At 34.9% G+C, this 114,481-nt stretch overlaps 3 protein-coding genes and 1 long non-coding RNA gene across 7 annotated transcripts; 2 read left to right on the top strand and 2 right to left on the bottom strand.

Moving 5' to 3' along the window:
* Nucleotides 1-481: 481 nt before the first annotated feature.
* On the bottom strand, nucleotides 482-18,551 carry LOC126966598 (UPF0489 protein C5orf22 homolog). 4 transcript variants are annotated; one of them, XM_050810753.1, is made up of 4 exons: nucleotides 18,439-18,551; nucleotides 7,157-7,973; nucleotides 5,306-5,566; nucleotides 482-1,723 (listed from the first exon to the last, which is right to left on the bottom strand). In XM_050810753.1, exons 2-4 carry the CDS (start codon nucleotides 7,940-7,942, stop codon nucleotides 1,619-1,621), a joined length of 1,152 nt encoding a protein of 383 aa, XP_050666710.1. In that variant the 5' UTR covers nucleotides 7,943-7,973; nucleotides 18,439-18,551; the 3' UTR covers nucleotides 482-1,618. The 4 variants fall into 4 exon arrangements, with proteins under 4 accessions (XP_050666710.1, XP_050666711.1, XP_050666712.1 ...); XM_050810754.1 differs by having other exon boundaries at nucleotides 18,386-18,545; XM_050810755.1 differs by lacking the exon at nucleotides 18,439-18,551 and adding an exon at nucleotides 9,748-10,031.
* Nucleotides 18,552-19,192: 641 nt separating this feature from the next.
* Nucleotides 19,193-23,041, top strand: LOC126966628 (uncharacterized). Its single transcript, XR_007729765.1, has 3 exons — nucleotides 19,193-19,457; nucleotides 21,008-21,193; nucleotides 22,109-23,041. It is a non-coding gene; the product is annotated as an uncharacterized LOC126966628 (long non-coding RNA).
* Nucleotides 23,042-30,514: 7,473 nt separating this feature from the next.
* On the bottom strand, nucleotides 30,515-55,819 carry LOC126966585 (lamin-C-like). Its single transcript, XM_050810727.1, has 10 exons — nucleotides 55,248-55,819; nucleotides 48,029-48,161; nucleotides 46,344-46,542; nucleotides 44,089-44,210; nucleotides 38,968-39,108; nucleotides 38,398-38,603; nucleotides 36,786-37,032; nucleotides 36,139-36,360; nucleotides 34,420-34,515; nucleotides 30,515-32,409 (listed from the first exon to the last, which is right to left on the bottom strand). Exons 1-10 carry the CDS (start codon nucleotides 55,676-55,678, stop codon nucleotides 32,365-32,367), a joined length of 1,842 nt encoding a protein of 613 aa, XP_050666684.1. The 5' UTR covers nucleotides 55,679-55,819; the 3' UTR covers nucleotides 30,515-32,364.
* A 2,231-nt stretch (nucleotides 55,820-58,050) lies between these two features.
* On the top strand, nucleotides 58,051-87,025 carry LOC126966576 (ubiquitin-protein ligase E3C). Its single transcript, XM_050810711.1, has 20 exons — nucleotides 58,051-58,455; nucleotides 58,571-58,771; nucleotides 62,191-62,310; nucleotides 65,558-65,684; nucleotides 66,575-66,728; nucleotides 67,952-68,175; nucleotides 69,197-69,581; nucleotides 70,155-70,423; nucleotides 71,659-71,873; nucleotides 72,001-72,160; nucleotides 72,768-72,882; nucleotides 74,694-74,812; nucleotides 75,991-76,102; nucleotides 76,572-76,704; nucleotides 77,252-77,464; nucleotides 78,321-78,415; nucleotides 79,423-79,583; nucleotides 82,739-82,869; nucleotides 83,445-83,650; nucleotides 86,774-87,025. Exons 1-19 carry the CDS (start codon nucleotides 58,330-58,332, stop codon nucleotides 83,610-83,612), a joined length of 3,228 nt encoding a protein of 1,075 aa, XP_050666668.1. The 5' UTR covers nucleotides 58,051-58,329; the 3' UTR covers nucleotides 83,613-83,650; nucleotides 86,774-87,025.
* Nucleotides 87,026-114,481: the final 27,456 nt, after the last annotated feature.

Genomic DNA, 114,481 nt, shown 5'->3' with positions numbered 1-114,481 from the left:
GCAAGTGTTTATTTTTCTAATGTTTTATGATACACACAACATTCTTCGTCTTATTTACTGGCGCGTATATAGATACATCTTAATATGTGTATATATTTCTTTTGTGTGTCTGTTGTAACTGAACTCCTCCTAAACGGCTGGACCGATTTTGATTATTTATTGTTTGTTCCAGTGAATTAGAGATTGGTTTAGAATTTAGATTCTCAATTCCGTCCATATAATATAATTCTCCTGCTCATGTGTATGTTAGTGAACTCCTCGTAACGGCTGGACCGATTTTTCAAATTTGAGACGTGTGTACAGGACAACTTTTATTAGGTCCACTAGTATATATGTATATTAAAAAAAAATAGGTACTTATGATTTAAAACAAATAGACATGGAAAAATAGTCAACATGCAGGGACTTACCTCGGCTAATCGGGTTCTGGGCTCCGATGAGCAGACGTAGTTGGACATAATAGTATAATAATAATAAGCCATTTATTCCATAACCCATAATATACAATCAAATGTTAGTAATTTAAAGTTCTTAAAATCTAGTGTTAATTTTATTTAAAGTGATCAGTTTAATTATTTATTCTATATTATTTTGGTTATGGACCCCATTTAGGGTATAGGCCTCCCCCAACTTTTTCCATTTTTCCCTATCCTTGGCCTGATCGATCCAGTTACTCCCCACCGACTGCACGATGTCATCTGCCCATCTCTGCTTTGGTCTACCAGTGCAACTTTTACCTGGTGGTTCTTTCCAAGGAAAAGACCACCAGGTAGTTGGACATAGTAATAGGCAACTGTCAAAGGTTATTGATAAGTTTAAAATTGACAAGTAAATGTACACGTACAGTACCTATCTATGTTAAGTGATTATTAGTCCCGCGCGTTCACTCCCAGGGTAAAAACAAAAGAAAAGATATTTTAAAATCTCCAACTTTACTCATTCATTATGATAATTACAATGTAGACATATTTTACAGTTAAATATAAGACTAAATATATTTTAATTAGTAATAATAGATTAATACATATAAATGGACTTCCTCGAACAACAGTAAAAATTTATTTAAGCAGACGGATACATCAAGCAAATTGATTAAAGTCATTTAGTTTTTACCAATAAAAACATCTAAGCAATTTATTTATTTAAAGTAATAACCCTCACTTCTGGGATTAAATACACAAATAAAAATTGAAAATAATAATTATGAACGATGCGGGACTCGAACCCGCGAACTCTCGCGTTCAGTGTTAGCGCTCTTCCAACTGAGCCAGTTCGAGTGACGTATCGCTTATAAATCTAGATAGATTTATCAACGATACGTCACGTTTGTGGAATAAAATCATCTGTTTAAGTACCATAATTAAATATAAATTAATTTTTCATACAATGTCTCCCGTGATAGATACATCTTTACAAAGTATCGTGTGCGATACTTACCCCCTTATTCATAATGGTCCGCTAACTTTAAACAGCCGCTTAGGAGTGTTTTTTCTCATTCTGACTTAGGTCAATAGAAGAAGACAAAATGAGAATTAGCAATGCTTTAAGTAAGCAGACTATTATGAATAAGGGGGATGGTATGTAGGTAATAATATTGCGGTTGCAACTCCTTATAACTTTATCCTTTTTGCTCTATATCTTCGTTAAGATAGTGTAGGTTTGGTTCGTCCACCACGTAAAGTTCCTTCAATAGTTCAATGACCAGAGTCTGTATAAAGTCCACCTAAAAAGTAAAACATTATAAGTGATAAATAATTTATTATAATATATATCGTGTAGCCGTTATTTCTTTTTAAATTTTAAATGCTTTTGAATTTAATTATAATACTCTTAACCTTTAAATAAACAAAGAAGAACTTAAGATTTTTGCAAAAATTTGATAATTTATTGAATATGTTATGTTTTTAAAGTGGTAACCCTCACTTCTGGGATTTATAACACAAATAAAACTGAAAACAAAATTTTATGAACGATGCGGGACTCGAACAGTTGGCTCAGTTGGAAAGAACGCTCGCATGGAACGTTAGAGGTCGGGTGATCGAGTCCCGCATCGCTCATAAAATTTTGTTTTCAGTTTTATTTGTGTGATAATTTATTGTTAATAATTAACATCATTTGAATCATTTAAAATACGTCTAGACTCTAGATATACTATGACTACCTATTAAAATTCAAATCATCTGTGAACTAATATATATCTGGTATTATAAATAACTTTTTTGATATTGAAATTGATGAATAAAAAAAGTCTTTTACCATGTACGTTCATATTTATAATTTGTTTAATTACGTTTTTGGTAAATATATCACAAAATACTTAGATAATTTATACGTCTAGATAGAGTCTCTTGCTGTTAGAACTGATAAAAACAGGCCAGGAATATTAGTTTAGTGTGCGTGACAAGCTGCGTCTTACACTCGCGATTTGTATGACATTTTGTGTTAGTGTGCGTCAATTGCTCATAATAGAGGTTAGTTTTAAAGTAAATTTTCTTCGAAATTTCCACAGTCATAGTCTATTAACGGCCGTTTTCAATAACCTATCTATCCTTAGTTTAACTTACTACTTACAAATCTATCCTTTTAAGCTTACTCGCATTTCAATAACCTATCGACATAAAGCTATTTAATAATTTATAAAACTATATTGGACATAACTATGGATAGTTAAGATCTTGTCATTAAACGGTGACAACAATGTATCCGTAACTAGAGATACGTTATTGAAAACAACCGCTAGACGTTTAAGGTAGACAAATTTATGCTTTTACGCCAACTTACTTTTCAAAAATTGCAAGACCGAAGTTGTGTTATCTGTGGTTAGGAGGATGGATAGTCTACTACAGATAAAGACCTCACATACTGATTGTTCTTACTTACATTGCAATTAAAGTTTCAATTTATTAGTTTCAATTTAGATGGCACTTGTCCTTGATTGTGAAACGCAAACCATGGATAGATAAGATTTTGCCATTAAACAGTCTATCCGTACCCAAACATAATATTTTATTGTAAACGGTCGTTAATGATCTAAGTAAAAATATATGAAAGGCTACAAAGAGCGTTTCAGTGGTAATATAATATATTAGATATAAAATTTCACTCCGATTTTCGGTATAAAAAATACTTATATAATTATTTACTGATATCATCCTTATTAAGTTAAATTACTTTTAACTGATACAGATTGTTAAAGGGCTTTAATTTATGCCTTGGCTTACACGGTTTATAATCACATAAAGTCATTATTTTCTTTCATCAGCTTCAATATTTCACTCCGAAGCAAACGAAAGCAGATTTCAACCTTTAAATTGAACGACTTACGGTGCATTTTGTGTTTAAATTACTTTGAATACATTGAGATAAGAAATACAATATTGTAGGAATACTTGGTGGTGAACTACAAAATTAATAAGTCACGCTTGTAGACAGATTTAAATTAACATTTTTTGTCGGTAGACGCGGCACGAGTCCCGGTTAGTAAGCTCTGGTATATCTAATTTAAATTCTTAGCAATTTGATATGTTTTTAAAGTTATTCACTTCTAGGATGAATACAAAAATAAAATTTGAAAAACAAAATTTTATGAACGATGTGGGACTCGAACCCACGTCCTCCGGCGTTCCGTGCCGGTGTTCTAACCAACTGAGCTAACCGTACCGAGTACCGCCTCGTTACAAAATTCTGCTTCCTTTCTTCAACTCTCAGGTTGTGGCTTCATCTACAGGATCGACTTTACAGTTGATAACCTGCTCAACCCCAATATTTGTATATTAGGAAAATGACTTGAGATGTCGCTCTTGTAAATCTAAACAATATGTTATGTTTTTAAAGTGATAACTCTATGATTAATACACAAATTAAATTTGAAAAACAAAATTTATGAGACCACAAGCTGAACAAAGCATACAAGATTTTATGACGATACGTCGCTCGCTCGAACGGTTAGCTCAGTTGGTTAGAGCACTGGCACGGAACGCCAGAGGTCGTGGGTTCGAATCCCGCATCGTTCATAAAATTTCGTTTTTCAAATTTTATTTGTGTAATTTAAATTCATTTTACTCTTGATAGACTACAAATTATAATTTAAAGCATGAAAGTTAAAACACTTGAATTAAATTTTAATTTTATTGAATTTTGTGCAATTGTAGAATACGGTGGTGAATAAGGTGCAATTTTTTTTATGAAAATATAGGACGAGACGGGCAGGACGTTCAGCTGATGGTAATTAATACGCCATGCCCATTACAATGCAGTGCCGCTCAGGATTCTCAAAAAACCCAAAAATTCAGAGCGGCACTACAAGCTGGCTACCTTGAGACATAAGATGTTAAGCCTCATTTGCCCAGTAATTTCACTAGCTACGGCGCCCTTCAGACCGAAACACAGTAATGCTCACACATTACTGCTTCACGGCAGAAATAGGCACCGTTGTGGTACCCATAATCTAGCCGGCTTCCTGTGCAAAAGAGCCTCCCACTGGTAAGAACCTTTAGTATTCTGTTAATCTTGATTTACTTGTACTGAAATTTTTTAACACTTAATAACTGCACCCATTTCAATTTTATCGATTTATAATAAAACGTTCCAACAAACTCATAACAATAGATATTCTTATTATTTCATTTTATATAATCTAATTAATATATCATCATACCAGCCAGTTTTTACTTTTTACACATATACGTCTAAACAGCGTAGTTGGTATAACGCCTTACCCCCTACGAGTGGGAGGCTCCTTTGCACCGGATGCCGGATAGATAATGGGTACAGTAATAATAATAATAATTTTTTATTTGCGAAAAACATCCACCAAATTTTTTACAAGTACAATAGATATGAACAATTAACATTATATAAAGAAAAGAAAAAATAACAATACAAATGTTAAAAAACAATAAAGAAAGAGATATTAATGCTTTACATGGAAGGATTATTTAATAACGAGAATGAGACAAACGAGGCAGTAGCGCGATTCGCAAAAAGGAAAGTTCTCAGCAAACGTTAGGACGTATTTTCCTAACACTGATATTATGAACTTCCTATATTTTTTTTCCGTGCAAGCTATTCTGGCAGTAACGTGTAAGCATTATTGTGTTTCGGTCTGAAGGGCGCCGTATCTAGTGAAATTACTAGGCAAATGAGACTTAACAACTTATATGTATCAAGATGACGAGCGCAGATGTAGTGCCGCTCATAATTTTTGGGTTTATCAATAATATTCTGCGGTACTGCATTGTAATGGGCAGGGCGTATCAATAACCATCAGCTGAACTTCCTGCTCGTCGAAAAAAAATTGTCTTACCTGATCAGGAGGGCAGTAGCCATCATTGGAAGATCGGGCTAAGGTTATTAAAACCGGTGGTGGTAACCCCTTCAAGAATGTACATAGTGTCTGTTCTATTGTCTTCATGATGTGTTCATTTGGGCTAATATGGTGAGGAAGACCTTCCTCCTCTAGACCTTCTCCATCTTTCGTGCAGCCGGCCGCATGGATGGCCCACCAGTCTGGGCGTTCTCCGAGACGCTCAGCCTCAGCGGTCACTAACGGTACTAAGTCTGAAACCTGAGCATAAGTTACATCTCTTACAGATACCTAATCTATTAAAAAGTTACCTTTATGAGGGACAGGGTTTACGGGGTAAATAATTGATTAAATGCCAAATGGCATAATTGATTAAATGCCAAATGGCATTTCTCTATGAACATTTTAATATCTCGTAATTACACATAAACAGTCTAATGAAGAGCTTCCGATATTTCGGCTGTTACTAGCACCATACTCATTCGGAAAGATATCCCTAAAAACCTTGTCTTTGCCAAGAGATTTCATCTCAATATCTAACGGAAGTCTTTCCTAGATCTTTTAGATCGCATAATAAACATAAATATTATACTCAGTATCTGGATGAGTTGTGTTCCTCTACAATACAGTCTTCTAGGAACTTTCTTCAACGAACAACCAACAAAGAAAGAAAAATTTTTTTTCTCTGTGTTTCAGGTCGATACAGCATAGGTACCTTCAAAAAAAGCGCATTCATCTATGAAAAAGACCTGCCACGCTGCGATTTCTCCAGAATATTGCAAGAGAGGATAACCGGCAAGAAAAAAAAACAATCCTCATCATTCGCTCGCATTCATCCACAGCATAATTTTTTCAGGCACCAGTTACATGTCGATAGACCATAATCAAGTTCAGAAAAAGTTCTCCTTAAAAGCCAATAGCACTCTTCTAAATACAAAATCCTCTGGAATTGAAAAAGCGTAGGCCGCGATGATCACCTACCAGCGAGCTCTGTTGCCCTTCGTTTCCATTAAAAACACACCTGTTGTTCGGGCGTATCTGTGGTCACTACAAATACCTGATGATTTACATTTTGATGTTTGCCGCCCCATATCTCTTTTTGGACTATTAAGTGCTATAATTAATGTGTGTAGGCTATCTATTGATAACTACCTAATAAATATTTGTCACATTGGTGATTTCCCTTTAGTTACGTAACAGTTTAAGCGTCGCTTCCGTTTATTTGATCGAACATAATCTAATGTATATATTGACTTGAAAAATTAACGTGTCCCTTACGAGAATGCAAATTTTTGGAATGTAATTGTGAAATCGGTAAAATTAAAACTGTTGGTAATAATTAAGAATTGACACATAATGAAATTACAAATTTGCTTATTGAAACCCCTGTTGTATTAAAACTTGAATTCGTCACTCTCGAAAAGTAACTTCTTGAGTTTTTGGCCTTAAATAAATGAAGTTTATTTTGGTTGAAATTTGGAAAGTGTTTTGGAAAATTTAATATTTCCTACGTGTTCGCCGGTACCCGAGTTATTGACAGTTAGACAACCTAGTTTATGGCAACCTATGAATCTAGATTTAGATAATGTTTCTCTGAGGTGAACGTCACACCATCCGGTGATAATAATAGCAATAAACTTGTAACTCTAAATAATTTCCATGATAACGTGATCAATAAAGGGGCTGCTTTCTATGTAATACGGACAATTACATTTATTTATATAAATAGACCTGGCATTCCATAAGGATTTACTCGCATTATTCACATTTTTCATACGTACACATAGACATATTACAGGCAAAATAGAAATCTGAAGAAAGTATGCAAATTATGGAAAAGAACAAAGGTACCTTATTGTAATATTTCGATCGAATTCCTGCGTAATTATTTAAGCTCCCATGTTCATCTAAATGCGAGAACAACTCCTCCAACTCATCCAGTTGCCTCTCCCGCTGTTGAACAAAATTATCCAGAGTAACCACGTCGTCTGTATCAGGTATACTAAAGTGGAATATCTCCCCAATGCGATCATACAAGCCAATGTTCTCATAAAGGCTCAAAAATGGATTCGCTGTACTGAAGAAATCTAAATCGATGTCGAGTATATAGGGATGTGAGATCCCTATGTCATTATATAACTTATTGAAATCAAACTCATTGGTGTTATTGAGTTCTGCGACGGTAAAAATAAATTTCCGCTTGTTTACAAGTTGTGATGAGTACAAAGCGTCTGAGAGATAGTAAGGTTCGATGCTATCGACACGGAGAAAGCCCGTAGCGGGGTGGTCTCCTACATTGACCACGCGGGTGCCGTCTGCGAGCTGTTTCGCCCAAGGGGGTCGGATCCACACCACGCGGCTCAAATGCCCGGCGGCCGCGGCGGGCACGATCCAATTTTCAATCTCCAATAATTCTAAAACTTTTCGCCCAGATCTTGCTTCGTCTCCTTTTAATTTACGATCAATAAGCATGTCTGGATGCGAGTCTAAATGCAATAAAGTCGTCCCTTCTACGGGTAATTTCTTTCCTCCTATGGCTGAGTAAATAAATTGCAACGCATCGTTGTGCTCTTCGACAACATGTAATGGAATCTTCTTAAAACGTTTCAAATTTTCATTACCGTTTGATGGATGCATCTTAGCGTGCAAACTTTCTCACTTCGATATCCTAAAACAAAATGAAAAGAATAAATTTTGGAACGAATGGGGCCAAAACACAAGCTGAATCACAACTGCAACTAAAACTTTTTGATATTCTTGCTTTTAAATTTAAAGAGCACACGTTCATTATAAATGTCAAGTTCATGTGATTAAGATACTGATGGTATTTGATTACGATTTGTCTGTCTTTGTTACATGTCTTCGAATGCTTTAACATTTCACCGATCGATTCTGCAAGTACTTGTTTTTTTTTTATTAAACTAAATTTAAATGAACGTTTAGGGAGTAAGCAATGTATTAGCCATAGGTTGCCTATAAAATTTGGCCACAAGTACCTGTAATTAATTTTAGTATAATTAATTATCTGATGTAAATTGCACCCATATGTTTTTTTAATCAGCTGTGTGTCATTTTAAACGAAACTATGTAAAGAACATCAGTCTCAGTGAGCCGCAACGTACAGGTTGCCAGGTGTAAACAGGTACATTTTTGTTGATAAATTGTAGTCATCTGTTTTTTTTTTTATAATTTTAATACAAAATTCAAGTTTTATATTTACTATTTACGATAAACCATTTTGGTTGCCATGATTTTAATAAATATATCTCGCTTCAGTTAAATGTGAGCAAGTATAGGTATGTTGTTTAATCAATTTTACGTAATTTTAAGCATTTGAGAAATTAAAAAAAAAGTGGTTGCCAGCTCTCAGTCAGCCGCAACATAAGGGTTGCCAGGTGTAAACAGGTATTTTATTGATAATTATTAAAAGTAATCTATTTTTTAAATTTGAATATAAAATTGAAGTATTTTGGCGGCAGAGATCAGGTAAAATTTCTTTCCGGTGAATGCGTTAGGAGAATGAACCGTGTTCGTTGACATCCAAAACTATATCTAATTTATCATAGATTAATTCCGAAAATCGACAAAATAATAACCAACGCGTCTATTCTGCTCCACAAATATTTATTTCCATAATCGAAGAATAAATACACAAATTGTCCCTTCGCCCTTTACAAGCGCCCAAGTTCAACTCTACTTAGGCAAAAGTGGGTCAAGGCTCAGGGGCGAATCGAAGGAAATTTCCGTCCTGATACAACTGCGCAATTGTTAAAACTCTGTTGACTGAGGTGTACAATTTGTAGCCTCGCACTGACAGTGACAAAGTACAACGAAAACAAAGCCGAGCAAATATTATTGCCCAGTAAACAGTTGTTTTTATTTGGTCGAGTGCGGAGTTCAGTAATATTATGTGCGATGATACGTAGGTCACACTAAAAGTTTTGCGTAACTTAAAAAAACAACATGTTATAACCAAAATATTATGTTTTTTGCTTTTCAAAATACTCTCCTTTACATTTTAAACGTGTTTTCAGGCGATCGAACCATTTTTAAAACAGGAGGACCACAGATCTGAAGGCATGTTTTCTACGTGCTCATTGAACGCTATAATGCTTTCGGAATTGGTAAAAGTAAAACCTCTCATCAAATCTTTGATTTTGGTGGTGCAGGATGAGTGACAAGTTGTACTTTTTCCAAAGCTAAAAATGACTTAGTTTTGTTGACCGTGTGTGAAGAAGCGTGGTCATGATGTAGGAGAACGCGGCTTTTTGGTCATCTTTCGCAAGATTATTTTTAACACCCTGGGTAAACAAATGGTTGAATGAATGAATACTGTTCGGCATTAACACACTTTTGATCTTCAAATGGAATTGTGCACATGAGACCCGTAGCTGAGAAAAAAATGCGTTCATTTTTTTACCAGCGTTTCTTGCCTGCCTCACCTTTGTTGGCCTATTCTCACTTCAAACACCGATTCACAAAATTGTTGTTTTTTTTTCGGGTTCAAAACAATAAATCCATGTTTCGTCTCCTGTAACAACGTCATAAACAGCATTTGAATGTCCGTGGTCGTACTTCATTAGCATCTGTGAGCAAAATTCCACACGAGCTGCGCCGCTGTCATTTCGTGAGGGATTCAACGACAGCGAAGTTTCCAAACTTTCAATTCTTCTTGTAAAATTTTCTGAATTTGGCTCATACCAATCTCCAATAGTCCTCGTATTGTCTCATAGGTAATCCGCGGGTTTTCTGGAATTAGCCGCTTAACAGTAGCCACATTATTTTCGTTGACGGCAGTTGAAGGCGAAAACGCACGAAATTCGTCATGTAAAGAAACCCGACCACTCTCAAATTCAGCAAATCATAACGTCACGATGCTCAAGCAAGGTGCTTCTATCCCAAAAGCATTTTTAAGACGAGCGGCACGGTCTTGCGGAGAGAGAGAAATTTTAAAATAATAAAAAGTCATCGCTCTATAGTATATTTCATCACGAGTGCGGAAAGCCTGTCATTGCAAAGAGTTCCAACGTGAGTGAGGGTTGACAGTCGGAACAAGTTGCAATGACGGTTCCGCACGTGTACTGAACAACTATTTTTAATACAGTTGCGAAAAATGAAGCAATTTAAAAGAATAATAATAACACAATAAACTCAACTAACTAAAATGGCGCCAACCGTAAAATAATATAAGCAGAGATTTTTTTTTGATACCTTCACCCATTTTGGGTAGGCAAAGGGTAGTGCCCATACAGCCATGTCTTCAGTAGAATTTTTTTATTGATATGAAATGAAATTTAATGAGATGAAATGAAATAAAACCTTACCTAACTCATTGAATCAAATCATTAAATCTGATATTGAAACAAATTAGTAGCTTCTATTTAGAAATATTTGCATAAATCATAAAGACTTCGTGGTTAGTTTTTTCTTTTTAATAGACATTATTTTTTTACAGTTGGGAAAGAGAACGCACGGGATCGGAAAAGGTAAAGAAAAAGCACGAGTATGTAATAGCCCATATCCCGAACGCTATACGTCCCTGCAATACGCCACTTTTTGTGCTCTCTCTCTTTTATGTAACTCCATTTTCGTTGCGCGTTGATGTGTGATAAAAAACAATTGACAAATGATTTCCCACCAATTGTTTTTTTTTATTACTAAGAAGGTTGCAACGTTTCAAAAATATAACATTCGAAATTCAAATAGTTCCGATTAGCTAGAAGTGCAAAACTCTTAGTGTGCCCCATGTAATTAGTAACCTCAAATAATTTTAATGTTGGTAATCAACGAATGATTATCAATTGTTGGAAAGTAATTACATCTATAAACATACATAACTACATGTCCTGTCTGATTGAGTCGACTGACGCAGTGCCGCTGTGGCTACCAACACGAAATGTAGAAACATAGGTTCCTTAAATTACATTAGTGAGTGGCAACTTAAAAACCATCAGAGAGTAAGTGTTAAATTTACATTGTCAGATTCTTAATTTATTCGTATTTTTGTCAGTTTGCAGACTATTGCTGTACTACTCCGTTTGTAACGTAACTTTGTTTATGAACCATGAAGTGAAACAGACACAATATCCAGTAAATGTTATGAGGAACTTGGTACAACGGTGAAACAATACAATCAGTGAAAATGAAATAAAAAATGGTTGAGTTTAACTATTTCTGAAATTAACGTGTATTAAACCGACAGACATGCCTAAAAACAGACAAAACTTCTAAACAGTTACGAAAAAGTATTTAATATACATATTTACCGCAGTTATACCACTTTATTATATAGATTTTGAAATTCACGGGCTCCACTTTTCCCGAGCCGAAAAAACTTACGGCCGTTCCAAATATACTACCTAAAGATAGAGAAAAATTACTACCTACTGTCAGTAATTAACTGTCAATAATCTGAAGCTGTCCCAATATACCCGATAGGTCATTCTTATCGCCTTACATTGCGACGCGTGAATTGCAATTTCCATACTAACTTCTATCGCTGGTAAACTATACGTCCTCCCATTGACATAGGTACAGCGTGTACGGTGAGTTACAGTCGATAAGTTTATTGGGACAGTCAATGATAGTTACGATTTTTATTCCAAGTAGGCCACAACCGGAGATAGACTGAATATTGGGAACGGCCGTTAGTGACCTTCAAGAATAGAGCAAACTCCCAACTTAAGCCGATAACGCATCTCTTGGACCCTGGTGTTGCGCATGTCCTATGCCGGTTGCCTTACCACATCCCATCACATGAGCCTCCCGTTTGCCCGTCATAAAAAAATAAGGAAATCATAACCTAAATAATAATCTTGGGTACTTTTTATTAAATTAGAATCATGAAATTCTCCACTGATTTGGTGAGGAAGATAACAGAAATAAAAGAATAAAATCTGCAAACAGTTTCTAACTTATATTTTCTCAACATAATTGTAATTATTAAATAGCAAATTTGTTTGTCTATCATAGCTACCTGTAGCTACCATTATATTGATGGGAATGTAAATTCTGTAATTTCAGTGTAAATTCAACTGTTTTATTGAAGTGAAGGTGAAGGCAAGTTTGACAATTTTGTGATGGGGAAAAAATCTTAAATAGAAACTTGATAGTCACGTCCTTCAAATCAAAATCTTTCGCAAAAGTCAGAGCTATAAAGACAACGGCATCTCTGAGTAAAAAAATTCTAAATCATCCAAAAAAAGTTTTCGCTCTCGACTTTTTTCCTTCTCCAAAACTTAACCAGTCGTAACGAATTTTGGAAACCGAATGGAAAAGCAATATTCTGTGTCGGACTAGTTATATTCTTCCGCTTATTGTTGTCCGATTTGTAGGCTTGATTTGGAAACCAGGCAATGAAATGAGAACTTTTCAACACCAACTACTTGTTTCGGAGAAAGCTAATTTTGTATTCACTGGACAAGTCAAAAATCTAAACAGCTGCTACTGGAATGCAACTTCAAACCATCTGTATTAAGGCGAAGGGTAAACAGAAAACATGCAAACAAGGTGTTTTTAGACAAGTTTTGTGGTGAAAATATAGGATTTGGAGCTATGAACACTACTTTATCCTGTTACACATACCCTTAAGTCTTACTTGTAGGTTGCTAATGCTTATTGTTGGTTAAAGTTAGCACTCCAGAGCTATAATGAACTACCAGTTTTCTTTGCAGTTAAACAAGTTTTTTATCAGCATCATGCATTTGTTTAGTATACTACTATCATAAAAGTTGTTCTTATAGATTTACTTTTTTATGTAGGTACATTTATTCAGATTAGTAATCAATAACGAGGATTGTAAGCAATTAAGCAGTTTGCGCCTGTTAAAATGTTACATTTTCGACGCAAGAATTTTGAAAATATTGGCTTTGTTACATAGGAGTCGTGAATTCATATCGCTCAAGGTCGCCGGCATTTAGTGTCGCCTTAAGTAGAGTTATTACTTATTAGTTTATTATTGGTATGAATGTGACAGATGAGCGTTTTCTATACTTTAAAGATTTGGAAATTAAGATTGACATTTTGAAATACTGATTCAGGATCAGGACAAATGGCATAAAATCTGACTTCTTAGTAATCTTAAACAAGTGAAGGTCTATTAGAATCCACCGTTAGAGCCTCACAAAAAAGACGACATTACACCATATGATGAGTAATTACAGTAATTAATAATAGAGTTAATAAAATACAAAGTGTACAAATACATAGGTCATGGAGTCTCCTTTACAATATAGGTAGTTTACTTATTTACTGGGTTTAAAATATACTGGGCTATGGCTTAAAGGCGTGTGATGTGTACAGTTTACACCCTAATTCGTGACATTGTCGACACCGAAGGAATTAACATGATCCATCACGTGGGCGTGAGTACTCTCGCGTAAATTGCGGCAAACATTGATAGCGAAACGTTTCCTGGAGCCGGTGGTAAACATCCGGCGGGCGCGGCCGCGTCGCAAGGCGCGATGCGTAGATGCGCGTTGCAGGCCCGATGCGGGGCGGGGGAACTGTTATGACGGCTTCCGAGGTCGATATTTCGCCAATGACGTCACTACGCTACTACGCTCGTCCAAACAGACCCCGCACTCCTCACCCCCGGTGACCTATTGCGCCGTAACGCCCACTCGGGTCAAGGCGCAACCGGCAACAATCCCGCAAGGCCTCCGCTGTTGTTCTAACTTCATTTTAATTGTTTATTTTGATAGCATCATTCATTTAGCACTTATATTCTGCCACGTTATGTTTTATAGAAATTACACGAACAATTAAATTATCGCGTAGCCGTAGAGTAATGTACCTACATAGAAAAAAAAAATAACAAGAACAAAATATTTACACCAATAATTTTTAGAAGACACATGTTTCTACAGCTGCACCCCTGGCAACTGTAGAAACATAAAATAGATGACAGTAATTTACAATGCAGACCACCTAATAGGTCATTAAAATTATTTGCCTGATGCAGTGAACACCTCATGGCAATTACCGACGTCGATACTCTTTTGCAACACCAGAGGAATAACAGGTGCTTTGCCGGCCTTTTAGGTGGGTGAAGAAACACCGCGAAATGTGTCTTGAGATGTTGTCTCGCTCTGTTCAAGATTCTAGTTTATTCGAAGTCAATTTTAAGTTGCGCTGCGTGTTCTGCGGAATTTATACTCAATCGAATTTTCTAGACCCACTTTTCCGATACTAGACGAGGCACTATTGTCGAGGAGCGGTAATATGGCGCAAAACTGGTTTATCTAGATATTTAAATGGATAATGCTCATATCACTTATTTCTGAAACCTTCACAAAGCAGATTACGAAAACATTTGTTCCAGCTCAAGTTGATGATTACCCGAGAACAGCAGGTTTATTATATGGCATCTCTAGTATTATCTTTTTTTTATGAAAATAGTGGACGAGACGAGCAGGACGTTCAGCTGACGGTAATTGATACGCCCTGTCTGATTACAATGCAGTGCCGTTCAGGATTATTGAAAAACCCAAAAATTCTGAGCGGCACTATACTCTCTATACACTACGCTCGTCACCATGAGACATAAGATGTTAAGTCTCATTTGCCCAGTAAAATCGCTAGTACGGCGCCCTTCAAACCGTAACACAGTAATGTTCATTCTGCTTCACGGCAGAAATAGGCGCCGTTGTGGTACTTAAAATCTAGCCGGCATCCTGTGCAAACTGGTAGATCAGACTACGTACGAGGTATCTACGACAGAACCAAGTATTTTCAAATTAACATATTATGCTTTGCAGACGAAATAGTGTGTGAAAACGTGACATAACACGTCATACTCTTGGGGAACACCAGTGTTAAGGTCTCAACAACAACCATGGAAAATGACCAAAATGCAGCGCCCAGCAAGGAAGCTTGTTTTTTTTTTAAATATTTATTTAAAATAAAATTTAGTTATAGCTTACAATATAATAACACACATTTAAACTTTAGGAAGCTTAACTGTGTGTAAAGCCGCTTAAAATTTAATTACATAATATTCAAAAAGAAAAGAACAATTATTATCAATTAATATCTACAGTTATTACAAGATCTTATTTTAAACAAAGTAGTATAGAAATCAAAAAAATGCAAAATAAAAAATAATTATCAACTAAATGTTAGCAATTACAAATTAGTTGTCTACTTAGCTTACCACAGATAAAATTATATTAATGAAGGATTTTGTAAAAAGTATTTTTTTAACGATGACTTATATTTATTTTTATTTATATATAATTTTTGAATCTCTATGGGAGTCTCGTTTAAGTATAGAAGAATGACGTAGTTGTTTGCTCTGGTGCCATATATTTTTGTAGATTTAGGTAATTGAAATGACATGTTTGTTCCTGTAAATAGTCTTAAATGAGGCAGTCTTTGAATTTCTGGCTGTTGATCCACTAGCAAAACTCTGGAAAAACTCATAAGATAGAAGTTAGAGAATTGCCTTGTGCCTTACTCCATCAAAGTCCTTCAATATACAGACGAAGAGGTGAAGAACAATCAGCAAAAAAGCACTCTTAAGGCGAAGAGTAAGCAGAAAACACGCAAACATGGTGTTTTTAGACAAGTTTTGTGGTGAAAGTATAGCATTTCGAGCTATAAACACTACTTAATCCTATTACACATACCCTTAAGTCTTATTTGTAGGTTGCTAATGCTTGCTGTTGGTTATAGTTAACACTGCCGAGCCTTGTTGAACTACCACTTTTCTTTTAAGTTAAACAAGTTTTTTGGCATGGCGTGACGCATTTTTTTGGTACTTCTCTCAGAAAAGTAATTCTTATAGCTTGTACTTTTTTGTGTAGGTTCATTTATTCAGATTAATAGTGAATAACGAGGATTGTAAGCATATAAACTGTTTTCCACGCAAGAATTTTGAAAATATTGGCTTTGTTACATAGATGGCGGGCCGGCAGCCGTGAACTCATATCGCTCAAGGTCGCTGGCATTTAGTGTCGCCTTAACTTCAGAGAACAGGGCAAAGCACCTGGAGTCACCAGGCGCTCTTCGGGAAGTCTTCCGAGACGTTAAGAAGTTGGGTGATTTCTTGGAGGAGCTTGGCTGGTTGGAGTAGCCTCTACCACCCTCGCACGCAAAATAGGCGCATATGACGTCGAGTTGCGGAGAGCACCCGTATGAAGAAGAAGAATTTCAGAGAACTTCTCTTCTTAACAAAATATAGGTACATGAAAGGCAGCAGTTAATATATGCGTGGAAGAATTTAGATAAAATATAAGTATCCTTGACATAGAAGACAAAGGCGATTGTAGGGAATTTTCATATTATGCTCCTCTGCATAAAATTGTAGCTAAGATTATATTTAGGAAAGTTCATTCCTGTCCAATTCAAAAAAATCATTGTTCAAAATAATACAGTAAAAATGAACTCTCATCATTTGTAGGTATTGAAAAAAAACTACTTACTAGATCTCGTTTAAACCAATTTTCGGTGGAAGTTTAAATGGTAACGTAAATCATATATTTTTTTTGTATTATCTCTCTTAGTTACAAGGGGGGGCACATGGAAGTGTCTTTCGCGCATACTATTCAGTTGAGAAAAAAATTATATTACAAACCTCAATATGGTTAAAGAGTATTTATTTATTTTACTTATATTTTTATTATATTTACTGAAGTAGTTATAAGTGTATGCCGAATTAAATTCATATTATGACTGAGCAAAGCCTGTTAAATTGATTGGGGTACGAAATGTGGTTATTGTGTTATTATCATTAGAGTTTATATTACTTTTTACATGAAATCTTGAAATAAATTCCATAAATATATTGACGGACACTAAGAAGTTTACTCTCTTCATGTAATTGGTTGGTTGGGTACCTAAATGGCTTATTGAATTGTTTTTAGTAGAGTTCTGCATGCTCGTTCTAACTGAAGCATAAACATTTTGCCAGCTCCACCCCACGCACAAATGCAATAGGTCATGATTGGAACACAAAGAGATTTATACACCATCATAGTTGTCTCGACTGGGGCCACGTCTCTTAGAATTCTAAATAATGGAATGAGATGTTTTATTTTATTTTTTGTATTATAAATGTGGACCGTCCAATTAAGGTGTTTGTCTAGCGTAACACCAAGGTATTTTATGGTTTCCTCTTTGGCTAGCATGTTACATTTACAATAAGATCGATTGTTTTTCCGATTACAAGGATATGTGTGTATTGGGAGAGTAAATTGTCCGTCAGGATTATTTCTGTTGGAGATATTAAAGCACATATATTTAGTCTTGTTATCGCACTGATTTCCATGAAATAAAACCACAGTATCGGCAAAGCAAACAATATGTCCTGATGTGGGAGAAGTCTTACAGAGAGGATTAATATAAGCTAGGAATAGTGTAGGGCCCAAAACACTTCCCTGGTCCCACTCCATAGTCAATGGTGATAAGATCACTAGTAGTCACAATAATGGAAGTTTATTATGGTTTATGAAAGAATAACACATATCTATTAATATCAACTACATAAGCATATCCATCCATTCAGTGTTAGAAATGCTTGCTTGGTCCTTATCCTAGTGGTTGGACTGTATGAAGGTATTCTGTTAGTCAATTTAAAGACTGGGATTCATCAGTTTTTTAAGCTGGACAATATATATAAAATATTTGTGAATCTTAATTGTATAACTAAACATATTTTTTATTTTAGTATGGAATCCTAATAATTGAGCTTGACTTACACTATCCGATTATCACTTTCCGATCTCCTAAAAGATGTGTGTTAATATTGTATAATAATAATATTGACACACTTTTACACAAATTATTTTGCCCCAAATTAGGCATAGCCTGTGCTATGGGTTGCAATACAACGATATTTTTAATACGATATACATAAATACGTATAAACATCCATGACTCGGAAACAAACATTTATATTCATCGGATAAATGTTTGCACCTACCGGGATTCGAACCCGGGACCTTTAACTAGACAAAATAATTATTATAACACGTGAACCCATTTCTTTCAAGAAACTGTTTGTAATTGATTATAAGTAGATGTTACTAATAAGTAAATAACGGTAGATAAATAAATAAAAACAAAATCTAATGTACATACCAATATCAACAATTATGTTCCTTAAACAGATTTATAACGACGGTAACATTTACCTTTAGATTAGTAGCGTTTATTTAACATTTGTTCTGTAAGTCTTCATTTAGATTATAAAGTAACGCCTAAAATTAAGTAAAGTGATATTATTTTTTATTTGTTTACACTTTTTATAGGTTATAAAATTTATTCAGACTTTAGAGATTTTTTTTTTGGTTCTGTTCGACCATCTGGACAGGCAAAGGAGTCAAAAGCCCATACAGCCAAGTCTTCATTTTTATTTTTTTATTCTTCACGTTACACAGCTTGTTAAAAGTCAAACTAAGTATTTATATAATCTTCATCTTCAAACATAAATAGTACAATTTCCCATAAAAGTAGTATTTCGTGTTCTTCATGTTTCATTTTCTTCATATACATATAAAATACATATAGGTTCGCATGAAAGGCCGAAGCCAAGTCTTTTATTGATAATATTCTTGTTCCAATGAAGATCAAGCTTAGCCCCCTTATTTTTAATAATAAACTTTTATGATATAATACTAAAATATAAATCTCATATACGTTATAAGAAATATATTATACATGAATTATAAGTAATAATGATGAATATTAGTTGAATATAATTATAAGATAATATGAAACTAATTTAAGGTATAACTACAAATATAATATTTAAAATTTACATTATAAACACAAGTCCAATGTTAATTTATGGACGAATATGTTTTAAGTCTGTGTAAGGGATTGTGTCAAAAGCCAGGCCGTATATTCAAATTTCAAATTTCGCCTACCATTGAAACTATAAATTTGTAAAGCGGCACGAAGCAGCCATAAGTTTTCAATAACTGCTGAAGTGAGCGCGGGATGTCTTCAGCATGCTTATAAATATCCAAGAGGCAGTCTATCAATGTAAATCTTTGAAGATTATATTGGGGACAGTCAAAGAAAATGTGATCAAGAGTTTGGATGGATAAATTACAGAATTGACAAGTTGGAGAATCTAAAACACCGATCCTAAATTAATAATGAGAATGTCCCAGACGTAACCGACAAATTGTGGTGTAAAATTTTCTGTGTAAGTATTTTTTCTTTTTAACAAAACAGGGAGGAGAGATTTCGTTTTTAATGTCGGCTAACCATTTGCCCTTTGTTTGAACAACTTGTTGCCAATAATTCTGAAAGTCTTGCAAGAATGTACCTTTAAAATGAGACAGTGCATCTGTGTGTGGTATGGGAATGTTCAAAGCAGTATGTATCTGATTACTATTCACAATAGATTTAGCAAGATAATCAGCTTGTTCATTTCCTTCCACGCCTATGTGTGAAGGAGTCCAGAATAAAACAATATCTTTTGTTAGGGATAAGCATTGATATTTGTCTCTAATATTGTAAATGATGAAATTAGTTGTAACATTACATTTAGGATATTGTAAAGCTTTTAAAACACTCATGCTATCTGTTATAACGATCCAATTATTATATGACTGTTCTCCAATATATTCTAGAGCAGCATATATGGCAGCACATTCTGCTGTGTATATACTAGCCAAGGTATTTAACCTATGACCAAACCCACTCCGCAGTTGTATGTCATAAACTGCCATAGAGACAGCAGTATTACTTTTAGATCCATCAGTATAAAGTTGGTTATAATTTTACCACTCTGACAGCATACTATATACATCTTCCTTATATTTTAATGATTCATTAATAATTATTTTAATAGGTTTATATTTTGAATTATAAGAATTTAAATAACATGGCCAAAGAATACTAGAAAATAGATTATGATCACAAGAAAAATGTAACAAATCAGAGATGCCTTCTACTTGATAGTAGGAATTATTGTCAGTTTGGTTAATATAGTCCTGTATCTTTAGTAGGAGTGGATGATTATTAATAGAAGTTAATTTGAGAAAGAATTTTGTTTGCAGATATTTGAATCTAAGAGCTAGTGGGGGAATATTACATTCTACTTGTAATGATATAATAGGAGTAGACCTAAAAGCGCCTGTTATGATCCTTAAGCATTTATTTTGTATTTTTTCTAATTTATTCACTAATGTAATTACTCCACCATAACAAAAGAAGGCATACTCAAAATGGCTACGGACTAATGACTTATATAGTGTTAGCAAGATGCGTGGGTCTGCACCCCAATATGTACCAGCTAATGATTTCAGAATATTGCAGGCCTTTAATGCTCGATTTTCTAATATTTTGATATATTTGTGCCATCTAAAATTACTTAAAAAGGTAACTCCTAAAAACTTTATTGAATTATCAATTGAAATTTCCTGAGTACCATAATATATTTTTGCATCTCTTATTCTTATAGAATGCTTTGAAAATATTACTACTTTGCTTTTGTCAATACTGACCTCAAGACTAAGATATTGAAAATAAAGCTCCAATTTTTTGAGTGCTACATTAAGATCTAACACAACATTTGATAAATTAAGCCCTGAACTATACACTACTAGATCATCAGCAAATTGGAGGTTAGAAACTCTAGTACCCAAGACAATATCGAGAGATCATAATCGAGGACCTATTAATTGGTTATTGACTCTAACATAAAGTTTACGACCAAGAAATTGAATATGCAACTAACTATTTTTTCAGGGACATTTAAGGATAGAAGAATGGATGATAATTGTTCTAAATCAGCATTATTAAATGCTCCTACAACATCCAAAAAAACACCAGCCAATATCTTATTGTCAATCTGGGCACTATGGATGTCAAGACATAAATGCCGTAGACTCTCACAAGCAGAACGACCGCATCGAAATCCAAATTGATTATTAGGTAAGAGGTTGTTACTTTCAATATAAAATATTAATCTCTGTTTTATTAATTGTTCAAAAATTTTACCAACACACGAGCTTAGTGTGATAGGACGATATGAATCAGTTGAACTAGAATCTTTCCCATGCTTTAAAATTGGAATTAGACAGTCTGTTTTCCATTCTTCTGGAATAGTGGAGTTGTTCCATAGGAGATTTAATATTTTTAGAAACTTATTTAAGTTAGAAGAGTTTAGGAGTTTAAACATTTTATAGGAGAGCCAATCCAAACCGCATGCAGAGTCCTTTCTTAATGATAGACCAGCTTTTAATTCTTCAATAGTAAAAGGGGCAATCATAAAAGAGTTGGTGCTATTTAAAGGATTATTATTGTGAATATTTGTCAAATTTGGTACTGCATCTGGAGTATATTTGTGTAAAAAGTTGGATATCCAATTATTGCTAGAGAAACAATTATTATTAGAATATAAGTTCTTAAATTTCCTCATTTTTGTCCAAATCTGTTTCATTGGTGTTAACCTATTTATGGTGGAGCCAAAATCTGTCCAGGATTTACGACGTTCAAGTCTTAATATACATTTTTTCTTTGCTTGAGCTTGCTTAAAATGAATGTAGTTTTGGATATTGTAATTTGATTTGAATTACAGATAAGCCTGTTTGCAATCTTCTACCACTTTAGTACATTGCCCATTCCACCAGGGAAGTTGTCGCTTTCTTTTAGGTAGATTAGTAATATTGTTACAGTGGTAGTTGGTTTTAGGTACTGAATTTTCTACCGCTCTAAGAATTATGTTATTATATTCTAATTCAATTTGATACAAATAATTGTAATCTACAGATTACAATTATTTATATCAAATTGTTTTAACAAGTCATTTACTAAGTTCTCATATTGGTCCCAATTTACTATTTTCAGATTACTGTGTGGAGGAATGTTGGATGGAATTGAAGAAGATTCAGTTTCCGACACTACCATGGAAAATTTTGTGATTGTAGGCAAGTGATAGCTGCCCAAAGAGTCCTGATGAACTTGCCATTCACAGCACAGGAATAATGAAGATGATACTATTGTTAGATCTAGTCCATTTGGTCTCCAGGAATTAGTACCCACTGTAGTTGGTTGATCATTATTTAAGAGCATTAAGTCATTATCGTCCATTACATCCATGATGTCTCTACATGTATGGTGAGCATTAAAATCACCAGCAATTATTAGTGGTTTTGGAATACTATGCAACAGTCTATTAAATTTAGATTTGTCAAAGTTAGGTACACTGTTGCCAGGACTATAAAAGCTAACAATTGAGATGTCTTTTTGTTTGTATTTAATTTTGATTGCTACATTTTGCAAGGAGTTATCAGAAAATGTTTCTAACTTTTGAAAATAAATGCCATTTCTAACAAAAATTGCTACACCATTGTGATCATTACCACAATCATTTCTTAGTATTGTATAACCTCTGATAGAAAACTGTATATTTGGTTTAAGCCAAGTTTCTGATATAAGTGCTATGTGTATGTCCTGCTCATAAAGTAGGTTTTGAAGCTCAAGTCTGTTACTCAACAGACTTTGAGCATTCCACTGCACTATGTTAAGTTTGTGACAGTTGAATGTGACGTTTTATTTTTAATTTGTATGGTATCTTTAATAGCTGAACTAATTGCGTGTGAGCTAATGCTTTGATTCTGTGTTTTATTTAGTGTAATGACTTTTATTATTGATTCTGTGATTAGGTTCATTGCTGCTGGATTGGATAAAATTAAATTAATGATGTCTTGTGTGTTCTCTGTCTTATTGAGTGATGGAAAGCTTGTTGGATGTTTAAATAAATCTGATAATGGTGTTTTACTTTTATTTTTACTATCCAATATCTTTGTTTTATAGGGCATTGACCTGATACTGCAAGATGGTTACCTTTACAGTGCACACATACTGCTTTGTCAATAGGTATAGTACATTCTTTATATGAATGATTTTCAGTGCAGATTGAGCAACGCTGAGCATTCTTACAGAATTTAGCCAAGTGGTCAAACCTAAGGCATCGGAAACACTGCTTAACTGGCGGCACATAAGGTCGCACTGGTAGACGCCACATCTTTAAGTGAACGTAATCTGGGAGTGAAGTAGATGACGCAAAAGTAATAATGACTGCCTGTGTAGGTTGTAATATAAAACCACTATCGGATTTGTTTTTTTTCATTATACGCCGAACAGAAATATTTTTTTTTGTACTTGACAAAGATTTGAAATTTTTTTTGTTGGACATATCAATGGGTACGGAGGAAATCACTCCAGACAATTCAGTGGCACCAGCTGGCATGGACGCCTTAATATTTTGGTCCCTTAAAAATGTCGTGTTGTCTAGGAATGTATTAGCCAAATTGGGTCGTGCAAACACTACTCCTATCTTATATTTGTTGAGTTTCTTAAGATATTTAATGCCTTTAATGAAGCGCGATAAGTAGCTACTAAGAGTTAGCATGTCACGACTACCAAGTGGCTGTTCAGTGACACTCTCTATGAAGACTATAAATTCATGACCGGCACCTGCGTCTTCCGGATATCGGCGACAATAGTCGGCCACCTATATGGCAAATAAAAGTCTGGTCTTCCAAAACTGTACGCGAATCTGAGTATTCGCTACTTTCAGAGGTGGAATCTAAAATAGACTCACCTTTATCTCGTTCCGGCTTGGTTTTTTTCCGCCTTTTCGACATCTCTTAGCACAAACCTAAATCTCTAAATATCTAGACTTTTACTTATACTAAACAAATTAAATGATAAACATATACAAATACTTATATACTTTTAAAAAATATGAGGATTATATACAATATAAAAGAAATATTTAATTTTATAGTTAAAAAGACCGCCCTAAACAATCAAGAGTTCCCGCGCTTCCAGACCAGCGTTAGCAACTTGAAGTGGACTGACTATCGTACCAGGGGCGTAAAATTATCGTACATGGATCGAAATTATCGTATTTTTTAGGATAATGTCTATTATAGATAAATAAATCATATGAATTGTAATATTGATATGCATGCAAGTACTCTATATTTTATCTTTTTGAAAATTACTTCTTTCTTCACTAAATTTGAATAATTCCGTTTGTCAGAGCAAATACAGACATATAATCATAATAATATAACGAAATAACTGCCCACTTTTCTACACAAAATATACGATACATATGAAGTGTGAACATAATCGAAATATCGAACTTATATTTTCTTGTTCGCATTGGTAGATGCTATACTAACCAATAAGAAAGCGTGTACAGCAGGCGCTGGATAAAGTTACAATATCGGCAGTGGTGAAAGAGCGTAAGGTAGTAGAGCGGATCGTAAGGACCAATAGGAATAGAGAACTTGTATTTCCCGGTATTTTCCCAAGATTTTATTGGACAAAATAAAATCATGCTACTGCGATTTAGACTATCAACGCATGAGTGAAATAATATAAATTCTCAAATTTTGCATCATGATAGAAATTATCGTACAATCTGCGCACGATAATAATATGCTATCGTACATCGTACGTAGGCACAAAATTATCGTATGTGTACGATAATTATCGTACGGTTCCGACTTCCGAACGCTGTTCCAGACTTTAGAGAAAGCGTCAAGAAGAATTATGACATTGACATTTCTAGGGTTTGGGCAAAGAATATGTAATAGTACAACTAGTTGGGTAGCAAACACTACCTACTCTAAGGACAAAAAAGTGTTGTGGTGGATATTGATGATGATATTTTTCGAGATATGCAGTCACGTGACTCTAAAATCGCGATATGCTAAAAATGTTTATAGCTCAACTCAGACAAAATAGACTGAACATTGAACAAAAACAATTTAGTGACACATGCCGCAAATTACATACTTTCTGAGTAGCTTCTTTTGAGAGCCAAGCGTTCGAATATAGCCTTGTTGATCTTTTCATAACAACGTTGAAATATACGTAGAAGAAAGTTAGTGCACCTCCTCTCATTGTATGTGTGCGCTAGCGGTGATAGACTGATAGCGAGGTTGGGACTTGCGACACGCCGGGTTGTGTCTCATATCATTCGTCCAAAATTATCTAATTATCTTAACATTCCACTTCTGAAAAATTTACAATGCAAATATTTATTAAAACAATGTTTATTATAAGAAAACAGTAACACTGATATTTACTGCAGACGCCGGCCCTATGAAAATTTCTGTGAATCTGATCATTTAATTAAACATAGCGTCAAATCATCGAGGTGAGACAGATGCTGCAGATTTTGACGACATAAAATTCAAATTTCCTCTGAACGCAACTAGCTTTCGTCGATGGTAAGAGCTCACAATATGTATAATATAATAACAATAGTAAATATAAAAATCTTATGCCCACATATTTTTAGCGTTTCTTAATTCGTCTTGAAATGGCCTCCGTCCTGGTTCATTGTATGAATAGCTTTATGATATATAAAAATATGAATAATAAAAGATATGCTATATATACTGACCCAAAATCACTGCTTCTGTTTTTTTTCATTCGTCTTCTTAGTTACAACAGAAGAACAACTCTTTTTCACGGTCCATTTATCTCGATTTGCACGTTTCAGCGCACCGACACCGAAAATTTTACTGTTGAGGAGTCAGAATGACCATATCAAGATTTAAAGAACTACTAACCAAGACCTTTTTATCATAATATGGAGATGCTTGGTTTAACTATAAGGTAACATAGTAATAATTAATAATAAACACACCGACTCCAAAAATAATAATTGTTACTACATCTTATTGTCGTAATTATTTGACTGACTTTTAGATAGTTTAATATTTATCATTTCATTTTACTAACGAGAACTCTAAAAATAATTTTAAGATAAGATTATATGATTTGTAGAAGAAAACTCAATTTTTTTGCATAAATGCCTGTTATTCGTCGGTATGTCTTTTTTTATGTTTGTTACCTCAAAACTTTCGACTCGGTGAACCGATTTTGATAATTCTTCCTTAATAATGCTTGCCGTGGGGTCCCATTGTAATTTGGTCCAGATCTGACGTTGGCATCCATGAGAAAACCATAAAAGTCTTAAATTTGATATACATACGTACCTATAGCAAGTGGATGATAAATTTACGAATAACTCAATATCGCGCCAACAGATTTCGATGATTCTTTTTTTTGGAAACGATATACTTCAAAAATAGTTTGGTTATGTTCTGATTACGAAATCCATGACAAAGTAACGGAACTCTTCAATTCTTAGGAGCAAATTAACGATACTCGGCCGAATTTTTTTTTGCTATCCGGATATTTAAGTCATCTACCATATCATAGTTATGATCAAGTAATTGTCGTAGTCGAATATGATAATCAATGTACGAGCGATCTTAGCGACTTACAGTAAGGGTGCGATCTGTGGCAGAATTTACCTGTCTGTAATCAAATAGCAAAAATCAAATTGCTGCATTGAAAAATAACAATAATCGTAACTAGAATTACATTAATTAATTAGATTATATAAAAATACGCAATTATTTTTATATTTTTTAGTGCATATTATAACTATTGTTTTTGAAGTCAGTTGTTTTTTGTTAAAAATTTTTTGACGAAAAAAATAGAACCTAGAGTTGTGAAGCCAGTAAAAAAAACTATAATTATTTTTCTTTTATTTCCTATATTGTCTATTCCAAAGAGAATTTAAACACTACGTTCAGTCTATTCCGTTTCTATTGTGGTTACGTGAATATAGTAGGGGAGCCCACGATGCTAAATGGGGATTTACTCGAGCGTCGTAGAGACCTATTGGATTGCAAAGCTTAGATGATAAGAAGAAAAAAATGTTATATGATATATACCTTTTCATCGTGGGGGAAGCGGCTATAGATTTTTAAAATATGTAAAAAAAATCTGTTTCATGGACATCCTCGAGCGCGTCAGATATTGGTAGCACCAATGCCCTACGTATTTTTAATAATGTACGTATGTTAATCTGATCGTTTGCATGATGCGGGTGGTTGTATGTAAGGTTTGAAAATGAAAAAAAAAATTTCGCCATTTTGAAATACTCAAGCGCGTCAGATTAAGATATATATGGTTCATCTTTATGTTCTAAACGTACTGTCTCATAATCTGACGATTATCTAGAGGGATTCGCCTGATCTGACAAAAAAATTAGAAAAACGGTTCACCCTAAAGGCCATCCCTGCAACTTCCCACTAATTCCATTCCTGGGGGCTTAAAATTGTACTTATGACATTTTTGAGCTCAAAATATAATTTATGTGATATTTTGAGCTCGCTGATTTAAAAGGAATAATATATTTATGCATTTGAGCTCTCCCAGCTTGAAAGTCTGATAGAAGTTTAATATAACACTATTTTTGGAATTTTCAAACCGCAATAACTTATGAATGGATCAAGCGATTTTCACGCGGTTGGCGGCATTCGACGCAGTTTTATCAACCTCATAAGTAATTTTCTAGTTTTAATTGATCGAACCAAAACTTTCGGATTAATCCCGAAACTTTTTCGGGTTTCTTTCGCTCACGATATCTCTCGAACGAATCAACCGACGTCGAATCGACGTGATTTTTCAAGCTCAAAGGCGGATTAGTTTTTGAAGTTGATCGATAAAGCCGTTTGAAAGTTATCCAAAAAAACCACTTTCAAAAATTAATTAATTATTATTTATAGCACTGTGCGTGATATAAATCATTTAATGATGATTCCATCGACAATTCGAGGTTATCATAATATGTTCTTCGAGACTTTCGGATAACCGGCTTGCTCCGACGATATTCCAACATATTTACACATTTTTTTAATGTTTCTACTGTAAATTTAATTGTTTTTTGTAAGGTACTTTCACCACAAAATACACATTTTAAATTTATATCACTCATATTAAATATTTATAAACTTTAATTCTCATAAATAATATTAACTTTATCGACGATTTTTTGTTATTTCGGCTTGCGGAAATCGTTAGATTATATATTTTTCATTATTCTCAAATTATTTCCTTCCAAATAAAAATAAAAAAAGCTACGCTCGAGAATGTCGAGATGACTTTACGTCACTCTCAAATTGTCAGATTAGTGGAATATACACTTTATGTAACTATTGCAACGTCCGATTAATGACAGCTGGCAGGTAGCGAAACGTCCGATGACGCGATTAAGATTATCCGACTGCGAGCGCGAGATTCATCATTATTAAAAGCGATATAATTACATAACGACTCCACCTATGGCTATATAAAAAATAGATTCACGTAGTTAAAAGTATAGAAAATCAACGTGTAAAATCATAAATTATGTTTTTGAACCCAAGTTATATATAAATAAAAGGTTAAAGCTCGAGATTATAGGTAGAAATGTGATAACATTTTCATTATATTAAGTTTTTATGTAAAATATTAGCGCACACATTAATAAAACTTGATTATTATTGAAACAGACTATATAACCTATTTTTCGATATTAATATGTCATTACTTCGACTTACGGGATTGTTGCATTAAACTAAAATAAAGCAGCCATTCTTAGTATATACCTACAATTTATCTGCGGAATGCACAAGTAAAACGTGAAATACTTGGTTGTCTCAATACATCCAGATTGTTGAATATTATAAACATTATATTTATGATATTTTGTCCCTATTACAAGTAATAATTTACTGTTAATTAATTGGATTACAATAAAAATTTGATATTTAAACCAAATCGATAAAGTAGTATCGATCATACTGTTATAACTTGTCGATTTAATGTCGTAAGAAGAATTTTATATGTAATTTGTAGATAAAATCGGAAACTAGATATCATGAGGATTAATTTCATATATAAAACAAATATAATACGTAATTAAAATATTACACTTACATGATAAACAAAACAATAACAAAACACTTGACACTACAAAAATAAACAAATGACAATTCCCCCCGCAAACCGATTTTCAATTAATTATTTCTTTTAATTTTTGCTCGGATACTTGATATTTAAAGATAAGCCTATTACAATTACTTACCATAGAGTCTTAAAAATCGTATTTGACAAGCTAATTCAATCATACTACAGATTATAACACAAAATAAATACGCAAGTCGACTGGGCCACTCTGGTTGCCTGGACGTTTGACTGTCTAAAGAAAAAAGCCGCTCTAGTTGCCCGGACGTTTGAGTAGGTAATTAACTCACCTTACCTTAATCTGACGCGCTCGAGAATTTCTGATGGTATTTTTTTTTTATTTGCAGTTAAAAAGCATGCAGAGTCAAATCTAATGTTAGCCGAGGCAATGGTACTTGGTTTGATGGTATTCGAATTACTTTACCACAAGTAATTTATTTTGATGTACCTATGCCTATACACGCAAGTGGAGCTATTATGATAATTATAATATTAGAGAAATATTTCACACTGACTTGATATTTGAATATTTGTGGAGAAGATTCGTAGAAATTACAAAAAGAGACCCATTTGAAGAATTAATTAAAGTAATCAATTATGTTAATAATAATAAACATTTATAAAAGGTTTCATTGTTTTTTTTAAACCACACTTAGTAAAAGTAATATGCCCCCAGGATATGTTAGAACATACCTATGCATATGTTTTACCCTCCCGCAGCCATGCAAGCGCTTATGTAACGTTTTATTTACGTGTTCTACCCGTTTTCGGTTAGAATTTTTTCGTCATTTTCTTGAAAACGGTGCATTACCTTGTAAAAATAGTGGAAGCACTATAGTCATGAACCAAAACCCTATCAACAACAAATTGTAAAAATTGGTTATGTTATGTTAGAACCGAATTGTAGGCGTTTCCCCCCATTAACAAATTAGGGAAGGGGGAGGGTCGAATCTTTTTTTCTTGTACATATTACAAACTGTATAAAAACTGTGTATTGCGTTGTATAATAGTGGACACAAGCTCTATCAACTACAATTCATTAAAATTGGTTAGGTTAGAACACTTAAAACAACGAACGAGCCGATCGTAGCGTCCACGGCAGCGACCGGCGAGTGCCAGAACCGAATAGTCCGCGTCCCCCATTTAAGTACGGGGGAACCTTCCCAGCCCTTAAAAATGTCATAATTTGAGGTTAGGTTATAATGCTTTAACTCTAGAACGGTGCATTACCTTGTAATAATATCTGCGTGCAAATAAAACGTGTCTGTTGAATGAAAGCTGCATAAATATGAAACTATTTTTCTTAAGTCTGTTTAAAAGTTTCTAGAAAATGACTGAATGGCTTATATACGCCGAGTGACTTCTGAAGAAGCCAGTGACACACAGTTTCACATTGGGAGTGGTTAAAATAAATAAAAGACACAATTGATTAATCCTAAATATAAATTTATTTTATATGTATTTTGCACATCGACGAAATAATAATTATTTAAACCAAATGATTAAATGATTAGTTCTAAACACAACACGTGAAAACCATCAGATTCGAACCTCTACGAAAAATATGACCATGACAGCACTTAATTATCTATAATCTAAAATTACTATGAATTTTCAAAAAAGAATACAATACAAAAATAATTTTAATATCGTCATAAATGCTTTATCTTTATTTCTCTTATTGAGACTTGCACCTGTTAGATATAAAAATAATTTATTAATATGAAAACGAATAATGTAACCTAACCTACATTGACAACTAGTGATAAAGTCAACTTTGTCTTAGAAACTAATGAAAATTATTGTGTCAGTATTATCTGACAAACTTAGTTTTTAGTAGATTTCATCTACGGTTTCTTATTGATCAATAAATGATGTAAGCGAACATGATTCGTGATTATTCGCAACGTGGTGGGGTACTAGACATAAAACTCATTGTATACTTACCGACAAATCACACAATAGTAAACCACATAAAATTTGTACTCTCTACACTGTGGACTCGTAGCCAATAAAGCGGCGTGTAGTGCTCACCTCCACAGAGTAGCAAAGGCTTAAGTGATGTTTTAATTTTTCGATAGCTACATTGCAAGAGGCACTAGTAATGGCACGATAGATTAATTACAATCCAATAGAACTTCTAATTTAAAATTAATAAAATATGATGTGAGAATTGGTCCAAAGGTAGGTCATTTATAACATACAAATACGCGGAAAAGTTGAATGACAACCTATTACTAAAAAGTTTTCGCGGGAGTATACACATGGTACGTGTTTTTCTTATTTTTTTTGTATATTGAATATTTTGACATACATTGATACTGGCTAGTTATAAAAACTTAAACTTTGTGTTTAAAGACCCCAATTTATTTGCTAAAATTATAAATAATTCAATTTTAATTTCCTTATAGGTGTAATAAAAAGTACTATATTTCACTAGGTATGAAGGACAATTTCACTTGTCTTCTTTTCATTTGTAGAAATTGCACCATTGTGGACATTGCTAAATTTACCTCTTAGTGAAGAATATGTAATAATAGTATAAAATAATATTATCATATGCTTGCATATATTCTTATTAAATTAATAAAAAAAACAATGCAGTACAAAGAGTGTGAGCCATAGCATTAAAACTTTATTTCTTAAACAAATATGCAAGGATTTTTAAAGTCGGTCAATTTTAAAAAACCCGTTGAGCTGATTTTTAAATGTTCAAATATTGCAGTGATATATCAATTCCTTTTTCATTATTATTTATGTCACTTGCATGTATTAAATTGCCGTTTTATGAACATAATTAAATATTTTACGCATCTTTCCAATGCCTGCATATAGCTTATAATGGAATCTTTAATATTCTTATCATTGAATCAAAAATTATTTACCAAATATCGCAAACCAAATTCTAACTTGTCTTAGTAACCTCAACAAAATTAACATTCTCTATAATGTTAAATTTCTCATACTTTCTGATATATGTAGTTAAAATGAACATCTAAGTTCATAAAAAGACAACCCAAATGTAAACTTTTTACCGGAGTCTTCTACATAAATTAATTAAACTATAATTTACGTTATATAAATTCTTTGCACTTGTAAAAATATGACAAGATAATTAATGGAAGTTCTAGAATCATCTATCGTACCATTGTGTTCCAATATAATAACTATAACCTAAAGGGACTGGCTCCCTGGTTTTATAAGTTATCGGTGAAGTGACGGCACCAATATTGAACATAAAATGTTGAATTGTTTTACATTATAATATCTTCTTGTTACATTATAAGGCAGTTCTCTTCTCCTTCACGAACCTCTCCCAACTGAAAGATAAATTACATTTTATTTAAATTTGAGAAAATGAAGATCCAAACCTTAACACAAAGATATAATATAATAAGCCTTGCCCTTGCAAGTGTTAGGTATTTTTTTTTTACATTTTAAGAGCAGAATTTAATATATTTTTTAATGTGTTAAGACCTATAAGCACTAACCCATAATATATCTAAAGTACCCGTCACGAGAAGCTAATTATGTAAACAAACATCTTTTACTAAGTAAACATTTTATACATGAAAGTAACAACCTATTTAATTTAGTCGGATCATATTTTAACGACGCAAAGCGCTATCGTTTGTGTTTCTTGGTACCGGAACGCGTCCATCGCAGAGATTGTAAACTAAAGAAGAAGATAATTTTTATTCCAAAATCGAAGATATGATTAATAAAACTGTAGACTTCATGATACATGTCACTGATTCTGACACAGAAATGGAAACATCTGAATCTGACGAATAATTATTCTTAAATAATATATGTTAATTAATATTTGTTAGTTAATAATTTATTAAATCTTAAACAAATTAATTTTTTTTGTTGGTCCAAATGTGTTGAACTCCTGAACACTTGTTTACAAAATTTATAGCTTCTCATGACGGTTACTTTAGTATATGATATAGTTACATTTAGGTCCGTCAGTCACACAACGGCGCCTATTTCTGCCGTGAAGCAGTAATGTATAAGCATTACTGTGTTACGGTCTGAAGGGCGCCGTAGCTAGTGAAATTACTGGTCAAATGAGACTTACCATCTTATGTCTCTAGGTGACGAGCTCAATTGTAGTGCCACTCAGAACTTTTAGGTTTTTCAATAATCCTCAGCGGCACTGCATTGTGATGGGCACGGCGAATCAATTACCATCAGCTGAACGTCCTGCTCGTCTCTTCCTTTATTTTCATAAAAAAAGGTCTGCACCATGCAACCAAAGGTTAAGGTTGCAAACGGATAGTGGACAGACTCTCCATGTCAAGGAAGAAGTACATTTATATATTATATAGATAGATATGAGAATCCCGCAGAACCCTGAGACTGATCAGGGATGACTAAAGATGTCTTGGCCCAAGTTCGGGGTAATAAGACAGGAAGATAAAGGTCTGATTTATTTACAATATTTTACAGCTTTTAACAAGTTTATCTCTTCTGTGTATAAAATGGTATTTTTGAATAAAAAAACTGAGTTTCAGCAGGACCGAATGCGTCAATATGCGATGGTAACACTGAACAATAATTAGGTATATTATACTATTAGTGTAGCTTAAATGTTAAGTTGGTAAAATAAGTACTATTTTGTTTGTAAAAGCCCCTTAGCAGATGTAGTATTTTTGAAGAGTATATAATATAAGAATATCAAAAGGCAGATTATGTTGTGTTAGTGCCAAAATTTTCAGACTCTGGATCATTTAAAAAGTAGTAATTTAGTAAACACTCGTTTAAAAGGCGAACAACCAAGTACAATGTAATTTCTCTGGAGTTATGAGAGAATCAAAGGTGTTGTTGATCAATTACCATCAGGTGACTTGAACACTTAATTGTTCTTCTCTCTCAGTCTAACGAACGAACGAGACATAAGATATGTGTTATACTTACATTATACCAGCATATAGACAAAACAAAGTAATGGAGATAAGGCAAAAAGGAAATCAAACTTAAAAAAATCAAAAAGTTACTTTAAACAGATTTGGATATTACTCTACTAGTTAACACACACATCAACAAAATTATGTAATTATCGGGCTGTCCGGATGTAATATTTACGTTTTTATAATATACCAGATATTGTAAGTCTTAGACAATTTATACGTCTGGATAGAGCCTTTATTATTCTAGTGTGTGTGCATTGCTAAAAATAGGGGTTAACTGTCATTCTCAATTTCACAGTTGTCACAGTCTATGGTGTGTGGCGTGGCGTGGCGTAGCGAATGAAAGAGAAGAGAGAGCACCTATACGAATGTCTAGTGATTATGTATAACAGTACAGAACTTGTGTATACTGACCGCGATATCCCGCCGGGGGAACTTGTGCGCCAACTCGCGGTGTCTCTGCGCGCTGGTGCTGATCTGACGCCGCTGCCGCTCCGACACAGCTATCTCCTGCACATAAACACACACACAGACATTAACAACCTCATATTATTATCACGTCACGAGCTGTTGGTCGAATTAACACATATGTTTGTGTATGCTGCATGTTTAATTCATTGTGTACTTCATAATATTTATATAATATGAAGATTACGTGTCACGTTGTATATCCGTGATTAACTTCAAAACTACTGAACCGAATTTATCAAATTTTGTACACTGTGTCAAATTTGATTCAATTTAAGAGATAGTATATTTCTTTTTTCGATTCGTGAATGCTTATAAATATTATTACCGTTAAACAAAACATTTGCATTTACATTTTTGACATTTGGTACGGTAAATTTAATGAATTTAGTTTTCTTGCTATTTAACAATAGGATTGGAGGATGTCAGATAAAATATCGTTCACTTCGTCATACATAGTTTGGTTTCTTTTCACTTTGAAAATCAGTGAAGTGTCGTCCGCAAACAATACTACCTTATGTTTTTTCTCTATAAGATTAGGAAGATCATTTATATAGATAAGGAAGAGGAACGGTCCAAGAATAGACCCTTGTGGTACCCCCATACTGAGAGGAGTCCCAGGAGATCTCCTGCCATTCACGTCGACCCTCTGAATTCTATTGTTTAGATATGAAGTCAGAAGATCGAGCGAAGTTCCTTTTATGCCATAGTGGTATAGCTTCCTGACCAGCGTTGAATGTTGAACACAATCAAAAGCCTTAGATAAATCACAGAAGATGCAAAGTGCATTCTACGATTCCTCCCAGGCATCAAAAATATTCTTGATCAGCTCAACACCTGCATCCGTTATTGAACGTCTCCTAGTAAAGCCAAATTGTTTCAAATGAGGTAACTTATGAGAGTTAACGTAAGTAAGCATTTGGCTTAAAATTATTTTTTCAAAAATTTTACTAATGGTCGGCAAAACCGACACAGGACGATAGTTGTTCGGGTCAGAAGAGCATCCCGACTTAAATATTGGTGTAATTTTATTATGTTTCAGAAGGTCAGGAAACACGCCACGATTAATACAATTATTAAATTCTATTGCAAGATATGGTAACACACAAAAGGCTCCACGAAAAACATTTTAAATAAGGTTGAAGCGATTGGAATGAAGATTATCATTAACTTTTTATACCACCAAGTACTCTCTATTAAAACAAGATAAATAGGTTAAAAAAATTGGATATGATGTGCAGTTTCAGGAATATTAAATTGTTCAGCAGAGCAGGAACACTGACTACTGTGACGTCATTACTTCGCGCAGTAATAAAGAATTAAATGATACCAAAACGAAAATAAAGTTTCAAGTAATTTCACAGACTTAGTGATATTATTCACCAAATATTAATTTTCTTTTAATAGCCAGAGTAAATGGAAGTATTGCTAGCTGCTGGATTAATTTACATAATATTTATAGTGAAAATGGTCTTTGTTTGAGGCTCTTTCACTGACCGTATCAACATGAAACTACCACTATTCGATGCGAAATTTATTCTAGATGGTTTATGGCTTAATTTTTTTTTAGATTTTAGATGAATAAAATTTAATTTATTTCCTATTAACTATATTTTATAAATATATTTTACAGTCAGGTATATGTCATGTTCTCCAGCCCCGTACCTCCTGATCGCTGTTGATGAGCGTGGTGGTGAAGGTGTCGGCCACGAACCACTTCTGTCCCTTCATGACGATGTTGGCGGGCGGGTCGTGGTCTGCGCCCGCGTCCGCCGACCACACCGTGGCCACGGCGCCCGGCTCCAGCTTCACAGTGCGGTGGAACTTGAACAGCGTCTCCTGATCGCCCGCCTTGCGGACTATTTGGAAACCACCGAGGCTTTGTTCCTGTTACAAAAATATAATCATTTTTAAGTTTGGTTATTTTATAAGTATCACGAAGTCACTTCGAATTTTATGTGAAAACTTTTTTATAATTTTTTTACATTGTACTTCAGTATATAATATGTGCCATTTTGTATGACGACTTTTTGCCATCTCATAGGTAGTCCCACGCAGTTGCATTATCCCGTTGCTGTAAAAAAGTAGTTTTGGAAGTACTCTTGACTGACGCTGCCTAAATAACTCTGAAGAGACCGCCTGCCTGATATGTCGGCTGATATAAAAACATAAAAGAAATAGTCGCGATAACCACCAGATTCTTTCACGATATATATATATATATTTTTTTTCAATTCTTATTAATTCTATAAGTGATAATAGGTATATACTAATATATTATAATAAAATATATTTTAAATTATTCCACTCACCTTCTTTCCCTTATTCCTGATCTTCACGAAGGTGCCATCGGGGCAGGCCTCGGAGATCTCCAAGTCTCCCTTAGCGTTGGAGGTGACGCTGAAGTCTTGCAGGCTTCGCTCTTCAGTCTCGTCGAGCAAGGTTCTCTTGCGAGCGGCCCGCAGCGGAGTGGCGCGGCGGGCTGCCGGCGTTCCTCGGCCGCTGCCGCTCACGGACGCGCGGGAGTCACGGCCCGTCGATTGAGAGGTCAGGTTCAACCTTGACACAACAAAACATTGCTTCACTGGCGGTCTACCCGGGAAGTTATTATATTCCGTATTGTTGCACATATAGTATTTTCTTTAATTAACGCGAGTGTTACACATTTAAATAAAACACTTTTAAAGGATTAAAACGCGTCCTGCATCTCTACTATGCATTGGCAATAATGGTTAAAATGGCTACTCGGGCCTGTCCAGTAATGGTTATAAACGAATGGTTAATGGTAACTAGGACAGGACCGGCCCGATCAATGGTTACCCGCGTACCGCCTTACTATAGGCAACACATCTTTTTATTACAATTAATTTTATCTACTAAGCGATATTTGTAACAATTAATGGTGTTCGATGGATTTCATTTGAGCAATTATATTTTTGGGTAAAAGTTACATTATTATTTTAGTTAACCCAATTTTCATAAGCCACTAGTGAGTTGTTGCCTGAAGCCGCGAAAACCTAAAAACGACGCCTATTCAGTAAGCTACAGTCTCATTCGTTACCGGAATTTTCCAGACAAATTGGTAAACTAAGTTGACGGAACTCAGTGTGGATTGAAATAATCACTAGGAGTTACTCTACATTGCGCGTGTCTTCCAATGGAGAGTGGTCTAAACTACTGTTAGACATAGGTAATTGATTCACAAGCTTTAAAAAGCGTCAGCGGCCAAATAAGTAGAACCGTTAAGAAACGAGTACGACAAACAAAAAGTTAAGTTACAACTCAACATAACAAGGAGCGCAGAGCCGCGTTTATAATTAAAAACTGTAGTGCTTGAAATTTAAATATATAATACAAAGTGCGAGATTGAATCAGAAATGACGAGATCCACAGGAGAAGCCAAGTCACACAGACATAGCCCAAATGATTGCGAACTTCAAGTGGCAGTGGGTAGGGCACACAGATCGACGGACAGATGCAGCCATTGGGACAGTAAACTCCTCGAATGGCGACCACGTACTGGAAGACGCAGTGTTGGTAGGCCCCCACAAGATGGACCGATGAGCCAAGATCCGGGGAATATGTTGGATAGGGTAGCGCAGGACTGATCATTGTGTAGCATTTTTTGGAGGAGATATGATGATTATGATATCAGGTGTACTACCTACATATTATGATATTAATAAAGCCCACACATTCACACACATTCATTCAACTCAAAATCATGCCATTTATAACAGTGCCGAAATATTGAGAGCCCATTGAAAGCACACAACACAAGATATCTCGAAAGTGAAAGTTTGAAAATGTTCAGCACAGAGTTAGTCCATGGCATATAAAATATGGGCTCTCATCGGTCAGATTTAGGATGGATAGTCTCCTGTGGATCTGAACAGACTTTGGTGATGTGGTGTTGTGTAGTACCTGTCTTCCTCGCCCTCGAGTAGAGTCCTGTAGGTTGCAATCTCATGGTCCAGCGATATCTTGATGTCCATGAGCGTGGCGTACTCCCGCAGCTGAGCCGCCATCTCGTCGCGCAGCCTCGACAGCTCCTGTTCCAGCGAGGCCAGGTCCTCGGCGTGGCGAGCGCGCTCCGTCTCCAACTGACGCTCGAGCTCTCGGCAACGGTTCTGGTTCATCATGTCAAAATTATTACCATTAAATTATCAGGTAAATGTTTAATAGGTAACTGCGATCTTGTTTGAAAGAGAGAACCAATTCAGTTAACATATTATACTAGAAAATTTCACGTATAAAAACTTATTATAACTATTTCTCTGATATGAAAAAATTTAATCATTCAGTTGATTGACATGATGCATGTATTAAAAGTAAATTATATCAACATAAAATAGCGTGATTTTAGAATATTAAACTGAATTAACTCGATGTAATTATGTTAATTTTAAAATACTTATCACATATCTCTACACATTGTTTTTACAATTAGACAAGAAACCCTTCAAAACTATATCAATAATGATTTAAACTTACGCTGAGCGCGGCGTTCTTGTTCTCCAAGTCGTTGAGCGTAGCGTTGAGCGAGTCAATGCGCGTGCGCATGGTGCGCAACTCTTCAACAGCGACAGACGCCGCGTTGCTGTTGCGATTTGAGGCTGATTGCAGATTCTTTAACTGTAATACGGAAAATAAATTAGTAAATAACATCGGATTTTATTAACATATTAATAGGCAACCTAAAAGTGCATTATTTATTGAAGAGACCTGCAATTCACACATTATAACATTTTCCCTCGTTTTCTTTCATTATGAAATCAATATTTTAACTTACCAGCGATAGAAGTTTGTATGGAATTAACGCGTCCCAATATAAGGGGATAAGAATGACTCACCGGGTATATTGGGACAGCTTCAGATTATTGACAGCTAATTACTGACAATAGAAGGAAGTAATTTATCTCTATCTGTAGATAGTATATTTAAAACGGCCGTTAGCCAGCGTGGTGGGCTGTGACTAAACCCATTTCAATTTGAGTAGTAACCCGTGCCCTAAAGTGGGACATAAAAAGGATGTTCTCAAAGGTATGTGAAGCCAACCCGCACTAGGCAAAAACCTCATGACAACTGTATTGAGAAACGGCGTGTGATACACAGGTGCGGTTATTTACTTTCCACCCTTGTATCACAATGTACTATTTTAAAATCATTTATTTTTGTGACGTGTAGATGGCTATCCATATATTTATTGGTAGAGAAAAGCGTATGACACAACCTGAGAGTTGAACAAGGCAAACAGAATTTTATAACGAGGCGGTACTCGAACGGTTAGCTCAGTTGGTTAGAGCACCGGCACGGAACGCCGGAGGTCGTGAGTTCGAATCCCGCATCGTTCATAAAAATTTTGTTTTTCAAATTTTATTTGTGTAAAAGCATATGACTTCGAAAATGCCGTATAATATTATATGGAAATGCGCTAAATTGACGATTATTATCCCTTTTTGAATTTTGAATAAACTCTTATTAATGCGAATGTACACGAAAATGACTACATTCAGTTTGTCAGTGAATCGCCACATTATTCTGAGCTTGAGATCTAAAGAGCGGATTTAGACTTTACTTTTGTAAAACTTTGCTGATTGTGATAAAATGCGAATTAAATTTTTGTATTCGGCTGTCTTAGCTTAAAAGCACAGTACAATTTCAGCTATCAAATGACTATAAAAACGAAATAAAAGATTATGCTAAGCTTACTCTAAGATTTGTTTAACGTGAGTAAAGTCTACGTAGGCCTTTTTTTTTCATGAAAATAAGGGACGAGGCGAGCCGGATTTTCAGCTGACGGTAATTGATACGCGCTGCCCATTACAATGCAGTGCCGCTGAGGATTCTTGAAAGATCCAAAAATTTTGAGCGGCACTACAACTGCGCTCGTCACCTTCAGGCATAAGATGGTAAGTCTCATTTGCCCAGTAATTTCACTAGCTACGGCGCCCTTCAGACCGAAACACAGTAATGCGCTTACACATTACTGCTTCACAGCAGAAATAGGCGCCGTTGTGGTACCCATAATCATCCGCCGGCATCCTGTGCAAAGGACTGGTAAAATGGCTCTACAGATCTCAGCCCGAGACTATTGTGGAATCAAATCAACCTATGATAATTCTGTCATCATCCGGCGTTGCAACATTGTAAGTATGTTGAAGAGATTAAAATTATCGATATTATAATAATATGATATATTATAATGAGCTTCCTTGTGCGGTGTTTCCGGGACAATACGACCTGGGTACCTTCAAAAAAAGCGCGCACACGTTCCTTAAAGGCCGGCAACGCTCTTGTGATTCCTCTGGTGTTGCAAGAGAATGTGGGCGGCGGTGATCACTTAACACCAGGTGACCCGTACGCTCGTTTGTCCTCCTTCCATAAAAAAAATGACGAATCATTAAATAAATAAAAATATGAACATGTGTGCGAAACTGTGTGTTCTTACCTCTCTACGTTATGTGTGTTTAACTGTGAGGACTTGAATTAACGGCTTCACACACGGCAGCTGTATATTAGTACATTCCGGCATGTATAGCTTTAAATTATCTCACACACAACAGGTAATATAAAGAGACTTTCCCTTCATTCCATTGGTGTACAACCCCTCTTTGAATTGAAATTATTAAAAACTAGCTGACCCGACAGACGTTGTTCTGTTCATAATAAAAAAAAAACTTGGAATTTCGTAAAATCCGTGAATTCTTAGCTGACCTCTACTCGGTGAAAAGAATATTCCTATCAAATTTCAAGTCTTTAGCTGTAATGGTTCCAGAGATATCGTGATGAGTGAATATATACGTGGAAATTTCTTTTATATATACAGATGTAATGAAATATAAATGATAGATGTGAAAATGTACATTACAGCTGTCATGTGTGGTATTCTGTTGATTGCTATGAAAAGATGTAATGATATGTATCGTCCTATGATGTAAATTTTTATATTATAGCTATCGTGTGTGAAGAGCTTAAGAGTGGCATAAATTAAATGCAAGGAATATTAGTAGATTTTACAACGAGTGCACAAAACGAACCATTTTTATGTAAAATAGTTTTGTGGACGAGTTATAAACTCTGCTTTTCATTTCGATTGCGAGGAAATAAGTTGTTAAAAATTATAGCAAATTTGACGAAATTAATAAACGCACGAAAAAACAAGACCTATTTCCCGCCGCTTTTTTTAAATCTTACAACATTGATGTAAGGCTTGGGCTCCAGACCTATACAGCCTACTATTAAATTAATATTGTATTTTTTTTATTAATTAAATAACCTACCGTGTTTAATTTAAATCTTAATATCTTTTATGTCTTAATAAACACATGAGGCAAATAAATTAATGTGAATATTATAAAATAACAAATTCTATCTCTGATTTGTCTCTTTTTATTGTGTTTGGCTGTATGGCTCATTTTCTTTGCCTTAATATAGATACATTTAGGAGTTGATACGTTAATGCACTTGTGCACAAAAATCGATTTTGTGCAGAATATATCGTGCACAAATAAGCAATTTCAGAGCATGAGAAGTAAACAAATATTTTCAGTGATTGATTTACAGTACTACAGTATAATTAGTATTTACATGCACATATTATATAGCATTAAATTTTGTATATTCGTTGTTGTTTCAAAAGTAAAATGATTACATGAGTTTAATGTAAGAAATCGATTAAGCACGTATCACCTACACGATTGTCTGCCTGATATCAACTATAAGTTTGATAACAATTACAATTGCAAAATTACTTCACTATCTTGTGACATCGTAAATAAAAAGTGGCATTGCAGGAAACTGATAATAAACTCTATTTACGAATATTTACTCAACGTGGAATTAAATTGGAATTGCTACTAAAATATTCTCCTTTTCATCGGATGCCGGCTAGATTATGGGTATCACAACGGCGCCTATTTCTGCCGTGAAGCAGTAATGTGTAAGCATTACTGTGTTTCGGTCTGAAGAGCGCCGTAGCAAATGAGACTTAACATCGTATGTCTCAAGGTGACGAGCGCAGGTGTAGTGCCGCTCAGAATTTTTCGTTTTCCAGTAATCCTGAGCGACACTGCATTGTAATGGGCGGGGCGTATCAATTTCCATCAGCTGAACGTCCCGATCGTCTCGTCCCTTATTTCATAAAAAAAACTATATTCATAAAAGTTTATTTAAAAGTGAACATCAAGAAAAATGTTGATTTTCCACAATCATTTTTTGTTATTACCCGCATTATAATTTATTTAAGAAATTATTTAATTAAATTACTGAGACTAAATAAAAGCGAAGAGCCCAAAAATATTTCAATAGTGAACACAGGAGCTCACTGGTAAGAAGGTTCACTCCTGTCTTGAAATCCCTACTATGTTTAAAGAAATACCGAATGTGTTGCTTTAACCATTGAATATAGGGACGCAGCAGTTCAAAAACACTACCAACACTACACATTTGGTTTTAGTTTGGCAAATGAAGATTTTTTTTTTATGGAATAGTAGGACAAACGACCGTACGGGTCACCTGTTGTTAAGTGATCACCACTGCCCACAATCTCTTGCAACACCAGAGGAATCACAGGAGCGTTGCCGGCCTTTAAGGAAGGTGTACGCGCTTTTTTTAAAGGTGCCCATGTCGTATCGTCCCGGAAACACCGCACAAGGAAGTTCATTCCACAGCTTTGTAGTACGTGGAAGAAAGCTCCTTGAAAACCGCACTGTGGAGGACATCCTAACTTGTGGCGTGTCGTGCGAAGGTGGAATTGGGCGGCAGGATAATTATAGTTATTCTCCTTGGCGTAATAAAATAAAAATCCTTATGCTATTTTACGTTTGTAGAAAAAACAATATTGTAATAGAGAAGGCATTAAATACAACAAATGAAAATATTGTTACACTAGTATAATAACGCGTAATTAAATATCATTAAATTATTTTTATACAATAAAAGAGAATTTTTTATTATTTTAACACACGTCTTTCGCCTCTATACGAGGCTTCCTCAGGAGAGGTTGACGCGTCAAACTCTGGCACGAGACTCAAAGTTTAAAAAAACTCAAAAGATTTGGACATTGTATATATGTTGAAATTTAATTAATTCTCGTTCATTGGTTGTTGTAAAAATTCACCCTGATATATTTTCTCTAATGCGCCAAAAGAAGTGTGCATACTTAATAGTTAAGATTTTTTTTTTCTTTATTGATTTAGGGGCTTTTATACGTATGTACATGTCAGCCCCATTATAATCTATGTACATTAAAAAGAGAAAATAAAAACAAAATTCTTAACTTAACAAACTAAAATAAAAAGTTAATAAAAGAAAAAGCAAGTTATATCTATAGTGTTCAACAAATAAGATTTATGGATTCAAACAGACTTATGGCATCCTTAGATACAGGGCGGGCAAGTATATTTACAAACATGCCCATATCAAATCTGTTCAAACCCATAAGTCTTACAATTTTGTCTCAACTTAGACTGAAATCGGACACATTCCTTTAACAAGTGCTCAACATCCTCAATTGTTCCACATGACTCACATAGAGGTGACTCCGTAAATTTCATCAAAAAAAGTAAAGATTAAAAATGTGTAATAAAGGGAAATAATTTCAATAGCTCTAACCTTGTTCTCATAGAGAGCTTCAATTTCGTCGCGGTTGGCTTTGATGTTAGCTTCCTGTTGCTCCCGGAGCTCCTGTAGACTCTGTTGCAACTTAGCTTCATATTGTTGAGCCAATCGACCATCTGTGTTATAACACAAAGTAAATAATACAAATTCAATCATTTTATTCAAAATAGGATGTGATATCACTTGTTGAAAGTCTCACTACCACCCATTTGTACCTAAAAGTATGCCTTAGACCTGAGAAGAACGGGCACAACAAACTCAGTGGGTTTTTTTTTATTAAGTTATATTGTATAATTAAACTTATCATTTAATAACCTGAGGGTGGTCGCTTCATTCCCAATCTGTGATATTATTAAGAAAGTCATATATGTTATAGTACCTACCTTTTTAACCTACCACACAAACATTTTTTAACAATTCTTATGAATTTCATTTGTTTTGAACATTTTCTGGGATCTTGTTACCATATACAACGCCCCACGAAAGACTGAATAACTCGACTTAGTCGAGTGGTAGGAAATGAAAGAACAATGTAACATCTAAACAATTTGTTATGTTTTTAAAGTGATAACCCTCACTTCTAGGATTAACACACAAATAAAATTTGAAAACAAAATTTTATGAACGATGCGGGGCTCAAACCGAGAGAACTCGAATCTACAAGAGCAACATCTCAAGTCAATTTCCTAATATGCAAATATTGGGGTTGAGCAGGTTATCAACTGTAAAGTAGATCCTGAAGATGAAGCCACAACCTGAGAGTTGAACAAAGCATACAAGATTTTATACAACGATACGTCACTCGAACGGTTAGCTCAGTTGGGAGAGCACTAGCACGGATCGCCAGAGGTCATGGGTTCGAGCCCCGCATCGTTTATAAAATTTTGTTTTCAAATTTTATTTGAACAATGTAATATTTAGCAATGTTCAGTGTAAGCGGGTAGTACATTTGCACTGAGTGCCCTCGTATAAGTTTGATACTTTAGGAGTATTCCTTCGAGTGCACTCAGATTATGTGTTTACGCCATAGCTTCTCAACCTTATTTTGCTCACCGCCCACTTTGAGAATATGGTTTTTTCTAGAGTATTTTCGTGTATTTTTTTGCCTTTTTAGACTATATTTTTTACCCACGCTCCATCTGCGCCATCTCAATGCCCCCTAATTTTCTCTGGGTCTTCTACTGCCCCCCCGAAAGTCTCAAGCGCCCACAAGGGGGCGTTATCGCCCACGTTGAGAACCTATGGTTTACACTACAGAAATAGCATCCTAGTAGTTATCCAAGTGTTCACAGTCCTATATCCTATCCTAGTCTTATAGGAAAAACCCTGTGTCAACTATAATGGCATTATCATGTTTCTGTATCATATATTTAGTAAATACTTTACAGGATGGTTTTTTGAGAAGGGCGGTGATGGCCAAGTCGGAAACTACGAGACTTAGAGAAAAGTCGTGAAAGGAGCCATGCCTCGATTTAAAAGAAACAACAACTGCATGTTTAGTTTTTTTTTTAATTTCTTGAACTTTTGACGGAAATCGACCCGAATGATTTAAAAAAAAACATGTATTATTGAACCAATGGACTCTGTTGCTGATAAGGATCAAACTTTATAAAGATATTATTTTTCTGCCAAAGATAAAGAAATTTTTAAAAACTCAATATGCAGTCGTTGGTTTCTTATAAATCGAGGGCATGACTGCTTTCACAACTTTTCTCTAAGTCTCGTAGTTTCCGACTTGGCCATCACCGCCCTTCTCAAAAAACCACAGTATTTACTAGTATATAGTATAGTAAAAACCAAAAATTTGTTTTTTTGAATTTTTTACCTAAATTTTGAGGTTATGTGAAAAGAGTGTAATTACAAAAGTTGTAGATCTCTTTATTACCTACAACTTTGCCAATTAACTTTTTGCCATAGGACTTGTAGTTTTGCCGGAAATCAAGATAAACCGTTTTTTACCCTAAAACACCCCCCCCCCCCTCCCCCCTTTTCCACTTCCCGACCTCAGATCGCCCGTAATTTATTTTTTCCTTAATTTTTGTTATATTCTAACTAAATATGCAGCCGTTGGTTTCTTATAAATCAAGGGCATGACTCCTTTCACAACTTTTGTCTAAGTCTTAGTTTCCGACTTGGCCATCATCACCCTTCTCAAATAACCACCTTTATAAGGACATTATGATGTTTCTGTATTATGTAATTAGTAAATACAATATAAAGTAGCATCAAGATATTATTAGTTGACATACCAATTTCAGAGATCTCCACTTGTCTGCGGGTACGAGTCTCTTGTAGCTCCTGCTCATACACCTGGTCCTTGAAGGAGAGCTCTTCGCGCAGACTCTGCACAGTATTCTCGTTGTCCACACGGCACAGCATCTCCGACTCCAGGTTCTTCCTGGTGTCAGCATATAGTTTGCGGAGCTCTTCAAGTTCCATGGCCAGATCCTGTTCAAAGAAAAATTTATTTTAATCTAAGTAAGAAGTACCAAATAACACAACAGCCGCTTTTTTATATTATTAATAGTGAATTATATGAATGTTTGTGTCCAACATATTTAGGTATTTATTTATTTATTTAGGTTCACCATCAGATTATACACTATTACTAGCTTATAAAAATAACAAAATAAGTATAAATTATGGTGTAAATCCAATTACAGGCAAACCAGCATGCATTTTTGAGTTGCACAAGTGCGGGGTTGCAAGTTTACAATGAAAAAATATTATATTGTACTATTATAATGTAGAAGTGAACAAGTGAATATATGGGTATAAATTAACAAAATATATATCACTAAATATTTTACCAGTGGGAGGCTCCTTTGCACAGGATGCCGGCTAGATCATGCGTACCACAACGGTGCCTATTTCTGCCGTGAAGCAGTAATGTGTAAAAAATATTGTGTTTCGGTCTGAAGGGTGCCGTAGCTAGTTAAATTTCTGGGCAAACGAGACTTAATATCTTATGTCTCAAGGCGACGACCGCAATTGTAGTACCACTCAGAATTAAAGAAAGAAAATGACTCAAGAGTACAAAATTTAAATTTATAAGTAAAAATAAGATAATGCACAGTATTCTTTTAATATAAAGTATCTATAATATTTAGTATAGTAATTAATAAAATTTATACATATTCTAGCTGACCCAGCAAACGTTGTATTGCCGATATTAAAATCGCGATACAAAAGTAACTGTTGATCGTAGATGGGTGAAAGTTTGAAGTTGTATGTATTTTTTAATTCTGACTCATAATCAAACAAATTTAAAAAAAAATGTCAAAAAAATTAAAAAAATAAATAATATTTCGTGTTCCACCCTTAACATTTAGGGGGATGAAAAATAGATGCTGTCCGATTATCAGACCTACCCGATATGCACTCAAAATTTCAGGAGAATCGGTCAAGCCGTTTCGGAGGAGTTCAAAGTTTAACACCATGACACGAGAATTTTATATATCAGATACCTAGTTACAGATTCAAACAGGAAGAGACTATTTTACTTATTGTTATAATTGAAAGATATTGAACTTGGACAAAATAACATGAGAATCTTTCAAGAATAATAATAGTTCTTGTCATTTCCATTGTTTTTTATATTCTCTTGGTTATGCTTTCTATACTAGATTTTTTTAGACAATAAGGGAATAGACAAGCATGACGTTCAGCTGATGGTAATTGATACGCCCTGCCCATTACAATGCAGTGCCACTCAGTATTCTTGATAACCCCAAAAACTCTGAGCACTGCTGTCACCACAGCTGCGCACATTGAGACGAGATGTTAAGTCTCTTTTCCCCAGTAATTTCACTAGCTACGGCGCACTTCACACCGAAACACAGTAATGCTTATACATTGCTGCTTCACGTAAAAAATAGAAATATATTAGATATTAATGTAAATTAAGTTATCAAACTCTATGAGTATCACAAACCCTGGCTTCATCCTGCGCCTTCTTCTTGTCAGCAAGTGCATTGTTGTACTTGTTGCTCTCTTCAGTGTAGCGGGCCTCATAGTGACGGCACAAATTGTCTGCTTGTTGGAATTCTTTTGTCTTCTTGTCCAATCTGAAATAAATACAACAACAGGCCTGATAAAACTGTATTTTGTGTATTGTTTTATGTACAAGTTTTGTGCAATAATCATGATAATTTGAATCTTTAAGATATATTAGTCTAGAATGATAGACAAAGCAGCATAGATTACAATTGATGGCAAGCCGCCTACACTCTGTTCTAACCGCAGAGCTGACCAGGTGACCCGTACGCTCGTTTATCCTCCTCTCCCATAAAAATAGTGTGTACTTATGTATGCACACAAGAAGTTATACTTCTTTGCCCTAACGAAACAAAAATCAGAAAAATGATTTATTCCTCTAATGACTACGGCTGTATGGGCTTGAACCCTTTGCCTTTCCTAATAATAGACGAAGAAACCAAAAAAAAAAACGAATGACGCAAACTTCAGAAAATTTAAGGAACCAACTTCAACCTGTTATTTTCTTGTAAGTGATGCGCGCGCGTCTAAAAATTGCACTCTCATCATTTTTTCATAACGCACCTAAAGAAGTATAATTTCAAAAAGGTACACGTCGTATTGTCGTGGAAACACCGCGCCGAAAGAAATAAATTTATTGAAGAGTTTGATTGTTAGTGAAATTTCTTCCACATTAACATGACATTCAATTCAAACAGCTCTTCGGAAAACTCCGCGTCATAAATGTGGTGGAAAATGCAACGAAGCTGCTGTGTGTTGCACGAAGACAAATTGTTAAAGCTTATACTAGAATAGCTTCTGCCCGCGACTTTGTCCGCGTGGAACTCGTTTAAATATCGTAGCGCCATACAAACCTCCACCACCTATTTCATCCCCTTAGGGGATGATTTCCGGGATAAAAACTATCCTATGTACTTACCCGGGTCTCAAACTATCTCTATACCAAATTTCATCTAAATCTCTTCATACAAACTTTGCACCCCTTTTTAACCCCTTTAGGGGTGAATTTTTTCAAAATACTGAAATCTATTTTCTTGTATTGTAATAAGGAGTCCATACGCAAAGTTTCACGTCTCTTACTTAAAATTTTACTCTATCCCCATACAAACTTTCAACCCCCTTTTCACCCCTTTAAGGGCGGAATTTACAAAAATCCCTTCTTAGTGCATACTTACGTTATGTAAACTACCTGTCGTGAAAAAATCAGCTTTCTAGGTTCAACGGTTTGGGCTGGGCGTTGATTTAAGTGAGTCAGTTACCTCAGTGAGTCATACACCTAAACATGAACAAAAATGTTCATACAGTGTCATGTCCACGAGTAGGTAGGTCATAAGCCCTAGAGATTCTTATTACGACATGTCGGATTCCTATGGTATTATATCATACTTAAATGTGATATAACACAAAAGTCGCATTCCATAATGGTCCTTGTGTGAAGTCGTATAAAACACAAATTCGAATACCATTCTGTTCATGTGATATTTATATTGATTAAACATAAAATTTACATATTTACGGTAAAGACGAGTTTTTTTATTGCTATGTAATGGTGTCATTGGCGAATACAACAATCAAGGGCAGACGCGTGTGTAATAATGTAGTACCTCTATTTATCGAATGTTGGAGACAACCTTGGAGTTATTTTCTTCCGGGTTAGATGGAGACAACTGGTGACAGTTAGTTCTAAATGCAAAAGTTTAGAAATAAAAATATTTCTCATGAGCGTATTTAAGTAATCTTCTGCATAATCTAATATACTTATAAAATTCTCGTGTTTCGTGTCCGGAGTTTGTTACCAACTCCTCCGAAACGGATGAAGCGATATGTAAGAAATTTTGTGTGCATATCGCGTAGGTCTGAGAATCGGACAACATCTATTTTTCATCCCTCTAAATGATAAGGGGACCTTCCCCAAAATTTTCACCTTTCTACGATCAACCCCTGTTTTTAATCGCGATTTTTATATTATTCTGTTCCGCGGGATGCAACATGGCAATCGAATACAATAGTTATTGTAGTACGATATATTTGGTAGATCTGAGAATCGTTCGTCATAAATTTTTTATACCCCAAAAATTTTATTTATTGATTTTTTTTTAATTACTTTATGTGGCAATACAACGTTTGCTGGGTCAGCTAGTATACTTATACATTGCTTTGGGTGGTAAGAATCGTTGACTCTCACCACAGAGCCTCCGGTTCGATACTTGCCCGCCACGTATCAATGTGTTTCCGGTTTTCCAAATCCTATATACATTTACCTACGTTTTTAAGGTTGGCAACACTCTTGTGATTCGCGGTATTGGCCGCGGTGATAACAACTATCAGGTAACCCGTATGTATGTTCGTTTGTCCTCCTCTGTCATAAAATAAACTAGTCCGAAATGATCGATCTTAATCGGACTAGTTGAATAAATTCATTTATTTCTACAAACTACAAATATAAATTTTTTAAATAATACACTTGTAAAGGATTTTTTAGACGCATGTATTAGTTTCAGTCGCCCTGAAAACGTGCTCTGAAAAGGTCACGAAACGTCGGGTTAGCTAAAACAATAACAAAAATATAACTTTTACGCAAAAACTAATGTGAAAACAAATACGCGTTTTAAATACCAAATATATATTACTAGCTGACCCGACAGACGCTGTTCTGTAAAAGATAGAAAAATATGTTTAAGTTTTTGGGTATAATTTAGCCTAAATCCTAATTACTAGTTTGAAAGGGGGGGGGGGGGGGTGTGATTCTATCGCATCAAGTAAAAGAGTAAAATATTTAACTTTTTAGACAACGATTTCGTTGAAAGCCCCCAGACGGCCAATATTTTTTTGATGTCTCCAACAAATATCGTTAATGTATACAAAAACTTAACAAATTATATGCTAGAACCTTCCTCGAGAACCACTCTATCCATTGGTGAAAACAGCATGAAAATCGATGTAGAAGTTTTTGAGTTTATCGCGAAAAGACAGATTGACGCTGCGGAGGACTTTGTTTTATAATATGAAGTGATAATAATGTTAGAAAAATTATCACGTACATGTTGATAACAGATAATTCTGATTAATTCATAAACATAAAGATTAATATGATGTACTTAGGATAACTAAGTACATATAACATACAATGAAATCATGCGCTAAATATAGATTTCCTAAAATTACGACGACAAAAGCCGTAAAGTGTGTATTTCGTTAAGTTACAAACACAAAAAATTTCAGGTCACGCATTGATAAGCTTGGAATAACATGCGCATGTCTGAACTGACAAACGGAATATAAATTGTGGGGAGTGGTGACGCAATTTAAGTTACTCATAAATGACGTCATCAACAAAGCCATTTAGAATCACAAAATGTCATGGTTCAAATTGTATTGAATGATTGTTTTAAATATTTCATAGATATTTTCCCATAAGAAATATTATCTTTAACTATCCGCTGCAAAATAATCTTATTAATATTATAAGGGCGAAAGTTTTGTAAGTCTGGATTTTTTAAATCTTGGTTTACAATTTAGGCCACATTTTTTTCATTAGTTTAGCCAACCTATACATAATATCTTACTATATATAAATTACGTGACACGTTGTTTGTCCGCGATGGACTCCTAAACTAATGAACGAATTTTAATGGGGATAACTTCATGGAGTGCAGTTTATTCCAATTTGAGGGATAGGATACTTTTTATTTCCATTTGGGATCCATAATTATCTTTATTTCCAATTTTAGTTTTGTATGGACATATTTTCTATGAGAGAATTTAGTGATGCACGGTTTGACAGTTCTGCTGTGAAACAATTTCATTATAATAACGCATACGTTACGAAATAATTCTTGATGTTTTGAAATAATATTGTCAAATTCCTATAAAACAATTTTTTTTAATTATCTACAGAACAATGTCTGTCGGGTCAGCTAGTATTTTTATATTTCTTTAAAAATTTTTGTTATTCAGCTAATTAGGTAAAAATGTAGGTACATTCTGAGTAGCTTACTCTTTAATTTTACTGAAATAGGTTTTGCACATAAGTGAAAATAATATATATATTTTTTGGGTATGTTATACAGTATTACTACGGTTCTTAAATATTGTGAATGGACTCATTATAAGGCCCCATTTAATGTCCTTTTGGATTTGCGGGTAGTTTTGTAACATCATGTATATTATCATGCTACATACAGGCACAGTATTTTTAATGCTCTACAGCATCCATGCGGACGACGTCACGGATAGCAACTAGTATAATAATATATAATTAGCTGTGTGCATAGCTGCATTCACCTATCAATAATATTTTTCTTAACATATAATTATAAACATACAAATATCATTATTTTCAATGCTTAATGTATCATTGCAGTTTGAACATACTATTTAATTATTATAGTATTGCAGAATATTTAAATTTATTTAGCATTAAAGATTTATGTGCTCCGAAGTATCATGTCAACATTCACAGAATAAGGACATCATTGAAGTTTGCTCTAAATTTACTGTTATCTCATGCTAGCTATACTTTATAAACCCTTATGAATCTGGATATCTACAATAAGAATTGTTCAATCCTCATTGGTAGAAATTACCACACACAAACAAACAAGTAATCCTTCAGATTTATTTACTTACGTCTATAATCATTACCAATTTGGGAAAATTTTCTTCAAAACAATGCCTTTCACCTATTTAATTTCAAAAAACAAAAACATATTGGAACATGATGGGGATCTAACTAGGACCTCCCAGATGAGAGGTTATGGTCATTTTGCCACCGACAAAACAGTATAACCTAATATTAATCGAGGTAATAAACTAATTTCAGCAATAAGATACATAGCAGTTACCAGTCTATTATTCCTGTGTTGGAATTAGCTAATACTGTAGGTGTAAGGTCATTGCAAGCTTGTAAGGAGTGACACAGACCTCATGGTCAACAGCCTTTGATTAAGGTAAACTTGGCCGGTAGCAATGTCAATGTTAGCTTTGTATTGTCAATTCTAAAAGATGATAAAAAGGTAAAGATATTTGCAGAGTATTTTACATATTCAACATAAATGTTAACTTCTTATAAAAGTCAATAATAGACAAAGATCTACAAAAAGCCCAAATAGATCCGTAGACGACCCAGGACAGAATGTCCTAGCGAAGAGTGATTAGGAGAGCCGACCCCAACTAAAATAGGGTAGTGCGAGGATAAAGAAGAAGAGTTAACTTCTTATTAAAGGTTAAAAAATTTAGAGTTTTATATATTTAACTTATAGGTAGGTTATTGTATTGACAACTATTCTCAGCAAATTGATGTCTACTTTTCACCCATTTTGTGTGAAAACATCCAGGATTCAACCCCTATAAAGCCCAGTGTGAATTGGGCAAAAACACACCTTTGAAATTATTTGCAGAAGTGTGTAGGTTTACTCACAATTCTCTGTAAGTATACCTATTAAATATACATGTTTATCTATGTATGACTATATCTATATGATGACAGTCAAAATGGCAGTTACCATATGAGAGGCAATGGCTCTAGACTTTGCATTTCTTTAAACGAAAATTCCAACAGAATTATTATTTAGATCAGCGAGTGGGTGCTCTTATGTATGTGTGTCAAGTTAATTAATATTGTATTAGGTAAAGAACATATTATTTGCAATTTTTTTCTAAAATGAATAATAAGCTACAACTTTCCATTCTGGGAAACACTGATCAAACGGTATGCCTCAGATCTATCTAAAAAAACTATTGACACAAGCTAGAAGACCATGCAAAATAAACCATCTTATAAACTTATTACTGTTCGAGGCGCAGGCACAGATTGTTTGCGAGACCGACACATCGTACTGTGGCTCGCACCAACTCACCTATACCGAGGTCTCTCCCTGCTCTCAACTCTCTTCTCGAAGCCAACCCTGCTTGTGATTTATTTGCGGATGGATGGCAGACGATTTTAACAGAGTGCTTGCATTTTTGTGAGAGGAATGGATGAACGGTATTTGGATGTTAATAAATCGTTAGTTATTTACAGTAAACTTTGTATTTATTAACTATTATTTGTGTAATATGTTTAGTTTGTAATTAATTCTTACTTTAATATTGTAATTGGCTTACGCCGTTTTATTAAAGTATAAATAAATAAACAAAGTAAGGGTCAGAACTTGGTGAGGGATTAGGATGTCTTAAGGCACTTTTATACCATTATTTATTAGTCACTTTTACCAAAGTGGTGGTAAATGGAAAAAGAATGCTTTTGACATTCAAAAGTGTAATTTCATTGACTTACATGAATTAAGTGATTTTGATTTGATTTGGGTGTAAGAATTGGTGGTTAGAATTAAAATGTGAAAATATATCCAAACAAATTTCTTCAGATTTCCCTTACTCAGCAATGTTTGACTGTAAGGGCTTTGCACTGAATGCAGTCAAGTGGAATGAGAAGATGTCTCATTAATTCATACTTCATTTTGTGTAGAGCAGTATTAAACAAAAATAAATATTTTACTCGTTACAGCAATAAAGTTGGGCTTTTCTTTTGGGCTGAAGAGTTATTGATATAATAGGCAAAAAAATGAAACTGTATAAAATTATATAAATAAAGTTGGCCCAGTAATAGGATACCGTAAAATCTATCACATAATGTGTTTTAAATGGATATATTTAGGCATAACGAATTCTATGTGATAAACTATAACCTTGATTTTATTTAAGATTAAGAATGAGGTCATCACAGTAAGACTAAAACAATAATAAATGAGACTTTTCATAACCTAATTTAAAGCAATATCTGTTTCAAGGTTAAATTGAAACAAATATAGGTAAATTCTAAAAGTGCTGGATATGGATAATATTTATATCAGCATAAGGCATGTTATTGTTTACAAACAGCACACTAGTACCAAATTGCTGGTGTAAAGTATAGTTTATAAATTGCCGCGCGCAGTGGTCGGGTTGTTATAATAAGATATGATGTCACAGTTTCGTAAAGGCGAGGTCACTCGCTCAATCGTCATCGCAGGATCGAAATGAAACGCCGGCGATGACGTAAACTGTGCTAAGGTTAGCCGGAAGATAATTCTACAAATAGGTCTCCCATGTAAACCACTTTTTTAAGTAATGCTAAGTTAGCAATGTGTAAGCAAATTGAAGTGAAAGTTTTGGTTTACCGTTTCTTTAGGTCTTGATTTTCTTCAAACAATCTTTTCATATCAATTTCCACCTTCGCTTTTTCGCGTGAAGTATCATCCAAAAGCTTTCTCGCATCTTGTAATTCATGTTCATACATTCCCTTTATATTGGTAACCTCGCGTGTGACCACCTCCTGTGTAGTTTGAATTTCACGGCGAAGTCCTGAATTTTCAATTTCCAAATTGCGAACTTTATCAATGTAAGCTGCCAAGCGGTCATTAAGGTTTTGCAATGCATCTTTTTCTTGCATGCGAGTGTGTCTTGTAGGGCTGAGAGGGCTTGTAGGCCTTCCGGAAGAACTAGAAGCGCGGCTACCAACAGGAGTGCTTGATTGGGGAGGGCTTTGCACTGATGACACAACACTTATATTAGATGACGAAGTCACCGTTTTTTTAGACTTCGATGACATGATGTAAGCTTTTTTCAGTCAAAATTCACTAAATATACAAAAATTAATGCACACGACCACTCAGATCTAGTAGGCAATTCAATTTTCGATACAGCCTGTGAAACCCAAGCTAAAGCAGTCACGTGACTATAATCGCGTTATTGAGAATGTAATAACAAAGAGAACGCAATACGTAAATTATTGACAATTGTTTTCCGTCAGTGCCTCGGTGGCATCCGTAGACTGATTATCAATAGACAACTGACTGCGGTGCAGTATATGAAATAGAATGATTAATTAATTTATTTAGTGGCACGGGAAGATAGAATGATAGGTGGATGGTATTGCCATATCATAGCTTCACCCTGATTTTTAACAATTCCGCATTGGCTGGAAATCCAATAATGTATAATTAGCTAGTAGCTCTGCGAGGTTTTATCCAAAACATTCATTTGCTTGGGATGAAAGGGTTATTGAATAATATGATGAGCGTGATGTGACTATTTTCATATATACGCATTAAGAATTTATGAAAAAATAAAACAACATTCAAGCTAAGTAGCATTGTAGTAAAACAGTAACCTACTAATGCTTTCTACTTACATATTAACATATTATAGCACATACTTAATACATAGCGGCCACCTTAACATATTTCGGATGTAATTTCATGCCTTTGCTAGTACGTGAATATGGCGTTGTAGCAATGATTTTTTTTACATAATCTGAACAAATTCGTGTATTTTTAACCGACTTCAAAAAAGGAGGAGGTTCTCAATTCGTCGGTATGTTTTTCTACTGGGTGAACCGATTTTGATAATTCTTTTTTTATTTGAAAGCTGGTGCTTCACATGTAGTCCCATTGCAATCTGGTCCAGATCTGACAGTGGGATCCATGAGAAAACCATAAAAGTCTTGAATTTGCTATAAGTATACTATACTCGGCCAAACCTTTTTAATGCTATCCGGATATTGGAGTCACCTACCTAAGGTGGTCTAGTATGGAGTTTGATTACTGTCTTATTACTATATTGCATATAGTGTCACTTTCATGAAATATTAAGTATTTCTAAATTGAACACTCAATCTATCGAGTATATTACTAGAAGATATTGGTTTTTAATAGATATTACTGATTACAGATTAACACTTAACTTAAATAATAATATTTGATAAGATTTTGTTTAAATAAAAATACTTTTTAAACGATTACAGCGCGTGTAATAATTGTACTTATTAAAATGTTTGTTGTCATTGTTACCTACGTTTGGACGTTTTTCTTGAAATATATATTTTATTATCTATTTACGTATGTATATTTTTAATAGATAACAATGATAGCAAAATAGTATCTGGCATAGTAGAAATGCATGAGATTGACGATTCAAAACCTAAAACCAATTCCTCTATGTAATTTAATATATACATGGATAAATAAATAAAAATAATAATAATAATAATAATTCGTTTTCGTACGAGAAGAATATGGAAACCAAAACCTTTTTTTGCATACTGTACATTGCACATTTGACATTTGAGCCAGGTGTCATATTAATTCGCACGAGTAGTAGATGTCTTGATTTACGTGCCAGATTTTCATAATTATTTTATGAAAATTATTAATGCAATGTTTTAGATAAGGTTACTATAACCGCATTTTTGTAAAAAAAGCATTTTCATAAAAATGTAGATGACCTTTTCTAATTTGCTGCAATCGGTATAAATTGGGCAGTTATATTGGGTAATATAACCATTTTGATTTGAAGCAGTCATTTACTGTATACTTACTAAGATGTTCATCGCGTATCGATGGCAAAATTGTGACTGCGCAACACTATGAAACTGAAAATATTTGGCATATTTTTTCTAAAAAATGTTTATAATTTGAGTTTGTTTATTTAAATACAGAAACCATAAACATAAGCGGTTCACACAGTAAATCCAAAATTTAATATTTTATAACACATTATAATTCAAAAACAGCCAAAAACACTAACCTGTGAAACGACAAATTCCCGTCTTCATCTGATTTCTCACTGCTACATGGCTTTTACAGCCATAATCAACACTAGCAATATAATTTCTGATTTTATGAGTTTTAGGAAACGAATAATATAAACAAAAATACACTTTTTTTCGCTTTAAAACAGTATCATACACAAAATGGCTTCAAGTTAATATGTTGCATATGAAGACGGACAATGTGTGATATGACTGTCTCTTTTAGTGCAATGCATTTCGTGTAGGTTGGAAAAGTCAAGCCAGTGCTGAATAGCTCAACTTATTGAGAGTGTATTTCTCTATATCCTCCGAACCACTTGCTGTTTAGCGGTTGGATGAATATTATATTCTTTGGCCACTTGTCAGCATTCAGCAATGTCAATTTGTCAGCTGTGAGCTAAGTGCTGACTGCGTAATTTTAGTGTTCAAAATACCTAAATTTATTTGATTATTATTTTATATCTAACAAACACACTATAGTGCAATTTGATATCAAAACCTATTAATTTAACAGTGTAAATAATTCATTAACATACTAATATGATTTGTAAAGGTTAACTATAAAAAATTAAATAAAATGATTTTAAATGTGTCTAGGCAGTGGATATTTATTTAAGTGCAATAATATTTGAGATATCGTGTCTGGACTCTGGTGTTCACAAACATTAAAAATGTATTCATTTGAGGGCGACTTTAGGCGTAAGCCTCAACAGAATCTTGCAGGCGCTAGTGGTCAGCGCAAGACAGATAGAGATTCTCTTATACACCAGACACAATTACAGCGGCAAAAGCGAGAGGTATTTGTGTACATACTTAAAAATTCGATTAAAGTTCTTACGATGGTTAAACATAATTTTCCCAAAACCATATTGTTTTCATAACAAGTTTTACATTCTTTTATTTTCATTTCAGGAACATAGAAAAAGACTAACTAGTGCTATTAAAATACAAGCTTTTGTCCGTAGCTATTTAACCAGAAAGCATTGTAAAGAATATGAAAGGCAGTTTTTTGATAGCATGTTTACTCAGATGGGTGAAGATCCAACGTTATTATCAAATCTTATTGCCAAAATGTTATTGTTCTATGATGACAATGCAGATTTGAATAGACTAGTAAGTACAACCACCAATTTAAAAATGTTATTATAATATGAAGAACTGGTAAGAGATGGTTATAATTCCTTATCTCACATCATAAGGTAGAGGGTGCATTATTAAATAAATAGTATAATAATAATATTATACAATCTCCTCACATTAATATATGCACCACTGAAAATATACATAATATGTCTGAAATTCGTAATGGGGATGTATTGTGCTATTCATTTGTATTATATTTATCTTAGACAATTTATTTGCCGATATAAAGCCTCTAGCTACTGATGAACCTATGATAACAGGCCAGGTTATTACTTTAGTGTGCATAACATAACTACATCTTACATTCGAGATTTGTTAGTCCCTTTTTTGTACATGTGCATTGCTGAAAATGGAGGCTAACAGTTTCCCATTATTTTTTTAAACATTAATTGTATAATATTGCATTTATTATTACAGAAATTGACATGTTAATCTCAATATTTACTTGTCAAAACCTTAACCATTTAAGTATAGGTCTGGTGATACTTAAAGTTAAGTATTCTTTAGGCCTATTAAGGAATCCTTAGGTGACTATAGGAGTGAACATTTTTATTGTAATACTAAGTAGCTATTTAAGTATACTTTAAACAACCATGAGTAGTAGGGAAATCAGTCATAACAATTGAGTATTTTTGTTGTAGGTATTGAATAGAATAGAATAAAATTTATTGATAACACACCACCACTACCACACAATTATTAAATAACAAACCAGAATGAGTAATACATTCTTAGAACTAACTAATAAAACGAATTAAATAATACCATTTATTACTAAAATGATAAAGTAGGTACTGTGCGGCAGTCACCAAATGGAGCTAACTCAGTAATAAGCTGCCATGGCGTGGCGCCAATGTAGCACTGGTTTTCAGTAGCCCCAACATTATTGAGTCCTGGAGTAGCAGCGACTAGTATTTTTTAAAATTGTAGTTATGAATATAATTGAACAGAAATTAAAATCAGTACATAAAGGCAGTACTTATACATATATATTTTTTATTAAACTCTATAAAATGATAAAAATAAATAAAAGAAAATGAACATAAGAAGAAAATCTGAATGTGTGGTTGAAAAATGTAAAAATATGTGGCTATAAATAATAAATAAATGTTAGTAAAAATTATGGTATAAGATTCAAAAGAGGTACAAGCTGTTACACAGGTTTATAAATGTCACTAAGTATGTAATTTACAGTTTTTATTTTGAAATTTTGAATTGTATTAATAAGAAGTATTTATAGAAATATAGTATTTGTAGAAAAAAAACACAAGGTGGTATTGTTTGCGGATGACACTTCACTTATATTCAAAGTGAAACGAAGCCAAGTTTTGTATGACAAAGTAAACAATGCTCTATCTGACATCGTGTACTGGTTTAGCGCCAATAACTTATTTTTAAATAATTATAAAACCAAATATATTAAATTCACCGCACCAAATGTCAAAAATGTAGATGTGAATATTTTATTAAATGGAGAGGTGGTAAAACCAGTGGAATCTGCTATATTTCTTGGCATTACTCTTGATTCCAAATTGCAGTGTGTTGATTGCAAATTGCAATCCATATTGAAGGATTGGCGAATAGGCTTAGTTCTGCAGCATATGCGGTTAAGAAAATTAGACGGTTAACTAACATAGATACGGCGAGATTTGTATACTTTAGTTATTTTCATAGTATTATGTCCTATGGTATATTGTTATGGGGCAGTGCGGCCGATATTAATACTATCTTTGTGCTGCAGAAGAGGGCTATTCGCGCGATTTATAACCTAGGTCCTAAAGAATCATTAAGAGAAAAATTTAAAGAAATAAACATTTTGACTGTTTTCTAGAAACTGTGACATTCATAATGTTAACACGAGGAACAAACATAAACTTATTATGCCTACTACTCGGTTGGGTCGAGTTAGTAAGTCTTTTGTTGGGCGATGTATATGCTTCTACAATATGATCCCAGAAAATGTACAAAACAAATGTGTTACGAAATTTAAAAGAATTGTTAAAAAACGTTTGTGTGGGAAAGGTTATTATAGCATAAACGATTTTCTTAATGACCACGGACTGGGAATAAAGCGAACACCCTCAGGCTCTTTAATTATAAATGTTTATTGTACGATATTACATTGTAATTCATATTTTATATAAAAAAAAAAAGCCCGCTGAGTTTCTTGCGCCCATTCTTCTCAGGTCTGAGGCAGTCTCTTTTAAATGGGTGGTAGATTTTGACGTTCAATAAGTGATTATAAATCCTATTTTGAATAAAAATATTTGAATTTGAATTTGAATAAGTTGAAGTGGAGGTGGCAAATCATTCTAGCACTTGGTGGCTTGATGCCTAAAACTTCCCCGAAACGCACCAGTGCAGTGGCTAGGAATAGCTAATATACGAAAAGTGGACCGCGTATCCATATTGAAAGGATTATTCTGTCCAAGCCATTCTAATTTTTGATATATATATATATATATATATATATATATATATATATATATATATATAAGATATAGTGTAAATGCCTTCTTCCATCCATTTTGAGTACTTTTGCCTCTTTGAGATATGGTGTAATGTGACTATTCAGGAATATTCCAACAAAATCTACCGCACACATTCTGCACTCGCTGTATGGCGTTTTTAGTTTTACTTATTAATGTTTACATAATTTTAAATAATATGGTGTAATGATGATGACTTGTTCTCTTTAAGGCTCAAATTTTTCTGAAGTAGTCTTTAACTTTCTTAATGATACCACAGTAGTAGGGCAGTCAGTCATAACAATTGCCTCTTTTTGTTGTAGCTATTGCTTATCAATGTTTACATATTTTGAAATGATATTGTGTAAGGATGATGACTTGTTCTCATTAAAGCTCAATTTTTTCTGAAGTAGTGGTTAATTTTCTTAATGATACTGCAGATTGGGAATGGGGTGACCATCCGCAGGCTATTAAATAATAAATTTTATCATACAATATTTCATAACCTTTTTTTATGAAAAAAACATCAAAAACCATCTGTGTACAGCAAATACCATCTCCAACTTCTAAAAAAAACTAGATCTGGAAAGGTCTTGAAACATCGGGTTAACTAAAATAATAATGTAACTTTTACGCAAACATCTAATGTAAAACCGTTACAATTACACCTGTTTTAATTCTTTAAAAGTGTTTTATTTAAATGTAAAAAATTAGCCCGCTTAAGTGATATCATACCCTATTTTGAATAAAAATATTTGAATTTGAAAAAAAAATATTTAACTTTTGTCATTCATTAGTGTTGTTGATTTTAGATTGATCATTAAAGGTATCCATATTTTTTTACCCAATATTTAAATATTGCAATAAATGTTCATGAGTATGAATGTCTATTATGCCTAAAAAGAATAACTTTATTTTCAGATATCAATATCACAAGTAATATTGAAACAATGGCAAAAATTATATCAGATAAATGGATCCTCAATTCAAATAAGACGTTTATTGGTGTTACACTTAAGATTGTTGCATGAGGATTCAGAGGTAATTAAATTCTGATTTAAGCATATTTTTAATAAGCTTGTGCAAGTGACTACTACATGGAACTTGACTGCTGGTGTCTGCATAGAATTCCCCTTTGGGTCCAGAGAAAATGTGAAATTTATGTGTACCAACAATAACTCACCTAAACAATTTTATAACGTAACTTGCTCTTACGTATACCACCATAGTATGTTTTCTCTTTTGGGTTGTTTAAAACAATAGCTTAATTTTTTTTCTAAGTTCTTTAACACTTAAGGTATGTTAATATGAAATGTTTTAAAACTAGATAATATACTGAGTAGATATTGAGTGTTTTTTTTTGTATTTACGGGAGTAGACAACATGCAAGATAGTAATAAATGGTACGTAAGTTGCATAAATAAATAATAGTCACATTTTAAAACTAGGAAAAAAATACAATACATAGGTGATAATATATTCTAGACAATAAGACACAATTTAAGATGGCAAAGTGGTGTGTACCATACTGAATCAATAATAATATTAATACAAAATTACGCGAGTGTGATATGTCCCATGCTAACTAAGGCCCAAACTTTGTAGACAGGCAGTCACCGTGTCTAGAAGGCTCTGTATAAAAAATCCTTTTTAATTAATTGTACATACAATCCTCTATAATGCAATACCTATACTGCAATATTTTCCAAAGTTGTGGAAGGTGTATACTATTAACATGGTGGTAAAACCTGGAAAAGCACCTACAGAAGTCACATCATGTAGGCTTATCAGTCTTCTCCCTATATTGTCAAAAGTCTTCGAGAAACTCGTCCTAAGACGCCTTATTCCATTGGTCGAAGAACAAAATGTGATTCCAGCTTACCAATTCCGTTTTCTTGCACATCATGGAACTATAGAGCAAATACACCAAGTAGTACCTACAATCCGGCAAGCTCTGGATAGAAAGGAATAATACTCAGTTGTATTTCTTGACATACAGCAGGTGTTTGACCTCATATGGCACAAGGGCCTTCTATAAAGACTTAAGCTCCATCTGCCGAATACTGCATACATGCTTTTGAAGTCCTACCTGCAAGACAGAATTTTCCAAGTAAAATGCGAGAATTGTCATTCCTCCATCTGCCAAATACAAACAGGAGTCCCCCAGGGTCCAGTGATGGGTCCCGTCCTGTATACCATCTATACTGCTGACCTACCCATCTCAGAAAAAGTGGTGACTGCAACCGATGCAGATGACACTGCAGCCCTAGCGTGTGATAAATACAAAACATACCATCCACAAAATTGCAAGAATGCCTGGATAAAATTGAAGTATGGCTGAAGAAGTGGAGAATTAGAGCAAGTCCAGCAAAGTCAGTCCATATAACTTTCACACTGAAAAGAGGAGACTGCCCACCTGTGACACTTGACGGAATTGTATGGCCACAACACATGACAGTAAAATAGTAAAATAATAATAGAGATTATGATAGGAAACTAACTTGGCAAAATGATATCCAAGCCAAAAATAAACAAGCAAATAAGGAGCTTAGAGACATGTATATTGGCTCCTAGGTAGAAGATCAATGCCTAATCTGGAAAATAAAATCCTTATATACAAGTGTATCATAAAACCAGTATGGATATATGGCATACAACTGTGGAGTTCAGTGAGTCAGACAAATATTGAAATTCTCCAGCGCTACTAGAATAAAGTTCTAAATACCTTGAGCAATGGTTCATAAGGAACACAGATGTTCATGATTACCTGGAAATCCCAACAATCAAAGAAGAAATAGAAAGGTCTTCTGGGGCATAAAATCATTGGGCTATAAATTTTTAAGAATACAAAAGATTCCACATTTCCATGTCATTCAAAGTGCCTAACAACTAATAACTCCCAAAACTAATTTGAATGATCAACAAATCTGATTAAAGCTGCTGAGGCTGATTGCAGGGATATATATATATATATCTTAATATATATAAATTAAGTTACATGTTGTTTGTCCACAATGGACTCCTTAACTAATAAACAGATTTAAATGGGGATTACTTCATGGAGTGCAGTTTAGTCCAACTTGAGAGATAGGATAGTTTTTATTTCGATTTGGGACCCATAATTATTTTTATTTCCAATATTTGTTTTGTATGGATATATTTTCTATGTGAGAATTGATTGATGCATGGTTTGACAGTTCTGCTGTGAAACAATTTCATTATAATAACAAGGCATATATGTTAGGAAATAATTTTTGATGCTATGAAAAGTTATTGACAAATTCATAAAAAACAGTATTTTATTTATTATATACAGAACAACATCTGTCTGGTCAGCTAGTATATAGGTATATATATAGGAAGATATATATAGGGAGATAAACAAAATTAAAGTGACATGTTAAGTTCAATGTAATATTAATAAGTAAGATTAAGAATTGACAGATATAAACAAAAAAAAACACCTTTCTAAATTTAGCTATTCAAAATCTTCGTCATATATACCTTAGTCAGACTCTGTGTTAGTCACTTCTGCTTGGCCTGACAGAGACTTATTATATTAATGATATCCAGTTTTCTCCCATAGCAATTAGTATCATATTTAATGACATCAGTTTCTCCTCTGTGTGTTCCTAACTTTTAAATCAGATCACATAACTTTTTACAATCATAGTAATGTTTCATGGAAACTGGTTTTAAAAGTTTGAGTGGGGTTTTTCTTGTCAGCTGAGTAAATCTGGACTTTTTTTTATATGAAAATAAGGGATGAGACAAGTAGGACCTTCAGCTGATGGTAATTGATACACCTTGCCCATAACAATCCAGTGCCGTTCAGGATTCTTGAAAAACCCAAAAATTCTGAGCAGAACTGCGCTCGTCACCTTAAGACATAAGATGTCACGTCTCATTTGCCCAGTAATTTCACTAGCTACAGCGCCCTTCAGAATGAAACACAGTAATTCTTAAACATTAATGCTTCACGGCAGAAATAGGTGCCATTGTGGTACCCATAATCTAGCCGGCATCCAGTCCAAAGAAACCTCCCACTGGACTGATTGCACTCTGATGATTACTCCTATACTATGTATGAGTTCACTCGGACATAGTTAGGTACTTGGACCGTGAAAACTCCACATCAATATTTTGATTTATTTTATACCTATCTCATGGACACTGAGATGGTATAGTTTTACAAAGTAAATCAGTCATTAATAGTATGTAATGTACATGATATATTTTTGAAATATCAATATCTTTATATCATTTTAAATAATTACTTATTCCGTAGGTGCCTTTGGCTGTTCCATTGAGAATGTTTGAAGTTTTCACATCAATAAAAACTCTGAGTATGTTTATGTGTCAAGAGGATGCCATAAATGACGTGGGACACACATTTCTATACCTAATTAAAAGAGGTTAGTAAAAAGTTAAATGATATTTTAAGTGCAAGATATTTTTTTTTGTCACCCGGTGCTAAGTGATCATAGCCGCCCACATTCTCTTGCAACACCAGAGGAATCACAGGAGTGGTGCCGGCCTTTAAATGTTGTTAAGATGTTTTTCTATTTGTTCATATTTTGTGAACAATTAGCATACAATTGTATGCTTTGTAATGTTGATATTCAGTTTGTGAGCTACCTCAATTATAAATATATAATATCTATAGACTAGAAGTACTGCAGGACCTATTTAGTCCGAACCCCTTCTAATAACTAATATCTCTAACAACCTGCTCACAAAATACATGCCTTGATTGGGTTGACCAAGTAGACATTCCTTTGCCCAATATAGATACATAATTTAACAATACTATTTGTTTTATTTCATTAAATTTTCCCTATAGATTATCTGTACTAAAATCCGATTGTGGAATAAAATTAAAAAAAGAGGTTCTGATGTAGTTCGCAAAATATAATTAGGTACATAATATGCAAATAATAACTGAAAATGCATTAATCGGTAGCAACTTGATTGTTCAAACACTTATAATTTTTTAAAAAAAGGGGAGGATAAATATGCTAACATATGGGTCACCGGATGCTATGTGATCATTGCAGCTCACGGGATATGCCACCGGAGATTGTTGTTGAATCACAATTTAGAGTGTTCCCAATAAGGATACATATATGAATTCTGAAAACACAATGGAACAGGGTGAGTACTGAACCAGGGCTCCATGGTGGGAGTCATCGGTCATAGCTATTGTGGCACCAATACTTTTAAAACATATCTGTAGAGTATTTAATTTTAACTAAAAAGAAGTTCTTGTATATTCAATTATAATAAAGGTTTTTTTATATTCCAGGCTATTTTAGGGATCTACTAAAACTGATATGCAGACGAACTCCACCAATGTATGGACCATCTCCAAATCCTCCAACACCTCTATGTGGTGCACTGCTTGAACTTATACAGAGGCCTTTATGTCTTGCTACACAAGTAAATCTACCTGACTATGAGTAAGTTTTTATACTTATTATTATTTTTTTGTTCTCAGTGGGATACATAGTAGGTAAATATAAGTTAAAAAAATATTGGAAACAAAAATATTTTTACGATTGTATTATTTATAGTTGACAATTACATTACACAGGTTATCCCCCATAATCCACGTCATAGGATAACGCGTCATAGGCGTTTATCCGTATAACGCGTTTTTAGGACCTCGCAATAATAATAATAATTAATTATAAAACGTATGAAGTATTTTTGTTGTTTGCCTAGTTTTACAATTTAATAAAGGTTTTTAATACACAAATTATGAACTGTAGAAATCATTATAAGTTTCACAGTACAGAAATATGTGTGTGCGAAATGCCCGCGTTATAGGGTACAATTGAAATAGCATGATGTGAAAACCACGTTATCGGGACAATTACTGTAAATGGCAATATAAGAGTGTCTATATTATTATCGTTATAAACGAACGAAACCGCCGGAATATATATTCGGCGCAGAACACTGATACAAGGATGGCCTGATTAAAAAAAGAAAATATCTAGTACTGTAATGAGAAGTCATTGTCAAGCTTATTTTATTACTTACTATAAAAAGGGGCCATTTAGGATTTACAAGTCACGCCATTCTCGCGCTTACAATATATCTGCTTATTTTTGATATATAATATTGTGGGCATAATGACATGGTTGTGAAACTGAAGTGGCAGCAGATCTAACTTGTCGTAGTTGCGCTTGAGTCCGACAGTACAACATAAGTTGTATGAAACGGTGCTTGCTTCATATATGCAATCTGAAGACTGCCTACTGTAGGTAGTAAATTAACTTTAACACTAGTGCTATATTTATTTAGGTTCATAACGGGGTAGGCACTGCCTAATTGCCTATATGATATGCACGCCTCTGAGTGGCAGTGGGAAGGGACTATAGCGCGACGGGTAGATGGCTGTTGGGGCAGTCATCGAATGGCGACCACGTACCGTAAGACGTAGTGTTGTTAAGCCCCTCACAAGATGGACCGATGATCTGCGTAGGCCTATGTCCAGCAGTGGACGTTTTTCGGCTGAAACAATGATGATGATAGACTATGTTTTCTGTTGTTGTATTATGAATAGGGGCAGACTTTTTCTCACATACTTTTTGGTAGGAGAGTGATATTATTTACAATCATAATGTATTATTATTATTACAAGTCCCAGCACTGATAAAATTTGTAATGTTTTCAGTAATGAAGTCCTAATGGAATTCACAGCTGCATATCTCTGCAACCCATACCCAGAACCTGTTGAAATGTTTATTCTACCAGCATTAGCAAATGACGTGAACAGACGTTTCCCGTTTGTGCCTTTGATAAATTGTTTACAAGATGATGCCAAGTACGATAGTGGGAGATGTATCAATGATTCGTGGTTACTACATTCCGTTTTAATGTTGGAGCCGGTGGGTTTCGGTAAGATAATTTTTCAAACTAAAATTCTATCGTGTTTTATTGAAAAAAGCAAGACTATGTGCGTGCTTATTTATATCTAACCATGATATAAAGTCCGGGAAGCTTCGTAAAATCTTCTCGTCCAAAATACCTCAGTGTCTGAAGTTGAAGGTTTTTAGCCAATGTGTGTTGTCAGTGATGACATACGGAAAACAAACGTTGTCGCTAACTATGGGCCATATGAGGAAGCTCACTGTTGCTCACCGGGCAATGGAGAGGGCTATGCTCGGAGTTTCCCTGCGAGATCGAAGCAGAAATGAGGAGATCCGTAGGAGAACGAAAGTCACCGATATAGCCCAAATGATTGCGAAACTGAAGTGGCAGCGGGCAGGGCACATAGCTCGCCGGCCAGATGGCCGTTGGGGCAGTAAGATCCTCGAATGGCGACCACGTACCGGAAGGCGTAGTGTTAGTAGGCCCCCCATAAGATGGTCCGACGATTTGTTCAAGATCCGTTGGATGAGGGCAGCGCAGGACAGATCGTCATAGCGATCTTTGGGGGAGGCCTTTGTCCAGCAGTGGACGTCTGCCGGCTGAATTGATAATATCAAGTCCACACGTATATGTATACATTCGCGTGCACAAGTATACAAATAGCGCCAACATGTTGTAATAATTGTGCTGCAATACAATATCGATATAACCTCAACAAAGGAAATTTATAGAAACGAATAGAAGCTCTATAAATATCGCATAAATGAGGTAATAGATACACAAAAAAACATCAGTCGAATTTATTACCTGTTTAAATAGCTTATTGCTGCATCTGGGTGAACTTCATCCCTCGCTTTCACCCATTATTTACCTGCAAGTAGACTGTTAGATTTTGTCAACCTGTATTGTTCTTAAGATCTTAATTTTAAAGAATTCCGGAATCAGGGACTCAAACTCGACATGATTAGCTAAACACATAAAAGGGAATCTACTACCTATGGGGTCAAATCTAACCTAGTTTATATCGCTTTTCATGTTCTCATTCCAGTGGGCGAACTGAATAAAGCAATTGCAGATGGCACACGACTAGCCCATAACAGAACAGTTCTCAATTACCTGCATGTGCTAGCCAAACTTACTGTTAATGTATGTAACAAACAAATTACATATGAATACCAGGACTCATTATATAGCCAAGAAACCACAGCTGATAATGATGACAGCGACAGTGAACCTGAACCTAATCCCACTTCAGTTAGAGAGCAAAATCTCTTGACAAAGTGTATTGAGACTCTGAATGAGCAGGAGAGATGTGTCATGAAGGTTTGCTCTCAGATTGTCGAGAGTGATTTGAGCGACGAATTTCTTGATTATGTGTCACAAATATGTCATAATCTCCTTTTAAGTCACAGGATGGCGTTACATAAATATAGGTGAGAATTTTTATCCTTGTAAGCTTATTTTTCGAATTCTTGGAGAACTCGAATTATGGGTTTTGCTTTGCAAATTCGAATATGTTCTAACGTCACATGTCTATCTATCAATCTATCTATATTTACGTATCTAATTCTTGTATGTATTATATATATACTTTGATCTCTTTGGTTGGTAAAGTCGGCCGCCAGGCAAGAAGAATATTATGCGTCTTACTCGCTTTAAAAGACTTACAATCCGTGAAGACGGCAGCCATTGCATCTGTGCGAGCGAGACGCATTATATTTACGTGGGAGTGACAGGGACAGGTAATAACAGGTTAATGTACGATATTCTTCCTGCTTAGCGCACGGATTTTAGCAACTAGCAAGACTACAACGTTTTGGTCTCTGATGATCATAGACTTCTTAACATTTTGTATAAAAAGGCTTAACCCTAGATAGTATTTTTACATAAATATTTTTGCATAATATTTCTATATTTTTCTAAACCTACGAAATATATTAATATTTTAAAGGTGCTTACACCCACTTGAGTACAGAAAATTAAAAACATTGACTATACTTTTGCAGATTATTATACTCTTTAGCTTTTAAACCAATATTCCTAAGAGGCCTGTGGCAATGGCTCGCCAGCATGAACCATGAGTCATGGTTCGGTAGATCTAACACGCCATTGATATCGGCGCTGTCCCGGGGGCTGGGTGCGGACACCTCGGTGATAGGAGTGAACAAACTACTGGCTCCCCTGGCTGTATTCTGCGCGCTTTTCACACTGTTGATTGGGACTCTACACGACACAGAATTCTTTAGGGACACAGATGGCGCTGATAAAATAACAGGTAACTGTAATAATTCTGATAACTCCTGATACATCCTGTCCACCTTGTACATGATTCCAGTGCTGTTTTTTCAAATCCCTTTGTATAATTTGAGTATCTAGAAATTCAATTCTCTGCCCTGAGTTCAGGCTGTCACGGTTCGCCTGTTAACCTTGCGAGCCTCGTGCTACTCTACGGCTTAGTATAATTGCTAGCCTAAAGAAGTTTGAGAACAAGAAATGTTATACAGCGAGGCATTGAATGGCGATATTAAATGAACGCGCGGGAACTTATTTTTTTTTATTCATTGTTTTATGATTACGATTTAAAAGTAATCACTTATTTTGGTTTGACAGAAAGATTAATTTAACATTTGCAGTGCGTCTTTGCTTTGAAGAAGCTGCAAGGCGTCTTAAATCACTAACAGCTAGATAATACCTGGGCGATTGACAAAATCGGAGTTGACTCCTATTCGTATTTATCATTCTCACTCAGGGCTTCTTTTTGTGTATTTATACTCTCAATAAGATCTTCAATTCATTGTATTTCGTAGGGTGCTACATTGTTATCAATGGAAGCATATCTAGGAAACTCTGCAGACGCGGTTCCTGATCTTCTGTTGTTGGTGTATTAAACGGGATGACGAATCGTATGAAAACATGTCTTAGGTTGCAGGGACTGGCGTATTATGTGAGAAATCGTATTTAGCGTGATCTACTATACTGAATAGCCATAGTAAGCCTAGTTGAAGACGAAGACAAACGAACGTGCGGGTCACGTGATGTTATCACAAGAGGCCTTTTAGCAAGGTTGCTAACAATAATTATTAACAGGACCGCTGTCATTATCAAATAAGAGGTTTTATTCCATTTGGATAACGTTTGGATTATATTATAATTAATGTGCACCTGTTAAATGATTTATTATATTGAGACGGTTGATAATGTTATTTATTTACCCGGTTTTACTCATGGTTTATGGGTGTGGGTACCGACTAGTTTCGGACCATTCGGAGGTCCTATAGAGGAGTGTTGTGGGTTCTCGATAATGTCTCGTCTCATACTGCGAACTTGTGCTCGTAGTGCGCGGTTTGTTAGGGCGGGGTGCGCTGGTGGTGATGACGAGCACGGTATCACATATCCACGGGTGCACAAAATTTACTCACAATGTCTACTACGTGATCATCCGCACTTTTGGCCTTATTGAGAGATGCGTTTAACAACACGGGTTTACAATAAAAAGTAATAATATTACAGTACCATCGGTGAGCACGTTGGGTCGCGTGCACGCCTTCGACTTCTCCGAGCTGAGCGGGCTGTGTCGCACGCTGAAGCAAGTGTGCCTCGGACTCGTCGAGCTGGTCTACCCGGACACCAGGCCCGCAGTCGTCGCCCAGTTCCGGGACGCGGGGGGGACCCTCGATGACGTCACAGGCAAGAGCTTAACACCTGCCTGGTCACATTTGTTTAAGGTGAGTGTGCTAAAAATATAGGCTTTTTCTATATTACTCGGATGTGTCAGTTAGTTACTTAATGGCAGTTCAATATTAAATTTTCTCGTATTATGTAAGATTGATAGAGTGGTTGTGTTGTCACCAGGTGTGCACGCAGCTCCTGCGCGCGCTGTACGAGCGAGACAGTCGTCTCCAGTTCAGCGGCGGCGTGTCGTGGTCCACGCCGGGTGCTGGAGGTCTTCCCGCCGCCGCGTCAATGGCCGTGCGAGCGCGACACTCCCGCCCTCTCGCGCCAATCGCACAAGGTTATACATATACGAGTGGGGGGCTCCTTTGCACAGGATGCCGGCTAGATTATGAGTACCACAACGGCGCCTATTTCCGCCGTGAAACAGTAATGTGTAAATATTACTGTGTTTCGATTTGAAGGGCTCTGTAGCTAGTGAAATTACTGGGCAAATGAGACGTAACATCTTATGTCTCAAGGTGACGAGCGCAATTGTAGTGCCGCTCAGAATTTTTGAATTTCTGAGGTATTAATGTATTCTAATAATGATTGATCGTGTTTATATATACCTGCCTTATCTGTTTTGACGATACATTGAATATTATATCTACAAAAATCTGATCTGACATAATATTGTCAATCAAAATACTCAATAGGTAAACAAGGTAAGTTGTGCTTGATTGAATTATTTGTACTTAATTCCTTAAGCTGTTTTTAATCATATTAACTTACCATCAATTCAAGTATGTAACCATGCTTGGTAAAATAATTCAGGTTGTCATATCTCAAGTATGTATATCTATTAGAAACTGAACTTACTGTCAGTATAAATTTTTGTTCTGAATCTGATGTTGTACTCTTTGTATAAATATAAAGATATATTAAACACTGAGTCGTACTTACAGAAGAAGGACCGCCCCTTACAACCAAAGAGCTGAGGACTGCGACGATACTGCGGGAGATTCCATTCGTTGTTCCGTTCTCAACTAGAGTTCTCATCTTCCAGGACTTACTACTCAGGTAAAATAGCATATACCGCCTTTCGCACCAACGTGTCTATTCTGAGAGTGCTTAATGTCAAAACTAGACTTTCGACTATATGCCTTCGTAGGGTGCTGGAATTCTTCGGACATATTGCTCGTAAATGGCAAACGTCCCAGAGGACCTAGTCCCACGAAATAGTCGGACCAAATACGATCTTCTCTGAACATCAACTTCCACACTGCCCTTCATATAGCTAAGGATCGCAGCAGATGGAGGGAAATCGTACGGGAGAAACTGATGCAGCGGGAGAGTCACGACCCTCAGTAATGAGGAAAACTACGCGAAGAGGAGTATGATAATAAAAGCACACTTAACATCATCACATCACATCAAACCCATTTTTTTTTGTTTTACTTTAATTGAAATAGTTGTCACCAATCCCCTTAATTACAGACAATTCATTATTAATTCATATATTCATCTCGCTCACAGTACTTCAGCCATTCTGACATTATTCCAGTCTATCCATACGCGAACAAGTCACACTCAGGGCTTGCGTTCAGAACTGTGCATGCGTGCTACTGTGAGCCTCTGCGGAACCGCAAACAGTTCATGCTTACGGTTACGGAGGAATTTGTTCGGAACAAAAAATACTTTATACTAATATACTTCTAATAGAAAACTGTAGACTAATTACTTAGGTTATGTAAAGGTCTAGGTTACGGGTTATTGACTGCCTCGACGTCTACTGAGCGCGTATTTTGTGCGAAGTCGTCCTGGGTTTACAAGCCATTTTCAACCAAGAGTGAGTTGGTGAAATTCACCCACAACTATCGAATTCCTTCGCAGGTGTGTGTAAGGTTTTCTCACGTTGTTTTCGTTTTGGTGTACGATCATTGAATAAAATAAAAATACATTTTATTTGGAATATCGGACTGTCGAAAGTAAGTGGTGCAGGGACAATCATATTTCCGCGTCCCCATGAGAGACACCGGCTTGCCTGTAAGCACTCTAGATCTGTTGAAATTAAATTAAGGAAATTATCAGATAATTCATTCAAGGTTGAACAAAATTATCCGTGAGTCGTGATCCGTGAATTTGAAAACACAATTTTAGGAACGATGCGGGACTCGAACCCACGACCTCTGTGTCTCGGATTCCGTGTGAGTGCTCTCCCAACTGAGCTAACCGCTCAAGTGGCTTATCGTTGTTAAAATTTTGTACGCTTTGTTCAACTCTCAGGTTGTGGCTTCATGTACAGGATGTAGTTTACAGTTGATAACCAGCTCAACCCCAATATTTCTCTCAACTCAACATCTTTTAAACACCTACTTATCGATTCAGAATTTGCTGTTCATAATCATTTTCACCAGTAGAAGGCTGCTGAGGATTCCAGCTACCTTTTTCTGCCGTCATGCAGAAGTCTGCAAGTGCTAATATGTTTCGGTTTCAAGAGCGCCATAGCTCGTGAGATGCCGTGGCTAATGAGACTCTTATGTCGTTCAGAATTTCGGGATTATCCAGAATCTCGAGTGGCACAGTATTGTAATGGGCAGAATGTTTCACTTCACACACAATTGTCTTCACGTTTGCCAATATTCAAAAGCAAACTAAATCCTTCTATAAACAGATCTTGAATACCAGGCATAAAGGCATTTATTATCTCAAAATTGATTCCTTTAGAATTATTTTTGATGTCATTTCTGATATACTAGATACTACTATCGCTTCAGAAAGAAATGGCGCTCTGAGAGATAAGAAGCGGCGCAAGAAACTTTTGACCAAAACCAGACCTGTGCGTACCAAAAAATGCTGTATATTTAATATACTCTATTTGTTTTTCACAGAGAGAAGACTGATAATGCGTATCAAGTTACAAATTTCAACTATAGCGCATCCATTAATATTAGAGTCCGACGAACACATCTATATGAGGACGCATTCGAATCACTAAGCCCAGATAATGGTACGTATACACGAATAAAAATAGAAGCCAACGACGACTCTCTACGAGCCAAAATAGAACAGTTAAAAGTATGTTTATATCAAAACGGATCTTAAGTGGTATTGTCATAATTCAGATTTTTAATTTTCAAATTCAAATAGCCCATTTCAAAGACATGAAATTAAGGGACGAGATGAGTAGGACGTTCAGCTGATGGAAATTGATACGCCTTGCCCATTACAATGCAGTGCCGTTCAGGATTCTTGAAAAACCCAAACATGCTGAGCGGTATTGCAATTATTGCGCTAGTCACTACACTTGCGCTCGTCTCCTTGAGACATAAAATTTTAAGTCTCATTGGCTCAGTAATTTTTGCTAATTACGGCGCCCTTCAGACCGAAACACAGTAATGTTTACATATTACTGCTTCAAAGCAGAAATAGGTGCCGTTGTAGTACCCATAAACTAGCCGGTTTCCTCTGCAAAGGAGCCTCCCATTGGTATATTGAGATTCAAAGTCCTTAACGGCATAGTCAAAACGATTTACGATCCACACGGAACTTTAACAGTTCAGCACATTTTAAGATAAGTACAAAGAGATCCCAAATGGAACAATTTAAAGTATTTAATGATTATGGCACAATTCAATAGATTTTAAAATCAAACAGACTTAAACGGTACAGCCAACTGTACTTCCAAAAGCTATTTAGGATTCAAAGCATCCTTATAGCACATCCTACTAATAATAATATAATGTGAAAGTTTGTATGTCTGGATGTATGTTTGAACTTCTTTAACGCAAAATCTACTGAATAGATTTTGATGAAACTTTACAATAATATAGCTTACACAACAGAATAACAAATAGGCTGTAATTTATATAACTATAGTGTGAATTATACAAAATATAAAAGAAGTGTGATTGTTACTAATGAATACAACTAGCGCCATCTCTTATCAACTAGCAAGGAATAGATCAATACAATTTATATGGCAAAATAACGTTTGCCGGGTCAGCTAGTTTAAAATAAATTTTAGATTGGTAGGGACCATAAATGCCACGGATAAGGTTATTTCAGCCTCAAACTTCTGTTTTTCAGTTTTTATTGCTATCATTCTCTGATTGATGCTATTATAATCTTCAGATATCTAACGTAGATTATATTATTTTTAGTAAATATTTCTTATTTTTTTTTTAGAACCAAATTTGAAATTAAAGCTTAGAGTTCAGCTGATAAACCAGGCTGGTGTTGAGGAGGCTGGAGTGGATGGTGGCGGTCTGTTCAGAGAGTTTCTATCTGAGCTGCTCAAGTAAGTATTGATGTAAGAAATGATAGTAAAGGTCACGCAATATTTTTTAGGAGTTGCATTAGTTTGTATAAAAAAAAGTGTGTGTGTACTTATGTATGCATGCAAGAAGTTATACTTCTTTGGCCTAACGAAGCAAAAATCATTAAAAATTTTTGTTAATCGTGCTATTCTACGTTTTTAGAAAGAACAATTTTGTAAAAAAGTCATATAGATGGCTTTGACAATTAATTATTAAATAATGAATACGGCTGTAAGGGCTTGAACCCTTTGCCTGCCCTAATAATGGAAGAGACCAAAAAAAAAATAAGGAATGACGCAAACGTCAGAAAATTTTAGGAAACAACTTCAACCAGTTACTTTTGTGTTAGAGCAAGGCGCGCGCATCTTAAAATTTCACTCTCATCAATTTTTTGAAAACGCGCCTAAAGAAGTATAACTTCAATATTGAATCATATTATTACATTTCCAGGTCGGCATTCGACCCCAACAGAGGTCTCTTCAGGTTGACCAGAGACAATATGCTGTACCCCAATCCGGGGGTCAATTTGCTCTATGAAGACTTCCCTATGCATTACTACTTCGTTGGACGTATGTTAGGAAAGGTTGGTTGTATTATATTTTGTATGTCCATACTATAACGTGTTATTTTATGGGAACAAGTGACGGAACGATCAGATAGCCCCCTTGATGTTAATCAGCGTCATCTTGCATGTAATTTTAACAGTATGATCTGAGTCGTAATGCTTTGTACAGACTGCCGTGTCTAATGCCGTGTAGCTGATCGAGCCAGCAATGCGAGTGGAGTTGCAGACTGTGTCTATTCAAAACAAAGAAAAAACCACTAAAACTAACACCAGCCACTAAACCATTTTTTCCCACACATTGATAAATAGTGACCAAGCGAGGCGGAGCTGAGCCGAGTTCGCGCGATAGTTTATTTCCGTTTCTCCGATCTTCCGCGCTTCGTATTCGGAATAAATCTTAAAGTAGACTGCATCGGAGCGGAGATTTTAAGTGATCTTATTGATTAATATTCGCTAATCTCCACTCTTATTCGCTTCACTTTAGCCTGGGGATTTTTTCTCACACGATGTAAATTAACGAATAAAAATACATATATGAAAAGTTCGTATTGTTTGTTTGTTCCAGGCCTTGTACGATAATCTATTGGTGGAGCTGCCGCTTGCGGAGTTCTTCCTGGTGAAGCTGTGCTCCTCGCGGGAGCCCGACGTGCATGCGTTGGCGTCACTGGACCCTGGCCTGTACCGCGGCCTGCTCATGCTGAAGTCGCACCACGCGCAAGATGTACCGGACCTTGGCCTTGACTTCACCGTCGTGTGCGACGAGCTGGGCGAACAAAGGGTAAACTTACAATCAGCACCCAACAGCCCTTTCTAAGAAAACGTATCTAAATTAGACCTTATAATAAAGAGTAGTTAAAAACACACGCTTGTTATAGAAAACTGATTTTTCTTTATGGAATAGGAGGACAAACGAGCGTACGGGTCACCTGGTGTTAAGTGATCACCGCCGGCCTGATGGTCTCCGGTCCTCGACACTAACCTATGCGAAACCTAGCGGCACTAAGCCTTACTTCACGCCGGTATTCTGTGCGAGTGTGGTAATTAACCCGGACGAGTCTGGCCCGATTATGCTGACGTCATAAGACGGCAGCGTGACTCTCCCACTTCTAAAAAGCCCTTAGTCGCCTCTTTCAACACCCATGGGCCTGGGACCCCCCTATTCTGTTTAAGCCCCGGGGAAAGTACAATTCCTGTCTTATAGACGATTGATGAAACTTAATCAAAAATCTTATTTTGCAAATTGAAAAATGGAAATAATATCAATATACATTTCTCCCGCAAACGAATAGCTATATATATAATTTTTTAAAGGGTGATTATATTATTGTATGTATAGTCGTAATGATTATAGCTTTTTTTATAGCTAAATTCATGTTGAGGGTCCAACCTATTCATTCATTAGAAGGAATATATGATATATATAGGAATAATATTTTTCTTTCTAGATTTCTATTTAGTCTTATTAATTTTCTAGTAATCAAACAAAATCTTTTGTGCACATTCTGGAACAAGTCTCACAAAATGGTCCAATAATAGAAAAATTAAGGAGCCAGTCGCAAAAAATTACAGCTGTCCCAATTATTTACCGTTTATTTGAATTATAAAATTAACTTTGTGTATATTTATATCTCTAGATAGAAGACTTGAAACCTGGCGGGTCCAATATACCGGTGACTGCTGAAAACAGAATAGAATACATTCACCTTATTGCTGATTTTAAATTAAATAGGTAAATATTAGATGCGATACTTCTGAGTACTTATCACACTGTTTATGTATTACATATGTAGTACATACTAAATCCAAAAGTACTTTATAATTATTTATGCAACTTTTGTGTAATAAGGGGTATTAAAACACGAATGTGATAATAGTATCACATGAGTGTTTTAAAAACTAATTATCAACAGTTGCATACAAGACTTCATCTACACCCATAATATGAATCCTCTAATAAAAGATAATAATAGATTCACACCCAATGTCCTAATAACTATTACTTCAACCAAACGAGTGTTGTAATGAAATTCAGTACAACATTACATCATCCGTTTTTATTACAACACTCCTTTGGATGATATTATGGTTACTAGGACTGGCTTTTTTAATGTTAGCAGTAAGCTAACTATTTTAGAATCTTTAATAGATGATTTTATGCATGGGTGTAGATAAAATTCATTAAATCATGGGTAATCGTTGTTTCCTTTTTTTACAATAACATCTTTATCAAATATCAACTGCAAGGGAAAAGCACGCGTACATGAAAATAATTTTATTCTATAATACCATTTGTACTTATTTAAACAATTTTTTATTGTTAAAGTGATATCCCTCATTTCTGGGATTAATTATATCAATAAAATTATAACAAAAATTTTCGGACGATGCGAGACTCGAACCTGCGACCTTTTGGGTTCCGTCCGAGTACAGTCCTCAGTTGCTTTTATTGTTGGAGCGTAATAATTTTCAGAGAAGAAAATATCAAGTCAATTTCCTAATATTTAATTATTGGGGTTGAGCAGGTTATTTACTGTAAGTAGATCCTGTAGATGGAGCGAAACATGAGAGTTGAACAAGACATACCAAGACTTAAGAAACATGCGTCACTCGAACGGTTGGCTCAGTTGGTAAGAGCACTCGGACCGAACCCGAGAGGTCGTTATAAATTTAATTGGAGGCGCCCTTAAAATGGATAAAGCGTTTGATTTAATTGAATACGAGTACAATAATTTACAGACAAATTCGTGCGCAATGCGTTGCATTCAAGCGGGGGCTGACTTCCGTCATCAACTCGGAGTGGCTACGGATGTTCTCGTGTCGGGAGCTGCAGCGGCTGATCTCCGGGGCCGAGGTGGCCATTGACCTGGATGACTTGAAGAAGTACACGCACTATGGTGGTGAGTTAAAAATTTTCGGAAGCCGGATTCTCATTACAAACAACTTCGGCAGGTAGGTAAGAAAGAGAACTGTAACCTTTGTAACTGGGTTTCGGTCGCTGTATATTGAAAGGCCAAACGCAATTTTCACACATTCAGATAGTATTTGACAAATTATTGAATCTTCAGGTAAAATAATCATGGTTACAGTTGGGTAACTGTAACTATGATTATTTTACCTGAAGATTGTAGGGTAGAATGAAATGCGGGTACCCACCCGCATTTTATTCTACCCTTTTCTACAAAGTTATTTTAGTACTGTCGATCGTTATGTTGTTGTTCGTTGCACAGTGCAATTCAAATTCAAATATTTTTATTCAAAATAGGATGTGACATCACTTATTGAAAGTAAAAAAAAGCTACCACCCATTCCAAAACGAATACCTCAGGCCTGAGAATAATGGGTGCAACAAACTCAGCGGGTTTTTTTTTCATCGAAAAAATATGTTTACAAATTAATATTGTACAATTAAACTTAGTATTTAATAGTCTGAGGGCGGTCGCGCCATTCTCAGTCTAAATATTTCTGTACACCATGGTAGTAATTTTGTTAGCAACAGATCGGCATATCTGCAGATCCGGTCTTCTTCTTTCTTCCGGCCCTGGGTCGTTCTTAGTTGACTTTTTTGGGCTTCTTTCCGGTTCTTGTTTACCACAGACATCCATGTCATTCGGGGTCTTATGTCTCAGGGTGACGAGCGCAATTGTAGTGCCGCTCAGAATTTTTGCGTTTTACAAGAATCCTAAGCGGCACTACATTGTAATGGGCATGGCGTATCAAATATCATCAGCTGAACGTCTTGCTCGTCTCGTTCCTTATTTTCATTAAAAAAAAAGTTTTTTTTTTCTCTTCCTCGTCCTTGGGTTTAGTTTCTATATCTAGCACATACGGTCTATTATGGAAGAAAATCCAAAAAAGAACCTGCACCCTTGATTTGAATTGCCTGAACACACTTTCAATGAAATCGAACAGCGTTTAAAAATGGGTCAATTTTAGAAGAGTCGCAAAAAATTGGAACCAATTCGAGCTTTGAGAGAAATTGACACTTTAACGATGGCGGAATGTGAAGAATTCTTTGAATGTATGATAAATATTTGTAATGTTGTGGGAGGATAAAATATATATAATAGTAAAGAGGATAAAATATAATAACACTTAAAAAAAACAAATTAAGAACTCACGTTAAAGAGTCAATGGATTGCAATCGATATGATGAGACTTTCATTCCACGAGAGAGTTGAAGTAATGAAAGTTGAAAAGTGTGAAATAATCCACATTCCGTGAATTCTTGACTCTATTCAAACAGTTTTTAAGAGTTTTCCTTTGCATAGAATGCCGGCTAGATCATGGGCACCACAACTGCGCCTTTTTCTTCCGTGAAGCAGTAATGTTAAAGCATTGTTGTGTTTCGGTCTGAAGGGCGCCGTAGCTAGTGAAATTACTGTATGTCTCAAAGTGATGAGCGCAATTGTAGTGCTGCACAGAACTTTTGGGTTTTTCAAGAATTCTGAGCAACACTGCATTGTAATGGGCAGGGCGTTTCAATTACCACCAGCTGAAAGTCCCGCTGGTCTCGTCGTTATTGTTATGAAAAAACCTTGGGTGGTGCCAAAAACGATTTATATTTTTATTGAGCAACAAAATATTTAGCCAACTAAAATCAAACCGTGAATCATTTAGAAGAAGTTAGCGTTTTGAGAAAAGGAAAGTACCGAAGCACCCGGAACTGGCGAGCATGTATGAAAAGAGTAATGAATGTAGAGGAAGCGCGTGAGATTCGTAAGTAAAGAAGCAAGTGGCATTCTATTGTCTCTGGCTACCCCGACGGGAACAAGGCGTGAGTATGTGTGTGTGCTTTAGTTAGTGTTGATATCGTGAACCTTATTGGTTACTATAATTTCGCCTGCAATAAATTGTATAGGCCATAGGGCTTATTATTTAAATGTTAACTATTTCAAATTTAGAATTAACTATAACACAAATTTAATATTAACCTATCTTTAGAAAATATGATGTTTTTGATTTCCGTTTGCGATTAATAATGTAAAATTTTAATTTTCACAACTCTCACATCGAGACGTATAAATGATCTATGTATATTTGGGTGAACTATTTGACTTTTTTCACCTTTTATTTGTATTATGGTAAATATTTTATAAATATAATTTTCTATAGAACCCGTCCGGCCAAACACAATATTATAAAGTCGTACAAATCTTGGCCAGATATACATAAAAGAGAAAAAATGGGACATTTATGCTGAGCGACTGTACGAATCTTTTTTTTCTTTTTTTTATTTATTTATATAACCACACTACATACATCATTACAGGTTTAACCTAATGCGACAGAGTAATGAACAAATAAAGTTATAACAATACTATCATTGAAACACATATTTCGTAAAAGAAAAACTTAATTAACTAGATAATATTACTCTAATTGAATACAAACTATAGAATACGCAGCTCTAGTGAGTTCACTCATCGAACAAGAGAACAGGTCTAAGTGTTCGGACATCGCGTTGAGCACCCGTTGCAGAAGGTTTGTGCGTGCACAAGGCACCAATAGCAGCGGTGGTCGTCAGGGACATACAGCAGTACTGACTCCAGGAGCCTAGGACTGTGTGTCTTACCTCTAATTACTTTTAGTAAATACAAAGCCAAAGCGACTTCTCTTCTAACCTCAATTTTGTAATAACCCACCATGCCTAACAGAAACAAAGTAGGATAATATCCGGGCTACCCGCCCGGATATTCGCCAAACTGCTTGAGATACATGAACCTAAGGAACTTATTCTGTATACGTTCTAGCAGAAATTTATATTTAGCCTCATGGGGACCAGATTGCACAATTATATTCCAAGTGGCTTCTAACCAGTCATCGTACAATGCTCTCAAAGCCCCGATATTTGTAAATTGGTTTGCTAGCCGTAACATTAAACCTAAGTTACGATATGCTTTCTTGCAAATATCAATAATATGGGTCCTAAAGTTCAAGTCAGCTGTAAAGCACACTCCTATTATTCCAGTCATACTTACTGTTAAAGGAATATTTAATTAGCTATGCGCATTTTACCTTTAATAATGTATTTATATTATATATTTTATTTTAGGTCGTTTCACGGAGGACCACCCTACGATTAAGATATTTTGGAAAGTCGTATCTGACTTCACGGATGACCAGAGGCGGCAGCTGCTCAAGTTTGTGACCAGCTGCTCGAGGCCGCCACTTCTGGGATTTAAAGTAAGTAAGACTTATATAATGAGCTAGTTTTTGTTTGCCTGTTCAAATAAAAAGTAGTTTGGTTATTATATTGTTGGCAGATATGTAATGGAACTACCTTCTTTTTCGCATCCGAATGTTGTGAGATTTCTTGAGTGTAAATTGTTTCGCCTCTATCCGAGGCATCTTCAGGAGAAGTTGACTCGAATCAAAAATGTCAAAGGCAAAATTAAAGACTTAGCGGAATTTACACTCAAGAAAGCTCACAACATTTGGATAATTATGGATTTCCGTAAAAAACGCCGAAGAGCGCTTTCGCACTACGTCCGATCCGAATCCGATCCGTATCCGTAAAAACACGGTCCGAAGTAGTCGTAGAAGTAATTCTATGGTAGTTTACGCACTCGATCCGGCTTCCGTCATACGATTTTTTTCCGTCAACCGTTAGAAATAGTTCTACGTATACACCGGATCGTTTTTCACGGGTACGGATCGGATTCGGATCAGACGCAATGCGAAAGCGCTCTTATTCAATAAATTTTCTGTTTTTCGCACTTTTAGCAGGCTTGTGTTTTGATCGGAGACTCTTTCGGCAGGACTTGGAGCCGCCGTTCTGTGTGCAGTCGGCGGGCTCATCGGACCGGCTGCCGTCGGCTTCAACGTGCATGAATCTTCTCAAGCTGCCGGAGCTGGAGGACCACCAAATGCTCGCAGAGAAGCTGCTCTACGCCATCCAAGCAGGCGCCGGCTTCGAGCTCAGCTAGGGAGACACGTTAAAAGGTGTCAACGTGCAAATGCAAAGGTGAGTCATTTCAGCTGGAAGATGTCCACTGCTGAACAAAGGCCTCCTCCAAAGAACGCCATTACGTCCGGTCCTGCGCTGACCTCATCCAACCTATTCCAGTCGGACTGTCTTGTCACCAACACTAGTTCTTCTGCTACGTGGTCGCCATTTGAAGACTTTATTGCCCCAAGGGCCATCTGTCCGTCGAGCTATTTGCCCTGCCCACTGCCACTTCAGTTTCGCAACCATCTGGGATATGTTGGTTACTTTTATTCTCCTACGGATCTCCTCATTTCTGATTCGATCTCGCAGGGAAGTTCCGAGCATAGCCCCAATGGTGAGTAGGCTCAGGTAATATGCTGCTTAAAATATATTATCGTGCAGCGCGATCTTCAGCCATTTCTATCTCCCTGAGGTTTTAGTAAGAAACGTGGTAAAGCTAACCGATAACTATTACAAATAATATCCATATATAAAGAAATCGGAATACTTTTAAGTATTGTATTTTTCTCTGTATTTTCGTGAAAAGTGTTGGTTTACAACAATATAATTGTTAAAATATGAAAAATAATATAATTTAATGAAAGTTATTTCCTTAGGTAATATTTCTGATTCCGGTCTTTTGCAAGCACTATTCAAAGAATTAAACCAATACTCTATCACTTTTAATCACTATAAGCATTCTTTATTAGCTTATTATTTGTTCTTTAGTGCACACCTTTTTTCATCCAAATGGAATTAACCCATGAAATTTTTTTTATTTTTTCCACATTTTACTTGTTTTTATAATACATTATATAGTTTAGAAATGTCTTATGCATTCACTCTACAAATAATTAAGCAAATTCCCCTGAATAATACACGAATAAAGTAAAAGAGAACGACAATTCGTACAAAAATTGATAACAGTCACTTTTATTTTGAATGAATGACATGTCGCATGACACTCAAAGCAAAATAAACAAAAAGAGTCCGATATATGTTAGAGCGAGACATCGTTTGTCGCCATTGTTTGTAGTACGCCTTCATACATTTTCATGTCTAATAGATAGTTGCGCTAGGCTGGCACTATTTATGTTTCAGTCTGAAAGGCGTCGCAGCTTGTGAAAATTACTAAGCACCTGAAGATTAATTTCTTAATATATCTTGAGAAACACAATCGTGATGCTGTTCAGAACTAACTTTTCAAAAACTGAATCTGCATTATTATGGGCTTAGATAATGTTTACGTCTTGATAGAGCCTCTAAGCTGCTAGACAAACGATGAGAACTGGCCAGGTTAATTACTTTTGTGTGCGTGACAAGCTACGTCTTACACTTGCGATTTGTGAGTTAGTGTGTGTGTGTGCATTGCTCAAATTAGAGGTTAACTCTCAACCTCAATTGTTTTTTGTCGTTTTCACAGCTGTCACAGTCTATTGCATTATTTAGATTAAGATCTTGAAATTCCTATGGTCAAAAATCCTATTTTTAAGGTTTGTTAATTTCCCCCCATTTATGTGCGTCTGTTTAGAACCGTTTCACAGGAACGCGTGGAGGCATCATGTGGAACGAATGTCGCCTTCAATCCCTTCATGTTAAAAAAATCGAGCGCTCAATTTTGATATTTTCAATTCGTTTGCCAATCATCGTCCATTTTAGCTGTATAATACACTTAGTAAAATCAAAACTTATCGGGTACGTAACATTAACTTAGCTAGGTTAACTAGGATTACCATCGCTCTTGTTATATAACAGGTTTTTGGAGTTTTATGTGCAAAGAGAACATTGTATGGCTTAAGTTATAAAAGAATTTATTTTTGACTGCCACTTTTTATATTATTATGTTGTTTCGTATCTACGCCTACGTAATCTAATCGTTTTCATATAAATTTGATATTACAATCGAAGTATAAAATTTTAATGTTTTTGATTCATGTTAAAAACATAATATCGCTTCAAATTTAAAAGGTCGTCTATGACTTTTAACAACTAGGCAAAATCTTAAAAGGAGACGGGATTTCTGGGCCCAAATGTAATGAGTTGAGATATGGTCTAAAAAACTGTCTATTTAAAAATATAGAAAATTAGCCTAATTCACAATATAGAAGACGAGAAAAACCCCACCCAAAACCACTTGCACCAGATGATTGATTCAATAAAAGTACCTAAAAAAGTACATTACAATCAACACAATCCCCCTTATTCATAATAGTCTGCTAACTTAAAGCATTGCTAATTCGCACTCTGTCTTCTTCTATTGACCTAAGTCAGAATGAGAAAAAACACTCCTTAGCGGCTGTTTAAAGTTAGCGGACCATTATGAATAAGGGGGAATGTCGTTTAATAAAAATATCAACATAATATTATAAAGAATGTCGATTCTGAATCTCGTTCTGTATTGTTAATCTGTGCTGACAGTGACAGCCACAGAATACTTTTTGACTGGTTTACAATGTCGCTTGTCATTCGTTTCGCAGTATTGTGCGTACTTGGCTTGTCATTTTAGTGTTCCCGTTGTTTTATTGATATTTTCCTCGACCACTGCTTTCTTTCTACGGACTTCTGATATTGCTAAACTTGTACGACCCTTCTTATCATACAACAAAATAACAATCGCATTTCAAAAATCAGGTGTTTAGTATAGGTTGTTGCCCATATATTGCATAACCTCACTTTTACAAAACCTCCTATAACACTGCTTTCAGATTCCCAAAATTCCTCAAATTTTCAGTGATGCTTTGTTTATATATAAGCTATAAATTGACACTTTTATTTAATCCTTTTAAATCTAGGCCCAATAATGTATAAAAGGGTATCCGTCTCTTTTATATGTAGCTAGTTGACCCAGCAAACGTTGTATTGCCGATATTAAAATCGCGATACAAAAGTAACTGTTGATCATAGATGGGTGAAAATTTGAAGCTGTATGTATTTTTTGAAAAAAAAGTTGGCGTGAACCACCCTTGACATTTAGGGGGATGAAAAATAGATGTTGTGCGATTCTCAGACCTACCCAATATGCACTCAAAATTTCATGACAATCGGTCAAGCCGTTTCGAAGGATTTAACTACAAACACCGCGACATGAGAATTTTATATATTAGATTATGCTGTGTATTATTTATATTATTAACATGTATTTTATTCGCTTTGTTTCAGATTCATCACGATGTATCAAGACTTGTCTTATTTATAAAAAAAGTTGGAGTTTTATAAGCGAATGTAAATCTCAATTGTGATACTGAGCGGGACGAATGAATGAATGAAATAATAGTGTGATGTTTTATTTTACTTCCATTTTATATCTTCGGATAACTTGATGATCAATGTTGTATCAAATAATTTATATGGAACAGGTGTCAAATTTCCTTTAATAAATATGTAAATATAGTAAAGTTATTAAGGAAGTAATTGAGTTGTTATTTAAAACTCTCCTTATATTTATAAATAAACTAGGTGCTGCCCGCGGTGTCGTCCGCGTGGATGATTTAAGCAAAAATACTATGCCTGCATCTAGCGTATGTAACCTGTATGTGTTTCCGACCCCTTGTTGGTATTCATGCAAAATTTGTATTAAATCTATTAGTAGTAGTTAGTAGCTTATGAGTTTTGTCCGGACATACATACAGTCAAACATACAAAAATTATATTAAGTACTTTTTTGGACTCTTGCCTCGGTATTATTAGGAGAACACACCACAAGTATTCTTAAAAAAATTCAATCTACAGTTTCTACATTGTTACATAATAGAAAGGTTGATTGGTAATCGCCTTGCGTCATTAGAAGAGTTTCAAAAGTGCTCGCTATTTGGACTGATACACCTCTACTTTAAACTACTGGACTGGCGGCTGTCAAAGTGCTTTTGTGCCTGTTTGATATTCACCATTTTGGGGCTGTTGGTCATATAGCGAGAGTCTGCGTTCCTGAAACTAGTGATGACAACATAGTCGACAATATAGATAGTGGAAAACTGAAATGAATACATTAAAAAAAAATTAGATTATTGAATTAACTTCAGAATATGACATTTAAATTAATTAATAAGTTTTATTGTTCCGCCCTCAAGGCGTCAACTTGCCTAGAAATTTGAAACAAGATTTTTTAATGGTTTTCTTTACATATTTCGAAGGAAAAATATGTCAATAGTAATTTAAATATATTGAATAAAGTTTACTATGAAAACCGCTAATCCATTAATATTTACACTATATTGAAAATTAATTTACAAATACTACGTAATTTATGATAAAAAAGACAATAATTAAGGATCATTCGAATCTATGCATGCTCAAAGCGCTATGTAAAGTTAAATAAGTACTACTATTTCGTATACAAACGTTTGTAATCACGGCACATTATATTTTCAGTTTCGTTTTCTCTGGTAGATACAAAAGTTGAATGTAGCAGGCAATATGGCCGCCATTTGCCGCCATTATCGTTTGACAGTTGCAATCAATCAGCGTTGATTGATGCGTTCGCGGGCACTCTCGCCCGGCCCCAACGGACGCGTTAATGGCGCTATTATTTAGTATTTACACTTTCTAGCGTTGGTTCCTTCGTGTTTTATTTTGAGGTCTAGTCGTGACTTTCATTCGAGATTGAATTCCATAAGTGAGTGAAGCAAAGACTAAGAAATAGGGTAGACAGACATATTTGCTCTTTTTAACAATTCCAAGATATAGGATATAGCACATCAGTAGATGTAATGGTAGCGCAGTTTATTTCGTGAGTGACGGTGTTAGACGTGGGACCTACTTACATATTTCCACGAGTATGCTAGACAAGATTAAACTTATTTATCCAATTTGCTTTTAAAATCAAATCTAGAGTGAGGTGCCAAAGGGCTATATGGCAAAGGTGCTGGTCAGTCTGCTTGATTCAACACATTAAGCTGCCGACGCACGCGAAGATTGATTTTCGAGCTGGCCTGTTGACTGACACAGCCATCTTATGTCTCGACTGTCCGGTATTACACGGATAGGAAAATACCTTTATAGGTACACATGTTTCCTCAACCTGTCTAGGGATTTTTATTTGGTGTCGTACTAACTAGTGCTATGGCATAAATTACACATGGAAACGACCTTGCCAGAGGATATGGTTGGTGTTTTTGATTATTGGAACAAAAACCAATTAAATGGGCGGAAACATTTTCTGACGAGTACAGGTTGAGGTGTGGGATGAGACAAGGGGGACGAACGCTTCCTTGGCTCTTCAACCTGTATATGAAAACCCTTACAGGGGACCTCAACAGTACTAGGGTAGGTTGTGCCATTACTGCAGACATGGTCTACAACTTTAGCTACGCGGACGATACGGTGCTGTTGGGGCCTTCTGTTTGCGCAATCAGGAAACTGCTCGACCCACGGACTAAGGTATACGACAAAAAGTGAGGTTTTCCAGCCGCGTGAACATATAGACGTAAAATTGTAACAGAAATCACAAATCTCTAAAGTGAACCAATAAGTTCAAGTACCTGGATCGTAGGGTCGAGGAGTGCCTTTCAGATGACCTTGATATTAAGAAGAAGCGTATGGCGTTGCCTATGCGGGCGAATGTTATCGCCGGTAGGTTCGCACGATGTACGAAAGAGGTAAAGATTACTGTTAAGGGCTTTTTGCCAGTCTTTTAACTCGCGCTGCCTGTGGTTTAGATGAACTTAAAGGACAGTTAACACCTTACGCGTTGAGTGTAATAATACGGTGAGGATACTGTTGAGTTTTTCAAAATACCGCAGTGGTATGTCCGCGAAAACGCGTATTGACGGCTTTCACACAATTATGAGGAATAGAACCGCCTCCATCGCGTAAGAGACATCATTAACAACTTCCTTAGTGTGATAGCGAGTAGGCTAGATTGCCCCAAAATGAAGCACTGGGCGAACCTCCAATAAACGCTTTGCATTTTAATGCCAAACATTTAATTTTTAAGCCTGGTTACTACCACAATTTAGGAACAATATGGATCTTTATATTGTGATGTGCCCTAGAAAAGTGGAGAACGAATATAATGGGTGGACGAAAACTGAAGGAATGGGATGAGATAAATATAACAGCCGGTCCCAACTAGGGAAGGGTTGCTAGAGTTAGAAAACATGGAAGATGTTATAGATTGCTATGTACAGAATTACTAACTTTTAAAAGTAACATAAAGTCTTCTTTCAGTAAAATAGCCATCTTCGATATTTAAGGTACTTTTCCTTCATGTCCCATAACTTTGGGACATCCTGTATATCAGATATAAAAATCGGACATGTAGGTACACGGAAGATTCTCCGGATTCATATTTAAATGAATGATTCTTTATGCGGGTACTTATAGGCACTCATGCAGTTAAAGTCGGGCAAATCTGTATTAGAAAAATGAATATAATTTATACTTTCGTCCAAATCTTCAAAAACTAATAAAGGTTTGTTGCAGTTTGTTGATTGTGGTTTTTTATTGAAAGACGTGGAAATCTTGTTAATTTAAAGGTCAAAGAAAGTTAAGTTAGTTAATCGACAAAAAAAATTAGTGTTAAGGATTTTTAAATTTTGAGTAAACTTTTTGCATGCTAATTTAAAAAAGCAAACACTACAGTAAATTTAAGATCTATAATGTATACTGTATTCAACGCAATAAATAAATTTCATTTCATTTCATAAGCAATCTCCTTCACCTCTATGCCGCAATTCAGCAATGCCCGAAGAATTTCAAGAGCATTAGCAACTCGTTCAAAAAGTTCACTATTTTCTTCTCGCTTTCGACAATAGATGCTTTTAGCTTTGATCATCAGTCACTATAAAGTAAACGTCCCAAAATTCTAATTCCAATCGGATAGTTTTTTATATAGTTTAGTATAGTTTTTATTTCATACCCAGAGTCAATGACGATAATAGGTACAAATCTAGTATCTTTACATACGGAATCCTAAAATAAGTATTATTCAAATGATATGATGATGAATTGAAATGAAATATAGTAGCTAATTGTAGTTTCACAATGGCTTTTCAAACAGCCAATCAATAACTGAATATAAAAATATAATTCTATACAAAATATTTTCACTGTCTGTTACAAGAGAATGTTTTATTGCACGTAATATGTCTTGACTTATAAAATAAAGGTAGGAGGTGTCTGGTAGTAGATGAGGCGTGAGTCATCTCGGCCACCGCACACTCAGATCAAAACTATACCAATGAAAAGATTAAATGATTGCCTGTCACCCGTAATATAAATCAAATGAGTTCACCATGACATTATTGTGAATATATTTAGCTCGAAGTATGGAGGGTAGAGGCAAGGAGTATTTACCAGTGGGATGCTCCTTTGCACAGGATGCCGGCTAGTTTATGGGTACCACAACGGCGCCTATTTCTGCTGTGAAGCAGTAATATGTAAACATTACTGTGTTTCGGTCTGAAGGGCGTAGCTAATGAAATTAATGCGCAAATGAGACTTACGAGTAACATCTTACGTCTCACGGCACTGGGCGCGGCGTAACAACTACCATCAGCTGAACGTCCTGCTCGTCTCGTCCCTTATTTGCAAAAATCATATCTTAAGGGAGAAAAGTTGAAAGTGTCCAGCTTATGTAGTAATTATCAGTTCCAAAACCTTTCACAATGGCGCTGTTGTAGGCACAGAGTATTGTATGAAGTATGGTGAATGTAGAGTAGCAATTGTAAACGATTTGAAGTATGCTGAGTTAAAAAAAATATTATTGTCGACTAAAGTAGTTAAATAGTGAAAATTTCAACAAGTTACGTTGTACAAAATAATGTAGTACATTTAACATTAAAGAGTTATTATGAAAAAACGTGTAGCTAAAGTGATTAGTATTATTTAAAACTTGAAGCTTCTTTTAAGATTTACCTTATAATAAAATATTATAATTGAAATAAAAAGTTTATAAAAAATACACTTTTATATAAAAAAGCAAACTTGTGTCACAGACATTAGTTGTCTGTGACACCAAAAAAGGTAAGGTATGGTAGGTTCATAGAAATAATAGGTTATACGTAATATATACCGTGTTACATACATTATAATATTTTCATGTTTAAATCATTAAACTAAACATTTTATTGTCAACTTTGGATTTTTTTATAATAATTTGCCAAGATGCTCGCAGGAATAAGAAAAGTAAAAATAAAACCGCTCACCAGAGTTCAGCCACTAGTTTGATTCATAGCAAACGATTTTTCCTTATGACGATGAAAGTCACATCTTCACAAATGACAACAGTGATCAACTGGTAGAGTAGGTAAGGAGCCGATAAATTTGGTTTCCTCGCTTGACATAATACCTACTGGATATAATTTTCTCGCTAGATGAAGATAGATGTACCTTTTCGTCTGTCCCTTACCACATAGAAGAAAAGATAGACTTCTCTTCAAGGCAGAATATTGCAAAGCTCACCCTAGCTAGTGAAATTACTGGGCAAATGAGACTTGACAAGTTATGTCTCAAGGTGACGAGCGCAGCTGTAGTGCCGCACAGAATTTTTGGGTTTTTCGATAATCCTTATCGGCACTGCATTGTAATTGGCAGAGCGTAAATTTAAATTCAAAAACACTTTATTCATGTAGGTCACAAAAATTACACTTATGAATGTCAAAAAAAATATATAAATATTGTTTCTTATTGAATTTACCGCTACTTCGTAAAGGGTTGAGCTAATGAAAAGAAGTAGCAAGAAACTCATTGCCACTCTTTTAACTCAAGATTTAAATTTTAGTTGTTTTACAAATCATTTCAATTACAATATATGCAAAGTGACGCAACAAAAATACTCAAAAGTCAAAAACTGAAAGGCTTACATGAGTAAGTCAAAAAAAGAAAAAAAAGTAAATTAATACTTATGAACACAAGAGCTATTGAGTATAGTAGATGCATCAATCCACACATACCGTAAATAAATAGAGGCATTATGTGAGCATTTCATAAAATAAAATATATAATAACTTTAACTTTAAAGGAAATAATAATAATAAAAAACACATCAAGCAGACCTCCCGGTAACAAGATCATCCAGCCCCCACGAGTAGCACCCGTTCACGAGCATGGCGCATAGACCAGCCATCGCCTCCCTCGACCATATTTTAGGGAAGGGAACGACCCGCCCCACGTCGCCGCCACAAGCAGAGGCATTTAAGCGAGCATGACGATACCTGCCACGAGAAATCTACCGAATAACAAAACAATTCAAGTTCATCTACATTATATGCAATACTTACTAAATGCCTCTACTTACAATTTTGTTTCAAATTACATAACTCATGATAATGATTATTAAAATTGATTAAAAAACAGAAACAATATTAATATTTAAATTATATAACTATAATGACATTTATCAAACTAAGACAGACATGTAACAGCCCAGCAGCTCAGTTCCAAGGGTTCTTTAGATCCAGATATTCAGATATTTTATAGTACCCTTTTGTATACAACTTTTTCTTTAGCACTGATTTATATTCATTTAAAGGTAAGTTCTGAATGTCAATAGCGACCTTATTATAAAAACGTATACACAGACCTCTGAATGAAGTTGTGACTTTTTGGAGTCGACTTACATGAACAGCAAGCCTATCCCTATTTCTAGTATTGACATTATGAGTGTCACTAATTTTTTTTAAACGAATTTATATTTTTTTTTACATAAAAAAGGTTTTCATATCAATTACCATCTCCTGACTGAATGTCCTGCGCATCTCGTCCCTTATTTTCATAAAAAAAATACCGAACACCGTGGTGAGCGATGGGTCGAGCTGCTTGGTTTTGGAAGCTCCTCAGGGCATTCATAGAAGTATCCGTGGCCATTCCTACACCAGATAGGTCAAGACCTACTGTCCTTCCATCTTCTAGCACAATTGTCGCGAAATGACCTTTCCGACCAAAGAATGAGTCAATCATCTTCTTTCGTTGACTTATTTCTTCCTTTCTTTACCTTAGTTGGCCGATCGTCGAAAGGAAACACCCACTGAGCTGATTGTCTTTTGGTTTCGAGTTCGTAGCAATATATCCAGGTTTCATCACTAGTGACGATGTCAAATATAGCATTTGAGTCACCGCCGTTGAACTTATCTAAAATTTGGCGACACCAGTCCATGCGAAGGGGTTTTTTGGTCGTCGGTTAAAGTATGGGGAATCCATCTGGTACAAAGCTTCCTGACGCTTGATGTTCGTGTAATATTTTTTGAACTTGAATCATACGAATGCCTAGGCTTGCCCGTATCTGCTGATAGGTCACTCTCTATCTTCCTCTATCATGCGTCGCACAGCACTGATGTGATCTTCAGTAGTCGCTGTTAAAGGACGTCCATCACGCGGATCATCATTGAGATTGCTACGTCCACGCTTAAACTCGTTAAACCAATTATAAATAGTGGCACGAGATGGAGCTTCATTAAGAAATGCTAATCGCAGCCTATCATAGCTTTGTTGATGAGTAAGCCCACAACGAAAGTCATAATAAATCATCGACCAAAAATTTTTTTGCGTTAGATTCATTTTCAGGTGTAACAAGAGTTTTAGATTAGTCGCCATTTCACTAAAACAAATCTCAAATGAATATACTACATTAGGTTACCAAAGAGTTCTAAAATTTAAATAAAAATAAATTTCATTAGCAATGTTTCTAAATGGCCCGTTCTAAACATTTTCAGTGTTACCCACGTATTTGTCACAAAAATTTATATGTTTACATTTATGAAAACTATACTTTAAATAAGAAGCAAGGTATTTAAATCACCGATATCTTGTATTTTTATAATACATAGGCTGCACTAAAAGTATCGGGAATGGAATATTTCCACTGTTCCTGTCATAATAAAATCGTTTTAATTAAAAACTCCTTGGTTTTAAAAATCGAATACAATTTATTTATTTAAAAAGAGATTCTCGGTCTTGTCACAAGGTCTTGCCAAACTTGTTTAGTCGTTGAGAAAATGGAATTGACTCGAGAAAATTCTAGAGCGATGATTTATTATGGCTTTCAAAGTGGTTTAACACAAAAACAGTGTGTTGACCGGATGATTTCTGCATTTGGTGATGAAGCCCCATCCAAAACCATAATTTATCGCTGGTTTGCTGAATTTCAACGTGGACGTGTCAAGCTCAGTGATGATCCCCGTCAAGGTCGTCCAAAAACTGCAGACACCAAAGAAAACGTTGATGCTGTGCGTAAGCTGATTGAGGAAGCGACATGTGACATACCGCGAAATTCAGGCAACTTTAGACATTGGCATGAGTCAAATACAAATAATCTTGCATGAACAATTAGGTTTAAAAAAGTTGTTTTCCCGATGGATACCGCATTTTCTCTGTGAAGAGCAAAAAGCGGCTCGCGTTACTTGGTGCGTCAGAACTCTAGAAAGATTCTCCGGATCCTCAAATGCTGTATCCAACATCGTATCAGGTGACGAATCCTGGATATACGCGTACGAACCCGAAACAAAAACCAGTCACAAGTTTGGGTGTTCGAAAATGAGTTAAAGCCAACAAAAATTGTTAGTTCGCGGAGTGTTGCAAAAAAATTGGTGGCCACGTTTGTCACCAAAAGCATGTTGCGACTATTCCTCTTGAGGGACAAAGAACGGTTAATGCAGAATGGTATGCTAGCATTTGCCAGAGGTCGTTTCTGAACTCCGTAAAGAGAACTGCAACCGCCGCAGAGAATCCATCACGACAATGCGAGTTCTCACACCGCGCACAGAACAAAAGAGTTTTTAGAGCAAGTAAACATAGAATTATTAGACCATCCGCCTTACAGCCCCGACCTAAGCCCTAATGATTTCTATACTTTCCCTAAAATAAAGAATAAATTGCGTGGTCAGAGATTTTCATCACCCGAAGAAGCTGTGGACGCCTACAAAACGGCCATTTTAGAGACCCGAACATCCGAATGGAATGGTTGCTTCAATTATTGGTGTATTTATGGAAAAATGTGTCAAATTTCGCGGAGAATACTTCGAAAATCAATAAATACTTTTTTAAATAGTAATGTTGTGTCACTTCCTTGATTCCCGAAATTTTCAGTGCTGCCCTCGTATTATATTAGTTTATTTTGAACTGGTTTTATAATTAACACTATGTTAATTTTATAATCTTACGAAACTAACAGTGCTTAGCGTACCGCGAGGTATGGTTACGTCGCAGGGTTCGGGCGTTTGTTTGAACTTAGCGCGTATATTTTTCTTTTTTTTTTTGTTTTGCGTCCAGACCATGTGAAAGGGCTACCCCTCGGGATAACGACAGCCTAAGTCTGCGTTGGTTATGAGGGACTCACATAAGAACCTAAGTGCCTACCCACTAAACACCACCTGAGGTTGGCTTTGGGCAGTGTGCCCTCTAAACCTTCATCGGAGGCGACCATCTCTTGGGGAAGAGAGGCGCAAGCGGCAATCAGAAGGATTTTCACAATTGGGAGGTGAGGCTACATGTACCTGGCAAGTCAGGTCAGATGAAAGTTTGAAAGAGGAGATAAAGAGTGATAGGTTGGATCGAGTGATACGCCCCTAGGCTTCACTCGTACCGCACAATGTGGTAAGCGTTAAGCACTTTAGGTATTACAAAGAGGCCACCAATTGGTGGTGCTCCGCCAGCGCAAAGAGGCGCTCCTTGGAGGACTTAGCCGTCCGGAGTTTCCGTGCCAGGACCGAGATTTCTTGGATCTGGATATCGCCCAGTGAGGCGTAAATCTCTTCCAGGTCTTTTACGGAGTCTTGCACCCATGATTGAGCCTGGGGAGGTACTGCCTGCCTGGGCAGGCCACTGAAGGTGGCCGGAGCGGGGCGGGAGTAGGCCTTGAATGCCTGAGAGGGCGGGGCTGACTGCCGCCATGAGCTGGAGAGTTGGGGCCCGGAAGTTTTATCCCTCATATGAGGAAAATGGAATTGGGAGTTAGAGGCCGGAGGTGGCCCTCGTTTGGGTGGCCTGGAAGTCTGCTTATTAGCAGCCTTCGGGGCGGAGCGAGGGGCACGAGGGCATCCGCGATAATCTGCCCGCAGAGCACGCATGCGGGCGGTGTTACCTCATCACGAGTGCGTTTGCACTCTTTGGTGCTGTGGGGTTCAAGGCACTTAAAGCACCTGGGAGAGGCGGAGTAGTTAGCCGCTGCGTGACCATACATCTGGCAGCGGTGGCATTGACCGGGGAAACGCCGTTTGTGTGGGGCTTCCACACGTATGTTGGAGAGCCCACACATGGTGCGCTCTCCTTTGAAAAGTTCTGGCTTCAGGGACGTTAGTTAGTATGACTAACGCTAACGGATATTTCTTTCCGGTACGGCTGTACATTTTATGTACACCTCCGACCGGGAAGCCCTGCTTGACAAGGTCCTCGTGTATGAGCTGATTAGAGAGCTCGTACGGGAGGCCACGGAGGACAGCCTTGATCTTGCGCTCTTTCGTTATATTGTGTTCTTGTAAGCATTTAATATGGATTCTAATGTATTCTAAAGTGACTATCACTAAACCATGGTTTTTTGTACACATGTGTAACTACGTTACAATATTCATTAGAATTACATTACAAAATTCACACAAATACGATAGCAATAATTCAAATATGTGCCCTGAATTTGTAATATGTTGCCAGTAACTCTCCGCCACACTGTTGCAAATAAACTTGTGCGAGACACGAATATAATGTGACGCCAACGTGCACGGTGTTTCGTGACCGGAGTACCAACATCGACGTTATGGTCTCCTTCAGGTCATTGTAGTTGCAGTAAGTGGTAACCTTACTTCCTAACAATGTGTTTAGTCGCACGGCTGTTAGGCAATAGCGCTTATATAGCTCTTGCAGCCTTTTTAAACAGGTATTTACATCACTGACTTACCAGTTACTTTATTTATTTTATTAACCGACTTCAAAAAGGAGGAGGTTCTCAATTCGATCGGTATTTTTTTTTATGTATGTACACCGATTGCTCTGAGATTTATGACCCGATTTACGTAATTCTTCTTTAGTTCGATGCGAAATAGATGTCATTTGTTCCCAAATAATTTTTCCATAGTTTGGCCAAGGAGTTTTCATTGTATGAATATTTTTTATGAAAACTATTGTCTACGTTGATGTTGTAATTGTTTTTTGTGTACGGCGCTTTTAGGAGTTTTCATTCCGGTTGATTTTATATTATTTTTATTAACTGACACTAAAAAGTAAAAAATAAAAAAAAAACTACGTTTAAAAAAACCGACTTCAAAAATTGAAAAGTATCAAATAACTAAAAAATTAACTTGTTATGTTACTTAAGTTGACTTAAAACCTATCAATAGGTAGCACATTTAATAATAATAATAATATTGACACACTTTTTACAAAAATTATCTTGCCCCAAGTTAAGCATATATAGCCTGTGTTATGGGTTACAAGACAATGATATATTTAATACAATATACTTACTTAAACATACATAAATTCATATAAACATACATAAATACATTTAAACATCCATGACTCAGAAACAAACATCTATATTCATCATATAAATGCTAGCACCTACCGGGATTCGAACCCGGGACCTCTAGCTTAGTAGGTAGGATCGCTAACCACTCGGCTATACAGGTCGTCTACTATTTAATAATAATCTTTTTTTAATATTAAAGGTAAGAGTTTGCATGAGAGGTGTGTTAAATAAAATTTTAAGTAATTTGATACTTTTCAGTTTTTGAAGTCTGTTTTTTTAAACGTAGTTTTTTTTCTATTCAATACGTGATTTAAATCACTTATTTTACTGACTTTCGAAAATTTTGTAACACATTTGTCTTGTCTATTTTCTGGAATCGTGTTGTAAAAGCATACACATCGCCCAACAAAAGACTAACGGCCTTACAAATAAAATTGGCATAAAGTTATAACTAAGCATAAACCAAGAATATGTAAAATGTTTACAAATAGACATTTAGAGTTCGGACGTATAACTTTTCCCGCGTTTATTTGCAAGGCAGCTTGTCATTTGGAAAACTTCAGAATTATCATTGTATTGACAGTGTTGTCAACGATAATGTAAACATTTTGCATTTTCTTTGTTTATCATCAGTTATAACTTTATACTAAGTTTATTTGTAAGGCCGTAAATATTTAGTTGACCACTCAATATGGCGCACGGAAAGAACTGTTACGTTCTCGCCCACTTTTTTGTAAACCTTGGTTTAGAGTGATCGAAATTCGAATCTATCTGTTGAAAACTATACCTACATGTTTCGCCTTCATTCTACTATAAGTTCAAAGGGAAATAACACTTAACACGGAACTAGGCCGATCGACTTACTTGGTATATTGTGCCTTATGTCTATGTGAGGCCGATCGACTTACTCGGTAAACAAGTAGTACGCGTAACAAATTGATAATATTATGATCATCATAGGTAGTTTTTATTAAATTCGTTTTTATGAAGATTTTACACATTTAGAGGCAACAGTAACCATACATAAGTGATTTATGTTTTCTTTAGTATTAATTCCGCAAATATTTGTTTTTAAAACAATTCGACACATGTTTTTTGCTCTCTACACGAGGCATCCTCAGGACGTGTTGTCTCGCCAAAATCTGGCACGAGACTGACACTAAAGAAAACTTAAATTATTAGTATAATTATGGATTTCCGCAAAGTAACGCCTAATTCAATATTTTTTTTTAAACAGTTACCATGATTGAATTTTTCTCAGTCTGTCAATGAAACAGTACTGATTATAGTTTAATATAAATTGAAACAATTATTTGTTATTTGAATACAATTAAAGCACAATATTATGAAGAATGACATTTTTGTCGAATTCTGTGAGATTTCTCTCACATTAGAATACGGAAAATACATTTTAGACACTTTATTTTTTAACGTTAAAGCACCTAAATCTGAACTTGTTTATGGTCACACTGAGTTTGAACCGGAAAATACATAGATACCTAATTGCCTACTTATTGTATTATTTACACATATTATGAATATGATGAAACAACTAAAATCTTTAAAAAGTTTTATCCGATTTTCTGTGGATTTTCAAATTAATACATAAATAAATTTACGAATCGAACTAGTAATCATTTCGAAAATATATTTTAATAAAAAGTAATCCATATTAAAACTACTTTACACATTTCCTGAAATACGTAGTTTCACTATTTATTGTTGGCATACAAATCCTTGGTGTCCAGTTTAAGTGATTAAGTACGTCTTATTTCTGCCAAAATAGCGTAGGTAATAACTTAACCATAGGCAGATTTATATCACCAATAACTATTACCTGCACCTTTTTAGGTAACAAAATACACTAACAATAAATGATTCATAAAATAAAGACGTCAAGAGGTGCCTACCATTTGCCTGACACCATTACAGCAACGCGGGTGGCCCGTACATTGTACCTACCTACGTGTTGCCTATTTCTCGGAAGGTCATTGGATAGGCATTGTGAAAGACTCAGCTCACTATCGTAAACTGCAGTTTGTAATTATCATTGTCTTCACTGGTCGTTATTGTGGGTATTTATTGGGAAATATTTATTTGATATATTCTAATAATGCCATATATTTAAGCTCAAAGATCAACAATTAGTATATTGTTTAGTTTAAAGGAACTTTAAACATCCTACATGGTCGAACTTGGTATTTATTTTTCATTTATTTGAATATACATTATTAACAGTGAATAGTTATTTACTAAAATGTTAAATAAATAAAATTTTCGTTTATTTTTTTGTTAAAGTTGCTTTTTGTATGGCATACCGACGCACATACTTGTCCATACTAACATACAGAGAAATCACGATAGCGTTGCTGACATTGAGTGGTTTTATTTACCAATTTCGTGTCGATCTGGAAACACCACAATAAAGAAACACTACACAACCAGATGTGGGTGACATTTCACTTTGGGGCGTTTGTTGAGAAATACGGCAGCAGGAATCAGGTTAAACAGGTCTTTGGAAATTCGGAAGGAGGCACACGATGAGTCACAAAGCCTTTCGTAGAGTCCTGGATCCAAGCCTGGATTCGAGCAGCTCTTAGTTGCTGGTCAAATAGTTGTTTAACAAACTGATACTGTGGTGCACCGAATTAGAAACGGAAGAAAAACTCCGTATTTGGGCCAGATCTTTGCCTTAAGGAGCTAGAACTTGGGGCTTGATACATTGTATTGCTCTATTGAAGATTGTCACTTTCTTCGAAGCTGATCTGTTCTTGAAACCCAGATGACCACCTGACAGTCGTTCTAAAATTTCAGATTCCTGAAATTCCCAGTATTCCTATATACTTAATGAGGTAATAGTACTGTCGGAGAGCGGTGATACCTACGACAAACAAGTTAAAAATGTAGAGATAGTACTTAATGCAAATATTGTTTCTAGTTTTATTCATTCAATATCAAAAACAAAACAATATGTCTTAAGACACATGTAATAATAATAATATATGTATATCATTATGTTATGACTGCTCAGTTCCAACGCAAAATCATAAAACCAAGTATTAAAGTTCTAAGTGCAATTTACGATTTGCAATTTATGTATTTGTACATTGTACTCCCACAGTAAGACTATTATAATATAAATGTCCTATAATTTTATATTAAATTCTTACTAACAATACTTGAAGTATTAAAAGATTTCTTTAGAATCAATAACATTTATCCAAATGATTTGAGTTTTCTTTAGTGTTAATTCCGCCGATATTTTTCTTTAAGCAATTCGACACGTGTTTTGACTTTACACGAGGCATCATCAGGACATGTTTACTCGCCAAACTCTGGCACGAGACTGGGCCAGTCTCAGGAATTAACACTAAAGAAAACTCAAAACAATTGGATAATTATGGATTTGCGCAAAGTAACGCCTACTTCAATAATGTTTTTCAATAACATTTATCACTGGTGATAATAACAATTGAATTTTTGTGTTTAGATATCTAACACCTTTAACATATTATTCCAGAAAATATTTAAATTTTAGATACCTGGTTTTCAAAATTTTATATCGTGATAAAGTAATAATTAATATAGGTTTTTTCGTTGTTTTCTCGTCAGACTCAAAAGGCACTCATCTCATGAACTTTAAAAGAGAAAAATATCTAAAATGGGATTGACATAAATAATCTAAATGTCACGTGGCCTATCCTTTACGAATAGAAACGCTTGGCAATGAAACAACGTATTACATCAATATTACAATGAAGATTTTATGAAACGAATTGATATTGCCTATTGATCATTTTGTATGACAATGCCTAGACAAGCGGCATATTTAAAAATAGATATTTCAAATTTTTCTTGTATCGTTGACGAATCCTTACGAACAAACCCTGTAGAAGACTAAATGAAATGGCGGATTATATATTTCCTACCATCTGAATTGTTGATATTGTGTTATACTTATTTTTTAATTATCAAAGTTTTGAAAGATACTGGTACTTGTATTAAAGCCAACAAAAGTGTTTTTTTATCTTTGTCTTAAATTTTCATTAAAACTGCGTTTTCTAGTGGGAGTGTTCTAAAAAGCTGTTTACTAAATGCCTGCAGCAGAATTCAATTAATTTAATGCTCAATTAGCACTCCACCTGCATTCTGGATGTGTCATTCTTTCTTCCAGTTGACCTACCCTAGAAAATTAAAACAAGACGTATCACGTCGCGAGCAGTCGCGAATAGCATGTTTAACAATAAATAATTTGTTTTTCAATCTGCGTATTAATTACTTATAAAATATTTTTAAATAGGTAAGTCAATAGAGAAAATTTATTTAAGTAGGTATAACTTTCATTCTTTTTAGTTGTGTTGTTTGATAGGTGATGATATAATTTAAAAGGTTATGAAGTTTTTAGTAAAAAGATGTTAACAAGTCATAGAAGTTTGCGTGTGTCTTATAGATTTGAAGTTTGTGTTCGAACAATAAAGATCGATCGAAGACTTGTTCGTAGATGCGATGTCAACAGCCCTATACGTGTTTACTAAAAGCCTAAGCATATGGTCGGATTTGGATCGCCTGGACCATCGGACGGTCCTGTGGGTGCCTCGCACCAGTTGGTCCGGCGTCGTACTCGGTACAGTCTGGACTGTATTATTAATAACTTTGTTCGATGGAAAATGCGACATTCATCGAATATGGTCCGTGATCAGATCGCGGCCGATGATTCGACTGTACCAAATCCGATCATGTGTTTATGTTATAATTCGGGGTCGCGCGAAATATGTAGTTTAATAACACTCTTGGTGTCTGTAACCAATGTATGGCTTCTAATATCGGGAAGTGCCCTTTGGCACTACATCTTTCCAATACACCAAAATTGAAAGTGCCGTACGGCACACTACGCCCTGACCAAGTTCTAACCCTCATTTTGTTTGTAAAATAATTTATTTTGCATGGTCTTATAGCTTGTTTCAATAGCTTTCTTATACATTCTCTCATATCATCCTAATTAAAAGCAATCTATTAATGCACGTAACATAACACGCATTGACAAGCCGCTGCGCGCGCGCCGAAATCGCGCCGATCTATGGCATACCACGACGCGGGGGCACTTGCCGATTACGGAAGGTTAATTGGGCTAGATAATTTGTGCAAAAGTCCGTCAAATCTTACTTCTATCTTACGCGACCCTACAAACTAGAACTATAAATGAAACTCTATACTTGGGCTAATCTATAATGCAAGTCTAATACAGATTCAAACACACGTCCAATTGTTAAACAGATATATTTGATAATGTCTCGATATGACTGCAGATTGACGTTCATAGACAGACGGCAACAGAGAGACGCAACGGTGCTCCAGATATGATGAGACAAGAGATAAATACTCCCTATCTATTTCAGTTTCGCTGGAGCGAACAGAATCATACGATTCTCAACCTTATACAGTTGTTAGCTGATCCTGCACGGACCACCCAAGAAGTTAAACACAGACTTATCTCTATGTTGTATATTCATTTAGGTAACTTTGACGCTTAAAAATATCCACCGGTAAGGTTTGTACGCAGTTGTTGTTTTAATGGGATTTAGAAATTTATATGCAAACGTCTGTTGTATTCTTGGAGTTTGAGGATTAGCGGCTTTTATATCTGATTTATGGTCAAAGATGGATTATGGTGATGAGTTGACATGTTTATAATGATTGACTTTTTGTTGAATTGAAACAGGTTTTCACTATAATGTTATTAAACGGGGTACCTTGATAATAATAATAGACGGTATATACTTACCCCCTTATTCATAATCGTCCGCTCATTTATAACAGTCGCTAAAGAGTGTTATTTCTCATTCTGACTTATGTGAATAGAAGAAGACAGGGTAAGAATTAGCAATGCTTTAAGTTAGCAGACTATTATGAATAAGGGGGGGGGGGCGACACTTTGCGACTACGCTTGTACTACGCCCAAATGGGTGTACTCGAGCCAGTCTCGAACAATGTGTGACGTTGACTTGCCACATGTTCTGTTAAACTTTGCTTGTAATCGAAACTAAAATGTCAGTTAGCGTAGTTAAGCTTTGTAAAAATAATACTACAAGAAATAAGGAAGACACTGGGATCATGTATCATCAGCAATGATTTTCTATTTTATCATCAAAATTTGAAAGATGCCATTGAGTGTCAAGACGCCACGCACACAAGCATCTAATAAGACGTAATAAAGAAGTTATTGTTTTTAGGAAGTGCGGTATCTAGTTGTAGCGCAGCGGAGACCAATCCATAATCTATGGGTAAATAGCACTGAAATTTATGTATAGAACGGCATTGAAATATAGTTATTTTCTTGTACAGTTGTCAAACGTGGACGTTTACAGAAAGAATCAAACAGATAATTGCGAGCGATTACTATTATTATTAATAAGGATTACGAATTTGGTGATTACGTAATTGGATAAAGAATACCTAATAGTTTTTACAACTTGTAATCATATTTTTAGATTATTACAATCTGACCCAGCAAACGTTGCATTGCCGATATTATAATCGCGATACAAAAGTAACTGTTGATCGTAGATGGGTGTATGTATTTTTTAATGCTGAATCATAATCAAATTTAAAAAAAATTACAAAAAAAAATTAAAAAAAATTTTTTTGCCGTAGACCACCCTTAACATTTAGGGGGATGAAAAATAGATGTTGTCCGATTCTCAGACCTACCCAATATGCACTCAAAATTTCATGAGAATCGGTCAAGCCGTTTCGAAGGAGTTTAACTACAAACACCGCGACATGAGAATTTTATATATTAGATTATCATATTATTATTAGATTCAGTAATATAAAATTCCCGTGTAGTTCTTAATTTATTTAAGACCACATGAGTGAAGTTCCGGTCAGTAATAAAGTAGTATTTATTTGTATTTCGTATTGTATCTTCTAGCCTTTATCTACTACCTTTTATTGCGAAAAAATCAATGGAAATAATGTATGGAAGTTTGTATGGAAGAGCGTCATTATTGTACATGATAAGAAATAAATGAATATTTACTCTAACGCTTTTAAAATTTCGACCTGTATATTAAATAGGTGATGAAATTTTGTATGGAAATGCAAACAACGTCATGCTTTCACCCCTAACTCTGAATTCGATTTTGATTTTATTTGGTACAAAAATAGGCTATAGTTTACACCTTGGAAAAGCACATAAGCTTCCTTTTTTGTAAAAAAGAGCGGAAAGGGCAGGGTTGAAATAAGTGATGAAAGTTTTTTTGTTTTGAATGGGAATTCATCATTTTGGGGGCTAAAACCTTTGAAACCATGACTTACATGGGAATGCAATAGGGGATTAAAGTTTGCTGGGAAATGCTGGAAAGAGCAGTGTGTATGTGTATTATTTGCAAAGTATCCTTAAAAATAAAAAATGCTGCCCAAAGTTACTATTCGACGCGGATGAAGTCACGGTTAAAAGCTAGATTTATATACCTACCTAAGTTCATGATCAACGTGAAAAGATTTCTGGTGATAAAACTAAAGTTGTAACATCCGTAGCAATATAGTGAAAACTTTTTCATTTATGCATAAAGTTTATTTATATCGATATGCAAAATACCTGTTAACTCATAATGTAACTGAGCTTAACAAGAGTTAACTACAGAAATGTCGCCATTTCGCATGGTTCTACAAGTTCCCTTATCAATGAACATACTCTTAATAAAATATCGCGCCGTATTTATTCCCATTTAACGAGTACATTGGCCATTCTTTTATGTTTATAAAAACATTTTAATGGCAAGATTAAATATATAATGTAATCAAACATTTATTGACTCGTCATAAACTTTGATGTTTCTGTTAATTATATCAATTGTGTGTGGTATGTTGGTATTTGGTTTATCTGCATCAATTAATCTTAAGATATAATAATTATGACTTCGTTAGCTGATTTGTTAGTTTTTTCAATCATGTCTCAATTTAGGTAAGATTAACGGATTAATCGAGCCATCAAAAACATAACTTGTAAAAAAAACCAAGTCTCGCAACTCAGTTCTTCTACCGTATAGTTTCTCAACCTTATTTTGCTCACCGCCCATTTTGTGAATATGTTTTTTCTAGAGTATTTTCGTGTATTTTTTTGCCTTTTTAGACTATATTTTTTAATCTACCCACGCCCCATCTGTGCCATCTCAATGCACCCTAATTTTCTCTGGGTCTTCTACTGCCCCCCCGAAAGTCTCAAACACCCACAAGGGGGCGTTGTCGCCCACGTTGAGAACCTATAATCTACCGTAATAAGTTGTGAGATCCATGTAATACCAAGTCTTTTAATTTATTAAGTACTTAAGGGTCCTTCTGTCTTCTAAGTAAAATAATAATAATTAGCTAACCTAAGAACATATTATACTGACCATTCAAATATTGAATATTATTTTTATGTTTTAAATAAATAGAATAACTTGGCCATCTGCGAACCCAAATACTTATGGTTTTCAATAATCCGGAATGTCTAAATTTAATTTTAAATTGAAATAGTACGGTTTAATCTTTGATTTTAAGTAGGTACTGTATTGTAGAAGGTGCTTATGGATGGATGGATATTTATTCTGTTGACTTAGATGATTTATACGTCTAGATAGACTATGACAGCTGTGAAAACGTCGATGAAAATTGAGTTTTGAACTTACCTCTATTTTGAGCAATTTACGCACACTGTGTCATACAAATCGCGAGTGTAAGACGTAGCTTGTTACGCACACTAAACTAATATTCCTGGCCTGTTTTTATCTTATCTCTTTTTAACAGACTCTATCTAGATACGTCTAGACGCATAAAATATCTTAGGTGATCTCATCATAATTAAAACTACACTCGTTGAATGATATGCACGTGTATCTAACCAATATGTTGTAACATTTCATAGAACTGTCAGTAGTAGGGATTCGCCGGTTCTGGCTCACAGTAGTAGGGATTCGCCGGTTCTGGCTCCTCGATTCTGGCTCACTTGCTCGTGATGCCTACTAAAAAAAAAAAAAAAGAAGTTTGGTGTCAAACTGGTGGTTTTGATGTATTTCCGAGCGATTGCGCTGATCCGTTTTTCGATATCTCTTATAGTTTCAAAGTTAGCATTTTAAATTAAACAGATCCATAATCATTAATAATCACTGGTCATTTAGCTAATGATTGGTGAGCGACTCAATGTCTAAATTTCCATGAACATGATACAGGTAATTTACTAATTACCTCTATCACATTCGTTACTACGATTAAAAAGACAGTTTCTGTATTTATTATTTATTTTTAAAACATGATTTAAATAAAGTATATAATAAAACATCATTGCAGATTGTATCATTTTCAAAATATTTGATGAAATCATTCAAACTCTTCTTATTAAACTTAAAGTATAGATACATTATGCAGTACTCGCCACACACTGCGGTATATTCATTCTGTACTCTTGCAGTATTGTAGTTATACATTCTGCAATTCCTTTGTAAAAACATCAGCTGGAATCCCTGAGGTGGACGACCATATGAATCGAAGTATTGTCCAATACCCTGCTCATCAATGTGTATTGCAACCCAGTGAGTGCCTGGCTTATTATCACTATCTAAATTGCTGACAATATAACAGGGCGTTACAACATATATCGGCAATCGGTTTGCCGCGTAAACATTATTTTTAATACTGGGATCGATTTTGTTCAAATAATTCTGTATCTCGATTGTATTCATATTAGTTGAGAACAGGGTCTTGTCAGTTGCGAGGATTGAATAGTTATGTGGATCATAATAACATAAGCACTCAATAAATAAGGCTTTAATGTATCTTATTCATGTATTTAAAACTTATATGGTTACAATAAAACAAAATATCATTACAAGCGATTCAAATATAAATCTATGAACATTTGATGAAATTATATTTTCATCAATTTTATTATAATATAAAAGCTGATTGAAAACGAACTTTGTACCTACATACTTACGTAGTCATTAGTACAATCTGGAAATGTTGACTCCATTAAACTATCAATAATTGAACTTATCATTTAAGTGCCATTATGTTTCACCATAATAAAACAAAATATCATTTTATATACATATTTTTATTATATAAATTTATAAGGTAATCTAGTATTTAATCAACATAAAAAATACACAAGTATACAAACGATTCAAACATTAATTATTATATTCTAACTGCTGTAATCTACAGAAATATTACGATTTTTATCAATTTCAATAACATTATCGAATTCCGCATAAACAATACAGTTAATTGTTTGTGTAAGAGCTGATTCAAAACGAACTTCTAATCTTACACTACCATGTTTTATAAGATTCCAATGACTTGAAGAATTTGCTGATAAATCGGGTGTTAAGTCGAAGGCTAGCAAGCAAAACCCTTTGGCATATTGCTCTCTTGATACTCCATTGCCTTCATTTAGGAAATGTATACCTGTTCCTGAGAATAACGTATGATAGACCGTAGTAAAAATATTACTGTCAAACGATGGCTGTAATGCTTTTGAAGGTATCTGTTGTCCATCTATGTATAAACAAAATGTATTAATATCATAATTTTCGAAATTGAATGGGTTTTTTGTGAGACTACCATTAAAGGATGCATTATTCACAAAACCGACTATACACCTTTTGGGTATTTGACCAAGGAATATGTTATCAAGGGTTTTCCCCTGAATGCCTGATGGTATAGTTAAAACTTTGACTTCTGCTCGCGTGATTGGATATTTTGCTGTGGTAGATGATAAAACTTTTTGATGTGCAAGTAGCACAGTTGGGTTGATTCGTGCTCTTCGAATAATAAGAGTTGCATCTGTAATAGACACTTTAAATTTATGGTCAGTTGATGAAGCCATGAGATTGAAATTTTCTCTAGAACGAACTAACTTTACGCACATGTCAACGCCATTAATCAAAAATTTTTCTTGGTTGAATAAATCTCCATGTAAATGTCCTATCATTTCTATTTCTTTGCTTTCACTAGCCAATTCTTGTCTTTTAATAAATCCTTTATTTTGTTCATCAGTTGCATCCATTTTTCCAGCTGTATCTTCATACCATAGACCACAAGTGAGATGAGATTCTTTTGCAGCAGGTGCATAATTCAATAGAGTTTCAATATAAGCTCGATATGCATATGTATTATTCGGTGGCGATACAAGTTTTTGATTTAAATATACATCAAGTTGACTGAAAAGTGTATGTAACCAATTATTAACTGGGGCCACAACTGTCGGTACTGTCAGTTTTGTATAATCTTGATTCAAAACTTTAGCTTTTATATGGAGTAAAGTATGGGATAAATCCACATAGTCATCACCTGCCCCAGGTACTTGAAATTCTATTGGCCCATCATCAGCAAGTGATGAAATGGGCTTATAATGAATCCATAGTCCACTTTCAATGCTAGTTTGAGTTGATGGTAATGCAAATAAATCCAATTCGGACTTAATGCATTCACAAGACTGACTATGTAAAAATGACATATTTAATCAGTAAATATATCTTTGATTTGTTTTTGTTTCAATTTTAATTTCTTAATAGCTTTCGCTTTCGCAGTCAATGATGGAATGATCGCAGAACGACGTTTTCGTTTTGTTATATACCCAGATCCAAACATGTTGATATTATCTATTTTAGCATCAGCTTTTCGTTTCAAATTTGAGCTGACTTCTTTTAGACGAGTTTTTATTGAATCTTCCATGGGGCGTGCATTAACCATATCTGATAATATACCTACACCGGTACTTAATGCTTCTTTACCAATAGTTCGAACACCACTAGACAGTAGTGGTAAAATAGATCTAAACAGCCCACCAAGAAAACTTCCGATTCCATGACCTCTTTGATACGGTGCTCCTTTATAAATAACTCCGATACCCGATCCGGCCTGGTGAGTATAATAGTGTTCATATGGACATGAAATATTATCACGTTTGTCGTACATTATAATTTTTGAAAGTGGAGTTTAATGCACACTGTTCCAAATTGGAATGGTATCTTTTGACCGGTGCTTGTTCTTATATCTATTTCAATTGTATCAAATTCTCTACGCATCACAGGTAGGTAATGGGGAGGAGAGAAAACGTGCATTTTGTACGCTCCATATATGTATTTTGAGGGATCCAATGGTATTATTCGTAAAAGGGGTGTCATAACATCTCCAACGATTTGAGGCTCCACTATGTCACAATAAACAAATAATTGAGAGGGTAAACCCAAATGCAAATTAGCTGGACACTTTCCAAAATTTTTTTCAACGAGATTTCTGTTTGGTTCGAACCCTAGTTGAAGACATAATTTAGGTGATAGAGTTACAGATTTTATGGATTCATCCGTTATCGTAGCAACTACAATCCTTGAAACCTCATCGCACTTAAATTTAATTTTTTCTCGAGTGTTATTCAGTGCTATCAAAATATGATTTATGTTATCGTAATTTGTGGCTGGAATATGTGTCTTGTAATAAACATATGACGGTTTACTTTCATTGGGTACTTGCATCAACTTTGTTATATAAATAATGTTTTCATGTTCTTGAACGGTGAACATAGTGCATGGGTACTGAAATTCTACTACTCCAACCCTCCATTCACCTTCTAGTATTGTTGGTTTTGGCAGTTTCGTAGAAAATAATGTTGTTGTATTATCAGGAAAATAATCCATAGAACTATTGCTTAGTAAAGTTAAATAAAAACTATCTTTATTCATATTTTTTTCAAAGTAGAAGCTAATATCCAGCTATTAAATTTATTTGGATAACCTCTCCACTTCACCAACAATTCTTTTCTGTTACCGGTATATCGAGAGCGTATTATTTTATCTATTTTGTATTTAGTAGTGGGGTCGAATATGATTTTTTGTAACTCTTTTTCATAAAAAGTACCAACTATCTCTTCGCCTTCTAAATCCTTTAAAGTAAATACTACAAACGGAGATCGGTGTATTATGGTAGATACGATGAATATTTCGTCACTCCAATTTGATTCATATCCTTTTTGGAAAATATGTTTATGTTTTGTTATTCTAACATAATCTCCAACGTGAATTCTTGGATTCACCATACTAATTGATGTTTTTATCTTACTTTCTCTATCATATAAATTTTGCCATACACTCATTATATTTGTATTATTAACATCACATGGACACATTTTTATACTAGAATGAAAACTATGATTATATGAATGCACTAGATCTTGTAAAACATCAATGTATTTATGAGTATTTTTGTGTGTAAAATAGCGCCACATTTTCGTTTTAAGAGTTCTCTGAAATCTTTCGACAATACTTGCTTTAATATCTGGATTATTGGTTGTATAATAATTTATGTTTTTTAATTTAAAATATTTTTGTACATATTTGGAAACAAATTCAGTTCCTTTGTCAGACTGTATATGTGTAGGTGTAGTATTAGCTTCAGCAAAAATACTTTCAAAGCATTCCTTAACTGTTTCAGAGTTTTTCTTTTTCATTGCTCGAACATACGCATATTTACTAAAGACATCAATAACACAAAGTATGTATTTGAAACCATCATTATATTCAGAATAAGATCTCATATCACTTAAATCGGCCTGCCATAACTCATTAATATTAGACAAAATATATCTGTTACGAGAAAATTTTCTTTGAACAGGTTTATGTAATGTATATGTTTCTTGTGATTGTAACCACTTTAAGACACTATTTCTGTCCATTTTACCCTTCATTGCTTTTGACAATTTATCAATAGTGCTGTAGCCAGCAGGATGTGATGCATCATAATAAATTTTATTTATTTCTAATATGGGGTCCATTTTTCCCAGTCCAATCTTTTTTTTAGTTTCCCTGTGTACTTATTACTTGTTGGTGTAGAAAATTCTTCGTCAGGTACTGATTTAGATTCAACCTCTTTTAATTGCAAATGGTTTATAAAATCCACTCGCTTTGGGTTCCCGATATAAGTGAGTGGTACTTTTATTTCCTTTAAAGTTGTTGCGAATTTTTCCCAACCTATAGGTTCACTTTTCTGAAGAGCTCTCAAGGTATCACTCACCAAGTCCACAATATTACTCCCAGGTATTTTTTCATTATCTATAATCACGGTACCAGATTCATCCCAGCTTATTTTATTTTTATTCAAGGAAATCAAATTTAGTAAAAGTTCACCTTTTTTAGCATATGTTTTCGGTATTAGTTTCAGTATTTCAGAGCTCGTGTATATTTCCCCAATATTTTTGTTAACCTCCACTGATGTTTGAGAAGGAACTACATTTATTTTATTCACATCATGATTTATATAATCAGTATCAATTTCATTATGACCTTGATTAAAACCAATATATGAATCATTATCATTTATAAGTGGTATGTGGTATGGTTGTCGATCCTCTTTGACGAAGTTTAGATATCTTTGAAGGGTTTGCAAATATAAAATACATTTCTTTCGATCTTCTATGTCACTGCTTAAGATATTTTGCATATCAGTATCTAATCGAGATCTTGGCGTATCATTTTCTTTGTGTTGTTTTAACTTCTCCAATAATGATGGTTCAATAAGTAACATTTTTTTAGCATTGTCCATTTTCTTAAATAAATGAATTAATCAACCCACTTAGAATAGAACCCAATATTATCGGTAGAAATGAACCTCCTTTTTGTACAATTATATTTTTTCTAATTTTATTCGTACCTTTTCTTACCAATTTTCGAAGAATATTTTTATATTTCTTTAATTTAGATTTTTCTTTCTCGGCCAATTCAATGTTACCCCGCAGTACGTTATGAATACATTCACAAATGTAATTTATTTCTGTTTTGTTACATGATTTTAATAAAGCTTTTTGATATTTTGGCTTCAGTTTATGTAGAGCAATTAACAAATCTTTATGCGTCTTTAAACGTCTATGCATCATTTATAAATGATCGAAATTTCTTGATTCTTACCATATTTAAACCCTTTTGTGGGTACATAAACAGTGCAATATCCATCGGATGGAAATATCTTTGTCTTAACGCGACACAATTCATTTGTTTCTTGTTTCAAATCAATCATTAAATAACCATGAGCTTCATTGGTAGCATCTCTGTAAGAATCTTCCAAATATTTCGGATTTTCAGGGAATACTTGACGAGATAAGTATCGAATTTGGGTTTTATCTCGAGGATTTTTGAAATATATTATATAACTTGAGTTGAGTGATATATCTCTTTGTCCTTTACCTTGATGAAACAAATTTTGAGATAAATAAAACACACTTAAGTTTCTATGATGACTTCCTTTCGTGAATATATCAACAATACGACCATCTGATTCCCTCATCAGGTCATCAATTATTACAAGTTGAGGATTTTTTCCGTCAAACATAGATAAATCAGGTAAACCTTGAAGATAATTAATGTGGTTGAGATTATATAAAGGCTGCATTTCATCAAAGCACCAGGTGATTTGAGTAAAATTTGCACCACAGATATCATTCAAAAATTTTATAAAATTATTTACGAAAACTGATTTTCCACATCCACTTGGACCAGCAACTATTGCAGTGAATGGATGATTGAAATGATGCATTATCTACTACGTCTATGTGTGTTAAGGTTTAGTATAGTAATGAAACAATCTGTTATTAAACCACCATTTATTTAAACAGAAAAATCTATAATTGAAACAATATACAGTACATCATGTTTTACTCCGCAACTTATACATCTAAATACAATAATCTCTCATTTGGTTTTTTAAAACTATAATAATTTATTCTTAAAATTTAATATAATATTTATTCTATTTTATGATGACCCCATGCTAAGGTATCAATATTATTTGGTAAAATGTACCGTTTGGTATCATTAAATGACAGACTAGATTTATTTATTCTTTGAGTAAAAATATTATGCTTTATTGACTTAAATCTAAGCATTGAACAATATTCGTTCTTATTTTCAAATAAGCAAGTCTTATAATTTTCCATTTTCATATTCTTAGTAACACTTTTATTAACCCCCTTAGCTTTAGCTGTGAATTTTCCCTCAACATCTAATGCATACATTTTAGATCTAAGTCCTACAAATTCATTAAATATGTTACCATTGTTTTCATCTTTAAAGTAGCCTAACTTCTTTTTATTGAGTTTTGGATAGCCAAATATATTTTTTTCTGTATAGTCAGAGGTATCGAAACGCAAATGTAAATCAGGTTTTATATCTCTGTAAAAATCATCTGTAAAAATTTGATATATTAAACTATCAGTATCTGTGTACAATAATTTTAATTTGTTTTGAAACTTTTTAAACATATAGTTATAGTGAAAGTCGTACATTAGAGTTTTAGAAATATCCAATATACAAAATCCCAAATAAATAGGTTTATTATGGAACAATTTCGTCTTTCGTAATTGAACTGCAACCAAATTTTCATTAAAAATAGATAAACTATGGAATTCTGGCTTAGCAATTAAATCTTGTGCGCCTAGAATT

The sequence above is a fragment of the Leptidea sinapis genome, chromosome 10 (assembly GCF_905404315.1).
Source record: "Leptidea sinapis chromosome 10, ilLepSina1.1, whole genome shotgun sequence".
Lineage (NCBI taxonomy): Eukaryota > Metazoa > Arthropoda > Insecta > Lepidoptera > Pieridae > Leptidea > Leptidea sinapis.
This window is presented reverse-complemented; position numbering and strand designations above follow the sequence as displayed.

Bases quoted from the DNA above. Each gene is read 5' to 3' on its own strand.
- LOC126966598 (XM_050810753.1), bottom strand. From the start codon at position 7,942: ATGCATCCATCAAACGGTAATGAAAATTTGAAACGTTTTAAGAAGATT. The intron at 5,567-7,156 runs GTACCTTTGTTC...ACTTATGCTCAG, and splicing joins GATCGAAATATTACAATAAG to GTTTCAGACTTAGTACCGTT. The intron at 1,724-5,305 runs GTAAGACAATTT...TTTACTTTTTAG, and splicing joins GCTACTGCCCTCCTGATCAG to GTGGACTTTATACAGACTCT.
- LOC126966585 (XM_050810727.1), bottom strand. From the start codon at position 55,678: ATGTCATCGAAGTCTAAAAAAACGGTGACTTCGTCATCTAATATAAGT. The intron at 44,211-46,343 runs GTATGTCAACTA...GTTATAACACAG, and splicing joins AGTGGAGATCTCTGAAATTG to ATGGTCGATTGGCTCAACAA. The intron at 34,516-36,138 runs GTACGGGGCTGG...GTTTATGTGCAG, and splicing joins TCATCAACAGCGATCAGGAG to GAGATAGCTGTGTCGGAGCG.
- LOC126966576 (XM_050810711.1), top strand. From the start codon at position 58,330: ATGTATTCATTTGAGGGCGACTTTAGGCGTAAGCCTCAACAGAATCTT. The intron at 62,311-65,557 runs GTAATTAAATTC...CTTATTCCGTAG, and splicing joins TGTTGCATGAGGATTCAGAG to GTGCCTTTGGCTGTTCCATT. The intron at 77,465-78,320 runs GTAAACTTACAA...TTATATCTCTAG, and splicing joins ACGAGCTGGGCGAACAAAGG to ATAGAAGACTTGAAACCTGG.